General features: G+C 43.6%; 5 protein-coding genes, 5 long non-coding RNA genes, 3 other non-coding genes and 1 pseudogene across 17 annotated transcripts; 5 read left to right on the top strand and 9 right to left on the bottom strand.

Moving 5' to 3' along the window:
• The first annotated feature begins 2,100 nt into the window (after nucleotides 1-2,100).
• Nucleotides 2,101-5,638, top strand: LOC4351822 (uncharacterized). 2 transcript variants are annotated; one of them, XR_003239905.2, is made up of 6 exons: nucleotides 2,101-2,160; nucleotides 2,237-2,317; nucleotides 2,389-2,508; nucleotides 2,585-2,638; nucleotides 5,258-5,341; nucleotides 5,426-5,638. It is a non-coding gene; the product is annotated as an uncharacterized lncRNA (long non-coding RNA). The 2 variants fall into 2 exon arrangements; XR_010738702.1 differs by lacking the exon at nucleotides 2,585-2,638.
• Nucleotides 5,639-10,777: 5,139 nt separating this feature from the next.
• LOC112937523 (small nucleolar RNA snoR86) lies at nucleotides 10,778-10,898 on the top strand. The gene has a single exon (XR_003240188.1). It is a non-coding gene; the product is annotated as a small nucleolar RNA snoR86 (small nucleolar RNA).
• Nucleotides 10,899-14,528: 3,630 nt separating this feature from the next.
• LOC136354851 (uncharacterized) lies at nucleotides 14,529-15,257 on the bottom strand. Its single transcript, XR_010738703.1, has 2 exons — nucleotides 15,063-15,257; nucleotides 14,529-14,929 (listed from the first exon to the last, which is right to left on the bottom strand). It is a non-coding gene; the product is annotated as an uncharacterized lncRNA (long non-coding RNA).
• A 4,198-nt stretch (nucleotides 15,258-19,455) lies between these two features.
• LOC112937519 (small nucleolar RNA snoR86) lies at nucleotides 19,456-19,579 on the top strand. Its single transcript, XR_003240184.1, has one exon. It is a non-coding gene; the product is annotated as a small nucleolar RNA snoR86 (small nucleolar RNA).
• A 6,928-nt stretch (nucleotides 19,580-26,507) lies between these two features.
• LOC112937521 (small nucleolar RNA snoR86) lies at nucleotides 26,508-26,628 on the top strand. Its single transcript, XR_003240186.1, has one exon. It is a non-coding gene; the product is annotated as a small nucleolar RNA snoR86 (small nucleolar RNA).
• A 7,130-nt stretch (nucleotides 26,629-33,758) lies between these two features.
• Nucleotides 33,759-36,788, bottom strand: LOC4351820 (dirigent protein 22). The gene is made up of 2 exons (XM_015764499.3): nucleotides 36,436-36,788; nucleotides 33,759-34,294 (listed from the first exon to the last, which is right to left on the bottom strand). The coding sequence occupies exons 1-2, from the start codon at nucleotides 36,717-36,719 to the stop codon at nucleotides 34,114-34,116; spliced, it is 465 nt and encodes a 154-aa protein (XP_015619985.1). The 5' UTR covers nucleotides 36,720-36,788; the 3' UTR covers nucleotides 33,759-34,113.
• Nucleotides 36,789-44,794: 8,006 nt separating this feature from the next.
• LOC4351819 (2-alkenal reductase (NADP(+)-dependent)) lies at nucleotides 44,795-49,411 on the bottom strand. Its single transcript, XM_015764850.3, has 5 exons — nucleotides 49,105-49,411; nucleotides 46,290-46,467; nucleotides 45,700-45,866; nucleotides 45,526-45,608; nucleotides 44,795-45,428 (listed from the first exon to the last, which is right to left on the bottom strand). The coding sequence occupies exons 1-5, from the start codon at nucleotides 49,336-49,338 to the stop codon at nucleotides 45,050-45,052; spliced, it is 1,041 nt and encodes a 346-aa protein (XP_015620336.1). The 5' UTR covers nucleotides 49,339-49,411; the 3' UTR covers nucleotides 44,795-45,049.
• A 5,779-nt stretch (nucleotides 49,412-55,190) lies between these two features.
• LOC107279803 (uncharacterized) lies at nucleotides 55,191-56,249 on the bottom strand. Its single transcript, XR_001542243.3, has 3 exons — nucleotides 56,118-56,249; nucleotides 55,829-55,945; nucleotides 55,191-55,707 (listed from the first exon to the last, which is right to left on the bottom strand). It is a non-coding gene; the product is annotated as an uncharacterized lncRNA (long non-coding RNA).
• Nucleotides 56,250-63,558: 7,309 nt separating this feature from the next.
• On the bottom strand, nucleotides 63,559-66,042 carry LOC4351818 (2-alkenal reductase (NADP(+)-dependent)). The gene is made up of 5 exons (XM_015764849.3): nucleotides 65,484-66,042; nucleotides 64,796-64,973; nucleotides 64,360-64,526; nucleotides 64,164-64,246; nucleotides 63,559-64,076 (listed from the first exon to the last, which is right to left on the bottom strand). The coding sequence occupies exons 1-5, from the start codon at nucleotides 65,715-65,717 to the stop codon at nucleotides 63,698-63,700; spliced, it is 1,041 nt and encodes a 346-aa protein (XP_015620335.1). The 5' UTR covers nucleotides 65,718-66,042; the 3' UTR covers nucleotides 63,559-63,697.
• A 1,984-nt stretch (nucleotides 66,043-68,026) lies between these two features.
• On the bottom strand, nucleotides 68,027-70,810 carry LOC4351817 (2-alkenal reductase (NADP(+)-dependent)). The gene is made up of 5 exons (XM_015764848.3): nucleotides 70,458-70,810; nucleotides 69,561-69,738; nucleotides 68,901-69,067; nucleotides 68,707-68,789; nucleotides 68,027-68,621 (listed from the first exon to the last, which is right to left on the bottom strand). The coding sequence occupies exons 1-5, from the start codon at nucleotides 70,689-70,691 to the stop codon at nucleotides 68,243-68,245; spliced, it is 1,041 nt and encodes a 346-aa protein (XP_015620334.1). The 5' UTR covers nucleotides 70,692-70,810; the 3' UTR covers nucleotides 68,027-68,242.
• A 796-nt stretch (nucleotides 70,811-71,606) lies between these two features.
• Nucleotides 71,607-72,402, bottom strand: LOC136354850 (uncharacterized). The gene is made up of 2 exons (XR_010738701.1): nucleotides 72,263-72,402; nucleotides 71,607-72,074 (listed from the first exon to the last, which is right to left on the bottom strand). It is a non-coding gene; the product is annotated as an uncharacterized lncRNA (long non-coding RNA).
• A 12,707-nt stretch (nucleotides 72,403-85,109) lies between these two features.
• On the bottom strand, nucleotides 85,110-92,106 carry LOC4351816 (2-alkenal reductase (NADP(+)-dependent)). The gene is made up of 5 exons (XM_015763366.3): nucleotides 91,738-92,106; nucleotides 91,157-91,334; nucleotides 86,278-86,444; nucleotides 85,895-85,977; nucleotides 85,110-85,738 (listed from the first exon to the last, which is right to left on the bottom strand). Exons 1-5 carry the CDS (start codon nucleotides 91,978-91,980, stop codon nucleotides 85,366-85,368), a joined length of 1,044 nt encoding a protein of 347 aa, XP_015618852.1. The 5' UTR covers nucleotides 91,981-92,106; the 3' UTR covers nucleotides 85,110-85,365.
• Nucleotides 88,087-89,674, top strand: LOC107279581 (uncharacterized). Of its 4 annotated transcripts, none has more exons than XR_010738699.1 (6): nucleotides 88,087-88,285; nucleotides 88,401-88,489; nucleotides 88,679-88,785; nucleotides 88,951-89,015; nucleotides 89,233-89,298; nucleotides 89,387-89,674. It is a non-coding gene; the product is annotated as an uncharacterized lncRNA (long non-coding RNA). The 4 variants fall into 4 exon arrangements; XR_001541894.3 differs by having other exon boundaries at nucleotides 88,141-88,285; nucleotides 89,233-89,290; XR_001541895.3 differs by having other exon boundaries at nucleotides 88,148-88,299; nucleotides 89,233-89,290.
• A 1,205-nt stretch (nucleotides 92,107-93,311) lies between the features above and the next one.
• LOC136354639 (uncharacterized) lies at nucleotides 93,312-94,497 on the bottom strand (annotated as a pseudogene).
• Between the last annotated feature and the right edge of the window lie 6,899 nt (nucleotides 94,498-101,396).

Here is a 101,396-nt window from a genome sequence, read left to right as displayed (position 1 = left end):
CTGGACACGTCAGTGATGATGGGCTTGAGGTAGTCCACGTACAGCTCGTGTGCGCGCTCTGCCCTGGACATCGACATGCGCGTCTCCCGCTGCTTTTGGTCGCGGTAGAGCTGGGCGAAGAAGAGGTGCTCAACCTTGTTGGGCACGGTGTCGTAGGGGTAGTCGGCGAGGGAGGGAGCAGAGCGACGGCGGTGAAGACGGCGGGAGCAAGGCGACGGCTCGGAGATGGTGTGCGGTGGTGACGTGCGAGGTCGCCGCCCGCTGCCCACCTCCCGTCGGCCGGCGCGCGCGCTGCCTCCTCTCCCGCCGGCCCCCGCGCGCCGCTACTCCTCTCCCGTTGGCTGCCCTGACGAGCTCGCCTCATCCCTCGCGGCGCTCCGTCGGCCGCCCTCTCCACCGGCACGGCGCGCGCCGCCGCTCCTCTTCCTCCCACCCACCGGCCGGGCGTGTGCCGCCGATCCTCTCCCACCGGCCGCCGCGCGCCACACCCTCCCGCCGGTCTCCGCGCCACTGCTAGAGATGGTGAGTCAAACGCTCTGGACAACTTGGCATTTTTGCAGCACTATTATCCCGTCAATTTTATTATATTGACCACCTATTTTCATCTGAAAAAGAACTGGCTGAAGTTTAAATCTGTCATACCTATGAATTAACTCTTCTATACTGAGTGTTATGCCATATTGCTATTACACATGTTTTTTTTCCTTTTAGTTTTATATATCGAAGAACTTGTCTTTTTTTGATTCATACAGCCCCTGTTTCTTTTGTCGTTCACTCATGTTATATTTGTGTTGTCTATATACCATGAGGAATTCCTATTCCTTCTTGAGGCTAGTTTCTTGCATGACTAGCTGTGATGGAATCAGGGGCCGAGCTAAAGTGAGGGAGGGGGTTCCCAGGCACCCGGTTCCAAAGATCATTTTATCTATTATCTATAGTCATCCTATGTTTGTCAGTTGTGCACCCCCTCAGTTCAATTAAGCAGACAAAGCAAGAAGGCAAAAAGAGACTGCATATTTGCAGCCCTGTGCTATAGAATGATACTACTACTACTTGCTAATGCATGCACACCATAAATCAACAATAGCCAATGCATAGAGCCCGGCGCTTGCCTCTTCCAACTTTTCTTAATTAATCACTTCAAAATCAAATCAAATAAACAGAATGCCCTTATGATTTTAGTCTTTACCTTTTCTTTTAATTACACTCTAATAATCAATATTGACATTACGTTCTCTATTTTGGTAAGAACTCTTTTTTATCGCTACAATTTTTTTACCTACTTTTGTTTATTGAATTATTTTGGCCGGACTTTTGTTTATTGAATTATTTTGGCCGGAATACAGTGAGTCTTTTATTGCATTATTGATGCTTAAAATTAATTACTTCATTGTAGCACCACATATATAAGGTTAAACTTATGGTACAATGGTGCACCCCCCTCAATGTTGCTCTAGCTCCGCCACTGGATGGAATACTTGCTTTATTTTGTTGTCTCCTCTAGGCATCATGGAATACACTGTGTTCGGAGGAGGGGGTTAGGAACCCTCCTCTCCGGCACGCAAAACAAAGTTTATTTTATTGCATGATTAATTAAGTATTAACTAATTTTTTAAAAAATAGATTAATATAATTTTTTTAAACAACTTTCATATAGAAAGTTTTTACATAAATCACACCGTTTAGCAGTTTGAAAAGCGTGCGCGCGGAAAACGATAGAGGTGGGTTGGGAAAATGGAGGGAAGAACACAGCCCTAGGTTGTGTTCGGAATCCCCCTTTCCCAACTCACCCCTCTCTTTTCGCGCGTATGCTTTTCAAACTGCTAAATGGTGCGTTTTTTGCAAAAAGTTTCTATACGACAGTTGTTTAAAAAATCATATTGATCTATTTTTTTAAAAAATAGCTAATACTAAATTAATCACGTGCTAATGAACCGCTCCATTTTTCGTGCGGAGACTCGCCAGCAGCGAACATAGCCAAGTCTTTTAGCAAGCTCGATCAACCTATGTATGGATGCCATGATATTTTGATCTAAGATTCATGAAATATTTGATAGGATGGTAAGACCCTCTACAATGAGCTTGAAGTTGTAGAAGGCATGAAACTTGACAGAGGCTCTCTCTCCTTACTTCATTACCAACCAAAAGAACCAGAAATGTGTAAGTATTTCTGCTGATGTTAATAGACTTCTTTAACACAAATTATCTTGGTTGTAATATATTTCATATGTTACAGGAACTAGATGACCCACTGATCTTGATACATGAAGTGTCCAACCTTCATGCTGTGGCGAAAGTGTTGGAGTTAGCTCTGAAGGTATTTTTTTATTAGTAAAGCTGATTTTTGTTGTTATGACCTTATTTTGCAATTTAATATTCTATCTGCAGTCTGATGGCCCATAATTTCTGCTAAAACAGAAGCAAAGGCCTCTGCTTATTGTTGCAGAGGATTTAGAAAGTGAGGCATTGGGTACTCTGATTATTAACAAGCTTTGTGCAGGCATTAAGGTTGGTGCTATCCCTCCTTTTTCTTTGTGACCCCCATTATTAATATATTATCTGGTCTCATTGTGTGAAAATGCAGGTTTGTGCAGTCAAAGCTCCTGGGTTTGGGGAGATTGTTAGCACAAGAACAAAGGTTTTGGGACTAGTTTTTCATTTCCATTAGCATCAAACTTCAACATGGCTGTTGGGGTGTGTGTGTGTGTATGGGCTAGTAGCTTACACCATAAGGCATAGATTAGAGATGGCAATGGTTCCCCGTCCTCCGATTCCCCGCGGTGAATCCTCCCATTAGGAGGCGGGGGTGGTATAAAATTTGTCTCCACGGAGGATTAAACGGAGTAAAAACACCCTCCATCGGGTCTGGCAGGGGCGGGTCTGGTTCACCGTCCCCCGTCCCCGCTCTCCGTGGAGGCCCGACATAATAGTGTATGTGTAGTTTTACCATGCATATTTGGCCCATCTGGCCCATAGAAACCAGGCCCAACACCAAGAATATATAAAGCATCTGCAAAACCCTAGCCATTCCAATCCTTCTCCCTTCTGTGTTCCTTCCCTAGTCCCCACGTCGGCGCCGACTCCCGATCTCGTAGGCAGGCCCGCCGCGCGCCTGCCGCTCGGCACCCGCGCCGCTAGGTCGTCGGCTCGCCGCGCGCCCGCGCAGGGCCGCCGGCTCTCCACACCCGCGCCGGCAGGTCCCAGCGCGTCCGCGCCAGGTCGCCGGCTCGCCGCGCCGCCAGGTCCAGGCTTGCCCGCGCAGGGCTGCCGGCTCGCCACACCCGCGCCGGCAGGTCGCGGCGCGCCCGCGCCGCAAGGTCCCGGCGTGCCCGTGTAGGGCCACTGGCTCGCTGCTCCGCCACGCCCCGACGCCGCCGCACGCCCGCACCAGGTCCAAGCGCCGTCCTCCACCCTCCGTCCATCCACCAGCAAGAAAGGGGAAAACGATGACCAGCCGCTAGACGCCGCCATGGCCTCGTCTTCACACTCGCGGGGATGGAGGCTCCACGGGGAGAAATTACCCGCACGGAGGCGGTGATGGTGAAAGATGTTGCCCCGTTACATTTCACGGTGATGGTGATGGGAAAAATTCTCCTCCGCGGAGGCGGGTCTGGTGGTGTAACCTCCGACGGGGAATTCCCCGTTGCCATCTCTAGCATAGATACATATGAGAAGAGATTGCTTACATCCAAAGGTAGCTATGCAAATACCAAAATAGATGCTAAACACACAAGACTTAGGCTGTGTTTAGTTCCACGTCAAAATTGGAAGTTTGAAGAAATTGGAACGATGTGACGAAAAAGTTGAAAGTTTATGTGTGTAGGAAAGTTCGATGTGACGGAAAAGTTGGAAGTTTGAATAAAAAAGTTAGAATCTAAACAAGGCCTTAGGCCGTGTTTAGTTCCCCATCTAAAATTCTTTTGATGTATACGGACACACATTTGAAGTATTAAATGTAGACTAATAACAAAACAAGTTATAGATTCCGCCTGTAAACTGCGAGACGAATTTATTAAGCCTAATTAATCTGTCATTAGCAAATGTTTACTGTAGCATCATATTGTCAAATCATGGCGCAATTAGGCTCAAAAGATTCGTCTCGCAATTTACATGCAAACTGTGCAATTGGTTTTTTTTCGTTCACATTTAATGCTCTATGCATGTGTCTAAACATTTGATTTGATATTTTTGGCCAAAATTTTTTGGAATCTAAACACACCCTTAATCTGTTATTCTCCCCCTAAGTCTTGTGTGGCGCCTTCTGGGGAATTTGAACCATTCCAATCCTGGCGCAAAGTTCCTGGAACTTGACCCGCCCAAGAGACTTGGTGAGAAGGTCGGTGAGCCGATCCTTGGTGTTGATGTAGCTGGCCTTGATGCTCCCCTCGTCCAAGCAGCTCCGAATGAAATGATACTTGATGTGGATGTGCTTGCTGCGCTCATGGAAGATGAGATTCTTCGCCAAGGCCAAAGCGGACTTGCTGTCCACCCTGAGCTCCACTGCTTTAGCATCTCTGCCCAGGAGCGAGATCGCCCAACAGCTGAGCCAACAAGAGAGCTGTATCTAAGGATGACATAGTGATCCTTGATGGAGCTGGAGATAATTAAGAAGGCCATTGAAGAGAGAGAGAGCTGAGCAGGTTCATTCTATGCTAGTTTAGTTTTACATGAATCCCTCAAACATGAAGCCACATGAATCCCTTCAGTCTAGAGTCGTGTGGCTTCATGTCTAGACAACTCGGCATTTTTGCAGCACTGTTATTCCATCAATTATATAGTATTGACTTTTTTTTCATCTTAAAAAGAGTTGGCTGAAACTTAAATCTGTCATAGCTATTAATTGAAACCTCTATATGAGAGTTATGTCATATTGCTGTTACATGTAGTTTCTTTCCTTTAATTTTACAGATTGAGGAACTTGCCTTTTTGGTCCATACGACCCGTGTTCTAACCATACTTTGGGTTCTCTAATCATTCAGCTTTGTAGATTTTTGCGTTTGGCTGTGTACACTCTTGACTCTTGTGGAAAACTGGACTGTACAGGCTGGAATGATATCCATTATCTAAAAGAAGTGTTGATTTTTGCATTGTCTGTACTCCACGAGGAATACCCATTCCTTGCATATGACTTGCTATGATGGAATACATGTTTTGTTTTGATGTCTTCTCTGCACATCTAATGGAATATTTTGATCCAAGTTTCATGAAATATTTGACGTCAAATTATGTTGGTTGTAATTTATTTTATCTGTTACAGGAACTAGATGACCGATTGATCTTAATACATGACAAGAAAGTCAGCCTTCATGCAGTGGCGAAAGTGGTAGAGTTAGCTCTGAAGGTACATTTTTATTAGTGTAGCTCATTTTTATTGTTATGGCCTCATTTCGCAATCTAATGGCCACAAATTATTCTGCTCAAACAGAAGCAAAAGCCTCTGCTTATCCATCCAGTTACAGGGTTTATGAATTATGCAATTAAAGGCGACCAAGTCACCTTCACTAGGATAGAGGCTTCCTCGAGCTTTATTTCTTGACTGGCGCATCCGTGCAACTTAGATTCAAAGGAGCAACAAAATTGGAGCCTTCTTTATGTACCTTGAACTTCAAATGCATTAAAGTGTCCAAGTTGACAGCTATGACAAACCTTCTTAAGCCACACGACTCACCAATAGCACCACGGAAAAGCTGAAATTCTCTATTTTCTTCCAGCTCAGAAAGGACATAGCTTATGGATAAATCAAAACCATAATGAAGTTCCGATATGGCAACTTCTACTGTTGCTTCCACAGCATTATCAAAAATTGCCATAGACATGTCAACAGGGCCACAATCGCCACTAAGTCGAAATGTCCTCGGTGTCCCTATCATCGTTACCACGTTGTCGTCGATCTCTATTATTTCATCAATCAGCTGTAGATCATCTTCTTCTTTCTCCCCATTCTTGATTCTCATGTCAAACTCAAATATAACATCAGCAACCATACCAATGCCTCTCTTAGGGCCAGTCATTTCAATAATAGAACCCTGCAAAACTTATAATTATATAATAACTCTCCACAGGAAAAATAAGAAATGTCTAAAGCTAATAATTTCCTAGACAGCCACATGCCAAGATATCTAAATTAAATGAGCTTCTCTTGTACAACAAAGTTTATGATCCTACCAATTCTGGCAGGTCACCCTCATGTTGTTTGACCTGTCAACAGGTGTATTTCTAAGCGATTTGGGCAAAACCCTTTCTGGAATACTATTTGATTCCCTAAGCAAAGACTAGGCTACCTTTCATATAATAAGATGTGCCAACCAACTAGGACTCTCAAACTGTCCCAATACTAACCGACTAAATAACTTTCTAAACTATCTCTTACCATACATAACAACAACAGTGGAGTTAAAAAACCATCAGCACCTACTCAAATCTTTGAAGGAGCTAAAATGAAATTTAAATACTAAAATAGCAGTCAAAGCGATATTCTGTACCTAAAGTGCTAAGACGATTGTTGCGATGGGATTATCCATGCTTTCCCATGATATAGAGGGGAAAAAAGACTTGGTAAGTAGCAAGGGTCCCAAACTATCCTGCTTTGACTTTGTTTTGAATAGTAAAATGCAACTACGGGCGCTCACATTAGCACCTTTACACTGGCATAGCTGTGTCAGATAGGTCTCTAGACCCTGTTTAGATAGTTTTAAGTCCCTATCACATCGGATGTTTGGACACTAATTATAAATATTAAATGTAGACTATTAATAAAACTCATCCATAATCTTGGACTAATTCACGAGACGAATCTTTTGAGCCTAATTAATCCATGATTAGTCTATGTGATGCCACAGTAAACATTCTCTAATTATGGATTAATTAGGCTTAAAAAATTTGTCTCGCAAATTAGGTTTCATTTATATAATTAGTTTTGTAAGTAGTCTATATTAAATACTCTAAATTAGTGTCTAAATACAGATACTAAAGTTAAGTCCCTGATCCAAACACCACCTAAGACCTAAGGCCATTGAGTGAGTTGTTAGAAATCCTAATCTGTCGAGGCTCATTTTATTTATGCTCTGTGCCACATCAGCAAAAATGGCAGGTCTGTGATTAACGAATGAAATGCATTGCACTTTTGTTCATTAATCTCTTATAACTATCAAAGTTTGCAACATACACCGTCCTCGCAAGTCGTAACCCAATCAATCCAGAGGATTAGGATGTAGGGTGACAGAAGAGCAACGCAATAGGGCACATCCGTACAACTTTAGAGGTCTCCAAAAATGCAACTTAAGAGTTCAGGACGTAGATGACACGTCCTACAAGTTTAGAGATTATGATGTACCATGCTTGTAAAAGATTATGGCTGTGCTCGGTTCCCTGCGTTGGGAACTCACACTCCACGCACGCAAAATGGAACAACCTTTTTTTTAAAAAAAATAGATTAATATGATTTTTTTAAAGCAACTTTAAAAACGAAATAGGTGAGTTGGGAAAGTAAACAACCAAACTCAGCCTATACCATGCCCTGTGCATGTTTGATACATTGTGGCCTTCTCTGATTTAGAAAGATTGATGCATGGATTCTGTTTGATTTGGTTATTGCTTTTTTTAATCAAAATTACTACCAGACCTTGCCCAGCAGTGTTGTATTATATAAAAGAAATTATTTACAAGGAAAATAGTTGGTTGTTGTAAAGGTACACCAAACAGCTAAAACTTGGTTCATATGTGTCCAAAAGAAGAAAGAGTTGTGATGACTAGGACTGCGGATGATGAAGAACCAATCCATATCACAGATACACAATTTTAGTTCGTCTATAGTTCAGTCTAGCTTCATTACAAAGAGCATGGACACACTGGAGAAATAAAATAAGCGACGGTACTTTTTTCATCTGGATAGAGGTTTCTCTTTAGTGCAGGACAGATATTTATTTTTGTGTAGAAAGTGATAAAACACCAAATAAGGAGATGTTAGTGTAAACCTGGTAATTGAAATGGCACAAAGTGTACCAAGTATAGCAGGCACTGTGAACCACTGAAATCTATAGGTGCTGCATGTTTGCTCTAAGAGTACTGGACTTTGTAATGCTACTGGATGTTTAATCTTACCAGCTGGAGAAAATTGGAGTTTTGGGGGGATTATATTAGGACACATAAACATTTGGTAGCATCTAATTTATGCCATTGGTGAGAGGTATGCAATAAATTTTCAGATCATTTTGCAGCATCCAAAAGGAACTGAGATTCTTGTGCAACGGCTGCAAGATTTTCTTGATAACTTCATATGAAATATGCAAATATTTTGGTAAAAAAATTGCAAATATTCACATAATATAAACTATGTACAACATAAAAAAAGTATGTATTAAGGAACAACTCTATGTATAATATAAACTATTTATTTTAAGGAACAACTCTATGAATAAACTTATCCATTCTCTATCCTTTATACTCGATGGTCTATCCTTGTTATTATAATTTAAGAGATTAAGTGGTTGTATGCTATCAGAAGTATGAATATTTCAAACACGTCTTCTATGCACGTATCATAAAATTATTGCAGATAAGTATAGGTGTGTACCTGCTGCACAACAATGGGATCATCTCTGCTGCGATTGAAAACAAAATTAAGCATTGAATCCACAACATCTCGTGCTGCAATGTATCCATATAACTGTATTGGGCTACTGTTTGTAGTAGTTTTAGCCAACTTCAGTGAGAAAACTTGCATCATCCCACAAGTCGAATGGTACTGACAATTTTCCGGATTGGGTTTGCATCTTTCAGTCACCGAGAATCTCATTGGCTCCACTTGAGCTTAAGAAAAGATCACATTGGTACTATTGTTAGCTATTTTTAGTAGACAAATAAATAAATATTGCAAAGTAAACTATGCTTTGCTCCATGCTGTTAACATTCTGATGGTCCAGGGTGAACTAAGAATTATCCATGACTAAAGTTATTAATTAAATCACTAAAAAATCGTAAAAACAAAATGCCAGGAGAAGAAGTTGGAATCACTTACTCTCTTCACGGTTAGTGACATCAATACAAAAAACAGAATCCCAATAACGCTCGTTCTTGTATATAGTATCATCACGGTGACTGCTATATATATAAACGTATGGATGCCAGACATCTTCATCAACAGTGTGAATGCTCCCAATAACCTCAACATCCGTAGCCTTGTAATTGCCCTCTGTAACATCCTTAATCGGTAGGTGAATCTTGTTGCTGCTACCAAGCCGAATTTAGTTCATGGGATTGCTGCTAGCCTGCTAGGTTGGAACCCCGTGGTTGTGCAATCCCGCTTATTACCCGGCTTGTTCTCACTTTCAGATCCCAAATAGCGTTGCATACTGCAGGGTCCTAAAGCGAATCTAGCACAAAAGAACAAAAAAAAAAAGGCCAATCTTTAGCATCCAGCTCAAATCTCTACTATTAAAAAAATTGAAGGTGTTTTTGCCGGTATTTTGGTACGTCATCCGTGTATGAGTCGGTTTTTAAGTTTGTTTGCTTTTGAAAATACATATCCGTATTTGAGTCGGTTTTTAATATCGTTCACTTTTGTTAATACAGAAGGAACTATATAAGAAATCTGTTTAGAAAAACTTGCATGTTAACTTGAGACGATCGGACTCCTAACTACAGCTCGTGATTTTCTAAAAATATATATATCCAAGCGAACTCCCACAGTGAATTTCATCTTAACTAAACCATATAACAATAATAAGATTAAAATAAACTTCACCCGTTGCAACACACGGGCATTTTATTTAGCAAGATATAAATATATTGTTACATGAAAAATTCAACTCTCAGGATTCAATTTCTAAATTAAGAAACGGAAGGAGACAAGAAAAAACCGGGAAAGTGGACTCTGCAGTGCTGATGGTGTCGCAATGAGTAGAGCAGCTCGTCGCGCAACCGCTTTAGGCGGAGCAGAACAGATGAAGAAGCCTACGACAGAGCGTCGACCGAGTCGTCTAAGGATCGAGCATGAAAGGCCTTGCATCTGCCTCGTCTCCCCTCCCCACCCTTCCCTTCCCCTCGGCAGTCTCTTCTGAATTGGTCGTAGAGTATACTGGCGGCGGCGAAGCAAGGCAGCCTAGAACCCTATCAACCCTTTACTTATATAGAATAAGTTCACTTTGACTTCCTTAAAAGTAAACCGAATCTGATTCATAAGCCTGAACCGCAAAACTGAATTGGTCAAAGTGAACTTATTCCTTTACGAATTGGTCCAGAAAAGGCCCATCCGGCCCAACTAAATCTGCACCTGAGGGTTAGGGTTTCGCTTGCCAACCTTTGCTTCCCTATAAATACCCAGCCACCTTCATAATCCATCCAGAGTCTCTCTTTCCCTCCCTCCGCCGCCTCACCTGCGCCTCGATTGCTTTGCGATCGATCCAGATAGCAACAATTTGTTCATCATCCTGGTAAAAAAAAACAACTTGTTCATCATGCATCTTTCTTTCGTTTCTTTCATCCTGTTTCTCCTGTGGTATGGAACACAGGATGGGTGATGAATCTTTGCATCTTATTCTTTTCTTTTTTCCCATAATGTTTATGGTTTCTTCTCGTTCCGAAGGAAGGAGAGATTGGATGCCTTTTGATAGATCAAACGAAAGACTTTGGAACGAGAGATTGGATGCCTTTTGATAGATCAAACGAAAGAGTTATGTGTTGTTTGTTTGATTCGGGGTGGATTTGTGTTGGTTGGATTTGAAACTGGAGGGGAAAGAACAAACTGGGGGTTTAGGAATCAAGAAGAAGCCAATTTGCAGAGCAAAGGGGCCGGATAAAGTGCCGATCTTTGCATTGAAGGTTGGCGGCCGCGATTGCAGTTCTCCATGCCGCTCAGATTTTCCTATGTTTTGTGACGGCCTCGAACAAGCTGCTACATCCCCTTTTTAAACTATGTATTTGATCTTCTTGTCATCCTGATGTTTGATCAAGTTTTGATTTTGAACTCGGATTTTTCATTTATGGATAGAGCAGTCTTCTTTTTTTTTTCCCGCAGCATATCGAAAGTTCTTCATTGCTTCAATTTTTTTTGTTTGCCATTGAAAGTCGACAACTGTTAATAGTTTCCTTTCTTTTTACATTTTAATGTCAAGCTGATATAAAAAAAACAAACTGTTAAAACAACGAACGAATGACCTTCTGGCTTGGCATACAGGTGCAATGACATATAGACCACTGAGACCAGTCAATGAAGTCAGGAATAGAAGATGCATAATGTTTGGTGTTCAAAAGTTTAAAAGGGCATGGACAAATGAAGAATTTACGATTCCATTGTAAATTTTGCGCAAGTGCATGGACAATAAAAGTTAAATCCTGTCAGTAGTCGTCTGAAGATAATCTTTGAACGTCTTTCTTGATTCTGATGAATTTGCATCGCTCCAGATTGTACTGTGGGATCATTTCGGAGAGAACTAGGGATCGGACGTCTGATGGATTACGAAAAATCGGACGCTACTTTGGGTTAGTGTGTGCTATTCACATGGCTCTGCTGCATGCATGTAGCTACACACGGTTGTTTCATCGGCTATAAAAAAATGTTTCAGCACTTGAGGTCAAATGTTTCAACTCGCTTCTAATAATGTTTCAAAGAGATATAATATTTAATATCATTGAAACACTAATAATTACTACACGAAACATTGAATCTTAACAAATGAAACACAAAAGAAAATAGTATGATAAATACTATATATTTACAAAGACTTGATTTTCTTGAAATATTTTTATAGCACATGTATATGAAACATCGAGTTGTAACTATTGAAACATAAAGTAACACTTGCTGAAACATATACATAATATGACATGCAACATTTGCAAAATGAACTAAAGAAACATCAGAAAATATTTATTGGAGCATCCAAATAAATTAGTGTGCAACATTCAAAAAAAATCAACCGCAACACAAAAATAAGCTAAAATTAAAATTTATCAGAATGTAATCATGTGAGACCTTGTTATAAAGATTTAATTACAACAAATATGATAGTATAATCCAATCGTATAATATTCGCAACATTTTTAATATTTGCTGAAACATATGAATGATACCTTGTGAAATATTTTTAATTAACTAGTGAATACTTATTGAATCACTCAACCAACACATATGCAACATTTACAAATAAACCAGTGAAAGATAATAAACTACTTACTGAAACATACAAATAGCACCATGTGATACAATAAAGAGAGATATATACATTGCGACACTAATTAAATATATGCAACATAACAAAATGTCAACTAAAACATCTTATTCTCACATGTGAAACATTAAATTTATTTGGTTGAAACATATGTATGTTTTTTATTATAATATAGTCATGTGGGATCTTGTTGTAAAGATTTAATTGTAACGAATACTATGATGTAATCGGATCATGAATTGGATAAGTAATCTAGAAGAAAAATCATTTTCAAGTTTGCTAAAAGGGTGTTATATCCATGCAAGTACCTCGTGTCCTTTCTCCTTCATGTATGCTGCTCAGTAAGGAAGCATATGTAGGATCTGACAAAAAGGCCACATGCATCAAAGTCATAGTGAGAGGTCCGATTTTTTTTTTTTTGGAGATCGGTCGACCGGATTGAAGCATTTTCCGATCTTTTCGTGTCTCTGGTTTGTACTGTGACATGACACAATGGAAAGCTGGTCAAATGGGTTGTGCTGGCCCAGTTATGATGCTACAGTAGCCAGTCGGGCACGGCAGAAAAAGTATACTTTGACTCCCTCAACTATGACTATGATTCATGACATTCAACCACAAAACCGGGCATATCGACTCCTTCAACTATCAAAACCGATGCAAACTATATCCTTGTGTGGTTTTAGAAGCGGTTTTGGCTGACGTGGCGCCCACGTGATGGTGTTGACCCGGTCTTCGTCCCACCGTGTCGCTTATCTGGCACAAGAGTAAAAACAAAAAAAAAACAAAACAAAAATTTGTGCCAACTCCCTGCCACCGCCGCCGCTGCCGCTCCCTACCACGGCCTCCACTCCCGTCCGCTGCCGCCGCCGCTCCCCACCGCCATCCCCACTGAAGAGAAAGGGCGGGGGAGAGAGAGATAAGAGAGAGAGAGCGGGGGAAAGGGAGGAGGAAGAAGGGAAGGAGAAGGAGGATGACATGTGGGTCCCACATGTCAGTGGGTCCCACAATACTTTATTTGTGTGAATGACATATGGATCCCACATATTTCGTTTTATTTTTTTGTTTTTATTCTAATGCCACGTAAGCGCCACGTAGGACAAAGATTCGATCAAGACCGCCACGTATGCGCCGCGTCATCCAAAACCACCTAGCTAGGGGCATTGTTTGCACCGGTTTTGATAGTTGAACAAGTCGATATACCTGGTTTTGTGGTTGGATGACATGAATCATACTCGGGCGATAGTTGAGGGAGTCAAAGTATACTTTTTCCGGCACGGCATGAGATGAGAACGCGATGTTCTGGGCCGTACCTTAGCCTACGCCAAAGCTCGTTGTGGGCCTTGTGGTCTTGTGGGCATGGACGGACACGACTCCTGTAGCAGTTTTTCTATATTTAAACTTTTAGAAAAAGTACACCAAAGGTCCCTCAACTTGTCATCGAGTTACAAAATCATCCCCCAACCGCAAAACCAGATATATAACATCCCTTAACTTATAAAACCGTTTATTTTGGGTCCCTCGGTGGTTTTAACCCTGGTTTTATCTGACGTGGCGGCTGAATCAGCGTGGAACCCACGTAGGCCCCACATGTCAGATGCCACGTCATCACCCTCTCTTTTTCCCTTCCTCTCCTTTTCCTCCCCTCTCTCTCTCTCTCACTTCTCTCCTCTTGGGCGGGCCGGCCGGTTGGTGGGGCGCCGCCTCGCCGTCAACGCCAAGGCATGCGGGATACCCCTGGGCGCCGCCGAGGCACGATGCATCGCCGCCGCCATCGAGGGCGAGGCCCATGCCGCCATCACCAAGTTGTCGTCCGGCGCCGGGCGGAGAGGCGCAATGGGCAGCGGCCGGTGGAGAGGAGTTGGGCGTGGGCGACGACGGGGAGGATGGGGCAGGCCCAGGGCCAGGGAAGCAGGTGAGCTCTCCGGTTTCCCCGTCCCCCTCGTCGGCCCCGCCTCCTTCCTCTTCACGTGGTGCCAGTCCGGTGAGTCACGGGAGGGATTGAAGCGGGGGCGGCGACAGCAACAAACAAAGCGCTGCTAGTACAGCATACACTGCTAAAAAAAAAGGAAGCAGTGAAGCACCCATCCTCTCCGCTGCTATTTGCCTCCATCATTAGCGGTGAAAGACTGTGATATATATAGTTTATAACTTTGGCAGTCTTTTGCTCTGAATTATTGTCACACAACATTAAAATGGCACGTATACGTTCAAACTAGGATGCTAATCACGAGAAGCTGTGAACTCTTAGTTGGAATTTGAGATTTACCGTGGAACTGAAAACTACTCTAAAGAACGGTGAAATCTGAAAGCAGCTACATGCATGGAACAAACCTGAGAAAAAAAAAAAAGGGGAAAGCATAGTTCCAGAACAAATCTTTCTCATCCTTAAATGATTAAGTGTTTTACTGACCTTGTGCATTTCATTACTGCAAAGATCAGGTATCAGCGAGTAAAGAGTTTATCATCCATCTTGTTTGCATTGCACCAGGTATGGAGTTTCAAAAGCTTATGCACCGGTGAAGTCGTGAAGAACATACCATCTTCGCGCGCGTGCTCGCCGTCGGCCTCCTCGCCTACGGTCGCGGGTGCGGAGGAGGTCCGGGGCTGATGACGGGCGACGCGGGAGCAAGCGAGCCGTCGGTGTCGGCAGTATGGGCGCGGTGGATGGATGAGGACGGGGAGGACTGCCATCGGTGGCGTCGGAGCTACGACAGCTGTGGGGGATGGCGGCGCAAATCATGGCACTCAACTGCGTCGTCTACCTGCGGCCGCAAGAAAGAGAGGAAGAAAAGAGAAAAGCAAGAAAGGATTATGACCGGTGGGCGGCGGCCGGACCGGACTGAGGTGGCTAGCGTCGACGACGACGAGGCGTGCGAGCTAGTGAGCAGCACGGACCTCGTCATCGGTGGCGAGGGCGTCCGCTCGTACCTCCTCCGCCTCCCCTGCTGGCCACAGCTGCGCGCCACCATCTTCGACCGCACGAGGGGGACGCGGAGGCCGGCGAGCTCGCGCCGCCACCGGCCACACCACCCTCAGGCCGCGGGCCGCGCGCGCCGCCGCCTGTGCGAGAGCAGAGGCGAGAGGAAGGAAGGAAGGAAGGAAGGAGAGAAACAGAGAAAGAGGAGAGGGGAAAAGAGAGTAGTTGCTGACGTGGCATCCTGAGATGTGGGGCCTACATGGGTCCCACGGTGACTTGGCAGCCACGTGGGACAAAACCGGGATTAAAACCACCAAGGGATCTACTTTGCACTGGTTTTATAAGTCGGAGGATGCGTTGTATCCGGTTTTACGGTTGGGGGATAATTTTGTAACCCGATGACAAGTTGAGGGACCTTTGGTGGACTTTTTCCTAAACTTTTTCATAGCCCTCTTCTATGCCGTGGATTCAGCACGTGAGTTGGCACAACATGGCTCGCTACAAGAGTCGAACCATAGCTGGTCGTCGTCGGCGAGCCCATGCCTTGCTGGGCCAGGCAGCCCGCTTAACCAGCTATATCGTAATGTGATGACCCTGTTGAATGTCTTAGTATGGTCAAGTTATGAAAGTGAGCTTTATTTCATTATTGGCAGGAGCACGAACCACCTAAGGACTGTGTCGTGGTCTTGCTCCTTGTAAATGAAAAGCAAGACACTTTTTTTAATGAAGTTGGATGGGTTATACTCATCTCTGTTTTAGATGGGAATGTCCCATCTTTCCGTTTGGTACGGGGATGAGATGATCCTAATTTTAAGGATTACCCACATATTAGTGAGCGAGAAAAATGGATTGGATTGGAGACTTACTTTTCAGCGACCATCCCATCCCACTTATATTTAAACCAAACATCCTCAAAAATAAGTTCGACCCAACTCAACTCATCCTATCTCTTGAACCAAACACACGCTAATTTGATACATGGAGATGCACTTTTTAAAGGAATTAAATGAGTAGGTGAATTTGAAATATTGAATGATGATTGGCTGAGAAAAATAAGCAGGCGCAGAAAATAAGTAAGAGATGCTATGTTTGGTTTAGATATATAAGAGGGTAGGTGGAGAGATTGTTATATTTTAGAACAAATTTAAACTCTAGAAATAACTATAATTTTGGACAGAGGAAGTAGCAAATGGATATTCAATAATGTAGCGCAGTATTGGTATTGGAGTTAACATTGATTTGCTTTGATGTTTATGTTTAAGGGTGCTTTGGCTACACACTCCTGTGTCCACTAGGAATTCTGAGACTAATTAACTCGGTGTGTCCACTAGGATACCTGTTTTCATCATATGTTTATTTTCACTAGCAATTTGCCCTTACATATGTACAATCTCCATATTTTAAGCGCGGAAAGAATTAATGGAGGAAAAAATCTCTATGGTTTTAATGTCGATCAAAGTGTTCCACAAATTGACACAGGGTATACAATTAATTAGACAAACTATCAATCATCAGTGTCGCACGTGGTAGTAGCTGTAGGATCGTAAAGGGTCTTTCTCACCCCAAAAGCTAGCCTTTCTCACCCCACCATGCATCAATGCATTTCATCAGGATGTTTGGGTGAAACATTTCCAAACCCGATATCTTTTGATGTTATGAAACCCATATTGCCATTAGATGCGCTGCAGGTTATTATCTGGTAATCGATTTCAACATAAATATTAAAGTTGTTCTTGATCATGAGAAAATAGATATATTAAGGAACAAATTATTTTCATTCGTCCTTTCTGATGATTAGTTTGAGCTTGGAAGGATATTGTTCAGCTAGAATGCTGCGTGTTACCCAAGTAGACATTGAGATATGTAGATAGTTGTAATTAAAGAACATTTTTTTATCTTATATAAAAAGCATATATACCACGCCCAGATGATAAAGGCTCATTTAGTTAATATCGTCATGCTCAACTCTCTAGTGTATTATGAAGCCAAAGAATAAAATATAAAAACCATACTGATTTGGCCTCTTTAACATGGACTTCAAGTTGTGCAATTCATGACCAGATTTTCTTTAGTAATTTTAGTTAGAAGCAACCCAGCACTTCCGACCGAGATGGTTGTGCGACGACTGGTAGCGCCCAGCGGTTGAGTTCCTGCTGGACAACTGTGGGCGAAGCGGCAAAATGGCTCACGAAGGCCAGCGGTGGCTGGAGATTGACGATGAAGAAGCGGTCAGTGGAATTTCTCTTCTCCATAGCCACTTAGCCTCTCCTTTCAACATTACTCTGTATGCTTGATGCCCCTCTAATAATAGCTTAGGATTTTTTGAGGCATCGATAGCTGCAATCAGTGCTCATGTCATCATTTAATGACCTGTAACAATTTCGAAAGAACTATGTTGGGCACCAGATGAACCCAGGCAGATGTTCTTTGGATCGGTTTTTGTACACCACAAGGTTCTATAGATATGGTAATATGGAGAATACAAAGTGGTTTCAAGCACGCACAAAACCAGAAGCGCCCCTTGTTTCAAAGAGATGATGAGTTATTCATATTTAATTTGATGGTCAGAGGTCAATCTGTAGTCACGCCGCCATCCCTCCTGCTGATCTCCAGCAACGCGCGGCTGCCTAAAGCGCCACCGCCCCCGTCTCTCCAAATTGCACTCACGCTGTCTCTTTGTCGTCGAAAGGTCATGCGTGCACACTTCTTAAACTATTAGACGGGGCATTTTTTAAATATATATATTAATCCATTTTTAAAGTTTTTTTTAGCTAATTGTGTTAATTCATCGTTCCATTTTACATGTGGTGGGAGGGATTTCTTTCTGGAGAACACAGCTCCACAGCTTGATTATACCGAGGAAAAAATTGAATCCGGACAGATAGAGAGGTAAATATTAACAGGGAGGGGGAAAATATAGAAAGTTGAGCTGATACGGTGAACATATCATATATTTTTTTTCCTAACATGAAACTTTAAAAGTTATTAAAGATAATGGAATTGCACCGTAGCGTTTAGCACGGGCATATTAGTAGTGGTAATTAACCCCAATTAAGAAGACATCATGGGCCTCACCATATTTATTGTTTTGACGCTGACATGTGGGCCCACGTGGGCCCTGCTATTTTTAAATTATTCTTTTGTGTGTAGCTAACAGGTGGGCCTATGGTTTATTATTTCTTCGAGATATAATTGCCACGTAAGCGCCACGTCAATGACACGTGGGACGGAGGAGTAGTCAAACAAGCCACGTAGGCGTCACGTTAGCCAAAACCACCTTCAAAACCACCGAGAGATCTTGTTTGCTTGGTTTTCGTTGAAGGACGGGTCGTACCTGGTTTTGCTATCTAAGGACGAAAATCGGACTGGGCGACAAATAGAGGACCCAAAGTGAACTTATTCCTAAATTTTATATAGGACGGACGGGGTTAGATTCGGTCCCTTTTTTAGGAGAGACTGACGAAGGAAGTACGGAGGGTGGAGGGGATCGTGAACAAAGCGGACGCTAGATCTAGTCAAATTTGATGTGACGAACGAAAAACGGACGAAACAGAAAAGTGACGATTAATTAAAAAAGTTAGTTAAGATAATACTACCTCCGTCCCAAAATAATTGTATTTCTAGGATTCAAAATTTGTCCTAAAATAATTGCAATTCTATAGTACTAATTGCCCCATCAATCATCTCTCATTCAAATTTCTCCCTATTTTACCCTCAACCATCTTCCCACTCTCGCATAAACACCATTTAATGAGGGGCACCATAGTCTTTCTTCTCAAACCTTAATATATGCTAAACAATATAGAATTGCAATTATTTTGGTATGGAGGTAATACGTTCTTCATAGTAGAGATAAAATATTTTAATAAAAAATGAAAATAAAAAAAATCCAAAGAATTCCATCGTAAATCCGCCTGCCGCTCTTTCTCTACTGGTAGAGAATACCGAGCCCATAATTTCGTTTTAGCTATCTGGGCCATGAGAAAGCCCATCTAGCCCAACTGGAACCGCACAAGAGGATTAGGGTTTCGCTCTCTCAACCCACCTGCCCCCTATTTAAATAGCTCCTCCAAGCCACCGTCAATCCATCGTCCCGCCTCCCCCGCACTGCTCCGCCTCCATTGCTTCGCGTCTCGTATTTGGATCTTCCTTCTGTCCATGGTGAATCTTCCATCGGTTCTTGCCTTGTCTGATCTGTTTTTCCATTTTTTGTGTTGTTTCAGTCAGTCAGGCAACTTGTTTATGTGATTTCTTTCGTTTGCCATTGAGCCGAAACGAGTTGCTGATCTGGGTAGATTTTGGATGTGTTGGGTTTCTTGTAGTATTTGGAATTGGGGTTGTAGGAATCATCAGGAAGAAAGCCAATTTGCAGAGCAAAGGGGCCAGATGCAGTGGCTATCTTTGCATTGAAGGTTGGCGACAACGAACAAACGCAGTTCTCCGTGCCGCTCAGATTTTCTCTGTTTTGTGACGGCCTCGAACAAGCTGCTACATCCACTTTCTTGATTGTATCTTTTGTTTGGATTGGGTCTTGATTTTGGGCTCAGATTTATGGCCAGAGCAATCTTTTGTTTTTGTTTTGATTGGGTCTTGATTTTGGGCTCAGATTTATGGCCAGAGCAATTTTGTCTTTTTTTTTTTTGCTGATTTAGGCTTTTGGATTGTTTGAGATTGGATCTCACTTGCAAGAACCGCCGCTATATCTCTATGAAGTACTTCGTTTGTTTTTTTGTTTGCATTTTCAAATCGACAACTGTTAATTTATAGTGAGAAATAAATTTATATTGTTTTGAAAACTCGTAATTGGCGATGTCGAACAAAATGTAAAATAGAGATACTACTGAAATAATCAAACGCGAACCTCTCGATTAAGACTCAGTTTGGTCATATTACCGCGACAAGAAATGGTCCTTTGAACCAAACGAATGGCCTGTCGATTTAATACAGGTTGGAAGTTGGAACGACGAGCAGATGAGTCAGCCAGGTAAAATTATGTGAAGTCAGGATTAACTGATGTCTACTAATATTATCACCAACAGAGTTGCTAAATCTCATACCCAAAATTCTGTTTATGGGAATCCTGGTTCTCTTTCCAAGAGATTTGGCAAAATCAACTCCCTAAAACAAAAAAGTGTACCCATACAAAACTACTAACAGAAATTATTTTATTCTTCCTCTTCCCGGGTCCCGCGTGATTCAGATCTTATCCCTGTTACGTGATCTATCGTCCCTCTACATCGCGCGCCCTTGTATCGTGCACGAACAACACCGGCGCCAGCAGTAGCAAGACCAGCAAAAAGCAGTAATAAGCAAACTCCAGCAGCAGCAAAAATATCTCCAGCAGGAGCAGGAGAAAAAGTTCTCTAGCAGCAGCAACAGAAGCAATCAGCAGTACCTTCACTACCATAGGGAGCAAAAAGTTCTCATTAACTTGTGCTCTAAAACTTCTTTCCTCTGAGCCATAGGGTCATGGCTTGCTCAAAACATGAAAATTTCCAACAGTACCTTCACTACCATAGGGAGCAAAAACAGTATCTAAATGGTTTATTACATACAGATATGGTTCAGTACAACACAAACATAATACCACTTGGAGATTTACCAGAAGTGAAATGAATAATTTTAAGAATGACAACAAATACAATTACTGTTAATCGACAAGATAAACAAAAGTTTGGGGATCAACCGCCTTGGTTGTTCAATGATTCTTCGACAGGCGCACCAAAATTTCTTCGTCGCAATCCGCCGATAGATCGGCTCCGGCCTAATCGTGGTCATTGTGACCATCTGCATGATCGTCCCAAATGGTTCTCGGGTGGTCGACTCTCTCCGATGTCGCCCGCGCGTCCCTGGCAATGGCGGCTATGTATAGGTGGCGGTGGGGGCCTCATCAAGCCGGTGGAGGTTCTTGGGGGAGCAGCGGGTGATTTCTGGCCGGAATCGGGAAGATGCCATAGGCAGCGAAGCAGGCCGAGGTGGCGGCGGATGAGTACACGACGACTTACCTGCATAATGGAAAAAACCGGACCGGCCCGACGGTTGAACCGGAAAAAACCGGAACCAGAGCCTCTCATGGTTCGGTAGCTTATAAAGACTGGACATGCATTCGAACCGCTGTGAACCGGCTGAACCGGACGGTTCTGTATTGAACCGGAGATTAAACCGCCTATGGTTGGACCAGTGAAGGTTTGTAATGGGCCAATGAGAGGCCCAGTATGGTCCATATCATCGAATTTTTTGGCAAAAATGGGTGCGTACTTGGGAATCGACCTCAGGTCTGTGGGTTGAGGTTACATCTCGCTGACCATCTTGCCAGTATATCACTTGTGACTACTAGCAAACATGCACTATACATATACGTAAAAAATCACGGTTGAACCGCCGGTTCATCGGTCAGACCGGCGGACCGGTGAACCGAAAGGTCCGCCGGGTCAAGCTCCGGTCCGAGTTTTTATACTATGCTTACCTGGTGACATTGGCGCGGGAATGAATCGAAGCAGCGGAAAGCCGAAGAATGCGAGGGATTGGGTTCGGCTTGCGCACCCCTACAAATAGAGACCCAAAAACCTGGGGAAGGGAACTCCAATTTTTTAGCAGAATCTGTTGGAGCTGAATTTTACCCATTTATCCCCAAAATCTAGGATTGGGAACCAATCTGTTGGTGATGCTCTTCTTTAGTTGAGAACCCAAAGTGGACTTTTCCTCCAAAAAAAATCGAGCAAAAAGCTTGTCAGAGTCGTGGCCTATTACGCTGGGAGGCCCATTTACAAAGCCCAGTAAGGGAGGATCGTTTACGAATGAAATAAGTTCATCTCAGGTCCCTTAACTTTATACTGAATCCGATTTTTATCCTTCAACCCTAAAACCAGATAGGGAGGTCCTTGAACTGTCAAAACCAATGCAAGCAAGATCCCTCGGTGGTTTGGAAGGCAATTTTGGCTGACGTGGTGCCAACGTGAGATCCCTCGGTGGCCCAACTAAATCTGCACGCGAGGGTTAGGGTTTCGCTTGCGAACCTTTGCTTCCCTATAAATACCCAGCCACCTTCATAACCCATCCAGAGTCTCTCTTTCCCTCCCTCCGCCACCTCACCTGCGCCTCGATTGCTTTGTGATCGATCCAGATAGCAACAATTTGTTCCTCATGCATCTTTCGTTCCTTTCATCCTGTTTCTCCTGTTAGAGTTTGTGTCGAATATGTGTACGTAGTCGGTTACAGTTTAGGACTTGGAGTTGTAATAGGTATTAGGACTAGAGTATGAGTCGGACTCTATCCTAGGTTCTCTCATAAATAGAGGGGCGTGCCTGTTGTAACCGCATAGCGACTTAGCATAGCGAGAGGGAGCGGCTGCCGGCGTCGACCGGCCGTGAGTCATTGTAACTCTGATACACTGATATGCTGGATCGGGGAGGAGCGCCCGTAATCAGTGCCCCGGAGATGTAAGCTATGGCTGAACTCCGTTACCAAATATCGTGTCTCGGTGTCGTCATCGTTTTGGATCTCCTATGGCGTTTTTCTTCCGCCTTTTGCTACCGATGTCGATTTCGGGGCTGGTTTTATAACAAGTGGTATCAGAGCCAGCAGGAGGTCCATGGTAGAGGCGCGATGGAGGTGCTCCACACCGCGTAGCCTGCTGTAATGCCTAGGGAGGGGCATTGGCGCAAGGTGGAGCACGGCGACGATCAACGGAGTCTTGATCGGTGGATCGAACACTTCTGGCAGCGGCCGGAACCGTCGATGGCTGCTTTCAACAGGGAGTTGACTAGACGTGGTGCTCGGGTTGATGGCGGTGGAAGCGATTGGCAAACTAATCAGTGGGTCGGACACTTCGGGCGGGTGGCCCGGACTTTCCGGTGAGCTACTCGACAGGGAGACGTGCGGCCGCACGCTCGGGTTGATTGAAGCTGGAGGCGATCGGCGTTCTCGATCGGTGGATTCGAACACTCTGGGTGGGGTGGCCCGGGCCTTTCGATGAGTTGCGTTCGACAGGGAGATGGCTAGACGTAGCGCTCGGGTCGTTCGGCGGCTGGGAAGACGGCATGCGACTTGTCGACTTCGGCTCGCGACTAGATTGATGGTGTTCAATCGGATGTCGAAGCGGGTGGATCCTATAGGTTGTTTTGGAGGTGTTGACAGGTATTTGCACACTGGAATTGCTTCAAAGGCGGCGTATTAGCGGTGGATGGCAGAACTAAGCGTAGGGCGTCTAGACTAGCATCTGTGCTGGTTCCAACCCTAGAGAGGTCTGGTTCTACTGTTTCTAGCACAGATCAAGAAAATCACGATGACAACAGATCAGTGGCACTAGCCATTGGTGTAGTCGGCAAGTGGTGTTTGGCGGTGGTGCTAGGTTCCGCTGGAGATACAAAGAAGCCCAGGAGGTCAGGGTCGCGGCGGTGTGCGCGTTTTGCGTCGAAGCCGAGCCGGTGGCGGAGATCAGGGTGATGCCGAGAAGGAGCGGGCTGAGCTAGGACATGCAAGGTTTGGTGGTTGTCGGATTCGTGATGCAGAGGAAGACTCGGCCATGGAGTTATCTATGTGTCGGTCACGGCATGGACATGACCGAAGACAAGCTGGATGGATACCGAGTTCAACACGGGAGGGATTACGATACGGTTTTGATTTGGACACTAAATCGGGTGTTCTCCCCAAATAAAAGCAGCAAAGGAACCACGGGATTGCAATGAAGCAATCGAAACAAACCACAAGGCAAGGGCGAGATCTTACCTCCGATTTCGTGGGCAGCGTGGTTTGGGGCGGCGAGTTCACGGGCAGCTGGAGGCGTCATTGCAGGTGGCGCGCGGCGGCGTGGTACTCGGCGGCGTTCATCGGAGCTCGGGCAGGAGCTTGCGGCGGCGGCGGCGGCTCCCGGATGAGGAGTTGGCGTCGAGGACTCCGGCGGCAGAGCTCCCTGGTACGACGGCGGATTCCCCAAGGCCGGCGGTGCGGCGGCTCCTTGCGGGGCCAGAGACGCAGAGGCGGCGGCTTCCCGAGGTCGGTGGGCGGCGGCTCCTCGCGGGGTTGGCGCAGGCAGGACATCGGCGGGAGGCAGTGGTGGTGGGCGACGGCTTCGGCACAGAGGCGGCGCCGCATTGGGGAGAAGCGCGTGGAGGCAGGGAGCGAGACAGGCGCGTGGAGGAAGAGATCGGCTCGATCTGGATCGATCTGATCTGACCGTTGGTTGACTGGTTTTTTGACTGGGAAAATAAAACCGACCGGTTTTTTTTCCTGGAGAAAAAAGAAAAAGGTGGTTTTGTCCGGCCGGTGACTGTGCAAGTTTAGTCGGTGGGTCAATTAAATCAAGGCAGATCAATTTAATCAGGTCGACAGCTGATCAAATTGATTATCGTCGATGGCGACAACGGTGGTTTCCAAATTTGAGGTGGTGAAGTTCGATGGCACCGGGAATTTCGTTCTCTGGCAGATGAGGCTGAAGGATCTGTTGGCTCAACAGGGGATATCCAAGGCTCTTGAGGAGACGATGCCGGAAAAGATGGATGCTGGCAAATGGGAGGAGATGAAGGCGCAGGCAGCTGCAACAATACGCTTGAGTCTCTCGGATTCTGTCATGTACCAGGTCATGGATGAAAAAACGTCGAAGGAAATTTGGGTCAAGTTGACAAGTCTGTATATGTCCAAGTCGCTGACGAGTAAGTTGTATCTCAAACAACAGCTGTATGGTTTGCAGATGCAAGAGGAGTCAGATCTTAGGAAGCACGTGGACGTCTTCAATCAGTTGGTTGTGGATCTAAGTAAGTTAGATGTGAAACTGGATGATGAAGACAAGGCCATAATTCTTCTGTGCTCGCTTCCACCATCGTATGAACATGTGGTGACTATCCTGACGCACGGCAAGGATACTATCAAAACTGAGATAATTTCGTCGTTGCTTGCACGAGACTTGAGAAGATCAAAGAAAAACGAGGCAATGGAGGCTTCTCAGGCTGAGAGTTTGCTGGTCAAGGCAAAGCATGATCATGAAGCGGGGGTGTCGAAGAGCAAGGAGAAGGGGGCACGGTGCTATAAGTGTCATGAGTTTGGACATATAAGGAGGAATTGCCCGTTACTGAAGAAGAGGAAAGATGGCATTGCAAGTTTAGCAGCTCGTGGTGATGATTCAGATAGCAGCAGTCATGAGATTCTCACAGTGTCTAACGAGAAGTCTGGAGAAGCGTGGATGTTGGACTCAGCTAGTTCCTATCATGTGACATCGAAGCGGGAGTGGTTCTCTTCATACAAATCTGGTGATTTTGGTGTTGTTTACTTGGGTGATGACACGAGTTATCGTGTTGTTGGAGTGGGCGATGTCAAGTTCAAGATGTATGATGGAAACGAGGTGCTACTTTCAGATGTGAGACACGTGCCGGGACTAAGGAAAAGTTTGATTTCGCTTGGGAGCCTACATGAGATAGGTTGGTTGTATCAGGTGGATTCTGATAGGAAGACCATGAATATCATGAAGGACGGCAAGACTGTTATGACTGGTGAGAGGACAAGCTCATGTTTGTACAAGTTACAAGGGAGTGCTGTTGCAGGTGGAGTCATGGAAGATGGGCATGCTGGTGTTGCTGTGCACGATCTTGAAGGCGGCGAGCCTGGCGAAGGCTCGTCGGGCGGCTCGGCGTGAGCTGCGGCAGAACCAACTCAAGTCCTGGTACACAGAGGTTCGAGCAAGTAACAGATTCGGATTGGCGTGGCATATTCGCCAAGGTGGAGTTTGTTAGAGTTTGTGTCGAATATGTGTACGTAGTCGGTTACAGTTTAGGACTTGGAGTTGTAATAGGTATTAGGACTAGAGTATGAGTCGGACTCTATCCTAGGTTCTCTCATAAATAGAGGGGCGTGCCTGTTGTAACCGCATGGCGACTTAGCATAGCGAGAGGGAGCGGCTGCCGGCGTCGACCGGCCGTGAGTCGTTGTAACTCTGATATGCTGTATATGCTGGATCGGGGAGGAGTGCCCGTAATCAGTGCCCCGGAGATGTAGGCTACGGCTGAACTCCGTTACCAAATATCGTGTCTCAGTGTCGTCATCGTTTTGGATCTCCTATGGCGTTTTTCTTCCGCCTTTAGCTACCGATGTCGATTTCGGGGCTGGTTTTATAACATCTCCTGTGGTATGGAACACAAGATGGGTGATGAATCTTTGCATCTTATTCTTTTCTCTCTCTTTTTTTGCATCATGTTTGTGTTGTTTCTTTTCCTTCCAAAGGAAGGAGAGATTGGATGCCTTTTGATGGATCAAACGAAAGAGTTATGTGCTGTTTTGTTTGAGTCGGGGTGGATTTGTATTTGTTGGATCCATCAAAAGAAAGAGTTATGTGTTGTTTGTTTGATTTGGGGTGGATTTGTGTTGGTTGGATTTGAATCTGGAGGGGAAAGAACAAACTGGGGGTTTAGGAATCAAGAAGAAGCCAATTTGCAGAGCAAAGGGGCCTGATAAAGTGGCGATCTTTGGATTGAAGGTTGGCGACAACGATTGCAGTTCTCCGTGCCGCTCAGATTTTCCTCTCTTTTGTGACGGCCTCGAACAAGCTGCTACATCCCCTTTTTAAACTATGTATTTGATCTTCTTGTCATCCTGATGTTTGATCAAGTTTTGATTTTGAACTCGGATTTTTCATTTATGGATAGAGCAGTCTTCTTTGTTTTTTTTTCCGCAGCATTCGAAAGTTCTTCATTGCTTCAATTTTTTTTTGTTTGCCATTGAAAGTCGATAATTGTTAATAGTTTCGTTTTTTTACATTTTAATGTTAAGCTGATAAAAAAACAAACTGTTAAAACAACGAACACATGACGTTCTGGCCAGATGCAATGACATACAGACCATTGAGATCAGTCAATGAAGTCAGGAATAGAAGATGCATAATGTTTGGTGTTCAAAAGTTTTAAAAGGGCATGGACAAATGAAGAATTCACGATTTCATTGTAAATTTTGCGCAAGTGCATGGACAAGCAAGTGCATGGACAATAAAAGTTAAATCCTGTCAGTAGTCGTCTGAAGATAATCTTTGAACGTCTTCCTTGATTCTGACGAATTTGCATCGCTCCAGATTGTACTGTGGGATCATTTCTTGTCCCTGATTGTACTGTGACATGACACAATGGAAAGCTGGTCAAATGGGTTGGGGGGGGGGGGTTGGGCTGGCCCAGTTATGACTCCCTCAACTACGACCCGAGTATGATTCATGATCTCTAATCATAAAATCGGGCATATCGACTTCTCCAACTATCAAAACCGATGCAAACTATATTCTTGGTTGGTTTTGGAAGCGGTTTTGGCTGATGTGGCGCCCACGTGGCGGTGTTGACCCGGTCTTCGTCTCGCGTGTCGTCGACGTATCGCTTATCTGGCAAGAGTAAAAAAAAATTGTGGGACCGACATGTCATTCACAAAAAAAACAGTGGGACCCACGGACATGTGGGCCCCACATGTCATCTTTTCCACATGTGAGCTCCCGGCCATGCGTGCGCCGAGGGAGGAGCTCGCCAGCGTCCGCGCGTGCGGGACTATCTCCCGGCCGTCCGCGTATCGAGGGAGGAGCTTGCCGGCGTCCGCGCGCGGGGGAGGAGCTCCTGGCCGTCCGCGCGCAGCGGAAGGAGCTCGTCGGCGTCCGTGCGTGGGGAGGATCTCTCGGCTGTTTGCATGCCGGGGGAGGAGCTCGCCGGCGTCCGCACGCTGGGGAGCTCCTGGACGTCCACGCGCAGGGGGAGGAGCTCGCCGGTGTCTGCGCGCTTGGGATGAGCTCCCGGCCGTTCGCGCAGGGGGAGGAGCTCGTCGCCGTCTTGTCAGTGCTCATTGGCATCTCGAGCAGCGCGTGGCCGCGAGCATCGAGGGCGCGCTTCAGCTTATCCATGTACCGCCGCCGCCGCCGCTCCCTACCACCGTCCCTACCGCCACCATATCCGCTCCCGCCGCCGCTCCCCACCGCCATCCCCTCCGAAGAGAAAGGCCGGGGGAGAGAGAGAGAGATAAGGGAGAGAGGGGGGAGGGAGGAGGAAGAAGGGAAGGAGAGGGAGGATGATATGTGGGTCCCAAATGTCAGTAGGTCCCACAATACTTTATTTGTGTGAATGAAATATGGATCCCACATATTTCCTTTTATTTTTTGTTTTTATTCTAATGTCACGTAAGCGCCATGTAGGACAAAGATTCGGTCAAGCCCGTCACGTCATCCAAAACCACCCAGGTGCATTGTTTGCACCGGTTTTGATAGTTGAAGGGGTCGAAATATCCAGTTTTGTGGTTGGAGGACATGAATTAATTATACTTGGGCGATAGTTGAGGGAGTCAAAGTATACTTTTTCCAGCATAGCATGAGATGAGAACACGATGTTCTGGGCCGTACCTCGGCCTACGCCAAAGCTCGTTGTGGGCCTTGTGGCCTTGTGGGCTTGGACGGACACGACTCCTGTAGCAGTTTTTCTATATTTAAACTTTTTCATAGCCCTCTTCTATGCCGTGGATTCAGCACGTGAGTTGGCACAACATGGCTCGCTACAAGAGTCGAACCATAGCTGGTTGTCGTCGGCGAGCCCATGCCTTGCTGGGCCAGGCAGCCTGCTTAACCAGCTATATCGCAATGTGATGACCCTGTTGAATGTCTTAGTATGGACGAGTTATGAAAGACATGAGCTTTATTTCATTATTGGCAGGAGCACGAACCACCTAAGGACTGTGTCGTGGTCTTGCTCCTTGTAAATGAAAAGCAAGACGCTAATTTGATATATGGAGATGCACTTTTTAAAGAAATTAAATGACTAGGTGAATTTGAAATATTGAATGGTGATTGGTTGAGAAAAATAAGTAAGCGCAGAAAATAAGTAAGAGATGCTATGTTTGGTTTAGATATATAAAAGGGTAGGTGAAGAGATTGTTATATTTTAGAACAAATTTAAACTCTAGAAATAACTATAATTTTGGACAAAGGAAGTAGCAAATGAATATTCAATAATGTAGCGCAGTATTGGTATTGGAGTTAACATTGATTTGCTTTGATGTTTATGTTTAAGGGTGCTTTGGCTACACACACCTGTGTCCACTAGGAATTCTGAGACTAATTAACTCGGTGTGTCCACTAGGATACCTGTTTTCATCATATGTTTATTTTCACTACCAATTTGCCCTTACATATGTACAATCTCCATATTTTAAGCGTGCAAAGAATTAATGGAGAAAAAAATCTCTATGGTTTTAATGTCGATCAAAGTGTTGCACAAATTGGCATAGGGTACACAATTAATTAGACAAACTATCAATCATCAGTGTCGCACGTGGTAGTAGCGCCTTGATCTATAATACTACTATCAATTATCAATAAGTTTACAGTACCAATCCCCTGTGATACAGATGAGTTTTTGCACATGGTATCAAAAATAAAAATTAAAGTATGCATGCATGTCGTCGCTTGCCACAAGATGAGCGCTTAAAATCCTCACGCGTTGTAAAAAAAAAAAAGTACACAGATGGGTTCATGAGATGATCACTTAAATAAATATCAAATCTCACATCGAGATCTACATGTTGTATATTCTGACATAGTATACCATGAATACTAGTAGTACAGCCTAATTGCTCTCTCATATCATGGAGTAGTACATATTAGGGACAATTGCTCCTCTGACTCTATTCTGAACTATAACTACTAATTTTACCCTACTTTTTAAATTTGCTCGTTTGACCTTGCTTTTTAAAATTGGAGTTGCCGTTTGGCCCTGGTTTCATCACACCGTTAGGGTTTCATTTAGAAAATAGAAAAAATATTTTTTTATGCCACAATGGACCAAAATACCCTTGTACACATTCTCTTATCCTCTCCCTCTCATCTCTCTCACCGGAGCTTGTCTCCTACTCCTCTTTCTCGCCGGAAATGGGAAAGATGGTAGCGGCGGCTCGACAAGGAGGAGGAGTGGCGGCGGCTCGACAAGGCGGAGGACGGCGGCGGCGGCGGCATGGGAGGGATGGCGGTGGCTCGACGAAGAGGAGGGTCGGCGGCGGTGGTTCGGCGAGGCGGAGGAGCGGCGGCGGCTCGACGACGAGGAGGGGTGACGGCAGTAGGGTGGATCCGGCGGAGGCGAGGCAACCAGGCGACGGATCTGGCGGAGGCGGTGTTCTGCGGGAAGGGAGGGAGCGCCGTCGGCGGCGACGCACGGAGGAAGGGAGCGCCGGCGCACAGAGCAGCGAAGCCGGTGGGCGGAGGGAGGTGTGGTGGCCGCCGCTGCCGAGCCGACGCCGCCCCTCCGCCATAGTTATTAGGACCGGACCGGACCGACGGTCGGACCGGAAAAAACCGGAACCAGAGCCCCCATCGGTCCGGTCCAGGTAAAAGACCGGCGTGCAATAGACACAATAGACCCGGCTATGAACCGGTTAGACCGCCCGGTTTTGCTTAAAAAGCGCTATTAAACCGGGGTATAAAACCGCTTTGAACCGGCCTGGACGTGGTTGTACGCGCGTGCATGGTGCTGGTGGGGGAAAATGAGCGAAAATATGGCGTGGGTGGGATTCGAACCCACGACCACGTGGGAGTTGGTAAACTCCTCCACCACCAGGCTACTTGGTTCTTTGTGTATGCACTGAATGATTAATATATTTAGTATTTACTGAACCGGATTAGACCACCGTTCCAACCGGTTGAACCAGTGAACCATTGAACCAAGAGCCTCACCACGGTTTGATTACCGGTCCGGTCTCAATAACTATGCCCTCCGCAGCCGCCGTCGCCGGTGGTCTTCCTCGTGCCGAGCCGACGCCACCACCGGTGGACTTCCTCATCACCAAGCCGTAGCCGCCACCGCCGCTTATCTGCTGCCAGCGGCTGCCCCTCCATTGCTGCTCCTCCGCCACCGCTCCTCCCGCCGCTCCCATTGCCGCTCCTCCCGCCGCCCCCTGTTGCCGCTCCTCGGCCGCGCGGTGACCTGCTGCTTGACATTTTTTTGTTTTCTTTTTGTTTTTGGTAGACATAAATTTGCACTATGTATTTGTGTTTGAGGCAATATATACTGATAAGTGTAATAAGAAAACTTTGAGAAACTGGGTTAAATTCATAAGGGAGCAAACTTAAAAAAACATGATCAAATTAGTAGTTAGTCTTCAAAATAGGGTAAAAAACGCAATTGGCCCTACATATTATATATCATAAGTCCTCTCAAGTACATGCTAAATGCCATTGTAAATATTATTTGCCACAAAATTACTATTTTAAGAGTTTGTTGATGAAACTTTTTTTTTTTGAACTTTCAGTGTGGAATTTCTATTATAAATCATATATATTTTGTAGCTGAATATTTTCCTATAGAAAATTTTACCTTAATGAGAAAAACTTTTCACCTTATGATGAGAAAAACCTATAAATGAAAGTTTTATTTGTAGTTAAAATATTTTCTATGCAGGATTTTTCTAAATGTTGTAGTAAAAGTTTCCATCTATAGTTTTTGTAAAAAGTTCTGATACACAAATTGTTTCTTTAGAAGAATTGAAAACATCGTAGGTTATTCCAAGTCGGTCGGAGAATCTGGTACGCGCGTGTGCACACAGTAGCTAGCTAGACGCCCAACAAGCATGCATGGCAAATGTTGATACGTGATACACACTATAATTTAATTAATCAAACTGTAATCCATCGTGATTAAGTATCTACAAGCACATGCTTTGCCATCCTATACGGTATACCCTTGATATCTCCCACTTAAAAATAGTAATTCATCGAATGGCACTTTGAGATCCGCAATCTTTGATATATAATTTCTAGAGAAGCACCTCGAGATCTTCATTATTTGATACATGATATCTATCATGTATTTTAACACCATACGAAACCGGAGCTATCATCAAAACGAAAAATGCTACTACTTGATGATTGTTTTTTGGAAAAAGTACGAATTAACCTCCCCCGAACTATCACGGTCGACTGAATTACCCCTTGAAGCACAAAACCGGATATTCTTCACTCCCAACTATGCAAACCGGACGAATTACCCCCCTCGATTCAATCCGCGGTGGTTTTGGTCTATGTGGCGTACGCGTGACAGTCCAGTCAGCATTCTATTTATAAAAAAAAATTGTGGGACCCACCTGTCATACTCCTCTTCCACTCTTCCCCTCTCTCTCACTCTTCCTCTCTCTCTTCTCTCTCTTACTCTTCCTCTCTCTCATGGTCATCGGTGGCGGCGGCGGCCATGGTGGAGAGGCAGAGCGCGGGGAGGACGCGGCGGCGGCGGGCGGCGCTGAGGAAGGGGGATGAGGAGGAGGACGACGAGGATGGCGTGCACGGCGGCGGTGGCGGGTGACGCGGCGGTGGGGGGGGATGAGGAGGCGGCCGCTCGACACTGCTTCCCCCTCCCTCCTCTCTTTCTCTCTTTGGCGCCGTCAGGAGAGATCGCACAGCGGGGGCGGTGGTAGAGCTCACGGCATACCCCGGCGCTCTGCCACCTCCTCGGCGCCACCCGCCACCGCCGCGTCCTCCCCGCGCTCGGCCACTGCCCACACGCTAACTGTGCGTCCTTCCTGCGCTCCGCCTCTCCGCCATGGCCACCGCCGCTAGCACCGGAGTGTCGCCCACCACTCCTCCATCGCCATCGTCGTCGTCGTGCTCCTCATCCCCCTCCTCGGCGCCACCTGCCGCCGCCACGTCCTCCCCGCACTCCGCCACCGCCCACACGCCGACTGCCGTGTCCTCCACGTGCTCCGCCTCTCCGCCATGGCCGCCGACCATGAGAGAGAGAGGAAGAGTGAGACAGAGAGTGAGAGAGAGAAGAGAGAGAGGAAGAGTGAGAGAGGAGTACGTGACAGGTGGGTCCTAGATTTTTTTAATAAATAGAATGCTGACTGGACTGCCACGCGTACGCCACGTAGACCAAAACCACCGCAGATTGAGTCGAGGGGGGTAATTAATTCGTCCGGTTTGTATAGTTGGGGGTGAAGAATATCTGGTTTTGTAGTTCGGGGAGGGGGGTAATTCGGTCGACCGTGATAGTTGAGGGGGGGGTAATTCGTACTTTTTCCTTGATTTTTTTACTTGGTTTGTTGGTATCCAAAACACATATACATACTTCCCCATTAATATCTCTGAAACTATACATATAAATACAAACTCATGAGTAAAAAAATATTACAAACTTTGAGTGTGATGGGATTCAAAATCCGAGTAATCAAACTGAGTATGAGAAATCAGAAAATTGGGATACTGCAGCAAATTAAAGGTGGGTGTCGACGGCAGCAATGGTGGTCACACTTGCGAGAACTTTGACGAAATGTGGACAAATCGATCATATCTTTCAAAATATGGCACTACAAATATTTCAGCTTAGATGATCGATACACTCATTGAATAGCGACTACTTCCTCCGTTCTAAAATATAACAACCTAGGTTTAGATTATAGACATCACACCTAGGTCAGATTTATAGTAATAGGTTGTGGTATTTTAGAATGGAGGCAGTAACTTGATTAAAAAAAAAAATCTTCAATCAAGATCTTTATTGATGTACTCCCTTCGTCCCAAAAAAAGACAAACCCGGATTTCCGTGTCCAACGTTTTACTGTTTGTCTTATATGAATTTTTTTATAATTAGTATTTTTATTATTGTTAGATGATAAAACATGATTAATACTTTATGCATGACTTATCTTTTTATTTTTTTCATATTTTTTTCAAATAAGACGGACGATCAAACTTGGACACGGAAACCCAGGGTTTGCCTTTTTTTAGGACGGAGGGAGTATACAACAATCTGCAAGACTGAAACCCTGACAGAAGGACTGCAAATTCCGACATACGCACTCCAGCTACAGAACATCACTCATCACTACATGAATGAAAGGGAGGACCCCCTAACATATTTATTCATTACAAAAAACACACTTAAACACGGGAAGCTAATTTTGACAGGTTAGACAGGGTGGACGCTGATGCCAACTGCATTGAGGCACTTCCCACCACGACAAAAGAAGCCTACAACACTGTAGTTTATTTGACAGTGGGAGCCAAAAGGGCTGCATTCTGCCGACCAAATGTTACCTTCAAATAGGTTAAAAATCGGGGCAAAACCCACGGATCGTGAGTTCAATGATTGTCCCCTCGGGTGTTCGCTCATACACCGTTTTCTTTATGACACCAGATGCCATAGCGAACTCGCCTGTTCCCCCAACAATAGCCCAGTCATGAGTCTCTTCAAATATCCCCTTCACCTCAAGGGTGGATCCGTTAAACCTATTTCAATGATCACACATTGCAAAAATGTCATACATGTTTACGAATTTATCTCAGTGCTACAACATCTATTATATACTAAAAGTCCATTAAATTAAACTTCCTCAAAACGCTCTCAAGCCGACACGTGGTGCTCTAATAAATTAGAGAAAATCCTAGAAAATCTGAGAAAAAAGCAAAACATCCATTCGTTGATCTTCACTTAAATCGGTGGATCCAATATTATAACCCGTTAGATTAGATATTGATCTTAAAACAACCTGAACAGCGGCTACTCCTTCCGTTCCCTTCGGTTCTATTTCCGTTCCCTTCGGTTCTATTACATAGGTACCTACGTACGTAACCAACAATGGTTACTCCTTCCCGTGTACGTACGTAATTAACCTTTCCTTCTTTTTATTTTCCATGTACATAGTGGAGACAAAAATAATAATAATAATTTTTATTATTGATAATAAATCAATCTATCTATCTTCTATTACTCCCTCCGTTTCGTTTTATTTGACACCGTTGACTTTTTAGCACATGTTTGACCGTTCGTCTTATTCAAAAACTTTTGTGAAATATGTAAAACTATACGTATGCATAAAAGTATATTTAACAATGAATCAAATGATAGCAAAAGAATTAATAATTATTTAAATTTTTTGAATAAGACGAGCGGTCAAACATGTGCTAAAAAGTCAACTGTGTCAAATAAAACGAAACGGAGGGAGTATATAGTAAAATTCCATTAGTCTCTCCTGTACATACTGTTCGTTTGGAAAAAAACAAACGACGTTTACTGGAAAAACTTGCGATGGGAAAAAAATACCTTTACCTATACTGTTCATTTGAAAAAAGCACGTAAGTACGATAAAAAAAGCTATAAAACCTTAAAGAAAAATATATGTGTTAGAACCATCGTGGAAAAATAGACTATCTTTTTAAATAGGATTTTCTACACTATAAAAATATAATTTAATGCTCATAAATATGGTCATGTGGCACTTCTACAATCACTCTTAGACTGCCACGTGGAACTACGTAATCTCGTCATCAATTTTCATTTAAATTGATGGACCTGTTATGAATAATAGGGGATGAAAACAAACTAGACGCTAAAATATAGATATTTATCAAAATATAAACAATAATATGATACTCTGAAGATTATCAATAATATGATACTCTGAAGATTATCACGGTCGTATGTATGTTTAACGATACATTTTTTAATGACCAACCTCACTCATTTTAAAAGAGAATATTGTATCTATACCATATAAAATTTAAGCAGTACTGATTAACACTACAAACAAATTGTGTCAACGCAAAACGTAAAAAATAATATTTTTAAGGAAAGAATTAGTTTCATCACATCCATCTTCTCTTTCTTTCCTAAAGGGCAACAAGTAGTAAACATAATTATAGGAGGGACATACATATGATTAAGTTGAGGCAGACCCATTGAAGGCCACCGTCGATAATAGCACTCAACTTCCTACTTACTAATGATCTTTGAGGGTGCTGATAGTGAAATACGACTTAAAATTATGCTCCATGCTAGCTTTGATAGGCACGAGTACGTCACTATAAAACCCATGTTTGAAGGCAAAAGAGAAATAAATCCTTGGTAGCTCCACCTATTAGAGGGATATTGATGTCTAATTTTTATCAGTGTTATCCCATTAACCAATAGAAGCAGTGTTTTTAGAATATTTATTTATATATTTAGAAATAAGAGTTGAGATAAATATTTAGGTATGCATATAGTGGAGATTAATGTTTTATGTATTAATAATGTATTAGGCTTATTTTGGTGATACAGATGTAATTCCATTTATTAAAAAGGCATCTAGCAACAATGATAGTTAGTAATGGTGACAATAGGTGAGTTTACGTGTATTATGAACGAAAATGATTTTTGTTTGAATATAAGAAACATTCTTATCGTTTATTAAAGTCTACGGTCTATTTCACGACATATATATTTTTAATTGTAAGGCAAAATCTATAATTTCTTATATGCATATAGTGAGATATGACTTAATTTTATTAACAATAAATAAGGTGCCCGCGCATATGCGCGGGCTTCCTTTCTAGTTATAAACTACAAATATACAGAAACACAAATATTATTGACATAGTACATATTTTACCTTTCATCCTCGAAAACCAAGGTGAAGGAGCAATGCCAGTTGCCAGCGTAGGTATGCAGGCCCTGCCCTCGGGCAACAAGCGTCGCATCGCTCGCAACTCCATCGTACACCGTCCAATTGTTGACGGTCAGCCCACCCATGGCAGTGGAAGAAACGTTGTCTATGATCTGCTGCTGGTTCGGTTCCGAGCTATTGTAGATGTGGTAGAGGTAGAGGTTGGAGAAGTTGAACTCCCTGCCCTTGATGAGTGCGCCACGAGAGGTGATTTCGTAGTAGGAGGCCATGTATGGTTTGGGAGCTAGCTAGATCAAGGTTTTATGAAGATGATTAGATGTGTCTCTAGCTTCTGCTTGGTGAAAGAGAGATATGGTGAGATGGGCTATTTATAGGGCATTATCAGGGGACATGGTGGTCTTATATGCATGTGCATGTGTACTATTGGCAAGATATTTTGATCAGTTCAAAAAAAAATGTTTTGCTCTGGCATGTGTGTAGAGAGTAAATGATTTGTTCTTGCATGCATGCATAGAGGGATGCTGTGTTATGCCTTTTCTGGTTAAGACCAAATTGCCAAACATTAAATTGTTATTATCATTCAAAAGGAAGATTGTCAATTATTACATTTGAAGCACTCGTATACAGTAAATGTTTGACTCACCTTCTATCATGCATGCCAAAGACGGTTAAAACTTTCGCACATGCATTTATATCCTTCTCTTGATTTTGGGACGGAGAGAGTAGCAAAACTGATTGTAGTTTTATTTTTATTTTCTGGTCTGAATTTTCTTGAAAGAAAAAAATGCAAACAGCTTAGAATTACATGCATGTGTGATTATTTTCAGTCTCGTGCACCACGCGTAAGGCAACTGATGATGAAAGTACAGGTGATAACTAATAACATACTAGTAAGCATGTGAGGTCATGTGGTTAATTTGGCTGGACTAGCATGCAATCACTCTCAGTATCCCTTTTATTTTATTTTATTGCAAGGAGATGGTGATATTATGGATTAAACAGAGAGTGATTACAACCCCAGGGAACAGGATCATGCATACAAATATGGGCATCTACCCTGCATCCAAATAGCGCTCCTAGCTAATTGGAGTAATTTATAAGTCACTCTGTTTAATGCACCTTGATCAGAGGCCATGTGTGCTTATAGCCACGATGCAGGCCTGAACCCACGCCGGACGCGTGCAGCCGCGCGGATGCTATAGTTGAGAGAGACTCAAAACTAAAATATTAATCGCTTCCTCTTCTTTTGGAAAGTATCTCTTCATTCTAAAATATAACAATTTCTAGCATTCAAATCCAAAATATAGCAACTTCTCTGCATACATTCTATTTTCAACCAATCATAACCTTTCTCGATCCATTATCTCCACCAACTTTCTTAAAATCTAACCCTAAAACTCCTTACCGCGATTGGTTTTGTCAAAAGGGTCATCCTTGGCATATGACATTTTCAGAGTCGCAAAATTCAATCCGCCTTCATTAATAGCCGATTATATTTTATGACGAAAACTATTGCAATCGCTAGTACAATGATCAAATGAATTATGCCATTTACAATAAATTCATTCTTTTAAATCTTGAAGTGATGGCATGACATAGTGACCAAGTAATCTAATATAATCACTTTTCAGCAAAGCATCAAAAATATGATCGCACATTGTACAATCAAAAGTATACTTTCTTTTCCTCTAGTCTACACTTTTGCAGAGACGGATTTAAAATTAAGCAATCATATGTTTCAAATTTGTTATCTACCCATGCAGATACATAGTTGCTTATCTCTCCCTTGTCCGATGATTTAGAACTGCTCACTGTATTAGCATAATCCTTTTCAATATTTTTCAATTTTAATTTTCTACTACAAGCAAATAATGTAGACATAAACTTTGGTAATGATGATGTGAAATTTTGATCACTTTGCTATTACCAACAAGAAAATTAACCAATCCATTAGAATTACTCATGATGTTACTACTGCATAAATTATTTTCAGATATATGATCAAATTGGAAAATAAATAAGTAAATTACCTCTTAATGTTACCTTATCTGATGTGTTGGAGAAGCATGGCGATCTCTTCACTTGAACGATGTCCTGGTTCATCCTCTGATGGCCTTCCAACATCTCCTCATGGTCTCGTGCTCCATCATCTTGATGCTTGTTAACTTCCTTGGCACGAAGTTCACATGGGAAAACAAAAGCTCCTATACCTCAAGAGAAATCAAGCACCACTACTTCTTCTTTAGCCAATAATTGTTAAGTGATCAGCCTTTTCTCCTTTCTGATGATACTATACCTCGTCTTCTGAAATCGTGTGAGTTTCTATTTCGTTAGCTCTATGTTTTGTACCTCGAGCTCCTACTCTAACTCATGCCGCTGGCCCTTGGATAGATCATCTAGTGAGACGGTTCAGTTGTCGGGATCGAAAGTGTCCCCGCAATTAATATTGGCCTCATCTTTTTCTTTAATAAATTCCGTGTCCTTATACTTGGATTGTAGAACGAAAAAAATGCTTATTTAATATTCTATCCACTAGCTCCTCAAAAGTTTTGACATATGTATTTCTATTTGCCTCTAGCCAAATTTACAATATTTGAGCTATGTGCGGGTATTTTATTAGATGTTCAAGTTATGGATAAACATTTATTCTATTTGATAAGTTCAGGAATTGGATGTTTATTACAATTTGAGGGTTGTGCTTTCCAATTAGGGTTGTTTTATTGTTTAAGATTGTTTTCTAACATCGACTTGTACTTATATGGTAATAACCATATTATTAAGTGGTCAAGCTGCAATCGAGCCTAACTCTTAATTGTTAGGTTCGAAAGTGGATCTTCATTTTGTTGTACAGTATGAATTTATTTGGTTTCCTCAAGTAGGTTTCATAATGAAGTATACGATTATATTGTACACCTACATTTTATTACGCTTTTATAATATATTTGGCCTTACAAGGCCAAAGGTTTATTTACGAAGTTTACGTTGAGAATAAAATGAGAGCGAGAGATAAGAATAAATTCTCATTGATCATAGGTTTGCATATACATATATACACAGGAAACGGTGGCAACCGAAGGGCGCGATGGATGGAAACCATCGCGCCGGTTGCAAGGAGTGCCAAAGAGGGTGAAAGGATGTGGCCCAACCGCCACGGTTCCTTCCCGTGGAGTGAGGGGTGAGAAGGCACGACACAAAATGCAATGCCTAATCTTTAGGACGAAGGTTAAGGATGAGACCATTCCAAAATTTTATAACAGTTTACTTATATGTGTACATAATATACGTGATTATATCAAGGTTTTTCAACTTCTGTGTGTGAACACATTTTAGAGTTATAATTACTTGGGTAACGTCAAATTTTGGTGCATCTTCTAATTTATAATATTTCTACAATGTGTAAAATTAGGCATATGAATTTCTTTGTGTCCTTTGACATGAACATCCTACAGAGTATTCATTTCCTTCTAGTTTATATAGGCCCATAAATTAGGTCCATACTTGTTTATTGAGAAAATTCTCTATGTACCCATGAAAGTTCACCTAATCCCTTCTATGCCCCTGAATTTTGCTTATTCCCTTACATACACCTGAATTTTAGTCTGGATCCCTTGCACGGTTGCACGCCCTTTTCCCTAGTTGACCGTCAGTGGACCGTTAAATTCTTATGAAAAAGTCCATTTTGCCCTTTGCTACGAAGAAACATAATAAATTTATGGAGTACATTGTTGGAGTGTAGAAATTTGTTAGATTAGACTATTATATTTATGAGTTTGTTATGCACCATATTATTTGTGATAATTTTACTTTAATATGATATACAAAGTTAATATTTATTTATTAGTTACTTAAAGTTTTTTATGTAGCATATGTGTTTGATAGTAATACAATAGATTTGTTGTATAAGACAAATATATTAATATGCTACATAAACAACTTTTAATAACTAATAAATAAGTATTATTTTTATGTCATATCTAAAAGTATATTTATTGCAAATAATAGGGTACATAACTAACTCATAAATATAATAGTCCCGTCTAACAAATTTTTAAGCTCCAACAATATACTCTATTAATTTATATGCTTCTTCATAGCAAAGGGCAAAATGAGTTTTTTCATAAGAATTTAATGGTCAACTAACGGTGAACTAGCGGAAAGGGCATGGAAGAGATCCAAACTAAATTTCATGGGTACATAAAGGAAGTAAAATTCATGGGCGTAGATGGGATTAGGTGAACTTTCAAGGGTACACAGGGAATTTTCTCTTGTTTATTTGTGAAGTATTGCCTTTTGCATCATTTTATCTTCTTCACAATTTGTGAGTCAAGTTTTCCCATGTTCCATCATAGTGTTTTGTGACTTACTCCCTCTATCAAAAAAAAATCAAATCATGAGGATGAATCTGAATATACACTATGTCCAGACTCATCCCCAGGATTTGATTTTTTTTAGACAGTGAAAGTATGCGAAGGGAGTCTAACTCAACTAGTTAGGTTTCTTGCGGTGGTCCCAGCCAACTCGGGTTCAACTCCTAGACTTAACACGGGTGCCTGCATTTATCATATATTTTTTTCTACTTGTTTTTCTGTGTTTTTTTTTCTATTTTCTACATGTACTACACAAACACCTGAGCCACAGGGCTTGTGTTCTTTTTACAAAGCCCATGTTTAGCTATGTGGGTAGATTGTGTTGAGGATATATAGTTTGAGAAGACTATAAGCAGTTTCTACGGTTTTTGTCTACACGTGTCACCTATGGACCAATCAGCTAGCAGGTAACTATTGTGAGGACATCCACTACTTAACCATGACGACGATTAACCTCAACCAAGCGTCGGTTCCTCGCGTAAAACTTGGTGGTCACGGACTGCGAGCCAGTGACGGCGCGAGCGTTTGACCAATTTCCACACCATATCCCTGTCCACCTCGTTCGCAGCACCTCTCATCCTGCTTCGCCCGAGACTTGGATTGCCCTAGAGACCGATGTTAGCAAGATAGGGGCAAATGCCCCGAGGCCAGAAGAGCTACGATGAAAACCACCTCGATTTTGATCAGGAGCAGAAATTGGTCAAAGTATGCACCACAACAAAAGCCCTTAAATCGTGAGCCAAAACCACATGCTGAGAGGCAAAGCTAAAATTCCACATGGCACTTGAGATAATAAAGCAGCTTGAGATGGCCAAGGAATGTAGATGTCTTTCTCAAGCAGAGAGACGACTGAGAACGGCTCTAAAGTGTCGAGTGCTCGGACTAGCTAACATCAAATTACCAAAGAAAAAGACAAGCTTCCCGTGTAACAACGATTCATGAAGGCGATGCAAATTCCAGGTTCTTCAAACTAAAAGCAAATGCACGCCGAAGGAAAAACCATAGACATCAACTGTCCAAACGAAATGGTTAGGCAACAATGCATGATGAAAAAGTGCATCTAATCAATGACCATTTCACATCGATTATGGGGAGGCTGGCCCCAAGAGAACGTGAGCTTAGTTGGCAAGCTTTGGGAATCGGTCCAATGGAGTTGCGCTACCTTGCCAAACCCTTCACATAAGAGGAGATACGCAAAGCTATTAAGCAAATTACCTATAGATAAGATGCTAGGGCTAGGCGGTTTCATGATCAACTTCTACAAGAGTTCCTAGGACATAATCAAGGACATAGTGGCGGCTTTCAACTCCATGTATGAACTGCGGGCACCTCAACCTCCTCAACTCGGCGAATGTAGTTCTCATCCCAAAAAAGTGGGGGTCGACAAGATTATGAATTCTAGACCGATAAGCCAGATACATAGCTTCGCCAAGATCCACTTGAAGCTATTAGCACTGCATCTCCGATGCCTTACGCATTTGTTAATCTCGGTGAATAAGAGTGCTTTTATAAGCGGAAGGAGCATCCAAGATAATATCCTCTATGTCCGGAACTTAATTAGGTGTTAGGTGTTAGCATCGCAACATAAGCTCCTCGCTGCTCTTCAAACTCGACATTTCCAAAGCTTTTGACTCGGTACGTTGGAATTACCCACTGCTCAGCCTTCTACACCAACGAGGTTCCCATAGTGGTGGATAAACTGGATAGTCACCATCCTAAAATCCTCCTACTCTGAAGTCCTCCTAAATGGTATCCTAGGTGAACAAATACAACACGGTAATGGTCCGAGGCAAGGCGACCTGCTTTCTCCCTTGCTCTTTATCTTAGCAATTAATCCTCTACATAGTTTACTCTCCATGCCTACAGATATGGGAATGATCAGTAATAAGCTCAAGGGAAGAGCAATACGTCTACGATTCTCCATGTATGCTGATGATGTTGCAATCATCAACTCCCAAAGGGAAGACATCCTAGTCTTCACGGAGCTCTTGACAAAATTTGGGGATGAAACTGGACTATGCACAAACATTCAAAAATCGTAGGTCGCGGCAATCAGATGCGAGAAACTGGCCATTGATGAATTACTCAAAGATCACGAGGGCTTCTTTCCCAATGAGATACTTGGGCCTACCTCTCTTAACACCTCCAACTTCTCTTCGACAAATTAGCAATATGGATGGTCTGATGGAGGGGGAAGAATCTGGGCATGGCTGGGCGATCTACCCTTGTCAAATCGGTTCTCACTTCACAACCAGTCTACCTCCTCATAGTGCTAAAGGCGAGCAAGGAGTGCCTGGAAGTCATTTTTCATTTGGGCATGACCAAGACACCTAATGGGGGGAAAGTGCAAAGTTAATTGGACAAAGATGTTCTCCCCAATGACCAACAGGGGCCTTAGGATTCTCAATCTGGAAAAATTCGCAAGAGTACTATGGATATGATGGTTGTGGCTCGAATGGAAAGCAAAACATGGGTTGGAATGGAGATGCCATGCGATGAAACAGAGAAAATCCTCTCCGTGGCAGCTACAAGTATCACAGTAGGTGACGGGGCCTCCATTAAGTTTATGGGATTTAGTTGGCTAAAGGGACAATTGCCAAAGGATTTATTCTCAGGGGTGTACAACATTTCAAAGAGAAAAAAACCACATTCTAAAAAGAAGTTGTAACCAATAACTACTGGCTCCAAGATCTTGATCTCCCAATCACCCAAGGCATGACGGTACTTCTCATAGACCAACTATTCAACCTATGGACTGCAGTACAATTGGTGGAACTCACCCCACCGAACCCAACGAAATCAAGTGGAAGATTACAGTTCATGGCGAGTACACGGAAACTTCAGCTTACATGGTGTAATTCCTAGGCTCCGTCAACATGAACTACGAACTACTTATTTCGAAGCCCAAGGGCCCACGCAAATGCAAATCCTTCATGTGACTAGTTCTCCAAAACAAAGTTTGGACAACGTTCAGATTAATGACTAGACATGTTCTCGAAACTTCCTTCCATCTCCTCGTGGAATGTAGATACAAAAGGAGGATTTGAGACATGTTAGCAACTTGGATCGGTACGAGCAGATCAAGCCGGACTCCTGGAAGGCAAAAAACAAGGTGCACAAGTGCTGGCAGGCCCTAGCCATGTGAAAAGGAGTGCCCAAAAAAGGGTTGAGAACCCTCTTGCTGATAATTATTGGGATATATGAAAAGAGAGAAATTAGCGAGTCTTCCGACGGGTAGAGCTGTGAACGCACTACAACAAAAACCTTATGTAGAGGCTCTTTTGTAGAGACACTTTTTAGAGGCACTTTCAAAATCGCCTAAAATATTTTTACTCTAGAGACACTTTAGAGAAATTTTTAACATATTTTGTTAAATTATCTTGTAGAGACATCTTTTCGGCACTTTGAAATTTGCCTCATGTGTAAAGGCATTTTCTTAAGGCATTTAAAATGATGTAAAGGCATTTTTCCAAATATTAATATATATCAAGTAACTAGATATAAGTAATACAAATAACATATTTACATGTAATTATATGAGGTTGGGATGGTTAGTGCATTGAAGATAAAAATAGTCAACTTAAGAGGTCCATGAGTTCAAGGATTGATAAGGAATAATATTTTTGTTTTTTTTCATATTGATTTGCTATAGTTGCCGCAACATATTATTGCCTCTACAAAGTGTCTCTATTTGCATAGAGACATATTATAAAATACCTCTTACTTCATAGAGACAATTCATCAAAAGGCATTTATGAGACACTCTACAAAATGTCTCTATAGCACTGTAAAGGCATTTTAAAAATATCTCTATAGTATTAGAAAAATATCTCTACAAGGTGTATTTGACAGTGCTCCTGCAAAGGAAAAAGGAGGAAGGGCACACCTGGATGCTTGCAGGTGCAAAAATACTAGCTGAGCTTATGCCTAGAGGGATGTAAATCCTCTGTGAAGCTTTTGTTTTCTCCCTTGCACACTTGTAAATTTTTACTCCTTTTATTAAATGAAATTGGCACTGTCTTGTGCCTGTTCTTTAAAATAAATAAAGAAATAATTATTGTACTTAATTTTCTAACGCAGTACAATACCAAACACACAACCGAACTGTTCTGAACATATCAGTTCTTTATTTCTGAATCCAACAAGCTAAACTGGAAGCCCTTATATCTAAATTTTGAACAAGTACGCTACTGAATAATGCCAACTCACGTACCGAGCAACATGGCACCGTATCACTCCCGTGCGACGGCAACGAGCTGTTTGCCGATGCTGCTGCTAGTAAAGAGCTTGACAAGTGCTGCCGGCGCAGCGTCGAGCCCCTCAACGACATCCTCTGTGTATGCCACCTTCCCTTCCTTCAGGTACCCGGCAATCTGCTCCTCGATCTGGTAGTACATATCATAGAAGTCAAACACAAGGAATCCCTGCATGCGTAGGCGCTTGGTGACGATGCAAATCATGTTATACACTCCCTCCGGCTGCTCCAGGTTGTACTGTGAGATCATCCCGCATGCCGCTATGCGGCCAGCTACCCGCATGTTAGGTAGCACTGCGTCTAGCATTGCACCACCTACATTCTCGAAGTAGATGTCGATACCATCTGGAAAACACCTGAGACAAGCCAAATCAGCGGGTTTGTGTTATTGCTCTATTTGGAACATTGTAATTTTATTTGATTATATTGGAAAGAATATGGAGGAGTGCAGACCTCTTTAGGGCTGCCTCGAGGTCTAGCTCCTTCTTGTAGTTGAAAGCATCGTCAAAGCCAAATTTGGTCTTCAATAAGTTGACCTGGAGATGCAGCCGGTGGATTCTTAGCAAATGCAACAGGACAGGAGCTATGAGAGGGCATTGATTTTAAGGTCTATTAGATTATACAAACCTTTTCATCAGAACCAGCACTACCAACCACGTAGCATCCTGTGATCTTAGCAAGCTGCCCAACAATCTGACCTACGGCGCCGAATGCTGATGAGATGAAGACATATTCACCTTTCTTTGGCTTGGCCACTTCAAAGAATCCACCATAGGCAGTAAGCCCTGGCATTCCTGAATGATCAAAGATAGTCAGTTAGAGAAGATAACGAATTGGGGGCCCCAATTTGGCACTTATTTAATGAGCTGTAACAAAAATAATCAACCACAGGTTAACTGGAAATGTCACAAACTATAACACTTTGTTTAAGATAAAAGGTTAAGGGGATCAATCTAACTTTTAGATCAGAAAGGACGAACACAAAATAAAACACCATGTTTTATCAGATGTGAAGCAAATATATTAGAGGATGGTTTTCAGGGAGTAAGGGTCCTCTGGGTCTATGGGGCCCACATGTCAGTGAGCAGTACTGTAGCAGAGGATCTGGATTGGTTTTCAGCAGAGGATCTGGATTGGTTTTCAGGCAACGCAGTTCAAAATTTCCTTTTGACAAAAACAAGATAGTGTACACACAAACAGAATGACAAGGAACTCACCCAGAATACCAGTGTAGTAGGACAGAGGAAGTTCAGGGTGATTGATCTTGAAAAGTGTTTCTGGATTGTTGATCACCGTATATTCTTCCCATCCGGTTATCCCCCAAACAAGATCACCTGCCTTGAAATCCTGGTGCCCAGATGATATCACCTTCATCACGCCAAAATTTACCAAAACCTGAAAAGTGTTTATCCCATAGGATAGCAAAAATATATATACTAGTCATCAACCCGTGTGTTACGTGGCTATAATTATTTATATTATAGAGTTTTAAAAATTTAATATCTGTCAATTACATCAGTTACTAAATTGAGAGTTAATAAATTTGAGCATTCCGAGGACAAATATATCTGTGTTTATTGTTCGAAAATCAAAATTAGTATTTACCAAATTGTATATAGAATCCATTTTCTACTATTTCTCTTGTTATATTCTATTTTCTCCAGCTGATAAATTTGTTTACAGTCCATGTCATCATCACTGGAATGACTGTGTAAGATCCTGTATCATTACTTCAAGTTAATATAGATACTTGATCATCAAAGTCTGGTTCCTGTTTAATAGCTTTGAGTTGATATTGCTACAGCACATTAAACATTTCAAACTGTCTGGAAGATTCAGAATAGCATAACACCTTTGTGAGGCTCGAGATTTAGAAAATAACCTGATCAAAATTTTGGAACTAATAAGTTTTGATTTGTATTGATGTTGTTGTTTCAATTTAATATTTATATTGTAAATTTGAAATTAGTAAGCACCCAACTACTACCTCCATCCAAAAATATAAGCAGTTTTGGACTTGACATGGTATTCAATATGCTACTTTGATCAATAATATTTATAAAAATAAGTTATTTTAAATAAAAGAAGTAGCTTATTATGATTGTTTGTTTAGTGATAAATCCGATAACTTCATTCTCACATGACCAATCTTTTTTATTTTTTTGATGCTAGCAGTCAAAGTTAAAAACGTTTGACTTGCTTATATTTTGGGACGGAGGAGTACATTTTATTTGAGTTTCAATTATATATGTTTCATGATTTAATAATTCTAAAACTTTAGTTAATATATATTGAGATGTACCCGGTTTGGAGTCCCAGTTATAATTTTTCTTTTATATTTCTATAGTTCCAAAATTTAGAATTAAGAAGTACAAAGTTTTATTTGAGCTACCCAATTAAAAATTTCTTTTACTTAATTATAAAAATTAATAAATGAGTAAATTTTGGAAAAAAAAACCTCTTTTTTTGGTGAAAGTTGTAAATAACAACATGTATTATTATTTATGGTACATGGGAACATATTCTATGCACACAAGTTTCCCGGGCACACCGACTAGCAAATGTCACATAAAATTCTAGAAAAAATTGGACACATACTTCCATTGGAAGTATTACACATATGCATGAAATTTTATTTTCAAATTCATTATATTTTAACTGTAACAAAAGAGATAAAATTCTAAAAGATTTTTACCTTTAAAACTGTCATATTTTTCACCTTTTTGTTATGGCTAATATATAATGAATTCGAATACGAGCTTTGCAGATATGTATAATACTATTAGGTGTAAATGCTCAATTTTTTAGAGTAAATTTTATAAAACTACAGATACTTTGCACGATCTATCACAAAACTACAGATCTAAGAATTTGTTTCACAAAAATATAGATTCAGTGTCTTCGTATAAATAAAACTGCAGGTACTTTGCACAATATATCAAAAACTACATATTTAAGAACTTGTTTAACAAAACAATAGATTTAATATCTTCATTTATCAGAAAACTATAGGTTTAGTGTCTCCATTTCTAAAACCTGTAGTTTTGTGATAATGAGGACACTAAATCTGTAGTTTTGTGATAAATGAAGACACTAAATGTGTCGTTCAGTGATAAACGAATACACTAAATCAATAATTTTGTGATAGATTATACAAAGCACTTGTAGTTTTGTGATAAACGGAGACACTAAAGCTGTAGTTTTGTAAAACAAGCTCTAAAATATGTAGTTATGTGATAAATTGTGCAAAATACATGTAGTTTTGTGAAATTTACTCAATTTTTTATATAACTTTTCATAGCATTTGGTAGTTGATTTGCATGGAGTGTGCACGATAAGCTTATTTGCATAGGATATGTCATAAGTAGTTTAAACTTCAAACATTAGGTTTATGTTCACAAGAAAATAATAGAAAAAGGAACTGAGTTTTTCACCTGCATTGCAAAATTAGGGAAGGGAACTATACAGATTTTCAACATGGAATTTGGTATAATTCGGTAAATATTCATTCAAGAAAAAAGAAAAAGGAATAGTTTGTGATCATTAATGGTGATATATAATAACTTAATTAATAGTAAACACGTAAAAGTGCACACAGACTCATTAGGAGCAGATTACTATATTACTCCTTCCATCCCAATTTAATTATCACCTAAAATTAAATTTTAGGTTTTTCTCAAAATACTCACCATCTTAAAAAAACATATATTTATTTATTTGTGCAAAAAGTAAACGTGCATCGTGAAATTCTTTCGATGCATGCAACCAAGATTAATTTATATTCTGTTCAACCCATGAAACATTTAAAGTGTGAATTAATTATTTATGTTAGATATGAAGCGATATATTGTTCAATACATGAAACATTTAAAGTGTGAGTTAATTTATATTGGACATGAAGCGACGAGCACCTTAATTGATGAGAATTAGTTTCAGAATAATGGATGTTTTGGTGTTCTTGGTCTTGATGCTCTTTACTTAGATAATAATCAAATTGGGATAGAGGGACATAGTTAGTTCTACAACTCATACCTCTCCTAGAACAAAGTCCGGAACATAGCTAGGCTCCTCGTGGTAGGTCATCCGGTTACGCATGTAGGGGTCGCATGAGATATACAGGTTCTTGACCACCACCGTCTTCGACCCTGCCGGCACGGCCAGCGGCGGTGCCTCCACCGTCACCACCTCCATGTCGTCCTCCGAGACAAGTCCCGTCACGTACCGCTTCAGTATCACCCTCTTGTTGCTCACCACCGTCGCCGCCATTGTTGCCCTCGTCCTACCCTTTCTTCTCCGAATGAACTGGGAGGGTCTGCCTAACCAAGCTACAATTGGATGCCTGCTTGCTGCACAGCAGGTAAGGTCGTATATATAGGCAGAATAATGCACTGCTGGCCTTTCCTTCTCCGAATGAACAGGGAGGGTGTCTGCTAATCTAGTTAGGAGTACTTATTTGGGGGAGAGTCTACCTAATGCAGCTACTTAACTGGGGGAGTATCTCCCTAATCTAGCTACTTAATTAGATGCCTGGCTGCTATAACCTAGCTACTTAATTAGCTAGATGCCTGGCTGCTATAACCTAGCTACTTAATTGGATGCCTGGCTGCCGCCCAACACGTAATTTAAGGTCGTGTATACGCGAGCTGAATGCTGCAAAGAAATGTTTGTTAAGACTTACATTATTTTAAGCCAAATTTTACTATAGGACATTCCGTTTTAACCGTAGAACCACAATGTGATTTTTAGAGAAAACTTTCGACAATATTTTATAAATCCTTCCGAAATGATCACATAAACTATATATCTTGTCGGCTTCGCCGCCCTCGTCATTTAACCTCGTCAATCTCAAACGGCATGCTGGTGCAGATTGTTTGGTGAAAACATACATGAAGTTTCGTAGCTTGGACTTGCTTAACGTCACAACAACAGCGTCCGGATTAGATTACAGAAAGGAATCGGGAGTCATTGGAGACGGATGGTGTAGTTTATGCAGTGAAAGCTATCTCACACCACAGTCAGCCTATCACCTTGTATGCAATGCTTGTAGTCTGAATTTCGTTGGTTAAACTTGCCTGGAAGTCTGAAAATTGGAGCTGGTCCTAGCATTTTGCCTGAATCAAAATGCATCCTGGGAGTACTGAAAAATTGTAGGTATGCTTTGTTCAATGTGTGACTTGTTCATTCAGTTTCAGCTGTGAAAGCTCTCTCACAATACTCTCCGGTCTGACTTGCTCATTCAGTTTCAGCAGTGAAAGCTATCTCACAATACTATGCTATGCTTGGAGAAAATGGTAGCCAGACCTGCTCTGCTTTGGACCAGCTGATGTTTCCCAGCTTTCCTGCTTTTTGCCATAGTCTTTGGTGATTTCCCTTTCTTCTGTGTTAACCCTGTTCCTGTCCAATATTATTTTTCTCCTTTCTCTGTACTTTATTTGTTCTTGCAAGTGTGCTGTATACATTAATCAATGAATAATGATCAGCATTTGGGGTTTTTTTCTTGGTTACTGGTGTAGGTTGGTTATGGTGCCTGCTTGTTTTTCCATTGGTTGCGACCAACTGCTCTTGGAACCTTAGTTTTGTTTGATATGGCTACACTCCAAAAGGTCCAGATCAGCAAGTGGGATCTAATTAAGATTCCTCAAGTTCTATCCGTTCCTGAAATTATTTTAGATAGTTGTTATGGGCAGAAGAGACAAGTGATGAGCTAATCCATCTTCCTAATGAACTATCCCCCACCCCAATAATATTCCCAGCTGAAACTACTGAAGAACCTGAGAGTGCAAATTAATGAAGAACTGAAGTATAGAACCATCTGGAAGCTAAAACTAGTAGACTCACTTTGCTACTTTGTACCTGAAAAGAGTGCTTAGATTTTGTGATATATTCATGTTTTTTGACCTAACAGTACCTGTGTGTATGCTTGTTGTGAATCTAAAATTTATTCTTGTTGAATTTTGGCCAGCACCCTTGGCTTTCTTAATTGCTATACTTAATGGAGTACAAATTTGGGATGCATACAAGAAGTCATACTTTGATCTACGCGTAATGTTATTTGTCACGATCAATAATTATCCTGTGGTTGGAAACCTAGCGGGACAGACCGTTAAAGGTGCTAACGTATGTTTGCAGTGCCCATATGGCACCGCGCACCTATGGCTCCTCCACTCAAGAAAATTGGTTTACATGCGTCATCGTAGATTTCTCTGAAAATCACACCCTTACCATAGGAACAAGAAAGATTTTGATGGGACTCAAGAAGAGGGTATTGCTCCTAAACATAAGATAGTGGGAAAGAAATCTACAAATTGCTGAAGGACATCAGAGTTACCTTGGACCGACGATGCTATGGCAACAGCACGTGACGAGCCGATCGAATAGAAGAGAAACATGTTCGTCATGCAGTCGATGTCATACATGTCGAGAAGAACGTATATGACAATCTTGTTGGCATTTTGCTAAACATACCTTGGAAAATTAAAGATACTCTGAAGTCTAGAAATGACATGGAAGAACTTCAAATTAGCGAAGAGTGGCACCCTCATGAGAAAGAAGGTGGAGGTAACTACCTCTCGACTACATGCCACACCCTCAGCAAGGCCGAGAAAACCAGTTTTCATGAATGTTTGTTTATATGATATCAAAGTTCCATCTGGTTACTCGTCAAACATTAGAAAACATGTCAATATGAAAGATAATAAATTAGTTGGCATGAAGTCATATGACTGTTACGTGATGATGACCCAACTACTCTCCGTTGTGATAGGAGGTATTTTGCCTTAGAAAGCCCAAGGACCAATGTTGGCCCCCAGTTTTATAACACAGGGAAACTCATGTGTTCACAATACCAACTCCCTGGATCAGTAGGTTGGCATCCACATGTTACATATCTGGTACATCACAAACTGCATTGTTTAGATCTTACATACTTAATATTACAAGGGTTGCCTAAGTGTGACCCAAATAGACCAAGTCTAGTAGGATGCATTAACCAAGTTCCAAAAGATAAGATAAGATAGCGAAAGCGAAGCTGTGGCGGTCCACCTACTCCAGCATCTTCTACGTCTAAATGAAGTTCAAAAGCAAGGGTGAGTACCAACCGTATTCGGAAAGCCACTACTATAGAATGCTTTTAATGCACATGAGGGCTCAAGTATGGTTTAGTTTACTTGCAGAAAGCTGAATTTCGTAAAGCCTATGATTTAGCAATTTTAACTGAAAACAACGTTGAGTTGTTATTGTTGTTTATTAGTGATGGTTCATCAACCTTCCCAAGCCTCGTTTGGTCCGGTTTACCCTCGCAACTACCAATGTTTGAAATTTTCCACCATTTTGACCTTCCTGCACATCGGGCAAGGTCACACCTTCCTTTTCAACACTATTCTAAGCAAGATTAAACTTATGAGGCTAGTCAAAGGTAGTAGAAGTCTCGGCACTCATTAACCGCGAGCACCGCTATTCAAGTAGATTTGTTTACTCACACTGCAGAGGATGTACGCTTTGAATCCCATACTCTATGACGCATCCAACACATGAGACTTGAGACTTGTCACGGCCTGGTTTTTCGATTTCCCTTGTGTTGCTGCACCCGCTCCAAGGACTATAACCCCTCATACACCCCGGTATATAATTAAGGTGCATCTTAAATTTTTGACTTGTCGTTCCATCGATCCAACACAAACGTAACAAGTCCAGAACTACCATGACATGTGCCACCCTACTTGGGTTACCTATTCTACCAATTCTATACCCACTCAGAAGTGCGACCGTACTCAGATCGTTTCCTATATAGCTTCCTAACTTGGTCCTCTGACCAGGGTCAGCGGCTAGTGGTTTCATAGAACCACCCATATTCTATATGTGCCACCCCGGTCAAAAAAGTTTTGTTTAATTAAGTTTTTGGTTTTTTGTAAATGTCTGTATATTGCGGGTTGCGCTATGTCTCCACCCGCCTTCGAACAGTCACCCATGCCAAGCGCCTGCCCCAACCACATCCATATATAACTAGTATAGAGCGAAAAATCGTTTAGATAGCATTGGTAAGTGGTGTCAATAGTTGACCATGTATAGATATTAGATTCAGGCTGCAAGGAGTTAAGGAGACAATATCAAGGTGGTTTGTAACCATGTTTTAGTACACAGTTTTATAATTAACATGTTCTAGGAGGGGGCGTAGTGACTTGCCTTAATCAATCAAAGGTTCTTGCTCGGCTGGTTCGGTTTCCTCCTCACAAAGGTAGCCTGTTTGGTTGAATCGCGGTATTAATATAACATAACTTTTGCTCCAACGGAGAAGGCAAAGATCCTAGAAAAAAAAGATAAAAAAAAATGCAAAACCAATGCCATTTTATAGATCTTGTATTTAGAAAAATTTTGGTGAAAGTTTCGTCGAAAACCGACTTAAAAAGAGAAAGTCACGGGCTTTGGAAGATTTAAATTTGACTTAAATAAATCCAATAAAAGAGAAAGGGAATTGTTGGGATTTTCTTCCATTTTCCAAAAATTGTTTTTTAATTGAAAAATCCATGAGGGGATGAAAGGTGGGGCCTAGATCAAAGCTTTGACTGGTCAATAAGACCTTTGACCGGCCTGGGGCCCACATGTCGGCCTCACAGTTTTTAAGAAGATTGTTTTAAAAGGATAGGAAGTGGGACCTGCATACTTAACAGTTTATTTTTGATTAAATCCTCTGCTAAGCGCCTAAGCCTAAACCCGGTTTTGAAAGAGTGGGCCCCGCTGCCCCGCCCGCATGTCTGTCTCTGCTCTCTCTCTCTCTCTCTTACGCGCGCTCTCTCCCTCTCTTTCTCACTCGCTCTCTCGACCGAGTCAGCACCGGCGCCGGCGGCGAGGTGCTCGGAAGGCAGTGCGGCCGGCGATGGCAAGCTCCAGGGAACCCCCGCCATCTATGGACAGCGGCGCGCGGCCTGGGGAGGACAACGGTGGCCGGAAGGGTTGGGTGCAGCGGCCAGCGGCCGTGTGCGAGCGCCATGGACGCCGGGGAAGCGGCGGCACCGCCGCACGGGGGTGCGAACGGATAGCTCCGGGGCTTGGACGATTCCACCGGCGCACGCGCACGGGGTGGTGGGGGCCGGATCGAGCACGCTTTTCCCCAAAAGCGTCATGGCGACGGCGGCCGGGGTTCGATTCCGGTGGAATCCGGCCGCCAGCGGCGGTGACCCAGTGTTAGCGCCCATGGTGCTCGACCGACGCCTTGGGTGTTCGTCCGAGGTTCAAGAAAGATTTTAAGAGTAAGCTCAAGTTTTAAAACGTTCGATAGGGTTCACGGCGCGTAGCGAGGTTTTGCTCGATCTCCATCTCGCCCCGGCCTTGGCGCTGCTCGAGATGGGGCGAAGAAGAAGGGTGTTCGACATGGACGGCCTCGCCCGGCTGCCGAAACGGGAAGGCGGCGCATCGAACGACGTACGTTCCCCGGCTTGTCCACGCGCGACGCGTTCGTCCGCAGCGCGTGTCGCACTCGCACGGCCGACATACCGCGAGCTGCGAGCACAGCAGCGGCGGTGGATGCGGAAAGACGGCAGCATAACGGTGGCGAGGCTCTGTCTTCTCCGAGAGGAGGGGAACGAGCCGTCGGCTCAGCTGGTAGCCAAGGGCCCGAGTTGGGCCGGCTAGGGACGTATATTACATTTTTTCAGGAAAAGGCCTAGCTGAGAGGGTTAGAGTTAGAGGGAGCTAGCCTAGACTTTACAGGACAAAGTCCGTTTCACAAACCAGGAAAACCTCTTTTAAAGACTTTGGTTATTTTCTCCCAAGTCCATCGTACACCGTGTTACACGGATCGAATCACAAAAACTAAGCCAACCAGAGGGGGGTGAATGGTTGGTATACTCCAAAACCAAAAACTTTTAGCGGAAATAAAAGTTACCCTCGAAATCGATGGATCACAGTCTGACCGAAGTAGTAGCGCCGGTCTGACCGCCTGATGAACGTCGGCCTGACCGATGTAGATTAATCGGTCGAACCGTCGAAATCACCTGCCGCTGCCTACCTGCGCCGCCGGTCTGACCGCCCTAGCGCCGCTGGTTTGACCGCCACTTGTTGCCGGTCTGACCGCCGGTGAGATGCCGGTTAGACCGCCAAAACCCGATGAAACACTAATCGAAGAACTCTCAAAATAGATGACAACTTTATTGCTTCTCTCTGTGTTTACAAAGTGCACCAACAGCACTCCTTACAAAAATCTCGACTGAACTCGAAATCCTAACTAAACTAACAACTCAATTGCTCTCAAAAGCGATAACGGGAAGCCTCACGCTCCCCCTCTATTTATACATGAGGTAGGTAGCCTAAAGCCACGAACCAAACTCATACTAAGAGTCCTAAACACACATTGTTCATCACAGAATAAGAATCAAAACACACGTTGATCTTACACACCGGCCAGCTGTTGACAGTCAGCCCACCTATCCCAGTAGAAGCAACATTGTCTAGGATCTGCTACTGGCTTGGTTTTGAGCATATATTGTATATGTGGTGCAGGCAGAGTTTACAAAGTTGAACTCCTTGCCTTCAGTGAGTATGCTGCTGGGGATGATTTGGATGTACGTAGTAGGAGCCATTGGTGGCCATGGTGGTGAGAGCTGGGCAGTGGCGGACCCAGGATTTGAACCCAGGGTAGGCCTAGCCAAAAAAAATTCGAATGTAATAAATATGATTCGATATATAATATGATAAACGATATGGTATATAACTCTAAATGATTCAATACAAGTAGAAAATAACAAATAAGTTTGAATCTTACCTAAATCAAAATGTAATTTTTTTTTTGCAAGAAGTTCACAAGCATTTTTTTTTTGCTGCATGCTTTTGAAAAAGCAATGGAATGCTCGACTTCTCCATGCCTCAATCTCCTGGACTCCTAACAACCATGAACCATCAAACAATGCATAATTGTTATATAAAGGGGTAGTACACTAGTGCTGCATAATTGTTATATAAAGGGGTAGTACACTAGTGCTGCCTGTTGGTCTACTACTAGAACTCTAGTCTCTAGATTCTAGAAGGGGGAGAGGGACTGTGGAATTGCTCACCGGAGTCCGGAGAGGCGAAGAGCCGGAGATGGAGTGGCGCCGGCCGCCGGCCGGCCTGGGCGGCTGCTGACTGGGCGCTGCTGCGCTAGCCGCTGGCAGCGTCGCTGCGTCGGCTGTCGGGCTCGGGCAGGGCGGGAGCCGGGAGTGGGACGCCGGGAGCAGGACTGTGGCCTGCGGGAGGCCACTGGGCGACGGCCGGACGGCGCGGCGGGACGGAGAGAGGACGCGGCCGTGCGGGCGCCGGCACGGGGCTGCCGCCACGGCTGAGCGCGTGCGCCTGGCGGGACCGCGGGAGCCGACCAGCCGGGAGGAGCGGCGGCCGGCGGGAGGAGCGGCGGGGGCGGGAGCGCCGGAGTCACGCCGGCGGCCGGCCTGCTGGCTCGCGTCGTGGGAGCGCCGTCGCCGTGACGCCGTCGAGTGGGAGGGGAGAGAGCGCACGCCGCACGGGGGGAGACGACCAGACTGGAGAGGAGTCAGGGTTTTCTTTGTTTGATGGGCTAGGCTTTTTTCGTGGGCCAAAAAAAATGAATACCTAGGGGTCTCTGGGCCAAATTTTAGGGTAGTCCTGGGCCTACCAGGACTACCCCTTGGGCCCACCCCTGGAGCTGGGGAACTAATTGTTTTTGGGTGCTGTGTGGTTGGGAACCTGGGAGCAAGATGGCTTTCTGGTGCTTGGTATTCATGGTGAGATGGGGTATTTATAGCTGGGCATTCTTTGGGCCGGCAATAATTTTTGTTATTTCGTTCAGGATACTTTGATTCGCTTTGGAGACTTTGCTGGGAAGAACAATAGCTTTCAGTATGAGGCCATTTACAGTGTGCCACCAAATTATACCGGTCCTCTCATACCACACAGATCAAGAACAGTGCTAGTCACATGCTCCACAATGCAAGCTACAAGTAGTGGTGGGTCCCACCATCTCTCTCCTTTACCTTTTCAACTCCACTGCATTGGTTTTCTTTATTCTTTCCTTTACCTTTTCAACTCCACTACTCGGTGGAGGAAGCGAGGTGAGCGCCGGCACCGAGCGAAGTGGTGGTCGCGTGGCCCAAGCAGCGCCGGTGACGGCTCCTCTCCTCTCTCTCCTCCTCTCCTCCTATCTTCCGATCAACGGCTAGCGGGAGTTGGGGATGGCGCGGCGCTCCGGATCTGGAGGCACGGCCCTCTCTCCTCTCTCCCCTTCGTCGCCAGCGCGGCCTCCTTCTCCAGCTTCCTCACGCAGCGGCGGCGGTGGAGGAGCCCCGGCGACGCGACGGGCGGCGGGTGGCGGGCAGGTCGAGCGGCGACGGCGCCAGGTGGTGGGGCGGCCCGAAACGCGGCGGCACCGGGCTGCGGGCGGGGCGGGTCGAGCAGAGATGGCGGCGGGCGGCGGGCGGGTCGATCGGCGATGGTGTCGGGCGGTGGGCGGCGGGCGGCTTGAGCTGTGATGGTGCCGGGCAACTGGGCGGTCGAGCGGCAACGACACCGGCCGGCGATCTCCCGTCCTCGTCGCTGGAGGACTACGCGTTCACCGCCCCACCGCCGATGCTTGAGCGAAGCCACTTGCGTGAGGCTCCGCCCCCCCCCCCCCCCCAACAACGCTTTCTCCCTCCTTTTTTGGTTCGAAGAACAGGTAACCAAGTTTGGCTCGGAGTAGCTCCTTTGGGTCCGGGTATAGCTGATATGGCGCCGAATATTTGATTCTTAGCAACGAGGCCGAATGCCACGTCCTCCCACCTGACCTGGTTGTAGTCGACCGAATGCCCGAGAACGCATGACCGATTGCAACACGTGTGTATTTGTCAAATATACTATGGATTTTTCATGACTAGATATACACCTAAATACCCCTCCTTTCCAAAATATAAACATTTTCTATACATTTTCAAAAATATATATAGATAATTTCCAAAATACAAGTTTTTTTTTGCATTTTCCAAAATTTATCTGAACATTTGCAAAAATGATTATATTTTAGAATAGAGATAGCAGTAGTTAAAAAGAGAGGACAGTCAGGGGACGTATAAAAGACTTTTATGTTTTTGGCTGACCATTGATCCCAGTATTTTTCATTGGGTCTGTTTGGCACAGCTCCAGCTTTAGCTCCATCTCTCCTAGAGCTGGAGCTCAGCCAAACAGTTTCAGCTCCACTTAAAATAGGAGCACAGTTGAGTGGAGCTCTCTCATAGAATGAACTAGAGTTGTGGAGCTGAGTTTAGGCAGCTCCACAACTCCATTTCAAACCCAACTTCCGAAGCTAAATTTAGAAGTTGGAGCTCTATCAAATAGGCCACATGAGTTGCGAGCCGCTCTAGTTTTGATGAAATGAATCACCCACGAGATTCGGATACTGTGTTGTGTGTCCTCCTTGGTTAGCTCTTTCTTCACAGGATGAGCTGATTTGAGGATCCCCACTACAGCCTGCTGCCTGCCACCAAGCACAACGCTTTGGGCCCATTTTTTTTTTAACTTCATCGATGCCTTTTTATTCACCCAGCAGGTTCAGTGATATCACGAACCACAAAGGCATTTACAGAATCTGGGAGGGGGTCGACCCAAACAATGGATTGACCCGGGTTCCAACTAGCGCCCATTTTAACAAGATCATAGGCAACACTATTACAGCAACGGGAAGCATAAGAAATATCGACATGGATAAAATTCAGCCTCTTCTGCTTGAACTGATCACCGCTGGAGAAAAGGAGCTTCAAAACCGGTTCACATCCCCTTTATTACCGGTTGTATTTGTAAGTACCGGTTGAAAGAGCCGGTAAAAAAGATGCATACTAAATCGAAAATAATATGTGGGATGTGTGATTTAAACTCAAGATCTCCCACCTCAGTTCTCACGCGCATTATCATCTCACCTACTACATACATCTGACTTGGATAGAGATGTTTTCTTATTGAACTAACCCTGGAAACATCTTTAGTACTGGTAAGTAACCGATACTAAAAATATCTTTAGTCTAGGTTGGTGATACCAACTGATACTAAAAATACATCTTTAGTACTGGTTGGTAATATTAACAGAGATAACACCAATCGGGACTAAAGATGTTTCTAGGGATTTGGACTAAAGATGCTTTAGTATCTGTTTTTAATCTAAATATTTATGTTTTGGGCACTAGCATAAAAAAAGATCGTTTCTGTAGTGGGATGACCGACGTGGTTCAGCTGCTCTTGGTAATGAAGAATGAATGGATGACCAATGCGGATCCACGGTGCAAATTAATCCATAGAGTGGCTAGGGTCTACATTGGTCGGCATAGAGCTCGTCATAAGCTATTACGATTTATTAGCGACTAAAACTTGAAAGGTAATTTTTTATTTGCATTCTTGAAGTCCTAGATAACCAAGCTGGAAAAGAAACAGCGTTAAAATTATATCAAAATTAAGTTTTAAAATGTAAATTTAGGTAGCAGTTTATAAGCTGTTGGGCAATCGACAAGACCTTAGAAATGAACTCTTTTGGCCACTAAAATCAGTTTGCTATATTGTCATTGGCATGGATGTGATGTGGATAAGCATATACAGGCTACCTCCAGTAGCATGGGATAAGATGTGCACACCAAAAAGGAATGGGGTCTTGGTGTGCTCTATTTGGAAGTTTATAAATAATTCCTCGTTACTCCCTCCATCCTAGAATATAAAAAGTTTTAGAATTGGATACGGTTATTAATAAAGTAGGTAGAAGTGAATGGTGGAGGGTTGTAATTGGATGAGTAGTAGAGGTAGGTGGGAAAAGTAAATGGTGGAGAGTTGTGATTGGCTGGGAAGAGAGGCTGAGTTTAGTTCCCAACTTTTCCTTCAAACTTCCAACTTTTCCATCACATCAAAACTTTTCTACACACACAAACTTCCAACTTTTCCATCACATCGTTCCAATTTCAACCAAACTTTCAATTTTTGCGTGAACTAAACACACCCAGAATATTGGTGGACAAATTGTTATATTTTGGGGCAAATCCTGAGAGCTAAAAATTATTATATTTTGGGATGGAGGGAGTACTTAAAAAACATTTGCACCTGTTCTTTAATCATCATGATATTTCTTGGGTACACATGAGCTCTCGCAATTATACTACAGCAACCAGCTAGCATTACTAAAAAACTCTCTTAGGGACCGGCACCTATGGGCTTCTTCTCACCTCTGCACGATGAAAAAAAATAGGCACCTTTAAGCACTATAGATACCGGTTCTACAGGAAAAATCGACACTAATACTATAGGTATCGGTTTTATTAAAAAATCGGCACCCATCAAAACTGACCGAGCTGAGACGATCTATCCGCGCGCGCCCCTACCGCATAAAATCCGTGTCCGAGTTGATCTTATCCCCATTGAGTCGATCTCCTCTCCTCCTCCACTTCCTCCCCCTCCTCCTCTGTCTGTCTTGCACCTCTCCGTATGTGTCGGTATCAGCAGGCGGCGGCAACACCCTCCCTTCTACCGGATCCGACGGGAGGGGAGGCGGCAAGAGGCGGTGCCTGAGGGGCGGCGGCATGCGGCGTCGGGTGGCGGTGGCACCCTCCCCTCCACTGGATTCGGTGGGATGGGAGGTGGTGGGCGGCGGCAGCGTCCTCCCCTCCGCCGGATCCGGCGGGAGGGGAAGTGGCTGGCGGCAGGCGTTGGTGAGTGACGGTGACGCCCTTCCCTCCGCCGTATCGGGCGGGAGGGGAGGTGGTGGGTGGCGGTAGCTCCCTCCCCTACATCGGATCCGGCGCGAGGGGAGGCGGGAGGCGGCAGCGGGCGGCTCCCTCTTATGTTCCCTGGCCTAGTATGGCGGCCATCATGAGCTCAGGGCGGCCGGCCAGACGAACCCGTGGGTGATGTGCAGGCGGATTCTCCATGACGGTGAGTCTAATTGGAGTGACTTCAATTTCGGTAATTTGTGTGGAGGATGCTGTTGGTTGATGAATCGATGCTGAGATGTTGATGAATCATGATGTTGATGTTGATGAATTGATGGTGAGATTTTGAATAATCAATTTTTGTGACCTGTGATGATGAATCATGGTGTTCTTAGATGTGGTATGGGGAGTTGCTCGATGCATCGGCTCGAATCGAGCCGATGTATTGAGCCGCTTTTTTTTTAATTCCTAGAACGTCAAAGATGCCGGTTCATAGACGTCTCAAAGGTGCCGACTAACAGGTGTTGTTTGGGAATACTGGCACCCATCGGGGTTTCCCAACCGGCACCTATAGCTCTTTCTGTAGTAGTGGAGTCGCCATTTAGACTAGCTATCAAACAAATCTTTTTGATAGAAAGATAATCTGAAACAAGTTGATTTATACAAGGCTATTGAGAGAGGACAACCAGGCAATGGAAAATAAATTATATTCTGGAAAGGTCAATTGAATATTGGATAATTAAATTTCCCAAAGGTAGACCGACTTGAGTCTTGGCAGCCAACCAGTCGACATTGGTGTAGGTGGTGAACGTTGTCATCAGTGAGGCTTGAAGGAGAAGACCACTGTCCAATGTTCCCTTGATGTAGGATATGCTTGATCAAGGCATTGTGAGTATCCGGAGGAGCATGCATATGCAGATCAACTTGTTGAACGGCGAGGGCAAGGTAGGACCACACGGGGGTGGGGTACTAAAGAGCACCCGCAAGGCTGTGTGCTGTTGGAAGCAAAGAGTTTGGCCTTCGTATCAATGGAAGTGGCAGTTGGATGACACTCCATCATGACATCACGTTGAAGTAGGTCGTTAGCATACTGACGTTGACACTGGTTGAATATCTGCGAAGGCATGTCAATGGGAGACACCAAGGAAGTTGTGCAACTTGTTGAGGTCTATCATGGCCAACTCAGCATGGAGACGAATTGTGATAGTTCATAGTAGCCGAGTGGAAGAGGTATGTAGGATATGATGTCACCAACATAGAGGAGGTAGATGGTTGTTGGTATTTGTTACGATCACAAATAAATCTGCAAGCAAGGATACCACTGTAGCACTTTGCTTCAGAGTATTCCAAGTATATCGAATCACAGGGAACGTGTGTATAAAATCTAAGAAACAGGTTCGTCCAAGGACAACAACTAAATGGTAGGCGGAGGAAAGAGAGGATTCCTATGGGTTAATATTCTTGAATTCAGTGAAGGTAGAACTCTATCACTTGCTACAAGCGCCGGCTTTCCCCTGGTCTGCCAAGCGAATCCAGCCTATAGCTCTATGACGTACCCGAATGTGGAGGATTACAAAGGACGGACATGGTTGTCACCACATGCCGCCTACCTCTATGACCAGTGGAGCACACAACAAACATTGGTAACCTCTAACCTAGACATCACGTCCACATTATTGATTACTACTCTAGCCTCGCATAAGAACATTTGGAGATTAATTCTTTGAAAAATCACAAAAGCCCACCTCATGGGAAGGCATGCATGAGGATGTTTAGTACCACCTTTTTAATCTTGGAGAGGGAGACCTACTTAAAAAGGAGAGTACGCTCGCTCGCACTAGCTTGGCATGGTGGCACATGTATGCATCATGTGTGTGAATAGTTTGAAGAAATTGGTTCCTCATCCTTGCACAGACGCAGTTTTCATACGGCTGCGTAATTCGGTGTTTGTTGTTGGAAACCTAGTTTCTAGAAACACAGTCCAGATAGTTACGAGTGAGGTATCCGATTCAGTTACTTGTTGTGGAGATCGTGCATGCGTCCCGAGTGAGCTATCCGATTCAGTTACTTGTTGTGGAGATCGTGCATGCGTCCTGATCACGAGTACTGTTATCTTTATATAAACCAAGCCATCGCCTCCTCATAACACATGTGAAAACAATCTAGGGTTTGCCTCCTCCTCTGTGCTACACAATCGCTCTTAGGCTACTCCATCGCGCTCGTTGGTGTGCACTGACAATCGGGATAGAAGGTCTTCGGAACCTTCACGTTCGACGTCTTGCACCAGGAGAAGGTGTCAATATGGTTTTTAGAAGCACATCATGTGACTGCTTATTGGTCTTTCACTATGCTCATCTTCCTCTTTGTTCGGGTTCTATGTGTCATCGACAACACCCGATACTGCAAGATGTTTCTACGGTGCACGTTGCTCCTCATCAACCCGATCCATAACAGAACTAGAACTCTCGATACACATTCACTATGTCCTGCATATTCGATCGATTTATGTTTTATTGTCTAGCTTACATGTTTAGATCACATGATGTGGTCTTCTAGTTTACATGTTAAATGCTACCATTTTTTTATTTAATAAATTAAATCTACATGTGCTTATATTTCCATCACAAACAAATGCAAAAACATTGTTTTACCCCGTCAATATTTAAAGATGTCTTATCCTCTTAGGATATCTTTGATCCTTTTTAAGTTGTTATGAATCTTAAGATTCAACAAGAGGGTCAATCAATTCTTTGTAGTTCATCTCAACAAACAAAAATCGTTGTACTTAATTTTCTAACACAGCACAATACTGGATAAGTCACCCAAATCGTTGAACATATCTATTCTTTATTTCTATTTTCTGAACCCCACAAGACAAACGGGATGCCCCCATTTCTGAAATCTGAACAACTACAGTAGTACTCCTCGGTAATGCTAATTTGCGTGCCGAGCAGTGTGGCACCGTATCACTCTCGTGCGATGGCGACGAGCTGTTTTCCGACATTGCGGCCGGTGAAGAGCTTAATGAGTGCTGCCGGTGCCGCATCGAGCCCCTCAACGACGTCCTCCACGTATGCCACCTTCCCTTCCTTTAGGTACCTAGCCATTTCATCCTCGAACTGGTAGTACCTGTCATAGAAGTCAAACACAAGGAACCCCTCCATACGCAGACGCTTGGTGACGATATAGAACAAGTTTTTCACCCCCTCTGGCCGCTCTAGGTTGTACTGCGAGATCATCCCACATGCCGCGATCCGACCACCTAGGCGCATGTTAGGTAGCACTGCATCTAGCGTCTCACCGCCCACATTCTCAAAGTAGATGTCGATACCCTCTGGAAAATACCTAAGACCAACCAAACCAACATGGATGAGTTATTGCCATGCATGGAATATCAAAATTGTATTTCATTATATTGGAAGGAGTACGGACCTCCTTAGGGCTGCCTCGAGGTCTGGCTCCTTCTTATAGTTGAAAGCGTCATTAAAGCCAAACTTGGTCTTCAATAAGCTGACCTGGAAATGCCACACATTGATTTTCAACAAATGTAACTGGAGGTCTCAAATGGCCATTGGTTTTTTAAGGTCTATTAGTTCTAAAGTTGCAAAGCAGATGAGATTGTATAAACCTTTTCGTCAGAACCAGCACTGCCAACCACATAGCAGCCTATGATCTTAGCAAGCTGCCCAACAATCTGACCTACGGCACCAGATGCTGCTGAAATAAAGACATATTCACCTTTCTTCGGCTTAGACACTTCAAAGAATCCAGCATAGGCTGTAAGCCCTGGCATTCCTGAATTTTCAAGGATTTAACTCAGTTAATTAGAGAAGAAAACAACTTGAGATTTGTTTGAATTAACTGGAAATGTCATGGAGTGTAACACCTTGTTTACGGAAAAAAGGTTAACATGATCAATCCAACTTTGAGATCATAAAGGATGAACACAAAATAGTACACGTTGTTTGATGTGAAACAAATATATGAGGGGATGATTTACCAGGCATTACAGATGAAAATTTGCTTGTGACAAGAACATGTTAGTGCAGGGACAATGAACTCACCTAAAATACCAGTGTAGTAGGACAGAGGAAGTTTAGGGTGATTGATCCTGAAAAGTGATTCCGGATTGTTAATCACGGTGTATTCTTCCCATCCGGTTATTCCCCAAACAAGATCACCTGCCTTGAAATCTGGGTGGCCGGATGATATCACCCTCATCACGCCAAAATTTGCCAAAACCTGCAATGTGTTTTTATCCCGGGGCACAGCAAAATTATATATTTTTTAAAGATTTCCGGTGAATGAAAAACAGAGCAATTTTTGTTCAGATTTATATATTAATAATCTCATTAATTTTTGTATTCAGAGTATGTCACTTGTGAGGAAAAAAAGGCTCCCAACGTCCAGAGGGCATGGATAAATCATGTGTGGTTCAACTTCAAACAATAGTTTTATGTTCACACAAAAAAAAAGGAACATTAGTACATGGCAAAGGAAAGGGAACTGAACATATTTTCAATACGGAATTGGGTAATTCGGTAAACATTCCAAGAGAAAAATAAGGAGAAATTAATAGTTTTTGACCATTAATGGTGACATAACTTAATGATAAACACATAAAAGTGCACTAATAATGGTGACATAACTTGATAATAAACACATAAAAGTGCACACAGACTTATTATGAGTATATCAGTTTATATTATTAATTTATAAAAAAGATAATTCTATGACATTGAAAGCTCGTACCTCTCCCGGGATAAAGTCTGAGACATAGCTAGGCACCTCATGACGGGTCATCCGGTTGCGCATGTAAGGATCGCAGGAGACATACAGGTTCTTCACCACCACCGCCTCCGACCCTGCTGGGACGACGGCCAACGGTGGCACTTCCGTCGTCACCACCTCCATGTCATCCTCCGACAGGAGCCCCGTCACGTACCGCTTCAGGATCACCCTCTTGTTGCTCGCCGTCGCCGCCATTGCTGCTCTCGTGCTCACCTAGCTCCCTAGCTAATTCTCCTGGTGAGCGGGGGCCTGCCTGCCTAACCTTTATAGCAACTTGGATGCATACTTAGCTGCCGTGCAGCATGTAAGGTATATATAAGTGAGCAGTATGCAGTGCTGGCCTCTCATCTCACGGAGCAACGTGATCCATGAGGATTCTGCGCCTGGTCAGGTGTGATCTGGATCAGAGGAGCTAGCAAAGGACAATGATTTTCGTCTGTATTGCATTTGGACACGGATGGTGTCTGGCTCAACCAATCGATAGTTGCATAGTACTGCTACCACTAGCCCACCACCACACAGCACATCGGTGGCACAGACGATTTCTTTCATAGGGTAAACACTGCTAGCACTTTATTCACTTATATTAACCTGTTTACAATCTTCATCAAGATAAGATAAAAAAAAGTTCTGAAGAAACTGAAAGCTAAGTTGTGAAACAACTAGTAGAAGGCCTTCCTTTGGTACCCTATGTGGTATACTATGTTCGCGAAATGTGGAACCCAAACTAACTTCACACATAACTACTAGAAAAACGATTTTTCATGGCGTTACCCTATAATTTTCGCTGACGGCCATATGCAAAAATCGTCAGCAAAAATATAATGAGGGGAGGGGGGTTACAGACCGCCAGCAAAGACCGATTTTCGCTAGCAGCCATGCTAAGAGGTCAGCCATAAAAAATAACTCTATTTTCTTGAGGCGAACCTCTTAAGTGTCCGCCAGCAAAAATCATGTTTTCACTGGCGGTAGGTAAAGGGGACCGCTGTGAAAAAGTTTTGAGGCGAATATGTAAACCCACTGCACTAGCCACCTACCGCCCCCACCTCAGTCTCTCCTCCTCTCCTTCTCCCTCGTGGTTTCTCCTTCTCCCTCTCCCTCCTCCACTGCCGCCGCTACTGGCTGCCGTCACCACCACCGCCACGGGCTACCGTTGCCTCTCCGCCGCGAGCTCGGGGTTGGATCCGGCCGCTGCGTCGATGGGGGAGGCCGGATCGGCTGCCGCGACGATGGGGGTGGATAGATCGGCTGCCGGGGCGACAGCGGTGACCGGATCCGTAGCCACGTCGACGGGGGAGGCCAGAGCCGTCGCCACCACGACGGGGTAGGTCGGATCCGCCACCGTGATGACGGTGGAGCCCGGTGGGGAGGCCGCCGTGACGACAATGTGACCGCTGCTGGGCCGCAGCCGGCGGATCTGGCCGTGGGAGAGCCTTGACATGCTCTTCCCCGCCGCCGCGACGAGCTCCTCCCTACTCCATGTGGTGGCGACATCAAGCTCCATGTGGCAGGGTCTGGCGGCCATGGTGGAGTGCAGCGATGACCTCAGTGGCGGTGGCAGCGGCGATGGGTGTGGTGGCCGTTGTGGAGCGCAGCGACAATGGCAATTTTTTTTTCTTTTTGTGATTTGTGAATGAATGTGAGTTTAATTTGTAATTTGTGAATGGATTGGAATGTTTGTGAATGAATTTGTTGAATTGATTATGAGATTTGTGATGAATTTGTGATTTGTCAATGGATTAGGGCGGCAGAGGATTTTGGATTTAGGGTGGGGGATTTTTGGGTAGGAGATTTGGGATTTAGGGTGGGGGATTTTGGATCTGCTGGTGTGATTTTCACTGGCGGTTCTCTTTAGGTAGCTGCCAGTGAAAATATATTTTCGCTAGGGGCTAATTCCCGCTTGTGAAAATACGCTATTTTTACTGGCCTTTGCTTATTGGCGGCTGCACTGGCCGCCAGCAAAAATATAAAATAGCCGGCAGCGAAAAGCTTTTTCTTAGTAGTTTATAGCCTGGAAAACTCTCAAGCATATATTTCAAATCTTGATCAAGCGGCTATGATCAACCAGCTAATTAATTTCTTAATTTCTCTCCCACCACATTTACCACCTCCACGGAATTTGTTTCAACAACGACATTTATAGCTCCCAAATTGATTGCCAAGTTGGCATCTCTTCGGCAAGCGAATATTTTTTGCCGTGATATATAGATAATTTATGTGTCGTACTATAACCTTTGTGAATGAGTTTGGTTTCGAACAACCAGTGGGTTTGGATGGATTGCTGACACAGGAAAGCCGTCCATGTATGAATGGTGGCCGATGGGATGAAGCAGATGTTGGTGGCTATGTTTTGGCTTGTTTGGCTCCAAAATGATAGTGCGTGAGGGTTCAGGCTATGCCAAGCATGAATATCTCCTTAAACCCCACCGGCATAACACTTGCTCTGGATACCTTTTTTTTTTGAGAAGCCCGCCTTGGATTATCTAGTTCTGAGTGAAAAAAGATATCGCGAGCACGATCTCTTTCAATAAATCAGGTGCAATAAATAAAAAAAAGTCATTTTGGGGAAGTACTCCCGTCAATATCATTGTTTTCTCCTGTCTGACTTGAGAAAAGCAGATGTACTAACTAGGTATTGGCCAAACTGGAAAGCCCCCAATTTCTGAATTCTGAACTAGTACTATTACGTAATGCCAACTCCCATGCCAAGCAGCGTTGTCTCACTCGCGTGCAACGGCGACGAGCTGTTTTCCAACGCTACGGCCAGTGAAGAGCCTGATGAGCGCTGCCGGTGCTGTGTCGAGCCCCTCAACGACATCTTCTACGTATGACACCTTTTCTTCCTTCAGGTACCCAGCCATCTCCTCCTCGAACCGGTAGTACCTGTCATAGTAGTCAAACACATGGAAGCCCTCCATGCGCAGGCGCTTGGTAACGATGTAGTACAGGTTTCGCACCCCCTCGGGCTGCTCCAGGTTGTACTGCGAGATCATCCCACATGCCACAATCCGACCACCCAGACTCATATTAGGTAGTACTGCGTCTAGCATTTTGCCGCCCACATTCTCATAGTAGATATCAATACCCTCTGGAAAATATCTGAAATCAACCAAATCAACTTGATTGAGTTATTGGGATATTTGAAACATAGGGAATTTATTCCATTATTGTGAGGAGTATGAACCTCCTTAGGGCTGCCTCAAGATCTTGTTCCTTCTTGTAGTTGAAAGCATCATCAAAGCCAAACTTACTCTTCAATAAGTTGACCTAGTGATGTGGTTTATAGATTTTCAGCGAATCTAATTGGAATTCTCAAAAGGTCATTGAGTTTGAATTCTATTAGTGTTGGGAATGCAAAGTATATGAGATTGCACAAACCTTTTCGTCATAACCAGCACTGCCGATCACGTAGCAACCTGTGATCTTAGCAAGCTGCCCAACAACCTGACCTACAGCACCAGATGCTCCTGAGATAAAGACATATTCACCTTTCTTTGGCTTGGGCACGTCAAAGAATCCAGCATAGGCGGTAAGCCCTGGCATTCCTGAATTATCAAAGATTTAACTCAATTAGAGAAGATAACAATTTGGGAGTTGTTTGAGCTGTTAAAAAATGAGAATGTCGTGAACTTCCCCTCCATTCCAAAATATAAGAATTTCTTGGTTATTTAGTAAATACTAAGGTTAAGTAAAAAAAATTCCCTTTTGGTTACTTCGATTGTCAACTTTTAAATTTTGAATTGCTTAGATTTATTTTGAAACGGAATTTGAATCCTTGTAGGAAAGCTTATATTATAGTACAAAACTGAATTCCTAGGAAGCATTATACTTTGAAACGAAATGAAGAGAATATGAGTCTATAACACTTTTTTGTATGATAAAAGGTTAAGGGGATCAATCTAACTTTGGGATCAGAAAGGAAGAACACAAGAATAGAACACCTTGTTTGATGTGAAACAAATATATTAGAGGACGATTTCCAGGCGCACGCCGCAGTTGAAAATTTTCTTGCGGTTAAACGGAGTGAAAGAAATTCACCTAGAATACCAGTGTAGTAGGATAGAGGAAGTTCAGGGTGATTGATCTTGAAAAGCGATTCTGGATTGTTGATCACGGTATATTCTTCCCATCCGGTCATCCCCCAAACAAGATCACCTGCCTTGAAATCCAGGTGCCCAGATGATATCACCTTCATCACGCCAAAATTTTCCAAAACCTGAAAGTGTTCTTATCCCAGGGGACAACAAAATTATATACTCCCTCCTTCCCTAAATATTTGACGCAGTTAATTTTTTTTAAACATGTTTGAGCGTTCGTCTTATTCAAAAACTTTTGTGAAATGTGTAAAACTATATGTATACATAAAAGTATATTTAACAATAAATAAATTATAGTAAAAGAATTAATAATTACTTAAATTTTTGAATAAGACGAACGATCAAACATTTTTAAAAAAGTCAACAGCGTCAAACATTTTGGGATGGAGGGAGTATATATTTATGGTTTTGTCAGAGTGAAAACATTGCGATGTTTTTCAGTCTTATATCTAAATAATCTCATTCATATTATCATTAAGAGTGTGTCAGTTATGTGAAAAGAAAAGGCACAGCTTGTTAGCTCCCAACGTTCAGATGGCATGGACAAATCACGCGTGGTTGAAACTTTACACATTAGGTTTATGTCACAGGAAAATAACTAAAAAAAACAAACTAGGTTTTCCTTCTATACATGACAAAATTAGGAAAGGGAACTGGACAAATTTTCAATACGCAATTTGGAAAAAAAAGACAGAGAGGAATAATTTGTGACCATCAGTAGTAATGATATGATATAACTAATAATAAATAGATAAAAGCATACAAACTTATGATGAGAAGATCATGATATTACTATTAATTAAAAAAAATGGAGCTCTGTGACATTGAAAGCTACTACCTCCCCTGGGACAAAATCCGGGATGTAGCTGGGCAACTCGTGGTGGGTCATCCGATTGCGCATGTAAGGGTCACACGAAACATACAGATTCTTCACCACCACCCCCTTCGACCCCGTTGGCACATCCAGCGGCGGCGCCTCCACCGTCACCACCTCCATATCATCCTCCGAGAGAAGCCCAGTCACGTATCGTTTTAGGATCACCCTCTTGTTGCTTACTGTGGCCGCCGCCATCGATCGCCGCCGCGCTCTCCTCCTCCTTGATCTGGATGAACCGGAAGGAGAGCCTAACTAAAGCTACCTGTGTGCCTGCCTGGTTGACGTGCAATAGTAGTACGTAGATTTGTGTATATATGCGCCGATGGGGTTTGGGCCGTGTAGCGTCCGGCAGTAATGCTGGCCTCTCATCTCATGGAGCAACGTGGTCCATGAGGATTTTCCACAGGATCTTAGCACTTGGTCAGTCGGACGTCTCAGTCCATTGGTCATCTGGTTGTACTGCTGCTAGCCCACCACCACACAGCACACATTGATGACAAATGATTATTCTGCGGTACTCGCAACCACGAGTTACGAGTTTCTGTGCCTAACTTTAATTATCCGTCTAATTTAATATTTTTTTATGATTAATATTTTTATTGTTATTAGATAATAAAATATGAATAGTACTTTATGCTTAACTTACGTTTTTAATTTTTTTTAAAAAAAATTCAAAAAATACGGACAATTAAAGTTGGGCACGAAAAATCATGGCTGCAGTTAAAATGTGACGGAGGGAGTATGATATGCTAGCCACTTAGCCATGTGGTGCCTGACTTTGGATGCCTATAAAAAATTCATGTTTATCTAGGTAATACTATAACAATAAGATTTTACTTTAATTTTTTTTTACAAAATCAAATTGTTTTATAAACAATTTGTTAGAACAACCGATCTTGATGAACTTATGTTTCAGTAAAAAAAAAGGGGGTTCAAATACTATATATGTTCTAAAGTCAAACTCTTGCTTTTGTTGTCCAAAGTTGATTTGCTCAAAAGATTAGAGACACGTCAACTAGCCGCTAGTATGTGCTCCTAAATATTCCATTGCTATTACAGCAGCAAAAGGGCATCATATTAAGAGGTAAACAGAACAGTGCATCAACTTGTTCACGACATACCGTTCCAGTCGTCAGTTTTATATTTTCTTGTAACAAAGAGTTCTTACAGATATTCTAATAACTTTGAATAGATTGATGAAACTTTCTTGGTCCATGTAAGCACAGTTGCAGGTCATAGAGAATATAAAGACTGATTGATTCACGAACTTGGTCCTGGTTACTTCTGTTAATGGGAAGGTCTGTACCTACAATAGTGAGAATTAAAATCCAAACAATGAAATCAGCCGTGACAGGGGAAAAAAATTACACCAACTATTTGAGGATTCTCTCCTTCCTTCATGACCAAGACTCCAAGAGTTCTTCATTGAACTGTTCAATGAAATCAACTTTATAAATTGGATGGAGGTGGCTGAACAGAGCTTCTTGCCATCCAGTCATCCCCCAAACAAAGATTTCCTGCCTTGAAATCCGGGTGACCGGATGACATCACCTTCATCACGCCATTATTTGTCGAAACCTGCAAGGTTTTTCACCGCAGTGGACAGCAAAACTGTAAGTTCGCAGTGAAAACGAAAACTCAGTGAATGAAACACATACAGATATTGTTCAGACTTCACATCTCCATCAAGAGTAAAAGAAAGGAAACCGATTATGACCATTAACAATAAGCGAATACTACTACATTAGTAGATGAGAAATGATTACCTCTCCCTGGACGAAGTCCGAGATGTAGCTAGTCACTTCCATCTCGTCCTCTGACGGAAACCACGTCATGTATCGCCTTAAGATCACCCTCGTGTTGCTCACCGCGGTCGTCATCGCCAATGCTAACGCCTCCTCAAGCTGGATTTATGCTTCTCAGGCCGAATCTATCATTGGGGCTAGTTGCGGCTTAAGCCCCACGTCCATTCGCCTAAATCCTCCATTTAATTATCTCTCCGTCTCCATCTTTACTTAGTTAGGCAAACATTCAAGAGTAGCGAGGAGAAGGATGACATTCTTGTCCCCAGTGGCGGACCCAGGCCTCGGGCCACCCAAGCCGTGGCCTCAGGCTTGGGAAAAGAAGCCCACTAGGTCTTACAAATTTTCACCATGTAATGGTCATCTCGGCCTAAAGATATCATAGGTTGGCCCGGGTCTCCAGTAAAACCTGGCTCCGCTCCTACTTGTCCCAATACCGTCCTGCGCCACATTAGGCTGTCATATAATCAATTAAGCTTCAATAGATTGTTAGATTATCGATATTGTGCAGTAATTTTTATTTGCGGTAAAATATTCTGTAGTAATTTTTGTTTCCTTTCTAGCCAGTTTGTTGTCTGTGACGGCAGATGGAACTTCACTATATTTCTACTATGCAGTTTGCTTCTTCTGTTTTAGGTTCAAATTTGATGTTCGATTAACAATAGACTAGCAGTTGTAGCTGTAGTATCTTACCACAAGCCCCACCTTAAATTTCATCCAGGATTTGCCTCTGATGCTTCTGGGAATGTGATAGATGAACCTAGAGATGGATACTTGTAATATAGATGAGACATACATTAGGCTGGCCCCAATACAGATAGTCGCATGGTTAGGCAGTTTTTTACTGTTCCAGCGATGCATGCAATGCATCCAGTCATGCACTCAAACAGACACAACGAATATGCAGCAAACGTGAAATCCATGCGGAGTCTGAATAGGCCATGATGCGACACAATCAGGACTTAGCAGCACGTTCCTGATCACTTGATTAGAGTCTTAACTAAAGTCCAACATAACTACCTTTATGTCATATAAGTTGGTAATAATCCAAAATCTGTATGATCATGGAGGGGCCTTGATGAGTTGTATGGTTGGATTGTTTCTGCCGATAATAATTGCCCTATCACAGTCACAGTACCACTGTTGTACATAGCAAGTCACGAACGAACGAACGAACAATGTGATTAACATGCAGCATGATCCAGAGTCTATCTGCCATCCTCCAATTGTAAGATCGAATACGAAGAACTAACCCTACCAGAGTAGGTGAATGGTAGGAAGAACGAAAACCAAAATTTTTAGTGGAGTCGAAAGTTACCCTAAAACCTGATGGTTATCGTTCCGATTGTAGATCGTGCGCCAGTCTGACCGCAACCTTGCATCTGGTCTTATTGATGTAGATTGGCTGGTCTGACCACCCTTCGAGCTGTCGCCGCGTATCATCGCTACATGTCGTTGTTGCCAGTCTAACCATTGTAGAGCCACCGGTCTTACTGCGCAGTTGCCACCAGTTTGGCCATCGGTATCCCAACAATGTGACTGCTAAACCGAGCAAACACAAACAAAAGTACTCTTGAAAGTAGTCAAACTTTATTATTTTTATTTTTGTTTACAAAGTGCACGCTCTCTCAAAACTCGACTAATCTCGAAACTCTAATTTTTGTCGCAACTCAACTCTCACAAAAATTGATACCGAGAGACCTCAACCCTTCTTCTATTTATACCCGAAGTAGACAGCCTAAAAGCCACAAATCCAACTTATACAAGTAGTCCTAATCCACTAGGAAACATTCCCATACAAGTACCTAAATTTGGACTCCTTCCAAATTCGATTCCGCTTTCCATATGCACACAATCTCACATCATATACCGTATGGAATCTTCACTAACCAGGTGCATTGTTCTTTAGCCTAAGCATCCCGCATCCTATGAAGTTGACTCCCGATCCTTTAGCGACAATGCTCTTATAGGCATCAAGACACACCTACACATAAATCAAACAAACTGTCGAAACATGATTTCGGCAATAATAAAACGGGGTAGCGCACGAGACCTAAAAGTGGATGGATGTGGAGACACAGGATTTAGACAGGTTCAGGCCCTCTCAATGAGAGGTAATACCCTACTCCTGTTTGGGGATTTGAATCCGCCGAGTGTGTATTGATCTGACGATCAGGTTGTCTCATACCCCCTAGAGGGCCTCCTGCCCACCTTATATAGGATGGGGGGCAGGATAACAAGATAGAAACCTTAACCAACACGGTATCGGTTTCCTAAATCTACTTTACAATCTTATCAAACCAGGACTTTAGGCCGTTCCATAATATACAGGGAAACGTAATACCCAAGTCATGATCTGTTACATATTCCATACATATATGTTATCCCCTATTACTAGTCGGATAACCATGCCGTGTGGATATGGGGTACCCATAATCTCCACAGTAGCCCCTGAGACCTTCACAGTCGAAAATATAATCTTCTCTCGAACTAGATTACTCCAAAGCCGAGTGCTTCAATCATCTTCGCCATGGTCTCCCGAGTACTTTTACCAAATCTGAAGACTATGGAGGGCTGAAAAATAAAGTCAGGTGCATCGAATAGATGCACCTAATAGGTGCAGCCCCCGACTATGTGGTTAATTGAACCAACCAAACATATAGTCAAGGAATAAATAATCTAACCAACCGAGTGGTTTTGATAATTGTAATCAACCAAGTGACTTGATATCAATATATAGCATATGCGGTGTGAATCCCCGAATAATATGATCCAAGTGATATACTGACTGCTTGGCAAAATATGATGCGTACAACCTAAAGTTGACAACATCTTTGAAAGTTCACATAGCAAAACAACTATAAAGAAGCTTGAATGCTGTGAATAAAGAAATTTCCAAAGTATTGGGCATACGCCATGCGTACACTGCTTTAACAGATGTGCTTAAGTCCCTAAAAGACACATGGTTTCACCACACCTGGAAATATATGGCACATGTGGTATAACATCCGAGTAAGTAAACTCATAAAGGATTTACCAACCGCCTGAAAAATGACCATAATATATAATCAGCCTAAGCCATAATATTGGTCAATAAAAATGCACACTTACGTGGCAAAAAGCAATGATATTGTATCTAATCAATTGCTTGATAAACCCAAACAGCACCTTGACTATATAAAAAAGTCAGCGGGGCAGCTATATAAAGCTTTATTGTTTGACACCTTTTAAGATGCATTGTACCAACTCCTAAAAAGTCGAGTAACTGCGGTATAAAAGGATTTTAAGGTATTGGGCACTTGATCACGCGCACTTTGGCCTAGGCGAAAAGTGTCTAAGTCCCTAAAAGAACGTGACAGGCCACACCTGAAAATATGGGCTGTAGACATATTAGGCCTAGGCCAAAAAATATGCCTTCGACACCCTTTAAAGGATGACGCATGTAACATGCTCCCGAGTAATAAATCTTCCGGGTAATATAGACCAAGTGTAGCTCATATGAATAGCTTCTGATCTGAATGATTATCCCTTATGGGATACTCCAAAATAAATATAATAATTGAATCCCGACTGGCGCAAGTATTCGGTTGATAGCCCTTACGGGGAATAATAATTGGTCCAGTCTTTGAGCATAGAAAATAGACTCATGACTATGAATTCATGTGGAATGTATCCGGAACAAGTCCAAATTGGAGATATAATCCTCACGCTTGAGTTGATGAGCCCCTGAGCATATAGCTTGTCCTTCTGTCATAGTCAAAATTGTCTATTGGCAATAGCTGACGCAGTCGGCATGGAGATGAAATGACCAACATGAAGACGAAATTGCTCATCAGAAGTAACAAAAGATGTCAGTGGTAGTAAAAACAGTGACACCAATCAAAGGTAATGAAGTTGCATAACCATGGAGGCGAAGAAACCAGTCGGCAACAGTCATGTCAGCTAGCAGTGAAAATGTAGGCGCCCAACAACAACGAAAGAACAGTCGGTGGTGACAAAAGCAAACCGACGATGAAGACGTAGAAGCGCATCAACGGTGATGGCGAAATCCACCAATCATGAAGATGAAGAAAATAATCGGCGGCGACAAACGCATCCGACGGTAATGATGATTAGCAGCAACAGAGATAGCCGACTATGATGAGGAAGTTTCCCATCAACGGCAGCAGAGTAGGCTATGTTGAAGAGGCTTGACAAGATGTTGATGAAGATGACGATGTCGGTGATCCAGTCAATAGCGATGTAGCAGCCGATGATAACGATGAGATCCTCTATCGGCAGTTGCGTAGTAGGCCAACCGTGAAGACAAATAATTGGAGGAGAGTTGATGTTGTTGCCCAACTCGTCTAAACCGAAATATTTGAAGTTGTTGAAGTAGAATGTCTGTTCCGAAGCAAAGATGAAGATAATGACTCCTGGAGTTGACTCATTGGCTGATTAATTGATTTCTTCAGCTTGACATAAAATTTATCAAATTTTGAGCCTTGTATTTGTGTAGCCCCCGACTCTTTGATTAGTTGGGAAACAACTGAACATAGAGTCGAGAACTGTAGCTTCTTGTCGTCGAATAGTCATTGCTTGATTGAAGATATGTGTTGAAGATGTCCAAGTAGAAATCGAAGTAGCAGCAATAGAATTTGTCAGTGCCGAAGATAATAAAGATGAAGTCGCTCTACCATGATGACAAAGTTGCATTGCCGTGATGAAGTGAACACGAGTCGGCGGCAACAGAAGCAAACTGGTAGTGAAGACGCGCAGTTGTGAAGATAAAAGCACCAGTCGGCAGCGGCATAACCAGTCGGCGACGGAAGATGATGATGTCCATCAGTAGTGGTAGCTGTATAAACCAGACGTAGAGGTAAGGGCACTAGTCAGCAGCAGACGAGACGACCGGCGATGAAGATGTAGATGCCTAACAACAGCGGCATAATAGGCCAGCCGTGCAGGTGGAAACACCAGTCGGCGACGGACGAGGCGGCCGGTCGGTGAAGACGTAGACGCCCAACAACGGTGGCATAAGAGGCCAGCCGTGCAGACGGAAACACCAGTCGGCGGCGATGGAGGCAGGCCGGTGGTGGAGTCGTAGACGCCCAACAACGACGGCATAATAGGCCAGCCGTGCAGACGGAGACACCAGTCGGCGGCGGCAAAGGCAAGCCGGTCGGTGAAGACGTAGACGCCCATCAACGGTGGCATAATAGGCCAGCGTGCAGGCGGAAACACCAGTCGGCGGCGGACGAGGCGGCCAGTCGGTGAAGAGGTAGACGCCCAACAACAGCGGCATAATAGGCCAGCCGTGTAGGCGGTGACACCAGTCGGCGGCGGCGAAAGCAAACCGGCGGTGAAAATGTAGATGCCTGACAACGGTGTTGTGACCAACCAACCGTATAGGCGAAGACACCAGTCGGCGGCGACGACGGCGAGCCGGTGGTGATGTTCTGACTGATCCATTCCTGGAGCGTAAGAGATAAGCTTAAAGCCATGAATCCCTTTTATGCATATCTGGATTTGGATCCTGCAGAACAAACATATAGGATGAGTAGTATCTGATGTAAATATAATACTCGAGAAAAATTCAAGCAGTTTATAAATACGTATTTCTTCTCTTGTTAATTTTGATTTCCCCGAGCAGATGACTCATTACGTTTAAACACTCTGCCCGACTAGTCATAGCCACCAAGCACTGGGAGTCGGCCTAAGCACTTCCCAAACATGCATATGAGTGACATGAGTTCGTCATTAATGGAACAAAGTTTCACGGATCGGAGTTTACTACTCGGGTACTTTTGCAATTATTAAGAGCAGAAAATAAATTATCTTATCTCTATGCTTTTGATTTATTCCGAATAATACTTAGCACCTTGCGTTACTCGGTCCATCCAACGAGCCCCCGGGTGCTAGGAATCGGCCTAAAGGCAACTATCCATTGGCAAACCAAACGGAAAGCATAGGAAGATGGAACTCCATAACTCGATAGGCACTTTTGTACTCAGAATATGTCGCAAGCAATCAAGATAAATATTATGAAAATTGTTTAAAAAATATGATATAACATCTGTAGCCCCCGACTCACTACTCAATGGAAGACCAATTGGTGTAGTGAGGCAGAGGAAAAGGAAAAATATCATATAAAGAATAAAATAAATGATGACTTAGCTTTGTCTTATTCCCTCGGTGGCAGCAGAAGTAGCCGATGTGGGAACGAAACAGTCCATCAATGGTGACAAAAACACCAGTCGGCGCCAGTGGAACCAAGCCAGTGGTGTAGATGATGAAACCCATTAACGGCGACGGAGTCCGCCAACCGTATAGGCGAGAACACCAGTCGGCGGAGACAGAGGTAGGCCGGCGGTGAAGTCGTAGACTGTCGCGTCCCAAATCGACTCTAAAATACATCCTCGAAATTGTGCAAAGAATAATTAAAATTCATGTGAAAGCCTCCAACAATTAAAATGTGCAAAGATAAAAGTCAAATGAGGCTTGGAGGATTTTTGTATATTTCCTAAAAGCCTAAAATGCGTAAATAAATTTTAGTGGAATTTTCAGAGCACAAATAATAATTGAGAAGAAATAAACAAAGTTAAAAAGGTTTATAAAAAAGAAAAACCCTAAAAGAAGTCTTCTTTCCCCCCTTTTCCTTTCTTGGGCCGGCTCGGCCCAATTCCCTCTCTCTCTCCTCTCCCCCGCGGCCCATCGGCTCCTCCCCGCGCGCGCGCCGCTGACAGGCGGGCCCGCCCGCCACCCTCGCTGACGGGTGGGGCCCACCTGTCATCGCCTTCCTCCCGCCGCAGCCGCCGCTCGCCCGTGCCCTAGCGCCGCCGCCGCCGCGGATTCCGCCGCATCCCGCCGTCCCCGCGCGCCATAATGAGGGGGGAATCATTCCCCGCGATTCCCTCTCCCGTTTCCCCCGTTTTTCTCTCTCTCTCTCCCTCGGATTCGTCCGGATTCCTTCCCGAAATCCTCGCCGGCGCAATCAATGGCGGCCGAGATCTCCGCGCCCGTTTCCTCCCTCTCCGGCCACGCTCTCCTCCTCCCGGTGCTATTTAAACGTTCCCCGTGCCTCTCTCCTCCGTTTCCGCCGTTCGCCGCTCGCTCTCACCGTCGCATTCGTGCTCGCGCCGTCGCACCTTCTCTCCGCCGTCGCCGCCGTGCTCCGGTTCGCCGCCGCCGTCGCTCCGGACTTCCTCCCGACTCGGCGTCACCTCCATCGGCTTCGCCGCGTCCTCGTCGACCTCGTCCGCGCCTCCGCTTCGCTCGCCGACCGCCGGAGCACCGTCGTCCTCGCCGTCCCGAACCGCGCCGCCGCCTTCTTCCGCTTCGGCCGCCGTTCCCGTCGTCGCCGTCGACCGGGGTGAGCCGAAGACCGCTCCATTCGCTTCCCCCTTCCCTCCTCTCTCTCGGGTGCCGCTCCGCCGCGCCGGTGGTCGCCGGCGGTGACCATCGGGGCGCGGGCGCGTCCCCCTCCCGTCGGCCGTGCCGGCGAGGCCGCCTTCGGGCGTGCCCTCGCGGCTGCCAAGTGGGCCCGGCCGTCAGCCGCCCGCGCCCGCGGGTGCGGCTGACGCGTGGGACCCACGGCGCCGGCCGCCGCCAGCCGCGTGCTCCCGGTCCACCGTGGACCGAGAGGCTGACGCGTGGGCCCCACTCCCGTGGACCCGGTCCGCGCGCCCTCTCCCTCGGCTGACGCAATAAACCCGGTTTTTAATTAAAATTTAAATGAAGAAATTCGTAAATATCCATTTAAAGAGCATATAAACTTCAAATGGCCATATCTTGGCCATTTGAACTCGGAATTGGACCGTTCAAGTCTCTAATTTTTCCTTAAGAAGTCAAGAACCCATTTTTGTGCTTTGTTTCTGCTGTTATGTGGAGTTTATTAGCGTAAAAGCCTTTTCTTTTCCGTTGGTCGTGTAGACGCTGCAGCTTCGGAAGATCCGCTCTTCGTGGAAGTCGAAGCCGTCGGTTGGGAAAGCGAGCAAGGCAAGTCACATCATCTTTGAACATATTGAATCCCAGTTTGTAAAATTATGTTGATTTAAATTATTGCATTATCGCTTTATTTAAATTCCCGCGTTATCACTGTTTTATTTAGCCATGCCTATTTACCTTTGTTATGACCATATTATTATTGTTATTGTTATTATTATTACCTTGTTCACCCTAGATTAAACAAAACCTCAACTAGTGGACACTCTACTCGTGGTATCCCTAGTTTAAATTTAGGTAGATGCTTCGCAATTTAATTAGGTAACATTAGGTGGTTTTATAACTTTAGACTTGGGAAATATTCATATCACCTGGACACTATGGAATTGTTGGATTATTGTGGAATTGGCTTCGCACCGCCCCCTCTATTCAAAATCCCCTAAAATGGTTTTAGGCTGGGCTCGGGGTGCATGGTTTTGATGGTAGCACCTCGGCCATATAAGGACCGGTCTTCGGGCCTCTGTTGCAAAGCACTACCGTACTTCCACATGTCTAGTGGGTAAGGCTTAGTTTGTGGCTCAGTCTAGTCATAAACAAAAGTACACGGATTGGAGATGGATGAAGTCGGGGGTCGATGGACATTCTCCAGGGCAAATGAAGGCTACACGAGCTGCGGCCCGGTAGTCGAGATGTCATATGGCAGAGGGTTGGTGCCCTGCTGCTAGGGGCTCAGTCCTGCCTGCCTGTCCCGGGGGTTCCGGCCGTAGGTGGGATTGGGTCGGTACTCTTGTCTATGGCTAGGATGGGTTGGAAACTATGTCACGTCTTCCGTCCGTATACCGTGGTGGTATGTGGCACGTGGTTACACGTGAGGAAGATGTGTCTTGTGGGTAAAGATGTACACCTCTGATCAGAGTATAATCTATTCGAATAGCCGAGCCCTCGGTTATGGGCAAGCCGAGCAATGTACCCAAGTTAGTGTTTTAATTCTTAAAACCTGCTTAACAACTAAAATATGGAATGGTTGGCCTGGGTTGGCTTAGGACGAGCTGGGACCCAGGGTCGGGTTGCCAGTTCGGTCTGAATCATCATAGGCCTTGGGTTAAGGCAGGTTCGTGTGGGTTCACGGCCTTGATTAATAACATTGTATAGTTCTAAGATCGTGTTTACAAAATAGCCCTGAGCAACTAAATGTCTTTAAATGCTGTTTGCTGCAACCCTAACCCTTTATGTTATAATTCCCTTGTACTCCCTTGCATTTATTCTGCATTTGTGGGTGTGTCTTGTTGAGTACGGTGGTTGTACTCAGTCTTGCTCAATTTTTCCCAAGCCCAGAAGAGGAGCTCCTTGAAGATGAAGGCTTTGGTGTCTAGCTCGTGCCTGCCGTCAAGTGCCTGTGGTCGTCGCCCTAGTCTTCCGCTGTTTTTCGTTTATCTCTGTGTGTGCTGGGCCTTCGCTGCCCATGTAATAAGTTAACTATTTACGCTTCCGCTTGTTAAACTCTGAATTGTATCAACTTTTGGTGTACCTTGCCTCCTGGGACAAGGATTAATGCACGCACGTCAGGAACGCCCGTTGGGTTATTTCCGGTCGTGACATAGACACCCAACAGCGGCGGCATAATAGGCTAGCCGTGCGGGCGGAAACATCAGTCGGCGGCGGCGAAGGCCAGCCGGTCGGTGAAGATGTAGACGCCCAACAACGGCGGCATAATAGGCCAGCCGTGTAGGTGGAGACACCAGTCGGCGGCGGCGAAGGCAAGCCGGTCGGTGAAGACGTGGACGCCCATGAACGGTGGTGTGACCAACCAACCGTATAGGCGAGGACACCAGTTGGCGGCAACAGAGGCAGGCCAGCGGTGAAGTCGTAGACGCCCAACAACGGCGGCATAATAGGCCAGCCGTGTAGGCGGAAACACCAGTCGGCGGCGGACGAGGCGGCCGGTCGGTGAAGACGTGGACGCCCATGAACGGTGGTGTGACCAACCAACCGTATAGGCGAGGACACCAGTCGGCGGCGACAGAGGCAGGCCGGCGGTGAAGTCGTAGATGCCCAACAACGGCGGCATAATAGGCCAGCCGTGTAGGCGGAGACACCAGTCGGCGACGGCGAAGGCAAGCCGGTCGGTGAAGACGTGGACGCCCATGAACGGTGGTGTGACCAACCAACCGTATAGGCGAGGACACCAGTCGGCGGCGACAGAGGCAGGCCGGCGGTGAAGTCGTAGATGCCCAACAACGGCGGCATAATAGGCCAGCCGTGTAGGCGGAGACACCAGTCGGCGATGGCGAAGGCAAGCCGGTCGGTGAAGATGTGGTTGCCCATGAATGGTGGTGTGACCAACCAACCTTATAGGCGAGGACATCAGTCGGCAACAGCAGTGCCGTGGCCATTACATATAAAACTGAGATGGTGAGGCCCCTCGGCGGCAGTAGAAGCAGCCAGAAGAAATCGGTCAGCAGGCCATGACGATTACATGCAAAAAAACCCAGATTGATCTGATTAGAAATACAAATCATATATGCTGTGTAAATTTGGGTATGCATGCATGCTTCTCGTCATCCAAGCCCAGGATGTGTGGTGTTGATTTGTCTGGCACACATGCATATGTTTGCATGCCCGGCCAGGACATAATTAGCGATGACCCAGATCGCGTGGTTTGAAACCAATCAGGAGGACGCGAGCATGAAGCCCCCCAAGCCCCAGCAGGGACAAGATGTATGCGTGGCTTGGTCGAGATCGCTGGCGATGTGCAGTACGGCCAAACCCGTCGATCATCCTGGCAGCGGCTAGCTTTTCTCGATCATCCTGGCAGCGGCTAGCTTTTCTCGACATGCAGTGGATAGCCAAATCGTCGAGACATGAAAACAAGGAAGATACCAGTGCATCAATCTGTAATTAGATTTCAATCCAAAGATGATAAATTGGAACGACAAACCTATATCTCTCTGTAGATTGATTTGATCGAAAGATGGTGTCAACGGCGGCGGATCTCATGCTACACAAGCGGAGCCGATGCCGGCGATTCCTGAAAATTGATTCCATCGCACTTTTCGACAAGGAACTCGACGCTTCCCTACCTGGCGCGCCAACTGTCGAAACATGATTTCGGCAATAATAAAACGGGGTAGCGCACGAGACCTAAAAGTAGATGGATGTGGAGACACAGGATTTAGACAGGTTCAGGCCCTCTCAATGAGAGGTAATACCCTACTCCTGTTTGGGGATTTGAATCCGCCGAGTGTGTATTGATCTGACGATCAGGTTGTCTCATGCCCCCTAGAGGGCCTCCTGCCCACCTTATATAGGATGGGGGGCAGGATAACAAGATAGAAACCTTAACCAACACGGTATCGGTTTCCTAAATCTACTTTACAATCTTATCAAACCAGGACTTTAGGCCGTTCCATAATATACAGGAAAACGTAATACCCAAGTCATGATCTGTTACATATTCCATACATATATGTTATCCCCTATTACTAGTCGGATAACCATGCCGTGTGGATATGGGGTACCCATAATCTCCACACAAACCATATCTGAGCGCAAGTTCTTTCTCAACTTCACTCAATATTACCACACGACAATATTACATACGTATACAAATCATATAGAAGTCATAAACACGAGATAATCACGAGTATCCAAATAAACAACCCGAAACCAACACTAATCAGAATCCAACTGGTTAGACCGTCGGGCTGGCCGGTCTGACCGACATCGCAACTCCGGTCTCACCAGCCACCAATACCCGGTCTAACCAGCTCCACACCTAGAGCAAAACATACTTCGCCAATTAGTCACTAAATATCAAAACAAATAATGTCACATTTGTGATCGTCCAGTGCTATTTGTGACCACCACATAATTTTGGATGAGTACTAGAATTCATACATGCATTAATAGTTACTAAAATCTCAATTTGTCCATGATAAAAAATCGACACCATTCGATATAAAATCCAAAGTGCCGAATAATGAGCAAATGAGATATTTATTGGATTTAGCTTACCAATCAACTTTAACAAAAGGAGATCAAATGTGTTACACACCTCAAGGGACTTGACTCAAGTTGCTAAAAATCCACAAACATCTCAATAGCCTAAAATTCATATTCATGTCTAGCTAGCCCCAAACAAGAGACTAACTGAACATTTTCATCAAAGCATTGGTATACAGTAATAAGACATAAAAATAATTTAACTTTAGATTACAACTAAAAGTAGTTTACATAGGCCAACCGACCAAATAATTAATTAGTGATTCGTGTGAAAGCTTATCTACCCAAGATCAATAAGCAAGCCGACTAGGGGTAAATCTCTAACCATACTGAAGAAGCAACAAAACATGCAGCACTTACCCCTATAAACTGTCCTGAAGAAGCAACTGAACCCGCATCACTCAGTTATCTGCATCAGAACTAAAAGAATACTAGTGTGATGTACTAGCAAAATACAAACCTAAATACATACAGCTCTAAATTCAAAGGATGGCTACATGTAGTATCAAATTTGCCAAAAGCTAGATTTGTTCCAGAAACATTTTTGAAAGGCGCTATGCGGTGTCAGTGGGACGAAGCAGCACGTCGCTTGTTGGGGAATCAGCCATGGGATGGTGCAGGCGGGAGGATGTGGTGGAGGCAACAGGACGCGAGGCGGCGTTATTGGGTAGTTCAGCACGGTGGTGGGGATAGCGGCAGTGTGCAGGACCAAAGACACCACAACGGTAGGGATAGCGCGAGCAAGATGGAGGAACATGTGACGAATCTAGTGATTTCACCTCGCATCGCAAGAGACAGCACACCTCGTCCATGAACAGCCGTTGGATCAAGGACCGAACAGCTGTGGAGTGAAAGGAGGATTTTTGTTTACATTTTGTTGGGTGGATTAGCAAAGAGTATAACTGCTTATTTCTATTTTAGTATAGAGATATGGTTAGGTTCGTAAGTGGACTGTTTGAGTCCACATAAGGTATCTGGTCCATTAATTGAACTCAGACAGCTCACTTATTTTAATCAGAACATTGTCACAACTCCTCTCCAACATATCAACCATCTACCACAAAGACATGTCTGATCATCCACATAATCAGTTGATGACTAGCACAGATCACACATATGGCAAATAGCATGTCATCTCAGGCCTACGCGATGGCGACGAGCTGCTTGCCAACATTGAGGCCGTTGTAGATCCCAATGAGTGCCGCCGGCGCCGCATCGAGCCCTTGGACAATGTCCTCCAAATAGGTCACCTTCCCTTCCCTCAGATACCCGGCCATCTCCTCCTCAAATTGGCGGTATACGGCGATAGAATCGAATATCACGAACCCCTCCATCCGCAATCGCTTGGTGATGATGTACATGAGGTTACGCACCCCCTCCGGCCTTTCCAGGTGGTACTGTGAGATCATCCCACACATTGTAATTCGGCCACCAAGCCGCATGTTAGGCAACACAGCATCCAACATCGCGCCGCCAACATTCTCAAAGTCAATGTCGATGCCCTCAGGGAAGCACCTAAGGTGAGTTGCCGCCAATCAGACAGAGAAAGCAATGTTAAAGTTTTGTCCCGTTTGGAACAGGAGTATTTCATTCTTTAAAAAAGGAGCACAATGATGCTAGAGTGGCATCAGTTTTTGTCGTGTTTGGAACAGACGAGGAAGTAGCACGGACCTCTTCAGAGCGGCTTCAAGGTCTGTCTCCTTCTTATAGTTGAAAGCGTCGTCGAAGCCAAATTTGGTTTTCAGCAGGTTGACCTGCAGATGCATGCAGCAGATGGAATATCTTCCATGATATAAATTAAGCATAGCATGGTTGGTCTATTATTTAATGGGAGCAAAAGCATTATGGCAGGGCTATCAATCAATCTTACATTTGATTTCCTAACAAATCCAATATTTTCTGCATGGACTATTAAGCTGCAGGTGCTAATGCACTACTCAACAGAACTATTTCCTAATTAATGGCAGCGAAACACCGCAGGAATAGGTGTTCATGACACAGGATTCCATCTACGGAACAAAATGCGCAGATCATGATGATGTTGTTGTAAAAACCTTGTCATCAGAACCAGCACTGCCAACCACATAGCAACCTTTGATCTTAGCAAGCTGCCCAACAATTTGACCTATGGCACCACATGCTGAAGAGACGAAGACATACTCACCTTTCTTAGGCTTGGACATCTCAAAGAATCCAACATAGGCAGTAAGCCCATGCATTCCTGAATATAAGCCCATCGTTGTTAAATATGACCACAAATAACTAGCAATGGCATGTTAGAAATGCATTGAAGCTACAAATTATGATATTTATGAGGTATTAATTCTTTTTTCTAATGAATTTAGCTACCTATTATTTTGTTAATTATCATTATAATTGTTAGGACATTTGGTAAAACAAAACGTTTTCCAGTCTGAATTTCATAAAAGAAAAATAGACCTATTATTAATGCATACTTAGATAAAAGGAACATAGTTACTGAAGAAATAGGAACACAAGTTCTTCTCAATTTGCAGCCAACTGAGGTAATTAAACACTTTGCTTGACATGGAAGGTGAGCGAGAGCAATTCCAAATTAGTTTGAAATGAATATTCTTGGCATGAATTTTACACTTTCATGAAAATTCATAAAACAAAATATATGGTATGATGATTTCTCAGGCACTGTAGATGACGATTTCTTTGAAACAAGATACTCCATCCAGTCAAATATATTTGACATTATGAGTAGTAAAACTAGTATTCCCAACGTCGAATCATTACTTAATAAAGCCTCGTAGGCCTCCTTTTTTCTCCGTTTTTCTCCTTTTTTTTTTCCTCCTTGTGTACTACTATGCTAGCTACTTATCGACTCTGCTCTTTGTCTGTGTGAACAGCTAGTCGGTTATGCTGGTTATTGCTTTAGCAATGGTTTCTTTTTCCCTCTCTGCTTTCCGGTTTTCCCATCGGTTGGCAATGATGCACTATGCGATTTGGGTTCGTTGTGTGTTGCTCTAGTATGACTACGACACGTGTTTTTCCATGCTTTTCTTTGGGTTTATTGGTTTCCTTGTGTTGGGAACTCATTTTCTCTGCACGGAAAACTAAGCGACTCATTAGTATATAATTAATTTATTGTTTTAAAAAATGGATACCTATTATTTTCTAAAACAACTTTTCTATAGTTTTTTTTTTGCAAACCATACACCGTTTAATAGTTAAAAAGCGTGTGCGTGGAAAATGAGGGAATTGAGGAGGGGGGGGGGGGGGAAAGACAGGGAAGAACACAACAAAGTAGATTGGTTCAGCACTTCAGCCTATGGCCTGTTGCGTTGCTGTCACCAACCTACAATCTCTCCGGTGCATGTATTTTTGTTTTTTATTCTTGTTTTACTTGCATGCATGCTCAGAGCTGCTGAACGTGTCATAGTGCATGTACTTTTGTTTTTTTTCTCTTGTTTTACTTGCATGCATGCTAAGAGTTGCTGCCGTGTTGTCAGCTACTCCCTCCGTCCCAAAATAAGTGCAGTTTTGCACTATTCACGTTCAACGTTTGACCGTCCGTCTTATTTGAAAATTTTTTATGATTAGTATTTTTATTGCTATTAGATAATAAAATATGAATAGTACTTTATGTGTGACTAAATATTTTTAATTTTTTCACAAATTTTTCAAATAAGACGGACGGTCAATCGTTGAATGTGAATAGTGCAAAACTACACTTATTTTGGGACGGAGGTAGTACCTTTACTTTTCTCTTTGGAACGTGTCACAATGCATGCGTTTTTGTTTCTTATGTTTATTTGCCTTGCATGCAGGCAAAGCGGTTGTGCAGTGCTTCTTGTTTTGGTGATATCTGGCATTCCATGCTGATCCTTCCATTCTTTTTTCCCCTCTCCGTCTATATTTAGTTCTTGTTTTGGTGATATATGGCATTCCATGCTGATCCTTTCATTCTTTTTCCCGTCTCCGTCTCTATTTAGCTGCTATAGCTTGCGTTTCTTTCTTCTTCCATCTTTTCGGTCTTCGATTTGGTGCGTAGTTATATCCCCCTGTCATGGACGGTGGTTGATGCTGCCTGTGGTAGTTTTCCTCACGTATACACATGTCTTTTTACCCTTGTAAACTTTATATTTCTTGTCTTACTCCGCTCTGATTTTATCTTTTTTTTTTTTTTTGCCTGCGCTCCAATGACCAGGTGCTTTCCTGTTTTTTGGGTGAGCTACCTTTGTGGGTACGTTGTGTTGCTTGGCTGGATTTTTCTTTCTTCCTTTTTACGTCCTGCAGGTATTTTGTATTTCTGTTTCTTTTTCTTTTTATGTGCCTCTAATTGCTTGCGAATTTGATTATCCACTGTCGTATGGTTATTATTTTTTAAAATACTACATTTTCTTGATTTTACATTCGCAGGTAATTTGTCGACACGTTACTCTTTCCTTTTTTTTCTCAGTTTTACTTTACTTGTTTTTCAAATAGATCGAGTATGCTGGGGTCTATTGGCTTAAGGCCTCGGCGATCGGCCAAGCTGCGTTGTGTCCAGGTTGAATCAAACGACGAGTCGACTAATTCAATTTCTTTTAATGGTTGGTTTTCTTCTTTGCTTTCCCGGTTAATTAACCCTTCTTCCCCCGTTTTTTTTTTCTTTTTCCCCTCAAATATATTTTCCCCTATCTGCTCCGTGTAAGCTTGTCCTATTTGCTTCCTGTTGTGCTCTAACTGTTCCTCTTATATTTATATTTTTTAACCAGAAATGTCTGATCCATTGGTTCATCTCTTCATCGGCCTGACCGTCTATTCCCTTCCCGCTATTCTGGTAACCCTCTTTCTTTTCTACCCTTATTCTCTCTGCTCGGTTTGTTCTTTTTTTGGGTTCTATCAGAATTACAGCTTCCATTTGTCAAACTTTCTTTTTTGTTCTTTCATACAAATAAACGTTTGTTCTTTTATGTGTTTGTTGCTCTTTTTTCTCTGTTCCTTTGGGTTCTCCATTTAGTCGGAATTCGCTTTACACTTCTGTTTCGTCTTCTCAGGCGGCTTTAAATAGGAAAAGGAGAAGGCTTGCAATTATGCGCCGTTCATGTGATCTAGGTTAATAGGCCAGTATAAGTTTAATGCTTTCTCTTGTTAAAAAATATTCTCGAGGTACCATACTGCTATATTAATTTTTCTCCCCAACTATTCCAGGTTCACTGCTTACCCAATCATACAGGACAACCAATAAGCTACAATGGAAAAAAAGAAGGAGAATATCTGTTTAGCATCCTACTCCAGCCGTCCCAATACTCTAAATAACATTTTAATACATATGAAGCATCAGATAAATTATGCTTCTATTCGCTAAAAAACCATGTAATGCCCTTTAGCACAAGTTCAGTTAAATAAAGAACTATATCAAGTTCGAGTAATGTATCACCGTTTCTTTACTTGTTTGCATGTACCAAACACTGGTGGAGAAACCATCTTTGATCGGTCGACCCAAATCTACAATAGTCCCGGTTCCATTTAAAACCGGGACTAAAAACGATTTTTAGTCCCGGTTTATAAGAACAACAGGACTAGATGATCTTTATTCCCGGTTTGTATGACCAACCGGGACTAAAAATCATCTTTAGTCCCGGTTGGTAATACCAACCGGGACTAAAGATGATTTTTAGTCCCGGTTGGTTCCATGTCAGACCGTGTCAGGCGTTTAGGATCTTTAGTCCCGGTTTGTAACACCAACCGGAACTAAAGATAGAATTTTTAGTCCCGGTTGGTGTTACAAACCGGGAATAAAAATCAACACGTACTATATAATCCCTATTACTTATCCTCTTTTCTCGTCCACACAACAAACTCTCTCTTTCTTTCTTCCTCTCTAACTCCTGCCTTATCTCTTTCTTCCTTCCCTGCTCTTTCTTCCTTCCTCTCTTCTTTTTGGATCGGGCGGGCCGGGCGGCGGGCGGCGCGGCCGACGTGGCGGCAGCCGGCGCGCGGGGCCGCGCGGCGGGGCGGCGGCCGGCGCGGCACGCGGCGCGGAGGGCCCCGGGGCGGCGCGGCCGACGGGGCGGCGGCCGGCGCGGCGGGGCGGCGGCCGGCGCGGCACGCGGCGCGGAGGGCCGCGGGGCGGCGCGGCCGACGGGGCGGCGGCCAGCGCGGCGGTGGCGCGCGGGGCCGCACGGCGGGGCGGCGGCCGGCGCGACGCGCGGCGTGGAGGGCCGCGGGGAGGCGCGGCGGCGGGCGGCGGCGCGGAGGGCGGAGGGCGGCGCGGCGGCGTGCGGCGGCGCGGCGGTGGCCGGCTGGCGCGGAGAGGAGGCGGCAGCAGCCGGCCGAGCGGCGCCTCTGTGGTTTTTTTTTAAGAATTTGTGATTTATTGCATGATCCTGTGATGTATTTGATTTGTGTGTGATGTGAACCTGTGATGTATTTGCGATGAATTTTGTAGAACTTGTGATGTAATTTGATTTGTGTAATTTTTTTTAGGATTTGTGATGTATTTGATTTATGTGTATAAGTAACTTAAAGATTTGTGATGTGGATTTGGGATGTTACTTTGATTTGGGATTTGGGGATATGCATCCCACTTGATTCGGGAGAAAATAAAAAAGAAAAAAGAGGACCATCTGTACTGCTGTTATTCCCTCTTTAGTCCCGGTTGGTAACACCAACCGGGACTAAAGATAAAGTATCTTTAGTCCCGGTTGGTGTTACCAACCGGGACTAGAGATCGATTTTTACTCCCGGTTATTTCACCCGGGACTAAAGATAGCGATCTTTAGTCCCGGATTCGTAGTCCCGGTTGAAAAACCGGGACTAAAGGGGGGTTACGAACCGGGAGTAAAAACCACTTCTCCACCAGTGAAAGAATCCTTCAATCACTTAAAAAACGTAAATAAATAACCCTTTTAAGATACATCATCTCTGTTTTCCAAGGAGGAAGTAGTATACACACTGACAAGGTGAAAGTGAACTTACCCAGAACACCAGTGTAGTTGGAAAGAGGAAATTCAGGGTAATTGATCTTGAAAAGAGACTCCGGATTATTGATTAGAGTGTATTCTTCCCATCCGGTCATCCCCCAAACAAGGTCGCCGGCCTTGAAATCCAGGTGCCCAGATGATATCACCTTCATCACGCCATGACTTGTCACAACCTTCAAGTTTGCAATGAGGAAAGCACACATATTTGAGTGAATACAGAGAGATGTAATGTTCATTTCAGACTCCATTTCTCGACAGCTAGTTCACTTACCCTGCTCCCAATAGTCATTGGACAATGGGATCAGTTTACAAAAAGAAAACAAAACTGGATTCAGATATTGGACAAAATTAGTCCCAGAAAAGAAATACAGTAGAGATTTGCAACAGGGAATCTGGAAAACATTCAGAGTCAAACATCCTTAGGAAAAATTATCAGTTTCGGTTTCATAAAGAAGTCTTGAAATGAATGTCAGATAGAAGTTGTAATTGAGGAATAGCTTATGGCCACAAATGATCACTACAAAGTAGATATTCAATTATAAGGAGTTTATATTGTGACATTATACAAATCATTACCTCTCCTGGGACAAAGTCCGAGATGTAGGTGGGCACCTCATGGCGGATCATCCGGTTGCGTAGGTAGGGGTCGCATGAAATGTATAAGTTCTTCACCAGCACCGCAGATGACCCTGCCGGAACAGATAGCGGCACTGCCTCTGCCGTCACCACCTCCATTTCATCCCCCAACTGGCCGATCTCGCATGCCGTCAAGTATCTCTTCAGGATCACCCTCTTGTTGCTAACTGCCACCAACGCCATTGCTCAGTTGCTCACACTTCTGATGGTTGGACCAGATTGGGTGCTTCTTTTGGGAAACAACAGTGTCAGATATATATGGACTTATGAAGAGGCATGTACTCCCTCAGTTTTTTATTATGTAACACTATTTCTTCCGCAAACTGTGACCAATAATATAATATTTATTCAGTTACTTAATTAAGTGAAATGGTCATAGCACCACTGTATTTGTCACTTGTCAGCAACGGTACTTACTTTAAGCATGTACGGTATATTTTGCTATTTGCACAAATATATTTTAATAGGACGAATAGTCAAACGATTGACTAGTAGTAGGAGATGTTGAGTGGTGCAGTTCTTCTCGGTGGTTGGGGGTTGGCTCCGAACGGATCAGACGCCTAGTTGGTCAGATGCGCTCTCATGCACTTTGTCTAGTGGGCGATTGAACATGGCCCTACAAGAATTAGGGTTCTCAGTTTATATACTTTAATTTATTAATAACGTGTTTAGAATCGTCTTATTCTGTTTTTATAAGTCTCACTCTTATCCTCTGATGATTTAGCTGGAATGAACTTTTCTTTTTTTAAGCCTCCGATAATCGTTTGATGATAATCGTGTCAGCTCAAAGAGCCATAGATCTTGACAACGATAAAAACGTGGATTCTAGATATCAAAGGTTTTCTTTCACTTGATAATAAACAAATCATTACATTAGGACATAATTCTTTTTCCAATATTTATTCAAAAAATTCTTATGCTTTTTCTGCGTTTTCTAAATATGGGTTTTAATTTGTGTTTTATATATGGGTCTAAATATGGGTTCTAAACATCGGGGGCCTCAACTTGTTAAGTACGACCCTGTCAGCAGCATGATGAATTAATTAAGACAGTAATATGACCAGCGGCCGTGATAGATCAGTCTGAACCGACGAAAGCAGTGTTTAGGAGCAGGTACGCCTCTGATCATCAGTGTCTACAGTTCAAACCCTGTATATCCGCATATATAGGCCTTTCTGCTTTTTCATTCGATTATTCAAACAAACAAATTATTTGCTCGGCAACCGCCAGCTCTGATTGAATCGCCCAGATCTGCTAATGCAATTCATCATTTGCAGTTATTGGTACTACTCGGATGATGTGCTTTCTACACCAATGAAATGCCATTAACTTTGCTACTTTAAGGGCATGTACAACTCACAGACAGGGGTGTGTCTTCAAGAACCTCGAAGTTATCATCCAGACGGATATAAAGACAGCTCATACAACTCACAGACAGAGGGTCTGTCTGTAAGCTATTTAATGCTTTGCATGTAGCTTTGATAAACTAAAAATGCATTTGTGTATACCATTGTGTGGCTATATATTTGATATAATACTATCAAGCATGAATAAGATACATGATTACAATATTTTTTGGGAACCATAAATATAATAATTATATTACAATGCCTTTAGTCTAATTTTCTTTGTTTCCATAGCGTTGCCATATGTGCTCGATTAGATCCTTTTTTAGCTTCCTATGTGTTGGCCGAGCTTTGATAGCGGAATTTCTACGAAGTACCTCTGTGAAGCATGGATCTGGATTGTCGCTTCTTTGCACTTCAGGCGGGAGCACTATCGTCGCACTTGGATTATAATTCAAATCCAAGACATCTCTAATTGCTTCCTTCTCATCTTCCACTATCATATTGTGAAGGATGACACAAGCTTGCATTATGTTGATAACGTCCCCCTGCTTCCATAACCTTGCTGGTCGACGAATAATATCAAAGCATGATTGCAGCACACCAAATGCGCACTCGACATCTTTCCTCGCCCCTTCTTGCTTTAATGCAAATAATTTGTCTTCCGCCAACTGAGGGGCCGTCACTGTCTTCACGAATACTGCCCATTCTGGATATATTCTATCGGCAAGATAGTAACCCATGTCATATTGTGTTCCATTTACGTTGTAGTGTACCGTTGGAGCTTCCCCTTTTATTGCTTGAATAAATAGTGGCGACTTGTTTAGAACGTTTATGTCATTCTGAGACCCGGCGGTACCAAAAAAAAGCATGCCATATACGAAGATCTTTAGTTGCCACTGCTTCAAGAATCATAGTAGGAACGCCTTTGTTACCACTAGTGAACATGCCTGCCCAACCTTTCGGACAATTCTTCCATGGCCAATGCATACAATCGATGCTTCCGTACATTCCAGGAAAACCACGAGCCTCATTTTCTTGTAAGATTTTTTCCAATTCATCGGCTCTTGGCAGGCGTAGATATTCGTCACCAAACTTTTCAATCACCCCTTCAGCAAATTTTCCCAAACATTCCAAACAAGTGCTTGCAGCAATCCTCAAGACTTCATCAAGTTGATCAACCGCGGTTCCATAACCTAACATCCTGATAGCTGCTGTACACTTTTGAAGCGGTGAAAGACTATTCCTAACAGTTGCATCAACTCGTTGGATGAAATAAGGAGACCACTCACTAAGTTCATGTCCGATACGCAGAAAACAACGGCCGTCTCATCTTAAATCTCCTACGAAACATTTCATCGGTGTAGATAGGATTTGCGGAAAAGTAATTAGCGACAAGATCATCATGACCTCGTTCTCGATTTCTTGGTATGTACCTCCTTGGTCCACTCTGTCGACGACGGCGAGATACGGACGAAGCTTCTCCATCACCTGCAGCCTTGAATTCTTCTGCTGGCAACTCTTCGATGATCTCATCCTCTGCTAGCAACTCTTCTACAGTGAACACTTCAAAATCGTCGGCTTCTAGGAAGTCATCATCTTCATGCGGCTCCATTTACAGAATGAAAAGGAGTAGAGGGTACGGGATGGCAGGGGATGTACAATAAAGCCTGATTTTTATGACCCATGGCAGGGGATGTACAATAAAGCCTGATTTTTATGACTTTGTAACACTGAAATTAGTTCTAACACAGAACATAGTAGGCATTCAGATGGGCAAAAACAAGCATATTATATGTTCTCTTGTGATGTAAGGGGCAATTTTTAACCCACAAGAATCATTAGCAGTTCATGAATCAAACATCCATAAGGAAACAAATCACACAAGCATATTTTGCTGGAACAAAGAACAAGAATCAAAGATTACCATGATCCAGGAGAAGATTCATCACCACCGGACGCATCCAACCAAGCTGAAGAGCTGGGGAATCCACCTCCGTAGGATCCATCAAAAGGTGGAGGGAAGGGAAATCCATCCATGGACGCTGAATAACTGGGGAAACCACCTAGAGGGATTGCTGCCACTGCTGGCCCGCCACCGCGGCCGAGAGAGCGGGGCGGCGGCGCTAACCCGACACCGCGGCCGCCACGACTGAAGGGGAGAGCCGCCGTCGCCGACCCAACACCACGACCTAGGGTACGGGCTGGGGCTGCCGCCGCCGCATCCGAGGCCTCAGGTGTGCCTCCCTTCTTCTTCCTACCTGCAGCCGCCGTGGACATCTCAGCAGCACCCAAATCAAGCGAGGGGAGTTGGAGATTGGGGGAGTGGGAGATTGAGAGAGATTGCTGCGCTATATGTTGGAGCAAATTTCCTGGATTGGGGGAGTGGGAGGGGAGTTCGACGAACCTGGATTTCGCGGGGAAATTTCCCGCGCGCGCGCTCTCCGCGTGGGATCCTGTCGCGCCGTCGCCTCGGGACGGCGAGCTCGTACAACGGTGCTGAGCTTGCCTCTTCCGCCTCGGAGCACGGGTCGTCGCCGTCGCCTCGCGAGAGGACGCAGCTCCCGTCGCTTGACTCAACCGGGGGGTTTTTTTTGCATAAAAGACATCACAGAGACGGGGCAAAAAGACCCGCTGTACGTGCCCTTATGGGGTTCATCCAGTACATCGTTCAGGTGACTCCTTCCTTTCATCTATCCACATTCTCAATGGATTTGGTTATGATTTTCCTTTTTCAATAATACAGGAACTTGAATTGAGCACTACTTTAGTCATTAGTTTTTCTATTGTGCTGTGTGCGTGCTCTAAAATCTGCACTTCGTTTCTCCATGTACGTTAGGAAATAGTGGAATTGGTTTTTTACCCCTTCGAATCGACATTATCTTTTTTTCTCAGAAGAAAATGTATTTGAAGCTATTGTCTTTGTGAATTCGTCTATGATGTTACCCACTTGCCTGACATAATCTAGTCAATAGTGTAGGATCATAAAGGGCATTTTTCACCTCAAAAACTAGCCAATAAGATGAGGGGTTTCCTCATTTATATATTAGGTTTTTTACACTTCCACAACCAATATGGAAATATTCAACAATCTCCTCCTTCACACATTGGTGTCCTTCAGCCGTTCACCGTATTTCCACAGTCCCTCAAATATATAGGCCCCGCAGACACCCACAGTCTATATATCAGGCCTTCGCATACTTTGTCTCGTATTTCCACAGTCCCTCAAATATATAGGCCCCGCAGTCCGCAAACACCCACAGTCTATTAGGCCTTCGCATACTTTGTCTCTCAGGCCGGAGATGTAGAACTAGTCAGGCTATAATATCAATTGTAGGATCGTAAAGGGTTTTTTCCATCCCAAAAGCTAGCCAATGAGATGAGGGGCTCCCTCACTTATATACTAGGTTATTTGTCATGACACAACCAATGTGGGACTATTCAACAAATACTGAATGCCTAATGGTTGCTGAAGATAATTCTTGGTAAGAAAATCATTGTTTCTTTGGCCAAAATCTTTCTCAGACATCTCTCCAACATCTAGCTTTCCTTTGTAATGTGCAGATTCTCTTTCCTTGCTGATACCCATTGTCAATCCATTGCAAGAACAAGTCATAATTTTCCAGCTGGGACATGTCTTTGCTAGCGTTCTCTGTAGCTCAGCTATGCTTTTTTTAATACAACTCTAATTACATGATTTTTAGATAATGTGAATGATTTACATCTCCGGTCTCTACCAACAGACACACACGGCCAATGAGTCAAGAAAAGATAAATAAGAATACTCGAGGTTATATATGGGACAAACACTATCTCCCTCCTGATTATATCCAACCGAAATACCGAATAGAGAACATATAGAACGCATATCATAATATTTTACAGGAATTACGCCATCCAAAATAGAACAAAAGACCCATCTATCTATCTATCTATACCTATACTAATCGGGCACTTTCTAGAGCTCTCACGTTAATCAGAAAGATCTGGCCATTGATTTAACATGTCATACAATTAGCACCGCTGATCTAAAATCAAATCCCACTTTTAAAGCAGATATAATCCATGTTTTAAAGCCCATCTTAAGCCCATATAACCGTCAACCGTATCTAAAGTTGATTTCTCACCGTAAAATTCTTGATCCGTAAACAAGAGAGCAGATGGATATCGTGTAGATCGAGCACACGGGAGATTGGCGGCTATTTTCGTCTGCGATCTGGCAGGGCCTGAGTCTGCTGATCGACGGTGCACGAATGCAACAGGGGAGATTCATCGCTGTTCCATGGGACTTCGCGTCTGGCATATCCTCGCCTCATGCAGGTTTGCGGCAGCAGCGAACAAAGGCTGCCCTCATTTGAGATCTTTGAGAGTTTGTTCATGACGTGTGATGGAAGATCCACAAAGAGCAAAGCAAAGCAAGGGGGGTAAATCAGAATAAATTAGATGTTGACATTGTTTATTTGTGCGCCCCGGGCGACTTGGCCTAATATATGTAGCGGGACCTGCATATCACATATGCATCTGCAGCAGGCAACAAGCACGAAAAGGAGTTCAGCAGAGCAATTCAATTAATTTGAATCGAGGGTATTAAGTTTGAGCAATTTTATGGTCCTTGAGGAGGTACCATGAGGTACCAAAAATTTATTGTAAAATTTGGTACCTCATAGTATCTAAGTACCAAATTTACAATAAAAAAAGTGGTACCTCATGGTACCTCCTCGAGTACCGTAAAATTGCTCATTAAGTTTACAGAGAGAAATCAATTTCATCGTGCATGGGTGCAGTAAAAGGCGATGAAATCTTCACGCGCAGAGGAATTATCAAGATTAGCCACAAGTACGCAAGGGCCAGCCTTTCCTCGGTATTTTTTTTTAAAAAAAACAGTTATTGTAGATAACATATCTCAGGTTTTGCTCTTAATTTCCAACTACGTTGTCATAATCTTCCACGAATATTACATTAAGGATAAAATTATTATTTTGACTATGTATTAAGATCTGAGTGTTGATATAATGAATAATACCGATGCAACAAATGTCACGAAAGCATAGACCTTCATGTGTTATTTTTTTTCCCAATCAAGACTCTACTGCGTATTTTTTTCACAACCTTAGTTGGTTTCTAATTTTTGTTCCTCAACTAAAACTACGTTAATCGTGACTCCATTACATGAGCCCTCATCTGACTACATAAATTTCAGATCTTAGAGATGTTGATCCATAAATAAAAAAAAAAATGCTTGCACACAATAAAGTTATGGTCTTCTCACTGCCATCCACAATGGCATTTATTTGAACTAGCCGTTTTATGCAACCTATTTAAGACCCAATTTCTAATTTATATTGAAATAAAGACATCATTGCTGGCATTTTAGCTGCTGAATGACAAAGTTCTCTAAAAAACATACTTAATACTTAATATTTTTAAGTAGAGAACATAAGTGACATAAATATGCCGTTCATCCAAACATATTTGTTTTACTGAATATATGATTCCATTGACAAAATTTAATGCAGCACACTAATTTGGATTTTCCATGCATTAAAACCAAAATCTAATTTGTGTTTAACATCACGGGTCACTTCTAAAGTCCATTTAATCTGCATAAATGAATTATAGTGTTTAGAATTACTAAGACTCTAAACCGAATAGAGCTCAACTTTAATGAATCATAGTGTTTAGAATTACTGAATCACCATACAACTATAAATGAGACATCAAACTATTTTTGTTTATGTGACATCACAGGGCTGTGAAAAGTTACGAAGAAAAGCACAAAAATGATGGTTTATTTATGTTTAAGCATTGTTGGGATGTCCTTAGCAAAGAATCATAATAGGACGCCTCCTTTGTAACGTCTTGAAGATTTGGAGCCAGACAAGAGGAAGTTCAATGTTAAGGAGGATGTGGGGCATAATTTCTCTCTAGATGATGCTAGAGATGAACGACCAATAGGGGGCAAGCAAGCTAAGGAGCAGCAGAAACAAAAAAGAAAGGACCAAGCTTTTATATATCTTGAAGAAGAATTCCTTCAAGAATTCCACAAGTTTGTAGATGCTCCAAATACGGCAAATGAGGGCCATAAAGAGATGTTAGCACTGGTGGAGAAACCATCTTTCGTCGGTCGGCCGATTTCCACAATAGTCCCGGATGCAATAAAAACCGGGGCTAAAGATGATCTTTAGTCCCGGTTCGAATGCTGTCAGGGCATGTCAGGCCCCCCCGGGATCTTTAGTCCCGGTTACCAACCGGGACTAAAGATCGTATCTTACCAACCGGGACTAAAGTCCCACCCCTATATATATGTCTTCTTCCTCCTCCAGCTGCCTGAGCAAGCTTCAAAATTTCTTCAAAAAAGAGGGGAGGTCATGCCAAAATTTCTATTGAATTTATTTTGGTGATTACATACAAATCGGAGGTGCCTAAAAGGTTTGCAACTTCATCCTCCAATGTTTTTTTTTGTCATACTACATTTGCACCTATGTTTTGCACACTTTTGTTGTCTCCAAAATTTAGTTGTAAGTTGATGAGAGAGAAAATATGTGTGGGGAAGAAAGAATATATAGAAATTTAGTTCATTTGCTAAACAAGGTTTTATAAAATAGTTGAGAAGGAAAACTCTAGTGAAAGTTAATCTTAAATAATAGAAAACAAACTAAAATGAAAATTAAAAGAAGTAAAACACATTAAAATTAGTTTAAAACTTTACAAATAGTTTTTAAGGATTATTTGGTGTGATATTTTATGATTTTTGTATGAACAAAGATATCTTATAATTATTGTATGACTGTCATTATTGTAAGAATAATTATTTATGTACGGTTTTTTTTGACTCATGTAGATGGATCGGCAATGGATGTACGCTGACCGGCGGTCCAAAGAATTTATTGACGGCGTGCACTATTTTTTGAGAGTGGCCAAAGCTAACAGGCAAAAGGGTTTTATTTGTTGTCCATGCAATAAGTGTAAGAATCAGAAGGAGTATTCTGCATCCAGGACTATTCATTTCCACTTGTTTGAGTCAGGGTTCATGCCAAGCTATAATTGTTGGACATCCCACGGAGAGCAAGGTATTGAAATGGAAGAAGATGAAGTGGAAGACGACAATATTCCGGACTTTGCTCAGTATGTTGGATTTGAAGGAAATCAAACGGGCGAGGAGGAAATAGCTACTGATGGTAACGACGTTGCGGATGATCTTGGTCAGATGTTGCAGGACGCCAGGGAGGATTGCGAAAGTGAAAAGGAGGCCCATAAATTGGACAAGATGTTGGAGGACCACAGAACTTCGTTGTACCCAGGTTGTGAGCAGGGGCACAAAAAGTTGGATACCACTCTGGAGTTCTTGCAATGGAAGGCAAAAAATGGGGTTAGTGACAAGGCATTTGGCGATTTATTGAAACTCGTCAAGAACATTCTTCCGGGGGGAAACAAATTGCCCGAGACAACGTACGAGGCTAAGAAGATAGTCTGCCCGTTAGGACTGGAAGTTCATAAGATTCACGTATGTCCGAACGATTGTATCCTATATCGCGGTGAGGAGTATGAGAACCTAGAAGCATGCCCTGTTTGCAAAGCACTACGATACAAGATTAGACGAGACGATCCAGGAGAAGTTGATGGGCAGCTAACAAAGAAGAGAATTCCTGCTAAGGTGATGTGGTATTTCCCTATAATACCACGGCTAAGGCGTTTGTTCAGGAACAAGGGGAATGCTAGAATGTTGCGATGTCACACTGAAGAGAGTCAACAGGACGGGATGCTGAGACACCCCGCCGATGGTTCGCAGTGGCGAAACATCGACAGAAAATTTAAAGAATTTGGAAAGGACGCACGAAACATACGGTTTGGTTTGAGTACATCCACACGTACAGGAGTCGGATGAGGAGCAAGAGAGATACCGAGGCGAAGATTGCAGATCTAGAGTTCCGGGTATCGAGCTACAAACTCAACATGTAAGAGGAGGTGGCAAGGAAGGTTGATGAACGCATGGCCGCACATCGGTCCCATAATCCCCAGCCGACCATTCCTCCTGCAATGGTGAGCCCGTCAGGAAACCGTAGCAGCTGCGCCTCAACGGGGCAGGTAGGATCACAGAGCATGGATGCCATGCAAACACAGGACGAATCGACCTGTCCCGTTGATGACATCACTCAGCGGACACCATGTGAGCTGCATATTCCTTTCAAGAACTTATCAATAAAGGTAAGCTCGTAGTTTATATATTTTAGATTTAGCCATTCCGCTAGTTGC

The sequence above is a fragment of the Oryza sativa genome, chromosome 12, assembly GCF_034140825.1.
Source record: "Oryza sativa Japonica Group chromosome 12, ASM3414082v1".
Classification (NCBI taxonomy): Eukaryota; Viridiplantae; Streptophyta; class Magnoliopsida; order Poales; family Poaceae; genus Oryza; species Oryza sativa.
The sequence above is the reverse complement of the archived record's forward strand: the minus strand, read 5'-3'. Positions and strand labels throughout refer to the sequence as shown.

What these genes read in the sequence shown, in the direction of transcription:
- LOC4351820 (XM_015764499.3), bottom strand. Translation starts at nt 36,719, where the DNA reads ATGGCCTCCTACTACGAAATCACCTCTCGTGGCGCACTCATCAAGGGC. An exon ending in TTGGTTTTCGAGGATGAAAG is followed by an intron (nt 34,295 to 36,435) that starts GTAAAATATGTA and finishes TCATTGAAATAG; the next exon opens with GTTTAACGGATCCACCCTTG.
- LOC4351819 (XM_015764850.3), bottom strand. Translation starts at nt 49,338, where the DNA reads ATGGCGGCGACGGTGGTGAGCAACAAGAGGGTGATACTGAAGCGGTAC. An exon ending in CGGACTTTGTTCTAGGAGAG is followed by an intron (nt 46,468 to 49,104) that starts GTATGAGTTGTA and finishes AACACTTTTCAG; the next exon opens with GTTTTGGTAAATTTTGGCGT. An exon ending in CTACTACACTGGTATTCTGG is followed by an intron (nt 45,867 to 46,289) that starts GTGAGTTCCTTG and finishes TTGATCATTCAG; the next exon opens with GAATGCCAGGGCTTACTGCC.
- LOC4351818 (XM_015764849.3), bottom strand. Translation starts at nt 65,717, where the DNA reads ATGGCGGCGACGGCGAGCAACAAGAGGGTGATCCTGAAGCGGTACGTG. An exon ending in CTACTACACTGGTATTTTAG is followed by an intron (nt 64,527 to 64,795) that starts GTGAGTTCATTG and finishes TTGAAAATTCAG; the next exon opens with GAATGCCAGGGCTTACAGCC. An exon ending in CTCGAGGCAGCCCTAAGGAG is followed by an intron (nt 64,077 to 64,163) that starts GTCCGTACTCCT and finishes GGTTGGTCTTAG; the next exon opens with GTATTTTCCAGAGGGTATCG.
- LOC4351817 (XM_015764848.3), bottom strand. Translation starts at nt 70,691, where the DNA reads ATGGCGGCGGCCACAGTAAGCAACAAGAGGGTGATCCTAAAACGATAC. An exon ending in CGGATTTTGTCCCAGGGGAG is followed by an intron (nt 69,739 to 70,457) that starts GTAGTAGCTTTC and finishes GAACACTTTCAG; the next exon opens with GTTTTGGAAAATTTTGGCGT. An exon ending in CTTGAGGCAGCCCTAAGGAG is followed by an intron (nt 68,622 to 68,706) that starts GTTCATACTCCT and finishes GGTTGATTTCAG; the next exon opens with ATATTTTCCAGAGGGTATTG.
- LOC4351816 (XM_015763366.3), bottom strand. Translation starts at nt 91,980, where the DNA reads ATGGCGTTGGTGGCAGTTAGCAACAAGAGGGTGATCCTGAAGAGATAC. An exon ending in GTGCTGGTTCTGATGACAAG is followed by an intron (nt 85,978 to 86,277) that starts GTTTTTACAACA and finishes ATGCATCTGCAG; the next exon opens with GTCAACCTGCTGAAAACCAA. An exon ending in CTTGAAGCCGCTCTGAAGAG is followed by an intron (nt 85,739 to 85,894) that starts GTCCGTGCTACT and finishes AACTCACCTTAG; the next exon opens with GTGCTTCCCTGAGGGCATCG.